This window comes from Harpia harpyja, chromosome 13 (assembly GCF_026419915.1).
Source record: "Harpia harpyja isolate bHarHar1 chromosome 13, bHarHar1 primary haplotype, whole genome shotgun sequence".
NCBI lineage: Eukaryota > Metazoa > Chordata > Aves > Accipitriformes > Accipitridae > Harpia > Harpia harpyja.
In genome coordinates this window covers 37538583-37682761 of record NC_068952.1, presented here as the reverse complement: position 1 = coordinate 37682761, position 144179 = coordinate 37538583, and the positions used below count along the sequence as shown (strand labels likewise).

The following is a 144179-nucleotide window of genomic DNA, read 5'->3' as shown; positions in this document are numbered from 1 at the left end:
TTTTCCTCAAACTCACAGACCTCTCCAGTCCTTCTCACATCTCCATCTCTGCTGCTGTGTTTGAGAACATCACTTCTGCCCAGCCAGCAGAGACGGGGGCAGGCAAAGGCGAGGAGGCATGGCTTCCTTCTTCACGCACGGTTAGGACAACTTATTTTGCAGTAGCAGCTGGGAGCACAGCTTGCTGGATGTACTGTGTAACAACTGGTTATACCAAACTGAAATGAATCTCCTCCAGGACCATCTTAGATGCTCAATAAGCAAGCCGTACAAATGCCTTAAGCCTTCAAAAAAAGCTGAAGAACCTTATTAAAATCAGTTCTTGCCCCACTCATCAATTTCTTGTTTTTCACACAGTAAAATTTAGAATCCCGTTAAACATCTTTTTCATAATCATTGAGAAATGTTGCTTGTGATCTTGGTGACTGGAAATGTAAAAGTGCACTAAAATGACATCAACAAAGGGAATCTCTGACACAATGGATCTCTGATACAATTGAGGCTGGCTTTTCCATGAGGCATCTGGCAGTTCATACCTTCCCCAGCCAGTTTTCCCTGTCTGCTTTGACTCAGTAAGTCCCTTCAACAAGACAATTTGCAGAAGGGAGTGAGTCAAGCTAAAATCTGCACATACGATTTTTCTCTGCTTATTTTTCCTCTTTGTTTTCAGCCTTCAGGACCAATTTTATTTGTGACAACACCATATACCGCTAAGCTCAGATGGTGTCACCCATGCCCTCTCTCCGTGTAACTCATTGGCTCACTTTCTACATTTGGCACCTGTTCCAGAAGTCGCTTTGAGATGTCATTCACAGTTGCAGAAGGACAAGAGAATAACAGAAAATTCATGCAGATTGATGCTATTAAAGAGACAAAGTCTCTCAAACATAGGTCTGAAACTCAGGTGAGAAACTGGCTTATTGTGAGTCTGTAGATAAACGCAGTGCCAGCATCTAAAATACTCCATGATGTCTTCTGGAAGACCCAGTAATTCCTTGGCTTCGAGAGTAACAGCCTTTGTAGTACAGTCCTGGATAGGCTAAAAAAACCCAACCAGGTAGGTATTGCTCAAATGCTTTAAAAAAAGTTAGGCCAGAGCAGCAGCAAAAATGTAAGGCAAAGTTCATTTAAGTTCTGTAGAACTTATACCAGCTGGGATTTCTGTACTTCTACCAAATATCTAAACTGCCACCTTCAGCTGGCTTTTAAGTAAGTAACTATTCCTCTCTAGCAGAAAAATTCTATTGCAGGCCATCAGCTGTCAGTAAACTACTCACTCTTGCTCCAGGATAATTTAGCGACTGTTATATGTGACTGATAGTTGCAAATTACATCAAAAGGGATAAAATTCTGGCATGCAAGGTTTTGTTACTGAGCTCAAGCATGCCAGAATTTTACCAGTAATCTCAGTTCAGTTCCCAGCAGAGCTAGAAAAATATTCATTAAGACTTGTCATGGCAGATTAGATGTGACACTCTGGTTGGCAGACTTGCCAAAAAGGCTACAGGTGTCATGGTCAACCTAAGTGAATTTTCCTTTCCCTGGCTTCCTATGTTAGAACAGGGACAACTGATGGAATGGTATCAAGATCATTACCACCAGGATCCCACCATCATCTGTTTTAAAACTATACTGCAGAACCAAACTCAGCCTTCTGAAGAGAAAGTTAAAGAAATCCTGTGCCACTTGAGAAGTCCCACCAAACCTTCCATGGTATAAATGAAAAATCGGGTTAAATGGTGAATAGTAATTTTTATCTCCAGAGATACCTTTCTTCCAGAGGAATGGGGCAGTCTCATTCCTGTCATTCGTGCAGTATCTTTTGCTACTTCTGAGTGTGGATTCCACAAATGAAATCTTAAACACAGATTCCTTTGGACATTATCCTATCTTTATAGTCCCACAAAGTAACACTGATTTCTCAATGTCAATGTGATTTCAGAAGTTTTATCATTGTGTAAAAGGATGAATAAAGTATTTCAGAAATTACAGCAATCTGATTTAGGCATTGTCATCTATACATACATACATTAAAATACATTAAAAACATAATGTATGTTATTTACCAGGTATGGCTAAAACAAGCCTACAGCCAAAGGAATTTCTGTGAACTTGGAAAGACTGAAAACACATGAGTTTAATTACTTAAGCTCTTCAGAAGTTTAATATTTTTGTCCATATAGCAGAAAATTTTGTCTAGACTGTGCAACTGCTGCCAGATTTCTTGAAAATTTGTAATCTGAAAAATTAGTTTCTTTGTAGAAGAAGATGTTAACATAATAGAAGCAAATCTATAAACATTTCACTGTGGATATCTAAAGTGAAATTAATGTCTAATTTCTACAGTGAAATCCATCTTGTTTTGAAAGAAAAAAAATTAGGGGCTCTGTTCATTGATGTGAGTATTGTTAAAGATGGGCTATAATGGCTTGTGAGAAAAAATAACTCATCTAGAGAGAAACATTGTCTAGACCAATACGTGACTAACAGCACCTACTCCCACACAACACCACAGACATAACAGCAAGACAGAATGAGTTTCAGAGCTATGCTCGAAGCGCAATGAGGGAGAATAAAAGGGTGAATTTTATTCAGACCTGAAGATTAAATCTTTTATGTTTTTACTACATTTTTTCATTTTGAGGTTGTTACCTGGGTTGTGGAGGGGGTGCATCTCTCGGCCTTTTCTGCCTATATTCTTACTAGCTGGAGGAAATGGGGCTAGAGGAAGGTCTGCGGGTCAAGAGGGGTGATGGGACTCAATGTCAATAAAATCAGAAATGCTTCTTTTGGAAGAATAAGATTAGGAGGAAGGATGTGTCTTTGTTACTGCCGCAAGGGTTGTGAGCCACTTTCAGAACCTCCCTGCTGAGCGCCTGCTGCTTCTCCATGCTCTTATATTTCACTTGTGCTCCTTGTTTCTTCCTGTTCAGTTGTTTTTTGTGAATGTGTGGTTGCACCTCTTCTGCACAAAATAAAACCTGAATTTTCTTACAGAGTTGAGTAATATGCGGCATGGCCATATCATCCAGTGGACAGGGGTTCCAAACCCGCTGGGAAGTGCCTGTCTGAGCTGGCCCACCTTCCAAGGCTCAGCAGGAACCTTGCAGAAATAGGTGCTGGATCCAAGAGGAGTCCCGGTGGGATGTTTTAGCACCAGGCGAGCACCCAGCTGCCACAGCTACATGGTTTATGAGTCTGCTCAGTTCTCAGCCTGAGCTTGGTGTGCACGATGCCACAATGAGAATTTCTCTGACAACGGCAGACAGTTTGCAAATGGAAGCGTGAAAGCAGAGGAAAAAGACTTAACTCACAGACAATATTTTAAAAGCAAGAGCCCACAGAGACGGCGCTTTCCCAAGCAGAACCTGCTGCAGAGAGTGGCACATGGTTGCTGCATACACAACTTGTTCTCCTGGCTTAGAGAAGGCACACAGCAGCTGAACAACATGTGTTATCATTCAACAAACTCATTTTACATAGTTGGATCAATAACATTTTCAAAAGTTTTATGTCTATTGTAAGATCACAGTATCTAAATTTTAACTAGAAATATTTTGAGTAGATGATGCAAAAATGCAGTTATTATTTTTTAAAAATAATTTCTGACCCTAACCTTTCACTTATAATGGGCTTCGGACCTCTCTGCGGCTGTCTTTGAGTGTAAGAGAGCAACTACATGTTGTATTTGCTGGTTTATGAGCTGAATTACTGAAAATGGGTGTTATGCTAAGAATTAATAATTACAACAAGTATCATTTATAATTACATGCATCATAATACAGAAGGGAGATACTGTTGGTTTTCTCGATGTAAACAGGATGATTTTTGTTACCAAAATGGGTTGCTGTTATGGTTATGAAAATATATATTTGCAATCTCACATTCATTACAATGTTTCAACAGCAGTCTGTTACAATAAAAATGAAACAAAATCCAAATGAACCAAAGATAAGCCCACTGAAACTGAGGAGGGGAGGGAATCAACTTTGGTGTAATTTCAAAAAGGCCCAAGATAAAAGGAATGGAAAAATAAGCACGCAAAGGAGATACTGAACTACTAATTCTCTTTTTTTCCTAATCTTTCTGTCAGCTCAGCATTTGAATTGGACAGAGGCATTAGTATTAACTCAGTATTTTTATTGGATTAGAACATTCCTGTCTTTTACAGAGTCCAAGGTAAATATTTTAAATAGGACCTTATCAGAATCAATTTTCTTGATGGCATTTGCTATTTGTACATTTTTTTTCCACTGGCCAAAATGCATCTGATTACCTCTAATCCATCCAGGGAGAAACAAACCATTCTTTAAATCTGTATCAAGGTAAATATTACCTTTTTGAGGGTATTGTAACCTAATTTCCTCTGCCTGTGTGGTAACGTAATTCAGAAGGAGCTCCAGGTTTAACTGATTGAGCGTGAGGAAGAGTCAGACCTTTTTATTTTGTTTGGTTGCACTTGTTAGAGTGAAATGCATTCAGTCGTGGATTAGTTTCATATGACTACATTTCTGCATAAAAAGAGTCATGAAAAGGGCCAAGAGTCTCTTGCTAAACACACCTTAATACTGCGCTGACCAGCATTAAGGTTGACTTTCAGTGTTCTAGGTAACAATGCACAGAACCCAGTGGAAATATTTCCTGAAAAAAATTGAAAAAAGTCTGATTTCCATTAATCCAACTGTTATTATTATTATTATTGAAGAAATGACCTCATGGAGGTTTGTGACAGGGGAGCAGACTCATTCTGTTGTCCAGGAATGAGGCTTTATGTCTTATCTGAAAGACTGTGTTGTCTTCCTTTTCCATAGCATATGGGATATTTGGCAAAAACTTTCTTTTGCTAAGGCCCCAGAGGGCGAGCATTTAAAGCAGCTCACAAACCTGCACTTGATCTCCTTACACAGAGCCTTTGAGAGAGTGAAAGATGTTGTTTGGAAATGTTTCACAAAACAAAGGTAAGAATTTTTTAGGTTCACCAAGTCCACGGGACGCAGACTCTATGATGTAATCCAGATGTAACTCAGACTGGCACTTTTATATGGAAAGCCTTTTTTTCCTCCTGACAGAAAGGAAAAATAATTCCCTGAGAAATCTGAGAATTATTTAGCAGTTTCATTCCACATTTTTTTTTCTTTCTCCCCCCAGTAACCAGTCTGAACTTTATTATACTGATAAGGTCAAGAAATGCAATTGCTTTAGCTACAGAAGTGACCTCAGTAAAAAATGTTAAGGAATATTCACTCTTGTTGGCATTCAGACCGAAACACTGCACTGCACAGGAGAAGAAAGGGGAAGAAACATTTTTTCTCCAAATCTACAACTCCCATTAAGTTCTGGGAAATCAGCATCCTTTTTATTCAAGAGACAGTAGTGAATTTCCCCCACCCATGATTTAGGACCTATACTGGAAAATTTGTCTCATGTGCACCCCAAATGCTTAACATCTGGAAAGCAAATAAAGGCAAGGCAAAATACATTTCTACTAATTTTTTTAATGCTGTGGGTTTTTTAAGCCAATGTAATGTTTACAGGGGAGGAACAGAACTATCCTACAATTTTCGGGAATTTGCATTTACCTTTCTCATACACCACAAGGTATTGTTTCTGTCCTGGGACACTGTAGCACTAGAATTTTGATTTAAACAATTTATAAGCCCTATTGTCAATATATATTATTTTAATTTTTGTTTTAAGACCTCATGCAAGATGAAAATTCAGTGGGCTACACGCCCTGTTAAAAATGTCTCTGTAGTGCTACTTTTACATTGAATTTACCTGCAGTTTATTATAGATAAAGACGGACTATGCATGGGCAAAAGAGTTTACATGCTCATTAAGCCACAACATACTGTATAACAAAAAAATCAGCAGGACTGGAGGTTGGGAAAAGAGAAAGGAAACTGTAAAGAGGAAAAAGAACAGCTGACTGATTCTGAGACACTACGGTACTAATAAGTTATCTATTTTTAAGATCTGTCTTGCTGTTTAAGCCCAGATTTACACATAAAATTGTGATGACTAACTCTTTTTAGGTAACCTTGATTCAAATGGTAATTAAAGATAGAATTTATATACAAAGTTACAACTGAATCCTTAACCACAGGCATACTGATGTCAGTGGACCTGGGCAATAAGATTTTCTTGACTAATTTCAGTGGGAAATAGCATGAAATAAAGGCAAGGAAAACTTGATTTAGAGGTAGAGACAGAGACATCAATGGAGTCTGCCACAACTGTTAGAGATTATGGGACAAAGAAATGGGAGAAAATGAAAAAAAAAATAGCTTGGCAAGGCATCAAGACACCAACAGCTTTCCAAGGAAGGTAATGGGGAAGAGGGTAATGAAGACAAGGAAGAGGTGAAAGTAAATTAAGTGTTTGGTCTTTGCCATGGTGAATTTAAGCTGGTGGTTTAACATCAGGCAGAAATATTTGAATGGCAGGGCACAGTGTAGAACTAAAGGAGAAGAGGCATATCTGGAGGCAAATTTGTGAGTTATCTATCTACTTCAAGACATTAATTGGAATGGATGGAGAAGAGATTGTTCAACACAAAGAGAATAAGAGTGCAAAATCCTTTGTATTTTGAACTAATATTGCATCCAGGATTCCATCATGTGTAGATAAATATCTTGAATAATTTTCATATTTTTGGAAGGGGTGCTACTGAAATAACTTAAAATATAATAAAAATGAAGTTGGTCCACAAACGTACACTCTACTAAAAGGCTATTATCACCATGTTCATACATATTCTATTTCAATGTTTTCATTTTTCACACAATGAGATTTAAAAGACACCCATCTTTTTCCAAAAGGCATTTTAGAATTTATCAGTTATTTCCCTTTAAATTGTAAGTTTTAAAAAAATAGAACATACTTGGACTGGCTCTCCATTGCCTTGTCTATTGCATTAAAAAAACGGACATAACAGTGTTTCAATCTTCTTTCAGCTTGCACCACTGCACATGATTATAAAAAGTACTGACCAGTAGAGAATGAGACTTACTGTTTGATAGGGGCTGCCCAAAGAATCTTGTTTGATAATGTGCATTCTTCTTCTGTATAATAATAATTGGTATTGTCAATTGTCACTGACAAATTTTTTGTTGTCAGTAAACGACACTGATCACTATGTACAAATCTTCGTACAGTCAGTAGTATTTTTGCAGTCCAGAACTTATGCTTGGGTGGTTTTACCATTCACGTAAGCCACGTCTCCCCCACTGACGTAGGTTGTTAGATTGGAACAAATTCTTAATCAGGGCAGATGCTGACAACATTGTACTTCCCAGTCTTGCAGAACAGAGAAAGGGCAAAAGCCACGCTGTTAGCACTGCAGGAATTCTTCACCTGTAACTGCAGCACAGCGTGTCGCCCGGTAAAATAGGTACAGAGATGGACTAGTAGATATGAAGAGCAAAAACTGTTACAGAAGTAGCTGCCAACAGTCCTTTTCCAGTACACAAGGAAATAATGAATGCTTTGTGACCTTGACCATCTTTTTGTAAACTGACAAATGCAAAGTCTGATGTGTTCTAGAATAAAAACCATAAAGTAGGCAGTAAAAGTGGAGCAAATGGGTGTTACACTACATATTCCTTTTCTGATTGAAATTATCTTCTACCATCCTACATGACATGGAATCACTTTAATGCATGTTGTACTTGGATGTGGGCATGTCTGTAACATAGCTGTAGGCACCAAGCTTGAATAGTGACAGCTGCTGGAAATTTAATGTTAAATTCACAGAGCGCGCTAATATATTTTCTTAGGATGGCTGGTAGAAGGAACAGTTGAGTTCTCAGGCTGAGAATCACTAGTTTATGCGAGACATATAATACTACTGGTTCATAAGAAGCTACTTTGTTTTTTATAACACTCTATGTAAAGTACATACCGAGAAAGACAGTTGATTTGTAGTGCTTTATTTTTTGTTTTTACATGCAGACTGAAGTTTTTGGAGACACTGTAAGAGCTTTAGGAGTTTAAGTTTGCATGACATCATACAAAGAATAGTGTACATCTAATACCTCCTCAATGGCAGACAGATATGTGCTTAATATCCTTACGTGATACAGGTTCTTTGAATTTCTAAGCTATATTCATGTTCACTTTTGTTTTTCTTTTTTTCTTTTTACTGGTTATATTGTTAGATGGAAGATAAAGCACTAGTTGGCAGCAATGTATGTTTTCAAAAGAAGCATAGATAAATTCTGTCTTCATTTGTACTGGTACAGACCTAACAAGAGAATTATTCACAGAGATACAGCTTGGCTATGTTCCCATGGCTGTTTTTCCTTTCACCATAGGAGCGCTTTTATTTTCAGGTCTTCTGTCAGAGTCTAAAGAATAATCAATCAGTGGCCTATGGGATGTGGATTTTGTAGTCTTAGTTTATTCCTATAATAAAAACAGTCAATGTCACAAAGAAATCATCCTACCTTTGATATTATTGGGCAAATGCAATAATGCCAAATTTTATGTTCATAAATGGATACAGAAAAATAAGCTCCAATTCGTTTCACTGGTTGCCCCCTGGAAGGATTAAAGGTGTATTGGGAGACAAATATGATGAGACTTTCATAGCTGCTGGCCTTCCTCAGTCTTTTCTGGGGCTAGATAATGCATTTCAGCTGCAAAGCTGGCACATTTCTTGAGCACTAATTTGACTTTTTAAAAATCTCCTTCTGACCTAATGTAGATTCAGTATAGATTCAACCTCAGAACAGACTAAGGACAGAGGCAAGACAAGTCTTATGTGTAGAGATAGTATCATTTATTAGAAAGTTACTGTAGCTGCAAAATCATGCAAACTTTGAAGGACACAAGGCTTGCTTAGGTCATTCAGTTATTTTAGACAATATCTTTGTAGTAACAGAACTTAATTACACAATTAATTCAGTTTTTCTTCAGATGCCAAGATACTAACTGTATTAAAGGAATGACAGCGTCAAATTAATCTTTTATTACAAAATAGAAAACACTATCATCTATGAAACCATTCTTTGCTTGCTTTCTCGAGGCTTGCATACCCCTTCATGATCATAGAATCATAGAAACATAGAACCATAGAATCTTAGAATATCTCAAGTTGGAAGGAACCCATAGGGACCATCGAATCCAACTCCCTGCTCCTCACAGGACTACCTAAAACTAAACCATATGACTCAGAGCATCATCCAGACGCTCCTTGAACTCTGACAGTCTTGGTGCCATGACCACTTCCCTGGAGAGCCTGTTCCAGGGACCAACCACCCTCTCAGTGAAGAACCTTTTCCCAATGTCCAATCTGAACTTCCCCTGACTCAGCTTCATTCCATTTGTCATGTCCTATCGCTGGTCACCAGAGAGAGGAGATCAGCATCCCCCCTCCACTGCCCACCTTGAGGAAGCTGCAGACTGCCATGAGGTCACCCCTCAGCCTTCTCTTCTCCAGGCTGAACAACCCAAGCCACCTCAGTTTTGCTCTTGAGGCCTTTCACCATCTTGGTTGCCCTCCTCTGGACAGACTCTAATGGTTTGATGTGTTTCCTATTTTAAGGCACCCAAATCTGCACACAGTACTTGAGGTGGGGCCGCACCAGTGCAGTGTAGAGTGGGACAATCATCTCTCTTGACCAGCTAGCTATGCTCAAGATCCAAACTTGAATTTCAGTGACACTGCTCATAAGTATGTTAATTTTTTGAAAAGTCTTCTAAAAACTCAGGAACTAATACCAATACAGCTATTTAAAACAAATAAACAAAAATATTGCAGACCTATCCATATAATAATTATCAGATTAGCTTAGAGACAGGAATTTGTTATCCATGAGTACCCAGAGAGCATGTCAAATAACATACTGTGAAAAAAAAATATCATTGAGGCATATGCTACAAGCCACAACTGAGTCCAGTCATATTCAATGCTGTAGTTTAAAACACAAGAGCAAGAAAAATGACAAATCTAAAAAGCCATGTTTGCTTTAAGGAAAATGCAATAACTCTTTAAGGCCATAAGAACACTTAGATATGATCGGAGCTGGGAAAAAACTGTGGAAAAGTCTGAAAACTAGTCTAAAATGTTTTTAGTAGGATTTCTTTCAACTTTTTCTTCTTGTGGGTGGAAGAAAAATGAAAGCTTGTTCCTTGTGTTACAGTTTAAATTGTGTCACCAGTGATGTCTGGAAAAAACTGATTGGCCAGGAAAAATTTATGAGCTGAAGAGGCGTATTAGAGCTACTGAGGTAGCATGGAACTTGTACTATCTCTGATTTTTATCACACCTATTTAAGGTTTTCAGATGCAGATGTTTAGTTTTTTAAAAAAGGGACTAGGGCTGTGCCAGAAACTTAATACAGGATATCCCAGAAATGTTTAATTCTTCTTTCAGTCAATAGGGCTAATGCCATAGCGTTCAAAGGGAGCTGACTCAGAACGTCTGCAGGACGCTGTATTTTTACAGTGTAGAAAAAATGACACATTGAGTTATATACACATTGCATTTAAGAATTTTAAGGAAGGGTATAATCTAATATGGCAAAGTCTTTTTAGACATCTATCAAGGTAAATTTCAGTCTAAATGTGTTCTAAGCTGTCCCAACCTCCTAGCAAGCAGGGCTGGGATGAGGAGGATTTTAATAAAAATGCTGTTTCAACAGAGCCTACACAGTTAGTGAATTTGGGATTATTTTGCCATACTGTTTTGACCCACATCAGAAAGATGAAAGTATCATAGAAAGGTCTAATGTGAGAAGCATCTCAGGGGTGTCAAAATGAACCACTTTACAATTCTCCACTTTCATTTTTTAGTAATTAAAAGGAAAGCTAATGAAATAAAGGACAAGACTAAAAAAAAAAAATTCACGATCTTTCTTTTGTCCAGACAACCAGCGCCACAAGTAAGTGTTTATCTAAAGGGATTTATATTTACAGCTCACTTTTCTCACTGAAACAACTTTGAACCTTGAGTACTTGAAGACAGCTTTTTTCTCCAAAACTGTGTTGAGAAAGCTGTAACTTTACTAAAATCCTAAGTTTTGAGCTGGCCCTCCTTTCATGTGATATTCCACAATACCTAAACCATTACACTTTCTTGCATAGCTTCTCATTCCCATTTCAACTCTGCACTGTCCTCTCCTTCTTTTTTCCTGAGCTGTGTAATGTGAGTTATGGGATCCACCCATGACATAATATTAGACATCTAAACTGCAGTTGTGAGACAGTCACATGTAGACAAGGGCAAATGGGGAAAGACAAATAATTCTGCAATGGATTCATCTCACATAGTATATACCTCTGTCAAAACAAGATTAATTACACCCAGCAAATGCCCACTTTGTTCCACTGACTGTAGAAGGAATCCCAAAAGCCAGCTCACATATACGTGTCTATACTGTAGATGTCCAAAATGAGCACCATTAAACTTGATGTTTATGAAAGTCTGTGGTTTTTTATAGAAGGGACCTAATCAGGTCAGTGTGGTGAAAACAAAGCATCTGGGGACACATGCTTATTGATTCAGAAACACCTGAGAATGTTAACGAAGTGAAGAAACACAAGCAAAGAAGAAAGAAAAAAAAAGAGTCAGTAAAGAAACTGTGAATACATAAGTAACTTTGTTGTGTATTTCTGAATGACCTGGAACAGCAAGGGAAAGCATATGTGTTTGTGTGTGTTTCTGTGTATAGAGATGGCACTGGAAAGAGTGGAATAAGTACAGTGAAATCCCTAAAACACTCTGGTTGATATCACTCATTCCAGTGGATTTGGCAGCTTTGCTTGGAAATTTATTGAGTGGCACTTACTTAGTTTTCCACACTGGTATATTGGCTCAACTAGCAAGAGCCATCTCATACCAGTTTAATTGAAAAACTAATGCATCTCATACTGCGAAGGTTTACGAGAGTTTCTGTGAAAGTGCAGGGCAGAAGCTGTGTGTACCGAGAACCGTGTACACGTGGATCACACAGAATTGAAAATATCTCCCTTCTGCTGATCCAAAGGTTCAGATCTCTCTGGGATTTGAGCAGTCTGGCAAGAAAGGGATAGCACCAGAGACTTCTGAATCTCTTGGAGATTAGCTAAGGGGGAGTACTGAGGGGGAGAGGGGAGGTGTCACGGTGTATCCTGCTTAGTGCAAGGGCATTCGTGTTCTCAACCATGTATCATCTTTCTCAATCATTCTATCCCTCTGCACTTCACACCGAGACAGCTCTGAAATGGAGACCGAACAAAAGACTGACTGGGCAGAAGACGGGAAGGTTTTCATTTCACAGAGTTACAAAGAAAAGTCCCAGAAAGGCTAGGAAAGAGGAGATAATTAGTAGAAAGTTCCAGGGAAATTTCAGCACATAAGTGACAACAATGTGAACTGAAACACAACCACATACCTTTTTGAATGCGAAACCATATTAGCATTATGGTTATAGTACAAAATTCATGGAAATACTAATTTTAAAAATTCATTGAAAATTAAAAAAATTTGAATAATTAATTTGTAATTAATATAAAATTAATTGAAAATTATATGTAAGAAGAAACTTTTCCAGGGCGAACCTGCACATTTACCCATAAGAATAACACATAGAAGCTTCTACTGAATTTACCTGTTTCATCTGTAGACTTGGGGGACTGTTCATCGGCAGCAATCCCCACTATGCAAATATTTCTACTGAAAGGGTCTTGTTTTCCTACAAAACTGGGCAGAAGCACTACTATGCTGAGTAAATATATTGCAAGTGGTTACACTGAATGTGGCCTATTGTGCTACTAGTCTTTGTTTTTAATGGCACCTTACCTGAATGTTTTGATCTAAGGAAGAAAAAGGAAGCGAATCAGTGGAACAAACCCCAAATACTTCTGTCCTTGAGAGGGAAATCAGCATTACACTGCTTAAGTGGTTTTGAATTTAAACATGTCCTTGAAGGGTTTGCTGGAAAATTACATGAGGAAGAAGCATGTGGCTCTGAATCGGCTGATCTAATCCCTTCTTTGGGGGAAGCTCGATCTGGGCTGAGTTGTTTAGTTCAGCCACGGATGCTGGAGTTAACACTGTCCATAGACTTTAGGCTTCTGATGGTCTCAGCTGCTGGTGGTCACTGGGACTGAGGTACTGCTGTTTGCACTACACAGAGCACAGTGCCTAGCATCCTTTCCGAAGGAGACAAGATTTGTGCAATTATGTTGCATGTTTGTTGGCACGTGTCTATTCGTCCTAACACGTTTTGAATCTGTCGGCTAATTTAAAGATGTCTTAGGGTAAAAAACTCTTGAAGATTTAACATTCCAAAGTATTTTGTGCATCTGGTGGGAGGGGAGAGGAGAAAAATCCTCATAAGAAAGATTGCAGCATCAGTTCAACTCTTGAACTGACAAGGGAGAGGGTTGTTACGAATGTCCTAATGACCAAAAACTCTTCAGGCAGAATTTGTGATCTGCTTGGCAACAAAGCAGCCAAGCATGAGACAAATCCACAGAAATCAGGCTTGATTAGCTCCGCTACTCACAGGATTCCTTGTTCTAGTGCTGGCAATGTGGATTTGCACTCATTCTCCAAGCAGCAACAGGAGATCAGAGAGCAAATCCAGTGGCCCTTGAGAAAAACTGGGGAACTATTAGGAAATTATGAGGTTTGGTGACATGTACTCCTGAGAAATGGCAATTGCCTACATTCATTGGTACCAGACTTCTCTGTAGCTTACCAGAAAATTTCCCATCCTTTGCTGAGACTATTAAAAGCAAAAAGTGCTTCTGTAGCACTGCAAATTAAAAGATACCAATGATATCATTATAAAAAAAAAATTAGATTCAATTTCAGGTTTTCCATTCCAGGACATAGACTGCAGACATTTTATGGGGAAGCATGCTTGCTTATACCTTTCATATAAAAAAGTCTAATTTATATAGAAATAATCCTATTGCCCTTTGACTTCTTAAAAGTATTCTTTTTTGGGGGGGTAATATCTGAATTTGGATCTGAATTTGCAAATTGTGTCCTTTTAAAGCCTGACTGGAATTTAAACCATACCTACTAACCATCACTCTTTATAAACACTAAGTCTAGTGATGTCTTACCTGTTAATAGCATTTCGCTCAAATTGTTACTAGCCAAAGAGTGAAAATTGGTTTCCTTATCACATAATTCCAGTGGAAATTTCTGTGAGCACATTCATCCTCGGCATCTCCTATGCAAATCCTATGCTGAATTATTATTGCCACAGATACATCTGCTTTATAAAGGCTACCCTAGACTCCCTTAAAAGCATTTCACCCTCTGTTTTTATTGTTCACCTCTCAGTCCATTAAGCATCTACGTAATTCTATCTTAGGTAAAATAGAATTTAAAAAGTGAATTGGTCTGGAAAATGTATCACTACCTTTTAACATTCACTAGCTCTCTTGTGACATCTCTACTGAATTTCCAATATATTTTTAATAACCTGCAAGTGGATCAGCTAGCAATATTCTCCCTGTGTTTGCTGCTACAGCTGCATCTAATTTGAGGATCTAGAGACAGCCAGAAATCTCGGTAAACCTTGTACAGACATGCAAATGCATCATCACCCAATGCCATTGATCTTTTAAGCAGAGCTGAATAAAACCAGCAGTAATCTTCAACAGCCAACTTCTTCTGCCAGTGAAAAAAAAAAGATTTTCTTGGGAAAACTGATCAAAACAGACTTCTTTTTTCCATCCAGTATATATTAGTAATTTTTGTGTTACATTCATGTATGCTTAATATTTGCCCAAAACTACTCTCTGTAAGACTACACTGATCTAAGGTGCCTGATCAAGGGTGGATAACACATCAGTCTCTATAATACACAGTGGAGACTCATGTGGCCAATATTCCCAATCACCCACTTTCTGAACCTACGTGCCAGCTGACCAGTTACATGTTTATTGCTGGGACTACTTCCATCACAAATCTAAAGTCAGATTCCCAACTTCTACTAGCCCTTCCTGTACTACCGATTTTTTGAAGGCAACAGATTTATATTCGGGAACTGATGTGAAATAGGCCATTCCTTGTGCTCTCTCAAGAACCTACTGTGAATACCCAACCCTATACTCTTTACAGATATAAGGTATCCTGCAAATGCAATGCAGATTTCATTATAGCAAGTCATTACAGAGGCCAAGGTCTTGCTGACTTCAATCTTTTCCATAATTATATTTCCTCCCTTCATATAAGCAGACATTTTTCTGTTACAAACCTACAACAGACAGCTAAAAATTGTATTCTGGACATGACATTCTCAACTTTCTCAGCAAACCCTAGTAGTCACCATTGATCCTTTCTGTTGTGTCCCAGAGACACTTATGGAAAATACAGTAATGCTTAAATGCCGCCCCTGCCCCAAACAGTGCAAGGACTGAGTAATAAAAGGTTGAGCAAGTTTGTCTCAAAGAATATTGGGGTTGTATCAAGGTTCCCTGCTCCAAAAAGCTATGGTGATCATAATAAATATATTGTAGTGCTTTGCATTTCTCTGACAGTAACAGCTTTTGAAGCAATATAATTGTAAGGGAATTTGAACCTCTACTAGGAATGAATGAATGCGGACATTTCCAGAAGAACTTAAATATCTGAGTATGCCAGCAATTCCACTGAGTCTTGTTGAGGTCCTTGTACAGTGCTTGTTAGATTATCACATTGCCTTAACTAGGATTCATCTCCCCTAAATATGGCTATCTAAAAGCACAGCATCAAGCCTAAGCTGTCTTTCCAAGATCCCTTTCAGTAGCCAGTGAGGCTTGATGACCAGGGCATAATTAACTGTGTTTATATTCAGCACCTATTTTAACACAGGGTGACTTATCCCCTAGGAACGTCTCCCCATTGGTTATACAGCAATGGATGAACTTAGATGAAACAGCTAACTTTTAGGTAGCTAAATGAGTTAACATCAACCAGAAGTGAGCATTTTTCTATATTCCTCCCAAAGGAAGGAATATATAGTGTGCCACATGCATTTTGGATGTATACAGTTTTTTATGAGTTTGTTTTGGCTGGGGATTATGTTTGCTCAGCTTTGCTTTCATATTTTAATAATAGAAAAGAAGACACATTCAAGAAATACCCTTACATGATTGCCACAATATTATTATTATTTCTGCTTTTTGGGGGGGCAGCTTAATTTTTAAGTTAATATTATGAATATGCATTCAAGATTTTTGGGTGCTGGAGTTAACTACAGACAGTCATTTCACAGTATGTGGCTAAAAGCACTAACAGGCACCAGTATGCCTGATAGAAACAAAAAGAGCACGGGTAAGTTCATTGTGCTTTTATACTACTATATTTCATGTACAAGTAGTGCATTTCACTTGCTAAGTAATAGGAAGCAGAGAAGTTTTAGAGATGGGAAATATAAATACTCTTTAGTTTTATTTTGCCCGTGACAGGTGATTAATTATTTGTTAGAACAAAGTATTGTCTTCAAGGAAGTAATTCCCATTGCTGTACATTGCTCTAACAAAGCTTTTACTACCTTATAAATTCTGCCACACTCAACAGTTGATTTCTGTTTTGGCCATGGTTTTAGATACTTGCTGCTGCTGCTGAAGTCTCAAATAAGGCTGGACCGAGTTTTTAGGCACATATCTTCTATACAATATAAAGTTTGGAGAGATGTTCTCCCCTGGGCTCGGGGGAAGAGCATGGTGAGCACGACGTGCTCCGTGTAACCCCAGCCCACACCGAGTCAGATCCTGCTCAGTGAAGGAAAACCCAGGTGCTGGCTCTGTTGCTGCAGTTCCGCTGCCCCGTTCTGAGCGGCTGGCGGCTCTATGGGATGTTAAGCGTGCAGGCAGGAACTCAAAGCCAGGCATTACGGGGTCAGTTCCCATCACCAGCACGTAACCAGCAGTGAGGATTGCAATAGTCTCCCTGCTCGCACAGCTGCCTAAAGTCACAGCCTGGAGAAGACCACCCAGGAAATGTTAAACCAAGAGCTGGACAGTGTCTTTGGTAGGGTAAGGCTGTTTAATTCTCTCTTCTGCAGCAGTGCCTAAATAGATCCCCAAGTTAGTGGAGCTTGACAAAGAATTAAAAAATAAACAAGATATGGTGAGGATTTTTTATCATTGTGAGGGAAGACATTGCCGGTCTTGTGCCAGGGGTGTGTGCACAGGGAAGCATAAGCAGCCAGTGAAACAGGTCAAAAGGCATGGCCCCATCATCCAGCAAGTGCTCTCTTCACTACGTGCAATGGCCATGGTCCTATCATCTGTTCCTTCTACTTTACTGATGATCCCGTTTAATTAGAATGGGCAAGGAGCCGGGGAGGGAAGAAGGCTAAGCTGTCCAGGAAAAACTTTCTTTTAGAAAGAGCAAAGAAAGCTAACAAATAATGAAGCCCACCTTTTTAGGCAGAGTTTTCCTGAAGCTCTTTCAGAAAAGGACTAAGCAATACATCCCATTCTTCTCCAAGAATTATGAAGTCTTTGGCTGTTTTCAAGTGTTATTAAGCTGTCAGCAGCTGGGAGAAAAAAACAGAATCAAATGCAATATACAAATATCAGTTGTGTGGTTTGCATTTGATTCTCAGAAAACAGCTGTGCATTTGGGAGATTTTCCATGAGAGACAGAGGGGACTTCTTTGTCAGGGGCCAACATTTCCATTGAATGTATCACAGGAGAGACCATGACGTCACCATTTGAATATGTGATTATTTTTATAGAGCTTAAAGTGTAATTTCATTGCTACATATGCATAGCTTAACCTTAGCTGGGTGATAAGCAGCTATTTCCTCCCATAAAAGCTGATAAAAATTAAAGTAGTATACAATTCAGTGGAAGTTTTCTTTCAAAATGTTGACTTTTATTAAGAAAACTGAAAGAAGTCTGACTTCTGCAAAAAATATTCACCTAAGCTGCAACCATAATTGAAAATTTGCCCCTCTTGGAGAAATTATTCATCTAATTGCTTGGATGCAACTTCATGCTGTGAAGTTTTTAATTGTAACTACACATTCAGTATAAAACTCAGAAAAATAGCATAGTTATTCATATTCTTGGTGTTCTGCAGGTATAATGCCTCCAGGTATTGCCTGTTGTTTGAACATGAAAAATGCTCCCCATTCAAGAACAAAAGTTGCTATTTTCACTGTCGTCTTGGAGGAGACAAATCTGAAAAGAGACCCTGTAAACAAATACTGTTATTCCCATGCCCGAATTTTTTGAGATTTTTGTTCAAAGGCTACAATAACAATGAAGTGCTCAGGGCACAATCAATTGTTTCCTGATGCCCTCATTTTTCATCTAAGACAAGATCTCTGTCTTCCACAAGCTAATAGGACAATAGCAAAAGTTAAAAGCATATGACATATAAAAAGAATAGATCCCAATAGTAATATTTATCACATAACTCTATTATCTTATTACAGTTCTAGCAGAATAATGGCAATTTTCAAGTAGTCCTCCTCCTAGTTGTACTGTTTTTACGACCTTCAATTGCATGTGTCATACACTACCCAAGTGGAAAAGAAGATGCCTTCATTAGGGTCACCCTATATTGCCACTCATGCATGGATCAGGACATTCTCCCTGTCAAGCAGCCTGCTCCCTCCAGCAGGTTCTTGTGGTCCAGCAACCACTTATGGAAAGACATATCCAAACTACTTCCCAAAAGCGAAAATAGGATGCCCTTGGTTCCTGCATGTCAGCATAGAACACATGGGCAATTATTATTAATGAGAAATCTGGAGAAATTAGATTTCTCTTGTTTTCCCAGAATCTGTCTACGTTCTGGAACTAAAGGGTCAATCAGTTGAGACAGCTAAATATATCTTATATATGCTTGCCATAATTCCTAAGATGTTCTTTTGGTCATGTCTGCAAGAACAGAGAGATGTCAGAAGAGAGTTGTTGTGGTTTAACCCCAGCCGGCAACTCAGCCCCACACATTCCCTCACTGACTCCCCCCGCAGTGGGATGGAGGAGAGAATTAGAAGAGTAAAAGTGAGAAAACTTGTGGGTTGAGGTAAAGACAGTTTAATAGGTAAAGCAAACGCTGTTCACGCACAAGCAAAGCAAAACAAGGAATTCATTCACCACTTCCCATGGGCAGGCAGGTGTTCAGCCATCTCCAGGAAAGCAGGGCTCCATCACACTAAGTAACGGTGACTTGGGAAGACAAATGCCATCACTCCAAATGCCCCGCCACCTTCCTTCTTCTTCCCCCAGCCTTATACACTGAGCATGACATCATATGGTCTGGAATATCCCTTTGGTCAGTTGGGGTCAGAAAGAAAGGGACTAGATACTTTTTTCATTACCTCAGAGGTACACCTTGCTTAGTTTCATGTTTGCAAAAGTTTTGCAAATACTACATCTTTTGTGGTTCTGCAAAAACCTCCTGCTTTCACTTCATGTGCATTGATAAACTTAACTCAAAAACACATGAATGCAGGTACCATAGGAGCCATAATTAATGACTGCCATTACATTGGCAGCAGCTATCAATTTTACCTGTCAGTTGTTTAAGTGCATTTCAGGAGTTACAGATTGTTGGTGCTCATCTTACTAGGATCCATGGAAAATGTGGTATCTTGCCAAATCAGAGGGAAAAGGAGCTTTTAGATGCAGACAGAAACTCTGCCACTTGCTTTGGCATCATGTCAGCTGTTGAACATTTCTTTTAATGATGTTGCGATACCATGATGTAAGTGGCTATTCCAGTTACTCGATGTCCTGCTGAAATGTTCTGAGCGCTAACTTTGTCCATGCCCCTAGAAATGTCTCTCTTCCTTGCCCACTTCAACACTACATAAATAAATTCACTTTCTTGATTTACATCTGGAGTGACAATAATAGCTGTGACTGATAGGCAACACAAAGTTACAGCTATCAGGTGATTTACCAAACAGTCCTCAAACTTTTTATAAGGGAGTGGCTTCTAAAGATGATATAACTCTATAAACCTTTACTGCTCTTTGTACTGAGCCATAGAGCTTAAACGAGATCGCTTTGCACTGAGTTCCGGCACACATCTCCAGAACTGTCCGTAAATCAATGTCAATGTTTGGTGATTTCAGACAACACTTTAATGCTGACCTGAACAGTGTTACAGAGACCTCTGCACGCAAGTTTCTGCGATCCGTATGGCATTGCTGGGCAGTCACTGCCTGCCGCACGCTGGTGCCTCTGCCTGAAACTTCCAAATCAAAACGTGGTCCCTGACGAAGAGATGGATGGGTGGTGCTGCCTCTCCCCACGTCCTAACCACTGCTGCAGTCGTCCACATGAATCTCAAAACTTTCCTTTACCTCATTATGTTTAAAGTGTTCGGAGACTGGTTAAAACCAAAGGAGTGTTTGGTTTCCCAAATGCAGTTTCCCAGTACAACACGTGGAAAGCCCCACGACTGTATAAATTGTCATTTGAGAACTAAATACTGATGTTGTTGAATTTAATGTTAAAATTCCCATTGATTTTAATGAGATCAGAAATGAGCCCTTGGGGCTTAAAAGAAAAAAAAAAAAAAAAGAAGTAAGAAAAGGATTTTATAGGCTTCTCCAAAGCACTGATCTAACAGCACCTTATCCCATAGTAGAGCTTATTTCAGTCAGTGCAGCTGTACAAAAACTGCTTTGAGTCAGATGCCAGGAATTAGCTGGAAATGAAGTGTCACTCAGCTAACCGTGTCACTTGTTCAGCCCGCAAGCCAAAAAAATATTCTGATGCTGTTCACAGAAGGGGAATAATATTTTGCACGCGGTTCACATTTTGTTCTCTTCCTTGTCACAGCAGCTGAATCTGAATGACATCTTGTTTAATTGTTCTGCACACTTTCTGAACACATGAAGTGCTTTAGCTTTTGTCCCTATGCATCACTACACCAAGTTTTAGAAAACAAACAAATATTTGGATGGGGCATGTACTGATGTAGTTAAATTTCAAGTAAATAAAGTATGTTTTCAGCCACAATCAAACCCTAACCATCCGGCTTCATTCAGCCGTCATCTGTTGGTATGCTTTGATGTGTTTAACAAGCTGTCTCTGTCATAACCACAATACTTTGGAAAATTACCATTTTTACATTTATCAGCACGTTGAACCTAACTCATTTTTTTTCCTGTAGGAGCGAGAATAGGCATACTTTCTCCATGTAACACAAACAGCTGTGGGCTTTCAGAGCTTCAGAACACTGCGTTTGTTTGTTATAAAGGAAAATATATATGTAGGAACTGTGAAAAAGGGGCTCAAAGATACATTTAATTCATAGCAGATGCTACATAAAAATGATGTATTTTCTCAAGCAGAAAAAAGAGAAATCTTAAATCCAATCAACAAAAGACAATGCAAATTTATTTTGTTGCCTCATTTAATAGGTTTGATAATCCTGTTAAGTTCATAAAATGGGCTAACATAACAAACACAGCATTTTAGGCACATAACCGTAATCCAGAATTCAATGCTAAAGTGCATCAGACACTTTTCAAAATCTGTGACTGTTGCTACCAGCCCTTTCCAAAGGCAATAAATAATTCTTTAAAAGTCGTATGAACTTTTAGTTACCCACACAGAAGGCAATTCATGAGGTTAATAAGAACCCCCAGCAAAACCCCTGCGAGATCGATATGTGCAAACCTTGCAGAAGGATGTAACATCAACTATCTTTTGAATCTGACTGATTAGCCACTCTAAAAATACTAACTTAACTTGAACAGTTGTCCTCTTCTGTTTGGAATGGTCCTTGAAAGAAAAGAAAAACACAAAACCCCATAATCAAGTCTTGCCATTCCCTCTGCACACCAGGGTAATAAAAAGAGAGAAAAGGGGAAGGGGAACGATTGACACTTTTTCCCTTATTAATTTGAGTTTCACCAGTTAGGATGAAATAAAAATAATTAGAGAATAAAATTTAAATAGAATAAAACTATATGATAATGAAATCTATTATAGACAAAAATATACACAGCAGAAAACCCCACTATGTAAGAAAATAAAGGAAAAAAAAACCAGCTATGAAAGGTAATAATAGGGAAGTAAGAATGAGAACAAAGAGAAAGGATCTGAACTAATGTAAAATTCATCCACTCTTCCAGTTACCCATAGAATAGCATTGCAGTCAACAAGACATCTGAGATCCATTTGCTAACAGCCAGGAAAGAAGGAAGGAAGGACATCAATAGTAATCCTAGTTGTTTGGTAATAAATCAAACCTTCAGGATTCACAGCTAATCTTTTCATTTAAAAGCTACACAATCCTTTTTATTTTTGTTTAGAAATAGATGTATAGCATGTATCAATGGAGGAATGTGTAAGATGCATAAGACACATCTTTAGCAGAAGCTTGTGAATGCTTAGTCTGATTTATGAGAGTTGCAGCAGACCAGTCCATTGACACAGGACCTGGTAGAATTGAGGTTATGAGTATGAAAACACTGAGGCATTTCACTGTAGGATAATCCTGAACAGAGAGATACATACGTGCCTAACTCCTACTTGCTTTAGTGGAATCTGGATGTGTTAATTTAAATATATCCTCTTGAGAATATTCCCTAATATGTCAGATTTCCAGTTGTTACAGTTCTCTTCTAGTACTGAATTAACACCTTCTTCCACAGAACCTAAGGGCTGTCCAAGCTCTTTGACTTAAGACTGGGAATTTTTTCTTTCTCATATGATTAAAAAAATCCCAAACTCAGGATTTGTGTGTTTTGTTTTGTTTTAAACTAACTGCTGAGAGTTCTAGTTAACAGCTGTTTATTCTGCTTTTTAAGTATGACCATATGACATATTTCCTCAAGTCCGGCACAGGACGCACTCTCTTGCCTGGGCAGTTCCTCTGTGCTCACAGTGGTTTGCACCTGCTGCTCCAGGAACCCTTATCCTAGAAAACCTTAGTCTTCTGTGAGCCCATAGGGCTGCTTAAATTTCATTTTTGGTTAAATGCATACAGAGCAAATACTGTTTGACGTGGTGTGTTTATTAATTTGAGCTTTTTTCCTCTATCCTGGTTAAGTTTTTCCAGTATGAGAAAGGTCCCTAGTGTATTTCAGATTTAGGAAAAAACACCCTATAACAGTTTGTATACAATAGCAATTGAAAATTAGTATCTCAGGGCTCAGTAAACTGGGACACATTAAAATGGTTTCCAAAGAACTTAAATAAGCTGACACTTTGCCTGCTGGAGAACTGTCAATTTTTGAACTGGGATAAAATGAGAGATGAACAGGAAAATCTAATTTAGTTTTCCTCAGTCTAATCTACTTACCAATCTTCTGTATTTGCCAAATGTATCTAGAGAGACACTTCACACTACTTTTTTTTTTTCTCTCTCTCTCTCTCTCCAGCATACTCCCAAATAGTCATGTGTATGCCTATTGAAACATAACTTCTTTGAACAGATTTTGGACTATTGATTCAGAAAATGATGCCTTGGGTGAACCGACAATTAGTATATAGACCTGCAGAGGACTTGGTCCTCAAATGACCAAGTTAAGCACATAGTGATGCTTGGAGAGCATGTGTTCTTGCTGTGTGGGAAGAGGGAAATGTGAAAGGTGCAAGATGCTGGCTCTCAGCAAAAATCATAATGTAACATTAATTATATTATTTGATTTGCTCGTGTTTTACTTTGTGTTCGGTTGTGTTCGTGTTATGCTAGATATAATTCCTGCTATGAAGCATTTATATTATAGAATATTATTAACATTTATGTATCATTGCTGCAGATACAGTTTTTCTACACTGGAATTAGATAGTCTGTGGTCTAGAATATTCAGTTAAAATATGCAAACGATATTTCTTCTGTTCTGCCATGGCATCATCCTCTAGCAATAGCACATTGAGCAGATTGTTCAGATAATGTTGACATAGCTGTATCTGAAGTTAATTAATTACTGTCAGACATTAATTAATTTAGGGGAATGAGAAGTTGGTTTGAACTAAAAATGGAATCTTTGTATTAAAAAAAAGTTAAGCCAAAATTTTTTTGGCAGTGTCAATACTTTTCTTTCAAAAATCAAAAAGTTTTTGAAAGCAACCCATTCTTAAAAAGCCTGTGCTTCAACAGCTTGCCATTTTCCAGAGGAAAGTGTTTCATCCCAGAGTTCTCCAACAGCTCTAAACATTTCTCTAGTGTGAGGCCAGCACACATGGGAAGTGTTCATTTCCACTGGCTGCATGAAAAATTGGTTTCAGGACACAGATGTTTGCAGTACAATAAAACTACTAATTTGTATTTGAGTATTAACTTCTTTTCAGATCTTCCATTATGGAAAAGTATGCTTTCTCCGATTTTCCATCTTCCCTCTTTATAATAACACCGGTTTGCTTTTCATGCCAGAGTTGTAGGGTCATTAAGAACCCAAGTTAAACAAATCCTGAGCTTTTCAGAAATTTTATCAAAAAGCCAACTTTTCCATATAGCCAAAAATGCAGAATTCAGGATTCTATCCATTTAGTAAATTATATTCTACTTCATGAGTACCTGTTAAGGAATAAATCTAAAGAAAGAGAAGTTGGGTCATAGCACAAGTCTATTCTGTATTCTGTGTACTTCATAACACTCCTGGCTATTTCACATTTCATTCCATTAATAGCCCACATTGTCAATTACTTAAATAACAATCCCAACTTCAGCTGTAGTTTCACATTTCTCAAGGAAGATGTTGCAACTTTTTTTTTTTTTCTGCCTCATGCATGGTGCAGGCCCTTAAGACCTTGATTTCATGTTTCTTTCAATTATTTTTGAATGTATTTGAACTGGGGGTTTTATGTCATTCCAGTTTGGCCTTTAATGCTTAAAGATATGTACTTAGGGTGAAACTTAGGGTGCCACTACAAATTTCGCCACAGATTCAGTGAAGTTGGGATGTCAGTTTGTGGCCAGGCAGACTCCCAGGTGGGAGGAAGGGCTTCTTCACTCTGCACATGGAAGACATCACCGGAATATGTAGTTCTGCTGGGCTGAGCAGGGCTCTGTATGGAAGTGACCTTTCCTACCACTTTCCTTTGGCAAAGAGGTCAACAAAGGGGCTCAACAGATGGAAAATGCTTTCCTCCATTCCCCTGTTTCTCTAGATGTGAGAATGGCGACTCACCACATGTTGAGGGACTGGCATGAAAATCTTTCAATGGAGAAAATTTCATTTTTTCACAACATAACCATGTGTCCTTCCTAATCTCTAACAGTTAATTTTCCCGTTAGAAAGTCTCATGAAACTATGCAACTGCTTTTGAATTTCTACTAGTTGGAGTTTTTTCATTCTTTTTCAGGAACTTCTCACATAGAAACATAGTATCACTGAGAAGTTTTATTTCTGATAGAGCGTGGAACATCTGAGCTTCTGAGTGAGTTGAGAAATCACACTTTTTACTGCAGGTGTCTTGTATTGAGGTGACGCCTTCATCTGCTGTCATTTCTGGGGAATTTCACTGACTGGGCCAGGATGTCCTGTTTTGTTCTGTTGACTTCTCTAGGACCATTTCAGACCTGTTTCTGCAGTGAAAAACAACAACTCTGATCTTCAGGGTAATTTTCAACGAGTGGAAGTACCCTTTGACTTTTTCACAGGCCCAGCAGTTTTTATAAGATGCCTCTCTGCACCATACTTGTAAGACTTTCTCTACCTATAAGATGGTCCAATGTCTCGTACAGACACTACATCAACACTGTCACAAAAGCGAATCCTTTCTGAGGATTGCTAATTCTGAGAGTTACTGAAGCATTTATCTCTTTTCCTGCCAGATCGAATCTCTTCAGGTCTGAGGGATAAAACTCTAGTCCAAGCAAAACCAACATCACTGTTAGTCAAGCTCAGTTAAGTCCTTTCATCAGTGTCAATGTGATTTGCCAGACATTTTAATGCCCGCTTCATCATTAATAAACACTGCGGATACTTCTAAGAGCAGAAAGCAGAATTACTGTTTATTGGGAATCTGATGGGGTTCTTGAGCTTTTCATGCAATAATAATGCAGCTGAAAGTTGTATGCTGAGGAGCTGGATTAATTCTCCATTACTTTTAGGGGAAATTGATGCCAATTTTTACAAGTATCTCACACTTTTGTTATACCCTAAATAAACAGGGAGGACATCACTGCTGTGCAAGATATTCATACATTAGAATCAGTGAATGATCTGCAAAACTGTTCCCATCATTTTATAATTAACAGATGAAGATTGTTACATAATGAATCAGTTTAGCAAAGGTTGATTGCTGGATACCGATCTCTTTCCCACCAGGCAGAATATGATGGGCAAGATCCATGCCTGCCTGTGAAGTGTGTTTTCAAATGAGTCACCAAGATTGCTTTGGCAGCCAGCGGAAAGAGATAGGAACTTTCAAAAGATGATCCTTGCCATCTGAGACACTGGTCTTCAGAAGCACCAATTCATCATTTGGAGGTGACCGTAGACTAGAGTCAGAAACCAGAAAAAAAAAGAGAAATTAGATATCTAACTTGCATGAAGTTCTGCGAAGTCATTACACGCACTGTTACTTCCTTCTCATATGCAGCCTGGTAATAAAGACAATGTGTCATGTAAACAAGATGATTCTTACCAAGTCTGCTTTGTACAGAAAATTGCAGAGTTTTTGCCTCTCCAAATGATCCCAGAAATATTTCACGGTGACATCAGGTGCACTGTCACAACTACCTCTACCAGTGTACACATTAAGAGTTTAACAGACATTAACAAAGTTGTAGCTCTGCTGAATTCAGTGTAGTGCATCTCTTTTACCACTGATGGAATCTGGTGCTCTGCACAGACATTCTTTCCCCATTAAAAGCCGGGAGTTTTACAGTTAACTACAGAACAAATCTATTTATTCTTGAACTGAAGACCACAACAGATTCTATCTTGTGAATTTCCATGGGAAAATGACTCCCCAGTTGTAAAGAATCATTCCTGAAAGTTGCAGCTGTAATTACTTCAGAATGGTATTGAGAACAGAAAATAATCCCCACATTTAAGATATATAGAGAAATCATTAGAATAAATCAGAAAATTGTCTAGGAAATATGTAATACAAGGCAAAGTTTCCTTCTTGGGTCTTCTACATGCATTGCAATACTGTTGAAGGAAGCAATTTTCCCCTACTTTTCAAGGACACAAAGAAATTCCAGATGGCAATAGGCTAATTGTGAATGAAGTCCAAATATAAACCAGTGGGAAAGCTGCAATCACAAAACAATCAGACATGATTCCATTACGATCCTGCAGTTAATGCTTCACTGATTCATCACATCCTGACTAAGGATATTTCCACAGATGTTTTGAGCAGCGAAGGAAGAAAACTCCGCCGGGGCTCAGCAGGCGAGCGGCCAGGTCGCCGGGCTGGCGGGCGTTTCGGCAGTGCCGCGTGGACGCCTCCGAACAATAGAGGGTTCCTCAGGGGCTTTGTCCCCCTCCCTGCTCCTCCGGCCACTTCATCTGTTCATTTGTGAACCTTCTTTCCTCTCTTGCTCCCTACAGCCTTACTATTATTAACAGAAGCTTTTGTGCCATTTGGAAAAACTTTCGGAGGTTCCCAATTGTTGGGGTTTTGGTGAGGGTTTTTTTGCTTAGATGTCTTATCAAGTAAGTTCTCACACCATTACAAAAGGTTGGTAAGTCTCTGAGATGAAGATTGACATTGCCCTTGTTACGTTGTGGAAATCGCACATACCTTTACTTTTACAAGCAGTAATTTCTGTTGACTGCATTTGCAGATGAATTATAATCCCCAACTCTAATTACGTTCCACGTAATCATCACAGATCTAAATTCTAGTTAAATGGTTCCATCCAGCTTTCCCAAACATTGACTTTGATGCACATCCATTATTTTCCAGCTCACACTACTTATGAATCATTTATTACTGTAAATGAAAAAAAGCAATCTCAGAAAACAATTATTTTATAAACTCTTTTCCTGGCTGAATTTCCAGCAAGGAAATTTCTTTCCAAATGTCTTTCTCCAGGGCATCTATAAAAGAAGTAGGAGCCATTTTTTTATATATATATATACACACACACATATATATGTCCTATATAATCTGCCAGATCTTACCATCACCTCTCACATACTACATGGACCTTTGCCTGTTACAAGCTGTACTAAACCCAATGATTCTCCAGAAAATGTCCTGAAGCTTCAATTTATTTTGAATTGGCTGCGAATATTAATACATTATTTTACTCCTGTCCACAGATTTAACTTGAATTGCTTAAACCTCATAATCTTTCATGCTCAGTCACCTATAAAGTAGGACTTTAGTTTCAGCAGCATTCCAGTCATTTCAGTGGAACATCTCCCCTCAATGTGTGATTTTCTTTGATGCATTTTTCTGCTTTAAAATATTTGATTTTTCAGAGATCATTATGGTGTGAGAACTAGACAACTGTTCAGACATAAAACCACAATATGTGCTTTCATGCCATACAATGTTTACAGTCCAAGACAAGGATTTATAAATGAAGATATTACTTATCTCAAAACAAACAAACAAACAAAATGACAAGAAAAACACTTGCGCACCACAAAAAGTTGTGGCAAATGCAGACAAAAAGAGCAGCACTCAATGTTCAAATACTTACCCTTTTGGGGACTGGGTTTGTTTTTTAAAATCAGTAAAAGAACATTACAAAACTATACATGAATGTGTAAATAACTTCTAAGTACACGGTACATTTCATCTGTAGTATGTTTGTCTTCTCATGTAGTAAGGCCAAGATTCAGAAAGGCATCGGACACCTTGACTTCACTTTTAGTGAAACGGATATAAAATGCTAACTCCATGAATAGGAAAAACCCTCCCTATGCACCAATTAATTATCCAGCAAAAGAGGTCTGTAATTACTCAGTGGAGCTCCCATGTCCTTCAGTAATATAAATACAAAAATAAGAAATGGTGCTGTATCAAAAATGAAATGCAGGTAAGTACCCAGACTTCCCAACACATGCAGAAAAGGGAGGGTTACTTTCAGGTTAGTTTTTATTTTTATTTTCTTATTAAAAAAAAATATATATTGTCTCTCTACAGCACCTTCATAAAACTTGTTCTGTCACTGGAAAATATTTAAAAAACCAATGCAACAGCAATCCCCCCCCCCAACCATCCTTTCCCTCCTCCCCAAATCCCCCCAACACTTACAGCCAGCCAAATATGCATACATTTTCCAGTCTGTTATCCATGGACATTTTTTGTTATTGCGTACAAATCTCTAATAGAAAACAGACAGACATATTGCTAAAGCTTTTCACATGCTAATAAACATAATTCAAGCTGCCATTACATCACTTCCCAACAATATAAACATTTCTTATTTCAAGGACCAGGGTCTGGCACTCTACTTACACTAAATCCTACCTGCTCTGCAAGCAAGCTCATTCATTTAAAACAGTAAGGCGTAAATCAGAATTAGTAGAGTCTGAATCATTAACTGCATGACACTGGCTTGAGGTTGATGATGTTGTTTAAAAGGCAAACTGTTCTGCCATGCAGTTTTGTCTAATAGAATTACTTCTGGACAACATCTAAAGGACACTTTTCGTGATACTTGGAAACCATTTCTGAACCTTCATGGAACAGGTGAACTGGGAAATGACCGTCTGATGGGAAAGAAGGCTTTGTAGCCTTGGGAGGTACAGAAAACTGAGCTCATTGGGGGCTTGCATTACTGCAGTGAATGGTCGATGGCTTATCCACCCCACCTAAACACAGAGAAGGAAACGTGGATCGTGATCATTCATCTACAGTAGCTTTGACCCACCAGTGTGGGAAGAGCTACCGCAGGTTTGACAGGAGGCCAGCTCGCACCGAGCCACCGGAGCAGGCTCAGACCCTGGCAGTCAGTATTATAATAGGAACCGGGTGAATGTTTGTTTTTCCCAAGTAGCTCGTTCACTGAAATCAGCAATTTTGTGACCACTGAAACTCTTCACAAATTCATATCTAATTTGGTAATAAGATCTGAATGAGGGTAAGAAAGGTTTTATTGTTTGTTTCCAAGTGGTGTATTGAGACCACATGCAGTTGTGTTTGATTTTTAAATATTTTCAGAAGAAAAAAAAAAAGCCAAATGAGCAATTTCATTTCAGCCAAAGAGAATGTTTTGTTAAGCTGGAACAAAAGTGTTGAGGGTCTCTGTTTTAGAAAGTAATTGGAAACTTTCTCATTCTGGATCAGTGGAAATTACATGTTGAGTGTGTTTGGGTTTATACACCTAACCGAAAAATTGGCTGTTTGCACAGCTGTATACTAGGAGGTCAAGAAGAGCTGCTGGCAAATTCAAAGACCGTTCTCTACACCTTCATCCTTCACCTTTTCTTACATCATAGCCAAACCTCCTCCACCACTCCTGAGGCATCACCCTTCACTCAGAATCTGGTCCTTGCTATAGGTGATCACATTTGAGCTGTATCTAAACATTGCAAAAACTTTATGCCCAACATGTAACGTCTGGGTGGGGACTTCCTTATCTATATGTAGAAGTAAAAATTGCTCAGAGGCTCTTCTAATCTCTCAGGCATTGTCTGAAATAACCTGTGCTATGGCAAGGCAGTTGCAGGTGTTGATTTTGTTTCAGAGTGCTTCCTCCTCTCCTATCACTCTGACCAAAGCATCAAATATCCAGTGTTTGACTGTACCTTGAAAACTGTTCAGAGCAACAAAACCTATTGCTTACACCTTGTGACTTGCAACACCAGCCTTCTTCTTATAACTGCTAGTGGTGATAGAAGCAAGCACTTTTGTGCTTATTCCCAGTGACGCATCCCATTAGAGACTAACTCCCCTGTAATATCTAACCTCCTTAAAGACACTCAAATCTCCATATACAAATCTTTATTACGGGTTAAAAAAAAAAAACACCAACACCAACCCTGACACCAGTTACATTGTCTGTGCGGTCATGTCCTTGCATTTTGACTGCCTTGTGAGTTTTCTGATGTTCCCTTGAATCTACCCACTGTCTTTCACCTCTTGGTTAGTTTCCAGATATTTGGACTTTTGTGTTCAAAGGTCTCATATATTGCAGTCTCTTGGGTATTCTGATAGCAGTAATAGTGATAATCATCATTATACATCAAATGCCTGTGTCCAGAGCCCCATTGTTCTAGGTGGCAGTCCTCTACAAAAATAGTCACCAGTTCCTAGTCTTCTATATTGTCCTTCCCATCATGTCTCCTTTACTTGCCTTTCAACATCTTTATTCCAGCACTGCAAAATTTTAACAGCAATATCACCCTTACACATACACCTTTTTCTGGGGCAGGTAGAAACTGAGAGTCAATATGTATATATTAAATATGTAAAACCACGCCTTTTTCAAACACAAACCAGTGTTCATGCTGTCTGAACTGACTGAACCCTGAGTGCAATGTCTACTTCTAAAAAACATTTCCCATAGAAGATTTTAGTCTGTCTTAAAGAAGGGTTTTTTTCATAGGAACAGAATAACTTTTTAGTAGACAAGCAGTATTGCTGGGAACCAACACCGCCTCCCCCTGCCTCTCCGCCCCCTAAGAAAAAAGTAAAAGAGGGAGGTTTTGAGACCCACCAGCTATCTCGAGGCAAACATCAGCTTGCCAGTGTACAATTCATGACACTCAAAAGAGTTCTTACTTTATTCTGTCGAGATTCAATATTCTAACAAAAGGTGTCCTCCATGAAAAATTTTTCTCGCTTCTACCCTTAAACCATCGTAGTTTCAGCAGCACTAATGCTCTGGCATACTCGGTGTTGACAAATCAAGGTTAGATTTGACAGGAATGTTTTGAAGTTCCTTTGAAACAAAATAAATCACTCATCAGTATTCTTCCAGATCAAGACAAAGAAAGAGTATTTGCAAGGAGCAAGAAAATATAATGCCAAACAATATTTAGTGATAAACAAGACAGAATGAGTTCATATGTGCAGCGATCTGATAATTATAATTACCACCCTGTGACTAATTTAGACAATAAATCAATTTTCACATCACCATCACATATTTTGGAGACAAACTTGCACTGAATTGATCCAAGAAGTCATGCTTTTCATCTGGGATCAATCATCAGAAGGGAGAATGTTAAACAAAAGCCTGTGTTCCTCCAGGCAGAGCAAACCATTTTGCCACACTCCTGCAGGCAGAACCAACCAGCCCCACTGCAGGGCTTAGCCTAGTACTTCACGTGGTTTCTCCAAATGCCTACGTTCCCTACAAAGACAGCGAATGACATAAGCCTCCCGGATGATCTGCAAACAATCTGCTTCACTTAGGTGCTTCCCTAATCACACTTGACATGAGCAGGGAAAATTGTGTATCCCCAGAGTTAATCAGTTTATTGAGACCTATATCACTTCCATTTACAGAGTAGGCAACCAGCCGGAAAGTTTGGGGATCTGTCTAATGGCTTCTCACAAGGAGTACCTAAATAATCAAGGCATAGTGGCAGTACTACCAATATTGACCCTTTTGCAGAAAAGATTCACTGAAGAATTAAGTGACTTGGGATCTACACAGCCTTATTGTCTACCAGCCTCAGGCCAAGCTATGGAAAAGATTGCGCTCTGCACTTTCTTTTGAAGCCATGCCACTAGGAAAGCAAACAAGCAGGAGTCTTGGAGATGAGAAAAGAGTCAATATAACAGTTTGAGCCTAGCCCACTAGTTGCTGGAGTTGTTTTTATTTGAAATCTTCATCAAGGGCCTGGAAAAGGAAGAGAGAATTGAAATTTCCAAGTCTGCAGGTGATACTGAATCCTTCTGGATAGTCAGGTGCTGTGCTGATGGTGAGGAATGAACCTCACAAAAGTGAGAAAGAGGGCAAAACCACAGCAGAGACATCTTGTTGTAGATACAAGCAAAATAATACATTAAGGGAAAATAGTCTAAATTACACTCAGTATTGAACTTGGAGTTACAACTGGAGAAGAGTATTGGTGTCATCATTGACAGTTGTCCAAAATCATCTCGCATTTGAAGAGGAAAAGGCACGCAGCACACAGGAGAATAAGACTGAGGTTTATGTAACCATGACAGCTGTGAATAAGCTGGATACCTAGCTGTTGTTCACCAAAACCTGCAATAAAAGAACTAAGGGGCAGTCAATGCCAAAAGTAGGTAGAAAACTTCTTTATTTAGTGGGTAGTTCTGGAGTTTATTGCCTGAGAAGGTGGAGGAAAAGATTTGAATGTTAGCACATATAAAAAAGACATTAGACAAATTCATCTGGAAATGGATATTGAAAGCACAAGGCAGGAACGTTCAGGCTAATATCTCTAATGAAACAATGAAAGCTTTCGCTCTCCCCCCGTTGTGCTCTCCATTTGGCATTGCCAGGGACTGAATAAGGGCAGATGGACCATTGATTTGGGCCAGTAGCGCATTTCTTATGTTTTTAATTCTATCTAACGGCTGCTAAATAGAAATAGGTTTCAAAAATCATTGGGAAAGTAAGCACGATCTCCTTGAAATTAGGCTTCCTCTGCCCTGTAGTACAGCTGATTCTGCACTGCAATTTTGAGGTTAAAATACAGATGTTTTGCATCTTCTCTGGAACTTGAGAATAGCAGGGATCAACCACAGATTTACCTCTTTCAAAACTGTGTACTGGAAGCCAGATCAAGCTCTACCATTTCACTGACATAAATGGAAGTATACCAAAGCTTAATTTTGTCTCTGTGTTTCCATCAAAAAAAGATTTAAGAAAAATCGTATTTAACGCAAAAAAAGTTAGCTAACTAGATACACACACACACACGTAAAACCAGAAGAACTTGATTACAAAGTCTAACATGCCTTTTCTTTAGTCAGGTGTTATTGCTGCTGAATGTGCATTTCTTCCACAAGGACATCAGGGATTAATTCTCCCCCCCCCCTCCCCTCACCCACTAATGGCTGTCTTGCTCCTTCCTCTGAAGCTTTTCATAGTGACCAACGTCAATCTTAGAGCAACAAGAGTCAGACTGATCCAGTCCACGAGTTTCCATGTTTCTTGAGCCAAAAGCCATGAAACTATTTTTCAGGACATGGTTTAGTGGTTTAGTGGGCATGGTGGTGTTGGGTTGACGGTTGGACTCGATGATCTTAAAGGTCTTTTCCAACTTAAACGATTCTATGATTCTATTTTGAGTCACTACAGTTTTAGTGAAAAGACTCTCTAAAAGTGAGGTGAATAATACTTTTCCTCCCACCTCCTTAATTTTATTAACATTTTTCCACCTGCCTTTTTTCTTCAGACAGAGAAGCCGTCCTCTTGCTACATTACCATGTCGGCGGCACGGACGCCACGCTTGGCCGCCAACCACCACATAACGTAACTCCCCCGTCGCACTTCCCAGGCCGGCGGCAGCCCCACGGGGGGGTACCACCACACGTGCACACACCTCCCCAGCCTCACCAACCTCCCCCAACTCCGCGCACGTCTTCCCGTGGGAAGGGACCCAGCCCCGGAGCCCCTCGGCAGCGCTGCCAGCCAAGGGTGGGGTGTCCAGCCCACAGCCCCTACGCCGTGGGGGGACAACCACTGCCCCAGACCCCGTGCACAAACCCGCTGTGGGGCTGTAGCATCCAGGAATCTTCCGGCATCCCCAGCTTTTTTCTCAGGTGCTTGCATATAGCAGCCGGTTCTCATCCTTCCTGCTTCCATGTTGTCCCAGAATCTGTTGGGTTTTGTGGTGTTTTGTGCTATTTTATTGTTAATTTCATAGACTTTGGCTTTCACATGCGCTAGTCAGCAAAAAGTGTTTGGAACCAGTGCTTACAGCACCCAAGAGAGCTTCAATTTTTTCTAATATTTCATATTATATCTCCCACCTGAAAGACAGATAATCCACTAAACAATTTAAATTGAAGTAATTTTTCATTACCATTAATGTAAAAAAAAATCAATAAATTCTTAGTGGGGCGGTGTCATGGTTTAACCCCAGCCAGCAACTAAACACCACGCAGCCGCTCACTCACTCCCCCCCACCCAGTGGGATGGGGGAGAAAATCGGGAAAAGAAGCAAAACCTGTGGGCTGAGATAAGAACGGTTTAATAGAACAGAAAAGAAGAAACTAATAATGATAATGATAACACTAATAAAATGACAACAGTAATAATGAAAGGATTGGAATGTACAAATGATGCGCAGTGCAATTGCTCACCACCCGCCGACCAACACCCAGCCAGTCCCCGAGCGGCGAATCCCTGCCCCCACTTCCCCGTTCCTATACTGGATGGGACGTCACATGGTATGGAATACACCGTTGGCCGGTTTGGGTCAGCCGCCCTGGCTCTGTCCTGTGCCAACTTCTTGTGCCCCTCCAGCTTTCTCGCTGGCTGGGCAGGAGAAGCTGAAAAATCCTTGACTTTAGTCTAAACGGTACTGAGCAACAACTGAAAACATCAGTGTGTTATCGACATTCTTCGCATACTGAACTCAAAACATAACACTGTAGCAGCTACTAGAAAGACAGTTAACTCTATCCCAGCTGAAACCAGGACAGGCGGAAGGCACAGGAAAATTCAGAATTTAATCATGGAAGCTACATTTCCTAAGGCTTGTTCCACCCCCGACCTCTGAAGGCCAGAGATGGCTCTCTGCTCTTGAAGCACTCTGCTGGGTGTCCCAGATAGATACTCCCCAAAGCCGCCTTCCAGCCGTGGTGGCAGATCCTTGTTCCCCCAGTTTCCTTCCCAGGCTGAAGCAAATTTGGCCAGAGCAGTTTGCCTTCGCCTGAAGGGAACATGCAGGTCAGTACACAGATGCATGTAAGAGACTGTGAACAACTAAATAAAGAAGCTACTGTAGCACTAAGAATAGTTAAATATTGACATCAAGAATACAGAAGTTTTACATTTATGTTAAAAGAAATTAATATTTGAGTAGTTTTTCTGTACATAGAAATGCCCCTTCTGAGATGCCCGTGGTTAGACCTTCATAGCGATGTATGATTTATGAAGCTGCATACCAGAATAATGGCAAAGCTAAACAACCAGGCTCAGGTCTGACTGGAAATTAATTTTCAAGTTGTTATTTCTGTGTTATAAAGAGATTGATAGACAGAAGCTAAACAGTTGATTTATCCCTGCAGAGAATCCAGCGATAATAAAAATAAGTGGATCAAACAATATTACCCTTACCACGGCAGACAAAAATTTATTACAAATCTGAACTCCATATGGGACTAAATCCAGCTCTAGAAATCATAGATGTCATGTCTAGTATATAAACTGGGGGGAGTAGGGCTGGGATGGATCGCCACTCCAGAACTAGCTTGGCGTCAGTCAGCGGGTGGTGAGCAATTGCATTATGCATCACTTGTATATTCCAATCTTTGTGTTATTATTATTGTCATTTTATTATTGTTATTATTATCATTATTAGTTTCTTCCTTTCTGTTCTATTACACTGTTCTTATCTCAACCCACGAGTTTTACTTTTTTTTTTCCAATTCTTTCCCCCATCCCACTGGGTGGGGAGAATGAGCAAGCGGCTGCGTTGTGCTTAGCTGCTGGCTGGGGTTAAACCACGACATGTGTATTCTGTTCAAATTACATTTTGATAAGGTTCAGACTACAAGTTGCCTGATTCAAACACAGGAATGTAAAAAGAAAATCTGTAAACAGATTTATTTTTAACTCATTTAACACTACTAAGAAAATAAAATTGATTAACTGTCTACTATAAATCTTCCAACCTTCAGGCCCTAAGGCAGTCACAGATACAAATTCCTGACATTTAAAGCATGCATTGACATCGGAATTGTACATATACATGAAACCAGAGAGGTGCACAATTCTCAGAATTTTTTAGCTATGCTTACATTGTTCATTGTGCAAGTCCACCCTGTTTTGCTCATGGGTTATAAATTTGAGGTATCCTCAAGTAAGGAAATGGAAAAATCCAAGTAGCCAGGTGATTAAATGGTATGAACATACAAATTTTTGTAAGTAAAAAGCATTGAAGATTTTTTTCTTGCTGGACATTATAAAATAACTGTTTTAATGAATACTTCTCATAAGAAAAGAGACAGCAGTAGAAAATGTAAGATGGCAATATTGTAATCTATCAACTTAATCAGTGACAGTGATTTACACTGTTAGATGGAAATAACTAATATTAAGGGCAAGTGAGAAAATCCAAACGAGTAACAACCTTTCATTTATTTTACTTCATTTCATCTATTCACATTATATGTTCAGTCAGAACTGTGACCTTGAGCTGATGCTACAAAAGTTTCTACCAAGCTTTTTTCTCTCAGAGAAAATCTGTTAGAATGAAATAAAAAACAAAAAAATCCTCCTGACCTTTAATCTCAGGAGTTATTGAGATTGGTGCAATACCATGGATATTGTTGAGGACAATACGCATTTGCTACAGGTGACTTTGGATCACACAAGCCCCTGAACTGTTTTCTGTCTCTTTCCTCATGGGTCAGGTTAAGATCATTTCAGGAAGGAGAAGTATTTTAAAAAAAAGTTTTTCTGGGTTTTATAAAAGGCCTAGTAATATGATTTTCCCCACTATTCCCTCATAATGCTTCTGAGAGAGTAGTTTCATGTAAGAAAATGCGCTGTACTGTGAACCCAAGTCAATAAAATGCAAGTTATTCTCTACTTTAAAAATGCATAATCTTAAGGCATGCTTTCTGTGGCTACTGAAATAGGAGGATGTACGTGCTTGCACAGCTGGTGGGACACCTGAGCCAGGGCCTTGGGGAGCCCGACGACTCGGTGCAACGTGCATGCCTACAGAAAGCCTGCCCTGGCTTATTGGGCTAGTTTCAAGCATCTTTTTTTTTTTTTCTTTCTATTACAAGATGCTGTTTTATTGTGTTGCTTGGAAAAGATCAAGTAAGCAAAGACTGAAAAGGAAGAGATCAACATGAAAATGGAAAAAAAAAAAAAATTTCTAAGCCACATGTAAAATATAAAAGCCAAACCCTCCAACCCCTGAAAACCAATGGAAGAACTCCTATTTTCAGGGCTACCTGAGCTCCATGGCAATCCTCTGTGGAATGAGTTTACATCTAGACATTGGAAGCTGAATAAGTGCAACCGCTAAAAGGAGGATGCAACTGCAGCTATGTGCCTGTGTGAAGAGTTATAACCTAAAGATTCAGCCAAGCCTCCCAGAATTAATAATCTGTTGGAACTTGAGTGGATAAGATCCCATTTTCTAAAATATTTTGTGTATGGTGTGATATAAAGCAGGTTAAAGCAACACCTAGCACCACCACAAAAATTACAAGTGTGTCAGAATTTCTGACATAAACACATTTTTTTTTAATGAGTTTAGACAGAAACAATTTTCAGGTCCATCAAAATACAATTTTAAATATGGGCTATTAACCCCATTCACCTTTTTAAAAAATATTTATAAGAAGTGGCTTAACTTGCCTTTACTTGGGACATTTTTTCTTTTGTGTTTTGTTTTTTTTTTTTTTAAAACATGGCCTAGGAAAATGCAAACTGATTTTTCAAAGCTGAAGGCTTTGCATGCTTTATAATGTTAAGATGGTGCTCTTTAATTCTTAAAATTTTTATTAGACTTTCAGGTTATAAAGTAAGCTTCAGTTAAACCTCGAATGGATACCTGTTAATAAAAAAAACCAACCCACCCCCCAAAAACCCCAGTCTGCATTTGACTTACAACAATAGATGCACAGGTGAAATTACATTTAAAAAAAAAAAAGATCAAGCAATTCTGATTATAATGGCTCTTTTTGACAAATATTTGTGAACAAGTAACTAAGCCTCCATATCCACTTTCACAAGTATAGGAACTTTTTTTTTTTTCATTTAGTTCAAAAACCCTGTTTTAATTTGATAACAAAATGTTAATCAACCCTAAATATGCTAGGTTTTAGGATTATGACCCTTGAAATGAACCTTCCTCAGAAAATTTTAGGAATATATGACAATATGGGAGGCAGTGGCATTGTTTTGAAATATGCTAAACATGAAATAATGGATTTGAAAGGTCTTTTGGCCAATATTTTTGGCTGATATGAAATTCACTGATAGAATTAGAGGCTCCACACCTTATGCTTATTTCTGCAGTGCTAGTGGCAGTACATGCATGAGTTTATATTGGTAATCCATATTCTCTAGAGGAACAACTGAACAGAAAGTGTTCAAATATTAATCTATATTTCTCTAACTTTATTGGATACATTTATATACTATGTAATGTAGACAAATGTATGTTTAAAAAAACCTTAATATTTCCAGTGCAACTATGAATCCAAATATATAATCCATCTAATCATAATCCAGCTGTGAATCCTTACAAGTATTAGGATCTGCCTTTAAAGTGCCAGTAATGAAGCAAATGCAGTGTTGTTCTGCTAGCAGCTCAGGAAAATCCTCCAAAATGTCATGCATCTAACCAAAAATCTTATCCTCAGGTGGATGCCCATGAGTTCAGGGTAAATAAAGTATGGAAGTTTCTCAAAACAAGAGAAAAAGGTCACCTAACTCTGGAGAGAATGGAGCCAAAAACCCCCAAACAAATTAAAAAAAAAAAAAATCAAGGCCCCAGGTATCTCAGAAGCTAGATGATCTAGGTATTTATTTGCTAATGAGCATGCAGAAAAAGGAAGAATATCCAGGAAACATGTGAAAGCATGCCAGGCAATCATAACCATTCCTTTAATTAATCATTTCCTTCATCAAGTATGAAAGAACAATTAGAATCAAACAATATAAACAGAGGTACCATTATTGATAATAATTGTTTTATAGAATTTATAATATTTTTTTCTCAAAATATGTAAATCACTGAGGATGAATGAAAGGTACTTGTTTTGAAAGTCAGATTCCAGTGATAAGCGAAATACCTACTCATTATAGTGAAAGAGTGGGCTTAGTTTTTATTGATAGGCTTTGAAAGACAGAAAGAAAGCAAAAGCAGAAGAGACATATGTTTATACATTTTGTTATCTCAACACATGTAACAGACCGTTATCTTTTGATGTTGCCTTCGCTTCCTTTGGATTGAAGTTACAAACATGCAGCAAATATCGTGTAAGCTCAACTTCTAAGATAGCTCAAATAAAGCATATCTGTTATACCTTTCAAACATGAAGTTATCAAATCGATCACAGCCTTGAAAACACTCCAAACCCAATTGTTTGGGCACTGTCCTTTCCATCTCAGCTAGCTACTCTATTCCTATCAACCCAACAGCATATGGTTTTGCAGCCAGTGACCTGAGCATTTATTTATGAGACAGTATACAATACCATCAACCATTGTTCTATATACCAAATTTTAGGGGGATTTGCTCTGGTTTTGATTTTCCTAAACACTGTGGTAAATCTGGCTTAAAAGGATCAAAATTTGGCCACGCGTATGCAGATTGTATGATCCAGAAACTTTCTGGAATGAAGGAAGCAAGTGGCCTAAGTGTGGATGGAAGGCTGAAGGGCTTCCTGGGGATGGGTTTCCACATGAAGATGCAGCAGCTCTCAGCTGTGATAGTAGCATCTAGATAGTAAAACTCTCCAAGTTTTGGTGGAATATGTCTTCCATACTCGGTATTTTGAAACATTTGTTTCAGTGCCTAGCTCTGAAGTCTGTACACTAAATATTGCTCTGTGTGCTGGAAAATATAAAGTGGAAGAGCATCAAGAATAATTGGATAAGTAAATTACTGGAAGATTCCAAATGTGGAAAAAGAGACAATATGTATATAATTGTTTCAATGTACCGTGTAATTAGAGTACACTGAGTATCTGTAATTGCTTGTCAGTGCAAAGCACAAACATTTTCTATAATGCTGTCTGCTTTTCAAAACGAAGAACGTATTTCACCAAGAGCAAGTTTTCCAAAATGGAGATTTGGGGATTATCGAAAAATAAAAGTAAAATTGGATGGCATTTCTCCATTTTAATTGGCCCTTTTCCACAATTTTTTTTTTCAAAGTTAACTATCTTTAAGTTAAGAACAAATAACCTTTTTAGTTTCACACTAAAACAGACGTTCGCTTCAGATACAATACTGAATGGCTTCATTTCAGGGGAACACAGGAAATGTTCCATATTTTTGCACTTAGTTTAAAAAAATGGCCCAGGCGAGTTAAAATTACTTCAAAGAACCAGTAGATATCTATTTCCACTTGTAGAGAATATGTAACACTTTTCCCTCTACTTAGAAAAAACTTCTACGTTCCTCAGTTAGAAACAAAGCATTATGAGAGTGAACAAGACCTGATAGGGCACTGAATCTAGATCCCCAGAGCTGGAAGCAATCACAGATTTTCCTTGTAGGTCAATGAGCACAGAAAATGAGTCAAACAAAAAATACCATTTTTCTTGCTAATATCTTGGGCTTGAAGGACTGAAAATCCCTTTAATTGTGAAATAGAGAAACGTTATATTAGTCTTGAAGTAGACAGAGACTAAGTAAAAGAGAAAACGGACCTGAGGCACCATGGGCTGAGCTGAAGAAGAAAACTGAACGGGGGCATATTAAACTAAATACACACAAAGGCTGGGGTTTGGCAAGTTGTTCTTGCATAAGTTGAGTTGAGAGATGGTTTTGCATCGATCCTGAGAACCACAAGGTAACATTTCCAAAATGGAGTGTTACAAGATGAGACAAACGAGCGTACCAGAAACTCCAAAGGAAGAGACAACGCTGGTGTCTTTGCAGGCAAAGTTTAAGAACAGCCGAATCTGACCTCATAACACTGAAACACAGAGAACTTCTGAACCCCCATTTGTGAAAGGTTTACCAATACACAGACACCAGAATGAATAAAAAAAAAAGTTTCTTGATAATTTCTTTTAAAACAACAAGCATTTCCAGAATACACAATGTACCCATAAGGGTATCCTTAAGACCCTGTCCCAATGTGCAAGCTTCATTCCAGAGCCCAGATGTGGGATGGGCTGATGTAATAAGGGATCAGCCTGAGGCCTGAACTTGAAAGGAAATATATGATACAGAGACTCTACTCTGCCAGACTCTACAAAGGGAATGTTCTTAATTCAGGACTGAAGAATTATCCAATTCTAATAGCTAAAATAAAGTAATTAGAATTTTCTTGCCAACATATTTTCCCTATCATCAATTTTATCTTTCATGAGAAAGAATGCAAATCTTTGGAGAAAATGTATGAGCCTGAGAATATTGGGACTGTTTGTTTACATTACTTTGTTGGAAGCTATTGGGATATATTTTGCCATTTTTTTTTATTGCTTCAAGATGGGGTAGTATCATATGGTTTATGAGTAGCAAGCTTTGTGCACTTATTGAAAAGGCCTGTTTGCCTATCTCTTCATAGAATATCAGGTTTGGAGACAAATTTTCAAGAAATACTTAAATATAAGGAGACAAAAATAGGGGAAAAAATTATGATGTGGGTTTATCAGAGGTAAAACACATAACACTAGATTGATGTCTTTCTTTTGATGAAACTGATTGTCTAAACAAAGGCAATAATATAGATCTTATTTATCTGGACTACTGGCATCTGATACTAGTTAATATGGGAAGTCATTAGTTAAACTGGAGATTAGTGGGTTCTCTGATGAAAAATGGGCTAATGAGGGGAACATGAAAAGTGTAGTGCTGAATCCAGCTGGAGGAGTTTACCAGGAAAGGTCTCCCAGGACTGGATTGAAGACTAATCTTGACACTTTTGCATTAATGATGTCGCCTCAAAGACAATAGCAATGGTTTGCAGATGAAACAGAATCGGGAAGCATCACCATTCCAGAGGAGGCATGGGATATCAGGAGCTGGAAGCACCTGAGTACAAGAGTGATGGAAATGGGACGAAAAAACCATTGTACACAGGTAAGGTTAATGCAAGAAAGAACAAGAATTTATCCTGTAAACTAGATGAGCATAAGCTTAGAGTGACTGCAGAGAATAAGGACCTGGCAGTACTGACTGGCTGCAGAATGAAGACTCTTCAATTCACGCTATAGTGCAGCTGCAGGTGGGAAACCATCATGAGCACAGATTCATCGCCACAGGAACGCACCTACAAACAGAGCTGCTTTCTTATTTTCCACAAACATATAGTTGTCTTACTTCTGATAAGTCAACCAGCTATTCCTAGCAACCTGTTCCCTAATCTGTACGAACAAACAGACCAATTGTTAATAGAGAGTTATCTGTTTCTAGCTAAGGAAAATGAATATAACAATTGCTCAAAATCAAGCTGGCTTTCTGAACTTTGCCTATGAACTGTCACCATTCTTCTTTGTTGGTTATCTTATTGCCACCAGCATGCCAAAAGCCAAATGAAGACCATGTTGTTTAAAATTTTACTAATGCTTTGATAAAGTATGTTGCTATCTTATATTATTTTAAAGTTATGCTACTGATTGTACCAAAGCGAAGTAAATACATCAAAAGGATAGATCTATGTTGCACGACTGTGATGAAATAAGGAAACTCAAAAAGCATTAGCTTACATAGCCTGTCAGAACAAAGGGTAAGGAAAACATGATTCCTTTCTGCAGACATTTGGGGAAAGACAGAAATGGGACACAGGAGGAAAAAGATCTAAAAACAGCAACTAAAACACACAGGCAGGCATTAGTAATGGATGCTCTTCCACTACAAATAAGGAGGAGTACAATTTTTCATAAGCACAGTTCTGAAACAACTTTCCAGTGACTGTACTAGAGGAAGGAAATCTACTTAGTTTTAAAGATGAATCTTCCTAAATTTCTGAAAGGAATTACTGGAAATGTTTGTCTGCAAATAGATAGGATTGGATTTGATATTATAGGTTTCTTCTAGTTCTGCGTTCTTGTATTTCTCATTAAAAGTATTTTAAACTCTACTCTTTTGCCTCTGTTTAGACTTATTGGTGACAGGGTTTGTTAAAAATGGTAGAGATCAGAGATCACATTGAACAGGACCTCAATGAACAGCATGGTGTGAGTGGGTGCGTGTATATGTGTACAAAATCATATATAGATATATCCCCAAGATACAGCATAGGCACCATAACTTCGCTTAAATAAAGTATTACTAAATAGGTACTAATATGAACTTGGCAAATCAGATGATACTAAGAACATGTCTCATTCTTTCACTATGGTATTTCCGGGTAAAAGAACTATTACTCACGATATTATATACATTATATTTCTGCTATTCACATAGTTATGTTTAATGTCTTAAAGGTTGTTTGGACATCAAATCCAGTAACATGTTTGTCTTGTTACTAAACTATGGGAAACCATTGGGAACATAAACATGTAATTATAGATGAATGAGCTCTTCGGTCATCTTGTCCTATCCTGGCCAATGTATGACTCTTCCTGATAATATATGCCCGAACCCTTTAGACAGGGTGATATTTTACATAATTTAAGTGATGGGTCTTCCACCACTTCCCTTAAAATATTATTCTTCTATCCTCTATATTTTTATGTCAATGTGAAGTTTAAATCATGTATTTGGAAGCAAATGTATATGGTACAGTTAACTGGGCTGCAAGTACTGGAATGCTGGCATTACTCCTATTCGTAAAGAATATCTCTGGGTGCACGGACTAAGTAATACTAAAGAACAAACAAAACAAAAGAAGACAGTCATTTATTTAGGAATAAACGCTCTGAAGAACCTTATTTTGTAAGCCCAATCCTCTGTAATCAGAAACAACCAGGCAGTTCTAGAAAGCCACCCTACAGCTGCTCTGTATTTTTCTATACACCCTAGGCCTCAATGCATGTCTCAGCAGTCTATAATAAACTCACAGTCTGCAATAAAATACCAAATGCTACAACAGGAGAGAGAAGAATCAAGGATATCCTCAGTGTCCTAGGCCCTTGTAGTAAGGTAGTATAAATAAAATTCACAGGTCTCAAGAACCAGACCTCTTCCCATGCAACAAATAAGACAATCTCCACCCCTGTCTTTCAAAATCTTCTGTGAACATTTCCACATAACTCTTCACAGCTTCGTTGTTCTAGCCTCCCCTAGATTGCTCCAGTACTCATTTTCTTAACATTTTTGCTCACAAGGATTTGTCATCTGGGTCTTCTTTACTACTCCCAATATAACCCTGTTGAGCCTCAGGTCAATATATGCATCTGTTTCCCAGAGCTTCTTATCAACCTGTTTCATATTCTTCTTATTACCTACACGCTCAGTCAGGTACACCTGATTCTTATTGGTGAGGATATACTTTCTGGTCTTCTGTTTTCTAGCTTTTCGTCTGTCTGGACATTATTCTGATATGTCTAAAGGACATGAACACCGTTCCTCATTGAATTCCATTATACCTCTTTGTACTGGTTGTCTTCCTCTTCGGGGGATTAACCATCATCTGATGGTGCTTGCTTTAACCTCTAATCCAGCCAAAATACATCATCACTCTATTACCTTTTTTTATTGCGCTCACTCTATAGCTATCTGTCACACAGACCTGCTTTCACAGATGTGATTTCTAGCTTTGCAGCCTTATGCTCAGCCTCAAGAGTTTTGTCCTCCATCATCTGCCCAAAGTGCTGTACAGAGATCTTTGCTGCTCTCAGCTACATTGCCAGTCCTCTGAGATTCCTACATCCTATCATCTTCATTTCCTGCAACAAATCTGATATTCCACATATTGTTGGCGTGGTTACCATTTCTGTCTTCTTAATTCTCACCAGAAAGAAAGCAAAACAAAACACGGGTCCATGTATTTGTCTCTACAGGTTCTCACTTCTGTATGCTGTCATGTTTGCCAGCTTGCCGTTTCCCTCACTTTTACAGCTTTCTGCCTCAGGCGGCAGTTCTCCGTTACGATTGTTTTGTTGGCAAATCCACATTAAGATTTTTTTTTTTTTTTAACAAATTTAAAACACGGTTGCACAAAAAGCACCGGCAAAACAGAGGAGGAGCTGAAGGGGTTTTCCAGGATTAAGGGATTTGAGGAAGTTGTTCATCACCAGGAAAACTGCAACATTTTTGCTAGAGCTTGTTTCCAGCACAAACCTGCAGGAAACCAGCCTATAGCAGAAGCAAGAACCCATTGAGCTTTTCTTTGAAGGGCAGACATCCAAAGGACTGACCAAGCCAAGTCTGGTTTATTATGCAGGAGCAGGTTTTCTGTTGTTGAGGTGGAGCTGAATTGCTTTTAGAGTTTGCCCCTTCTGTTCACCAACTTGGAAAATGTAACAAACCTGGCACAACAAAGGTATCTTTTCTGGTCCTTGGGCAGATCAGTTCTTTGTTACTCATATCGCTTTGCAGAAAGGATAGCTCATTATGGCCCAGGAAGCCTGCAAGAGGCCCTAAGCTTTATTTGCCTAAGAAGAAGATACACCTGCTCCCATGTATCTCATCTTCACACCAACCATGCTATTTCTTTGTCCATCAGAGAGGAACTTGGAGTGTCTAGCTTAGGCTTCACTGTACAATTCATTTATTTGAAAATATATTGCCATTATTTTTTTCAGGGAAATGACAGACGTACAGAAATTTATTTATAACAATAATGGCATTTCCTGGAAATGAAGGTTATAGTATCTAGCCGACAGGATGCACGCATGCCATTCACTGACTTAGAGCTTTTAAAGACGCAGAGCATATGATCTTCCTACACAACACCCACAAATTCTCTATTCAGGCTTGAAAGACACAACCCATAGGCAGTATTTTCCAAAGGATCACTTTCCAAACTCTGGAAATATTAGCATACTCTCAGCCAAACCACGAACCAGCCCAGCTCTCCCTTTACCCTCCCCTGCCCCACTCCCCACCACAGGTAACCCCCCTGCATGATACTCGGGGACTCTCTCGTCTTCCACATCTTCCAAATCATAGCACTACAAGGGTAGCATCTGTGTGTCCATAATGTACTGTTCTTCTCTAGTTTATGCCTTTATGAACAGTAAAACAAAGAAAGAAAAACTTCATAAATTGAGTTAATACTCTTTGAAATGAAAAGGGAGAGTGTTTATGCCCCAGATCTGCCAATGTAAGCTTTCTGCTCAACCAGGAAAACATTGCCACTGTAGCTTGCCTCTACCCATTTGCAGATTTTCTCTACAAACATGGCATCTACAGCTTAAGAGCCTATTTGTCATTTATGCAGGGGTACCTTTCTATGACTCTGGTAATTTTGGTCTACTTGTAAAGCTCTTTGCTTTACTTGTTTTTAGTGCAAAGAATTTCATTTTTTTCCAAAGAAATAAATCCAGTATTTTTCAGGAGTATTAAAAATCAGTCCAGTTCAGTGTGGCCTGGCTTATTCACATTGCAATTACTCATTAAATAAATAAATGTTAAGCCTGCATCATTTGAAATGATGCAGTTGTGCAGTATCGGCAGAGTGTACTTTTTTTTTAATCGTTGTTGTAAAAGAGCATAACACCACATTCGTAAAAAGTGTGTGATTCCCATGGTGAGTAAAGGCTACAGATGTTACTCGTGTAAGAGTTCCACTTCAAATCATACTGAGTTGTTATCCTCTTGTCAGAAAAGGAAACAAGGTGAGGACATTTTACCATGACTGCACCCCACTTCCATATGATTACTATGACAATACTAAACTTTTTTTTTTATATATTTACTGATGAGTACTTTTTTAGGATAATAAACATAAATTAGGCCTGAATCTGCAAGGAACTTAGCCTCTCAATGAGATAGACATTCAATGCACATCAAGGCTATCTTTTGGGAATCTTTAACTGGCCCTTGAATACTCCTCTCTAATTGCAGATTGCCGGACTCTTCTCTGTAAATTTAATAACATGGATTCTTCAACCTGGAGTTATGCTTTGGCAAAATAATTCAAATAATTCACATGGTAATTTTACATACTAACAGAACTCCTAAAACTCCTACAAAAAGTCGATTTCAATCACTTCGTAGCTAGGGAAAATAGAACAAGAGACCTAGCAAGGTGGCTTTGCTAAGTAATATTCTCTGCACAAGTAACCGTGACACGTGGGTACATTTATATCAACCAATGCATGAAAAAAAATCTGAAAAGTGAGAGAAAGATAACCTGTTAGGAAAGAAAGAAACCCCATCTGTAGTTAATGACTGCATGAAAGAAAGTGGAAAAAGGCAACCTTTTCAATCTCTCAAAGAAAGAGTCAGTTATGCATGTTTTTTAACCATCTTTTTTTTTCATTTCACAGCCACAGAGGTGCATCAACATCCTACATCTGATGGGTTTCTTAAATTTTTTCTCCATGTTTCCACCCCACTGAGGTAGCATCTTTCCTTCAGGACTTCAGCCTGCAGAAGACAGGTAAATAGACATCATGGTTGCAAAAATTCCAGGAAATTACTGTTAGAGGAGTTGGTTATACCAACTCAAGGACAGTTGGACACACTTACTTAACCATAGGATGGCTTACCAATGTTTTTAATACATGTTCCAATCCAAGAACTAGAAGCCATCAGAAAAGATTATCTGGAGAAATACTCAAAATAAAAACAAAAGATGTTCTTCTTTACATAATGCATAGTATAAGTATGTGACTTTTTGCCACAGGAAATTTAAAATGCTAAAAGTTTACGTGTTCAAAAAGTAAATTAGTTTTAACACAAACTTTTCTAGCTTAAGGAGTCCTACTGCCACAAATCACCTGAACAGGATAAAAAATTTCAAAGATTTCAGAGGAATCAACTTTAAAAATTGTAACTAGCAAGAAGATTAAACAGTGTGCTCATAAACAACAACATCTGAACAGACAGATGGACATACCAGTGATTAGTCAGTATTTATTTCTTCACAATCACAACAGTAATTAAATCAGTCCAGGAGAAAAACTGTCCCATCACAAGCCAAATATGTTGGAGTGCTCATGATCTATAAGAGAAGGGTTGCCAAACAGCCGGAAAATGCTGGAAAAATGAGTTGGTTCTTAACACTCAGAGAAGCTGAAACTCACTCTCTTCTCTACAAAACACAAAAAGAATTGTGTACAATATAAACTGTATCTTTATCTGTGTGCAGTAAACACCTACCTTGCCAAATAAGAAGGACCAGGTTCTCGAATTGTTTGCATTGCCTTTATCTAGCAAAGTCTAGCTTGTCTAAGTAAGGGTTGAGCACTGAGCAAGTAAACCTCTTGGTCTGAGCTGATACTGTATGGTTTTACTAGTATAAAAAATTAAATTTTAATTTGTTAACAATCTCCATTAAATTATTCCCCAAATACCAAAATTTTACCTAAAAACTTCACTGAGTAAGAAGTAAACGAGAAGATTACCAGCAAGTGAATGGTTGACCCTTTAGGACTTCAGGTGTGTGTATGTTTAAACTGTGCATATATGACCTCAGTGCAGTTTCTAATCCGCTAATAAAAATAATAGACACACCTTTTTAGAGGCTGTCTTACCACAGTCCCCTCTTTCATCATAGTCACAGCACCTTCCCCAGCAGCGAGGTAGTACAGTTACACTGTGTGCGGTGGGACTTGCTTGTCATCGTCTGCCAGCCTGCTGAGATAAAGTATTCCTCTCCCTTTTGCTGACAGAGTCGCTCTTTGTAACCAACTCAAACCTGAATCAGCATTTAAGGAGAAGGACTTCCCACCTCCTGCAAAGGAATTGCAAGTGTGTACTGGCCATTCTGTGGGGCAGCAGAGCATGCGTTAGCCAGTACACACCACACAAAATTGGACATCATTTACACTGTAAAGTTAGCTAAGCTCCTGGGGATGTTCCAAACTCAACATGAACAGTAAATGATTTCCCAGCACGTTTTGTTAAGAACTGAGTGCACTGGAAGACCGGTTTATAGAGTCTTGTATTGCAATTATTATGACTGTAATTTCTAGTGTTTCAAAAAATGCTGCTTGGGCACAGTTCTTAAATGCTACCAGCACCTTAGCTTTCATAGGAAAGTCAGTAGTTCAATAAGAACTCTTCCTCAGAGTTAATGGCACTATTTAATGCAGAGACAATGATTCATTTTTATAGACAACTTAATCCAAACTGAGAATCTGTTTTGATATAAGAGTATTTATTATTATACCACATGATTCCAAAAGTGTACCTCAGATTCTACTCCTCGAGCTGCAAATTAAAAAACATTTGCTTGTAATTTTATGATCAAAATGACGTACTATTAATATATGTCTTAGATGCTCATTGTGGGCTGATGGTAAAACACTGTTGTAAAGATGTTCTAATAACCACGTTTCCCAGGAAGCCAAGCGACCTTAGTTTTCCCAAGGCAGATCCAAGCTGTAGTGTTCATTAAAACAGAGTTCAATAGGGATACGTGTATGTGCGTGCTGGCCCTGGCTATTCTAGCTTGACCTGTTTCAGACTCTGACAGAAGAGTCTCAAGCTGATACATTGGCTGCAGTGTTAGTATAGAGCCAAATCCAAACTACTGCAAACTTTGGGGGAGAGATTCAAGTCTAGGGTTCCATCACAGTCCTCTCTGCAATCATTCACCCTGAAACTATAAACTGCCTCAAGAAATTAAAACATAGTTTTCATACGCTCAGTCATTATGGTCTATGTATTACTGAACTATGAATATCTGACCAGCCCCACACCCTGATTAATGAGCTTCTTAAGCACCTTATATCTCAGAGGAAACCAGATGGAAATGTCATGCTGGTCCTCTCTCCTCTCCCATTCTCTCAGACTTGGTGAGAGCCAGCAAGGCAAAGTGTCCTGCCCCAGCCATCTGAAGTGTGGGACTCTTGGGGGAAACCCCTATTTCATAAGACCTACAAAACAAAGCAGCCTTCAGCACATCACAACCATATTTAAGAAAAAAAGAACACAGAGTCTAAAATGAATACCATAAATTATTAAATGCAGTATATTAATTTCCAGCAATAATATAACCAATTAAAGTAATTTAGAGGAATTCTGAGGATGAAGCAGAGCCTAACAGAGATCAAACAGCCACCCAGATAAACATTTTATAACTATAAAGATGTGAAGCAACAGAGTTTCAAGCACAGTTTCCACACAAGAATCACAGGGTGTCATTTATTTTCCACAATCCAAAAAGTGCAATTTCCATCTTGGAACTTAGACCAACAGAACAGAACCCAACAAACAGTTTGAGTTCTTTCAGATAGCGCATGATGTGCTAGATCCTGTAGAGAGCAGCACTGAAGGCACGGTTAGTTGTGCTAATTGGTTCGTTATTACAAGGAAGATGCCTGCTGGGTGCATGCAATGTGAAAACCATGGGTCAGCACTTACAGAGTGTTTCAGAGTGGCCACAGCTGCACATGTTTTCAGTGCAGGGAATTTCTAAAATGAGATTAGCTTTAGGCAGATTACTTAAACTGCTAAGTGCTACCTCAGCGATGGTACTGAGTGGGTTTAAAGGTGGGATGCAGTCATTTAGCTGAAGGATGCATGGAATATAGTGTTTGTTGCATGAGATAGGATTGGAGATGTGGAAGGGGACAGTGTTCACACTGTTTAGCTTTAAGGGCCTAAATTAGGATTTAATCTCTTCAGGTTCTGTATGGTCAATAAGAAGTCACAGGTGCACAGTTATGTTATGATGTGTTACATGGAAAATCTTCCTCACATATACAATACAGGGAGCTTCCAGAGTCTAGCCTCCTATGTTTAGGCTAAAAGTAAGTAATGTAATAATTAAGATGGCATTTTGAAAAGTGTTTGGCCTATCGTTCATACCAGAAAAAATGTAACCTCCCAAGTAGATGCAACAGCCCAGGCATCCTGGGCTGCAGTCCTGGGATGCAAGGAGTATGGAAGAGAGGGGGAGATTCTGTCATAAGCCTGAGATGATGGCTACTGCAACACTGCGTCTACACAGTTCAAGAAGGATGTTGACAGTCAGGCAAAATTTTAAAGAAGTGCCATAAGAATGATTAAAGTACTGAATAATGTTCCTTCAAGGGAAAGAATTAATGACTGAATATCGTGCCTTCTAGTCAAGGATTCCAGAAATTCTATTTATTTATCTTGCCATAAAAAATTAGGAATTGATTACACAATTAGGAATTTACACAGCCTGTAAATAAGCACCTCCATGGAAGCAAAATTTCAGCAATGAGCTGGGTCTTAAGCCTAGCAGACAAAGGCATACATCAAGATCCAATAGCTGGAAGCTGATGCGTGACTAATTCAGGCAAGAAATAAGGCACAAGTTTTTAACAGTGAAAGAATTTTTCACTGGAACAAATTACCTCAGCTTGCAGTGGATTATCTCTCTCTGTGCCAGTTTCAAAATAAAGATTGAATTTTGAGTGAGTGAGGGGGGGAGTGAGAGAGAGACAGACAGACACGCTTTAATCTGAGCACAATTTAATTTAAGGAAGCATTGTGGTGTATGTTATAAAGGAGATCAGACAATATGATGTTAAATACTCCCTTGTATCTTTGGGATCTATGGTTTTATGAAGTAGATCTATTGTGAATTACTACTACTCTTAGTAGAATTTTTTAAAAAAATAATTCCCTGTAAAATAACATGATGAATTCTTAGTACACTTAAAGAATTTTAACATCAATGCTGCCACACGCAGATAGCTGCTTTTGCCAAAGTAGTCTTTTCTAGTCAGTCAATTTTCATATGCACAAACAGCTTAAGAAGGAGAAAGGGACGTTCATGATGACAAGCAGGTGCCTTTGGCCTGAAAATAGAACTATCCTGGATGTAACTAAAAAGTTATTAACGTTGCAGATGGGCAGACTAAACACTTTGCTGCTGCAAAATCAGGCACTACCTGATTTTTAAAAGAAAGCAAAAACCCCACGGGCTCTCCCATGGAGGGGCTCACCCATTGGCAACTCTTTTTAAGCAGTTGCACTCTTGCCACATTAGAGCTGTCAGAGATTTCTGTTTCACGTATTCTAAATTTCCACCTGTTTTTCACACCTCACTAAGCTACTGGTTACTAATGACATAGAAAATTGCCAGAAGATAGTCACAGAAAGCAACGGCCCTTCTGTTTAAATGGCATACAGTAGGTATCCATATGGAGGGATGGATGGACAGATGGATGCAATCTCGGAGTGGCCCAGTGCAGAACTGCGCTCGCCCTGCAGCCGCTTGCCGCCTTGGCACAGCTGGCTGCCGCGGGCGCGTGTTCCTTCCTACCGCGGCCGTTCTGCTCCGGTGAGAACGCGTTAGGTTTATCTCCTGAAGGAGTCTCTAGGTTTATCTCATCTGCTGAAACAGTCTTCATGCCTCGCTGATCGCAGTTGAATTTGCCTGCTCCCAGCTGAAATTCAGCGGTCCCTGCTCTGGTGTTGAACCCTTGCCAGCGAGCTGGGAGCCCCTGGCAGTGAGCCATTCCCCGGATCCCGCTCAGCCACAGGGGCAGGATCCTCCTTCCCTTTTGTCCCAGCCTGGGGTGCGGCACAATCGACATCGAGGTCACCCTCGCCACCAGTCTTCAGTGCCTTTGCAGTTTTACTGTGTCTGAATTGTCTTGTAAAATAGCTATACGGCAGGCAGGTTCTTCCCCCAAATGTTTGACAGCCTCTGTATGCTTCCTGCTAGCCCTGCAGCCCTGAAAATCAAGTGTGAGGAGCAATCACCATGGTTTCTCAGTACCTTTTCTTGCCTAATTTTATTGCGTCCCTCTCAAACCACATCAAGTTCCACTGCATGACAGCCTCATACACAGGATCGATGGCATGCATCCACTATACCACTACTACTAAGAATATTTTGGTCATACACAAAACGTGTTTTTTGAAGCAAGGAGAACCATTTGGTTTAAGTGTGCTTGGTTGTACTACAAGAAAAAGCTAACTGCTTTGAAGAAAGGAAAGGTAACAGAGAAAAGCCCTGGCACATTTAACCCCCTTTTTTTCCTGTATTAAAGTAGGAAAATTATACTTTTTTCTGTTCTGGAGCATGAGGTATTTCAGAGCTAGAAATACAAGGTCTGTCCCAGTAGATATCTAGATTCCTGGCTTTGCAGCAAGATGTACCAGTGTTTATCCCAGGCAAATTGCAAAGTACTGGTGGTTAACACCGCAAAAGTCAATCTTGAATGTGCTAAAAAAAAAAAAAAAGAAGGAAAAAGAAAAAAAAAGAAAGGAAAAAAATAGAAAAGAAGAGTAGAGGCAGCCAGAATTTAGAGGAAAAGGATATTGGAAAATAAAACCAACACAAATTTAAAACCCTACAGTGTGTTCTGAAATATCTCTAAAACAGAGTCTAATGTAAATACATGATAGGCCATGTTGTAAAAAGGTTTTATTGTATTCATAACAAGGTGCTGCCGAGCACATTCTTGGCACTATATAAACAATAAATAGTGATAACAAAACACACTCATGACTTCACCACATGTAAGCAATGCAGCCAGTACAACCTAATGCCAATAAAATCTTTATATCTCCACATGCCATCATGTATTCTCTCTACCTATTATGTCAACATTTTTAAACAACTACTAAAACATTGATCAGATCACTATACACTGGATGTTTTAAAATCTCTGACATCTGGAAAATTTAAGTTCCTAAGAAAAGAAATTTTTAAAAGGCTCCAGAAAGTCAGAGGGAACTTGCTTACTGAAAAGTCAGGCTAGAAAAGGACAAGCAAAAAGCACAGAGTGTCAGTGGAAAGTAAAATGATTTCACTTGGTTTAATGTGAAAACCATAGAGAAAGCACTTTGGTTTCTTAAAAAGTGGGAACTCTGTGATCACATTAAAAAAATTTGCAAACAGTAGGCAAAGGACAAAACCCACATGATTTTGATTTTGTAAATTATACAATGACTCAGTCAAATAATGTTCATTAGACTTGTAACAGCTTCTGTTCCTCTCTTGCTTTCCATCATCTTTTCTATGTTCTTGCCTTCCAGGAAAGAGCTGAGGTATTTTAGTCCATCCAAACCCGTGAGCTCTTTAGAAAATGAAAGCTGTTGGCTTTTTGTACCCTCTTTTTCTGAGCACTTACATTATTGTTTCAGGTTTTAGATGTCAGGCTTTTCTGTCTGAAGCAGATATTTTTTGTGGTCTGGGTTAGATTGATGAAATGGTTTCTTTTCTTCAGGGTTTGCCAGCTGAAAGTATTACTGCATATGATGACACCCTCTCCACTCTCTAAATACGTCTTAAAAGACAGTAGCGCGCTGGAGGTATTGCTAACAAAGCTGCAGCACTAGCTCCCTTGATTTCAATTCTAGGTAACCACATTAACAGGAAAATGCACAGCCGTGCTCTACATTAAATATGTTTTGGTAAAAATAGATCAGCTTGATCAATCTACTTCTGAAGGACGAATAAAAGAGAAAAAGGTTGAAGTGGAACAATACAACAGTTTAGACAAAATCCTCAAAAACTTTACTTCAGGGTATAAAATTTATTAAATTAGATGAGATTATGCTTCCATCATATCTGGAACCAGGTCTCTGACATTAGCTAATTTTGCTGCTATGGGGAAGTGAAAAATTCTCATGAAGCTCCTCTTTCCTTCAGGCTGACATGGCATACTCCTCTGTTTTTTACACATGCCTACGGATTTTAGGACTTTCAAAGCATCTTTGCCACCGAAGTGCTGGACTTTTAATAATTAGGCAAAATTATTCCATAGTTTTTGCAGCAAAGAATTAATAGTTCTTCCTCATTAGATGTGCACTGCTCTAACATCATGGCTCCCCAAGTACTCAGCCCTGCTATAAATTCCTAGCCCACTGCCAACTATTCATCTGATAAACAAAAGAAATTAGCACTTCTTCATCTGGCAGCTGGCATCTAAGGATGAAGAGCCTGATTTTGCTCAGAAAGTAACCTTCTCCCTTTGGGTACCCAGCGCTGAATTTTAGGAGAAATCTTACGGAAAATTCAGGACATGAGGGCTGTGTCTGTATTAATAAACAGAGCTAGGGAATATTACTGGGAAGTGAAACACAATCTTCTGACCCATTAATGTTAGAACAGGCCCTGGCATGGTTTTGACCTGTGGTTTTCTCCCAAATCCATAGGCATGGGGTGGGGATTAGCATCAGCAGGGACCTATTACCCAGTTTGGCTGCAGCTTCCCAGTTTGGGATTTGGAGCATTGAGCCGTAAGGACGTGGCCAGACTGTGCCACTTGGCTGCAAGGCCAGAGAACATTTCTGGCTGCTGTTCAATCTACTAGCAGGGACCTAACCACTGAGACAAGTTTTCAAATAAGTATAAGGGCTAGTGATGCAATTGTCTGAGCATTTCAAAGTGATAGCAGCACTAAACTGCCACAAAAATCAATGGGAAGTAGATGGCTAATTCAGTCAGCCCAGGAATCATGTGCTTTGCTTTAAGCACATTCTTAAATCTCATGACTTCAGATTAAACATGCACATAGACACTATGCTCTGCCAGGACTTTGCATTTTAAGTAGTAGATGGGAGGCTGTAGTTTCTTTTAATGTACTAGGTGACAAACACCAATACATTTGGTGACAAACACCAAAATTTCAGGTACTCTGTTTACTTGGTCCCTTTGCAGTAAATGATTAGTGAGTTAATTACCAAAGAGGTACAGGTGATCTAACAATCTTCTGTCAGCAGGACATAGAAATATTTAATAAATATGCTATACTTAGATGTGTGTGATTGGTTCTTGTTCATTTTCTTACCAGCCAAAAGATATATTTTTTTATTTTTTTCTCATGTCCTGCCATAATACCAGTGTGCAACTCTCATGGTCAAGAAAGAAACTTTTGGATAAAAGGGATATTTATATGATTGTAGGCCTGACAGAGATTAGGTGAAGAGTGGAGGAATTGCAGAAGAGAAACAGAGCAAGTGATTGTTTGTGGCACTGACGGGCCATCTTACCTGCAGAATTTGGGAAGAAGAATAGCTTAGTTACTATCTTACTGTGTTGCAGGAGTTTGTTGTCTATCAGGATAATAAGCAACAGAAGTTTTCTGCTAGGCAATTAAGTGCTTTTATACGGCGTATAAGTTACTTATTCATTTGTATGCTAATTTATTTAATTAGTGTCAACAGAAAATTAACAATGAACTTTTTTCCACTGGAAAAAGCCTTGATCTGATGAGAAGGAGACATCTGCTCAGATGTCTTTAGAAATGAACTTTGGGCCAGAATTCTTATTGCCTGCATGAGATATAATTTAGCAGATGGTTTCTAAAATGGGGGTAATACAGCTTTATTGTAGAAGATTTTACACAGAAATTTCAGCTTATTATGCGTATGTCGTTTTTTACTGTTGATATGATAAAGGAGACAATTCTTGTAGTCAAGTTAATGAAAAAGTTGTCACTTTTCCAATCCACAAGATGAAACTTTACATGCTGGAAGTGCTTGAAAATTTTCAGTGTTTTCATTTAGTTAAGGTTAAATTTCAGAAGCGGGCACTGCTCATGATTAGAAAACAGGCTTCACCTTAAGAAAACTACTGACATATCTGAAAAAATTGCCATCAAGACACTGGAGAAGAAGTTCTCATCTAAATTAGGAGAAGCCACACATCAGAATCTCATATGGATGAAAGCCAGTAACCACAGTCCCTCAGACAGCAAAGCAGGAGGAGGGGGAGATGCTGGGAGCAGTACACAGGCAGAAGACGACTAAATATTGAAAATTTATATAAACTAAAAGTCTGAATTAATTAGACCTTTTTTATTTTTTTGCTATTTTTGACACATTTCTATCTCAATTTCACTCTTTCTAAATGTTTTCAGTGTACATTTTTTTACTAAAACATTTTGAGCTGGAAGATCAGAACATTTTGCTTACAAAAGGTCAAAATATTCTGGCAACTTGGAATATATACTGAGTGTCAAGATTAACCTCCCTGCACGTTCTGTTTTGACAAACTGGTATTTTCTCAGGTCAAAAAAAATTTCATCCAAATATGTAAGGCACATCTGAGGACTCCGACTATGAGCGATCTTTGCCCAGCTAGCGATGTGCCTGCAGCGAATAACAGAGAAGAACTACATCTAAACCTGATACAGCCCAATGTCATGACGATGCAGAAGCAGCATCGGTGTGGGTGGGACAGGCCCTCGGTCCTCCGGAGCACTCCGGGGAAGGTGACAGGGGCTCCCCAGGCACCCCACGGCTCATTGCAGGATGGCACCCTGCTACTCACAGAGTAGGGGGGGTTGCGTTGCCTTCATCCCGGTGAGGTTGAGTTGTACCGGTGTCAGGTAAGCCTGGGAACGGCACACGTTTCAAGGGCCTGAGATTGCCAGGCCTGACCCCAGGGACAGCGGGGTGCAGCCCCCACCAGATGGAGTGAGGGAGATGGGTGGGGGGATGCAGCCCCCCGGCCCCCACGCCTGGGTGGGCTTGGGTGAATTGCCAGCCTGCTGCTGGACCGCTGGACCTTCTTGTCCCCAAATGGGCATATTTCACAGAGTCTTTTGTTGATTTATGTATGTCATCTGTCTTTTTATCCTCTTAAAAATTCCTAGTGAAAGGATGCCATAGAATAGTAGCAAAATTGTAATCACATTCCTTTTTTTTCTGGTATATTTCTTGTTTGCAAATTTTTTTTTCCAAACCTTTGCTCTCTTTTCTGAAGGCTGCAATTTACAGCCAAACTCTTTCAACCCATCTTCCTTTATTGAAACAGCTTTTTTTATATTGGAAAAGCTCTTGGCTTTTACTCTGGATAGAGGCTTGGTTAGGACCAAGTACTGCTGTTAGGAAATGTTGATTGGGATTCTGAAGAAAAGGCAAGTTAAACTGTCTATTTTCCATTCCCTTCTCCTTCATTCTATAATTGCCTCCTCCTCAGATATGCTTCTATTTACTCCGCCCCCAAATAATGCACTCGAATCTTGTTTCCCTGTATTTTTCCTTGTATTCCCTGTATTACTGAACAGAGTATGTACGTGGCCCTTTCCCGTAGATCTTTCTTTACAGCTCTTCGGAAGCCAGAGCCCTCGGTGATCATCCTTAGGAGCTGGCATGTCACTCAGACAAAACGGCCTTTGCTCTTTGAGTGGCAGGTGGTGTAACCAAGTACTCCTGAGCAGCGGGTCTACAGTCACCGTTAGATTATAAAATTGGCTTTCCCCAGGATGCCTTTGAAAACAGCCAGCCCTGCAGATCCAGACATAGATTAGGTGCATGTTTTGAGTCTACTGTGAAAAAATTTGACCCTGCACTGCCTATATATATATGCGTGTTTGTATATAATGTGCATGCAATTATTTGTGTATTTACATGCATATTATACACAAAAATACAGAGATGAAACCTGACAAAAACGGTAGGGGTCCTTCTTAGCAGTGAAGCACTCAGCAGTGTTGAAAAGAACAGAGCCAATTTCTGAGACAAATTTAGCTTTTACTGGAAATGCCTTCTCTTGAGAAGGGGGAAAGAATGGAAAAAAGGAAAAAAAAAAAGATAATTTATGGCTTGCTGTTTAAAACCTTCCTGGACCAACTTTACTTTTGCACTTTTTGTCACCTTTCAGCTCTGAAATGGAGACTGGCCTAAGCAGTGTTAGGGCTCATCTATCCTCTCTTGAACTTCCCTGCTGAATTTGCAGGCATCAGCAGAAAAGAACCCAAATACAGCTTGAACCTGGACCTCGGAGGGGGGTGGGGACCTGCCAAGACTGAACTCAGTGCTCAAGCTTCAATAGCCCTGGAAGAATGCGGTCGAGAAAGGGAAAGGAGATTCATTCCTGATGAATGCAGTTTGAAATATATACTTCAAGACTTAAATGAATAGGTTTTTAGTTACAGTGTGGTGCAGAGAAGAGTAGATGTGGAACAACCGCTTACAGAGACGTAAAACAGTCTCTCATTCTCTCACACTCTCTGGGTCCCTTAGGATGTGGCTGGGCAGATGGATACACACAAGTGCAGAGGAATCCTCAACAAAAAAGCCTAGGAAGACAGACAGGGAAAAGATCTTATGTACCAGAAACGTAATTAAATCCTCTGGTAATGAGGCCAAGAGCTTGTAATTGCATATTTGCTGGGCATGTTATTTACACCAATTACAGGTTAGCTGCTCAAAAAATATTTTTCAGGGACATCTTTCTAGCTGTATTCTTACATGGATTAGTAGTCCCATCATTTTTATATAAAACTAGCTGGGAGAAGATTTTTAAAGGCTTTTAATTCATTTTAAATGCAGTAAATCTCATTAAGTTTGCAGCAGATTGTTTTCAATGAAAGCATTTGGCAGTAGATACTGTTGTGACAATTTTTTCCAGTACCCTTACGATTACACTGTGTATGTTGTGTTGTGTGTTTCCCATACGTGTTTGTGACAAAGGAAACAAACAGCTAAGAAATGCAATACTAGATAAAGTTCTTATGGTCTCTACAGCACACTTGTACCTACACAGTGACATGATACAGTGTTTGCAACTATGAAATGTATACAAGGCTATAAAAAGTTACAAATACAGCATTTTCAAGAGTTCTTGAGGTGAGTTAGGTGGTTGTCATTTTCCCACTGGATTTCAATGGGAACTACGGACCCCATTCCTTTCAGTATTTTAGGAAATCTCATCTAAGAGCTGAGTTATGAGTTCCATCACAGTTACACTGTAATTGGGCTTCCTAATGAGCACAAGGTCTGTGCAGTACTGTATATTTTGTTTAAGGTCTCTGAAACTCAGTAAATCCCGACTAAAAGACCTGGACTGGCAACTATCAGGATTGTCTCAACTCTCCTGACGTATCCAGTTTCTTTCATTTCTGTGACTCTGACATCGTCACAGAGTAAGAGTGAAGCAAACACACCTGAACCTGACTCACTGTGAGGTGGTATCAAAAACTTGCTTTCACCACATGTCTCTGTTTCTACCTAGAAATGTTGTTCATGGGGAAAAAGAAAACTGCGATTGATAAATGTGGCCTTTTGCCTGGGAATAGTAGGCATCTGGCTGCCCAGGAAATAGCACACATGCAAAGAATCTATGTTTATAGGGCATCTTAAACCAGTCACATATGTGCTATGCGTGGATACATCTTATTACTCATATGCAGCTTGTGTAACAAATCTGCACCCTATGCATCTGCTCAGTGGACGCACGCAGGCCCCGTGCATCCTTGGTACATCAAATGCATAATCAGTAAGCGTTCAGACTAATTGCATATATCTAGGCTGCATGAGAATGAGCACATGCAGGTCAGTCTGCAGCTACAGCAGAGGTGTTGCATTTCTGCTGCATTGGACACTGAGGCTACACCTTTCCTAATAAATTAAATATGCTGTTCCTTGGCACTGAGACAACTGATATGGAGTGGCCCCCATCCATATTATTAAACTGTCTTATCCTCCCAAATAGATCAGTGGCACCCAAACTAATCAGCAGGAATAGTTCACTGCCAATTCATAGCCAGGTCCTGAACAGTCCCTGGGAGTTGTTGGGAAAGCATTAATTCCACTGAGTCAAACCCATAACAAGGATGGTTCTAATAATTTACCAGTATAGATGAATGAGTTCCCATGTCCATATCTGTTTCTTGGCCTTTTAAAATTTATGGTGCAGCCTAAATGTACTAAATGGTGCATATGCACACATTCCTGGCCTGGAAATCTCTAGAAATAATCTGACAGTTAATAAAGATGAATTAACATAGCAATAGCAAAACCCAATAGTCTCTAAAATCACAAGGTAGGGCAGCAGCTAAGCTAAGAATTACCAGCTGCAGAAGTAAGGTCCCAGTCTCCTTTTTAAACCAGTAGACCACACAATCCTTCACCTCTCCCTGTCATCCTTAGGTGAATGTGAAAATCATCAAGATTAATTTCCACCTCATGTTATTCAGAGGTACAGTAATTAAGAAGGAGGCCAGCTAACCCTGTTTAATATTGCGCCTGAACATAAAAGTAGTTTCTTAAATGACTTTCACATAAAAAAGTATACAGAAAACCAATGGCTACTCAGAAAAATATTCCTTGGTGTCCTTCCATTCAGCCTTGAAAAAGTTGCAGTGGGCTACAACAAAGGGAACGACACATAGTTAAACACCTTATTTTGGTAATAGAATTAAGCCACTAAATTCAGCCTTCCAGAAGTAGTGCTTGGAAGCAGAACTACAGGGAGATGAGTGTCTTAGAACTGAACTGTGGATACATTTCAAATTCAAGTGGAAAACACTGAAAATGTCCTGCAAGTAGATTTTGCCAACTCAGATGTACGCATACAAACTGCTACCAACTACAAGAAACATGGTGAAATAGAGGTGTTTATGAAACTGGGGTTGTCTATGGTCCATCAGAACTGTTTACAAAGAGATTTAAAATCAGTAACATCTATGCTGAAAATCCACCTGTTTATTAATATCTATTTATCTATTTAACCTGTTGATTATTCACTTGTCTGCCTACTCATCTACTTGTTGAATTTTGAGTTAGTGGACCACCACTGACTATGCTTGAATACAGCAGTTGACTAGCCAACAACTGTGCCTGCTGTGGCCAAAATACGGAGGTGCCCGCCTGGAGATCAGCTACGGCATGATCTGTCTCTCTTCCTTACGGGTCTGCCCTAAGCAGTGTTGTGATGGCTGGGAAAAGTTTGAGATTAGCACTTCTGGAGCAGTTTAAAAGACCCAAGCCCATAAGAAACCAGGCTTTATCAGCCCTGCTGCTCACAGAACAACATCTAAAGTTATGTTTCTTGCTACAACAAGTTATTTTCAAGCACCTGGCAGGCCACAGAGCTGACAGAGGGACAGACCTGCCGGAGGACACTACCCACCGCTGGCTGATGCCCAGGCTGGGAGTTGGTGGGGCACAAGCCTGGGGCCGGAGGCAGCCACTGACTCGGGGTGTGGGTTGTAGTCGGACAGAAATGGCCAGAATCTGCCTCACTCGGGCAAGAAGCAGCACTTAGGGACAACCGCTCTGACATCAGAGGTTGTACCCTGGCTTTTACCTGGTGACCAGTGGCAGGACTGGGCAGGAGGCATAGCTGTTCCAGTAGCTGTCTCAGGGGACTCAGCCGTGAACAACATGCTATACTGGAGCCCACCCTTTGCCTTGCCTGAGCAGAGCCTTTTCGGTTTTCTTCTTCTATGCAGCACAGAGCATGACCTAGCAGGATGGGACATAACTTCATCTGGGAGGTTTTGGGGCTGCAGTCATCATCATGAGATACCATTTATCAAATGAGTCAACATCCGGAGTTATCACTTGGGCCCTGAGGAAACTTTAGCATTAAAAATATTTATGCCAGAGAACATATGATTTGGTTTACAATGCACTATTTTATCTGATAAAAATAAGCGCAGAGTGGTTGCCAAGAAAAGAGCAACAAGGAGCAAAAACAATTCAACAACACTGTTTTCATTTAGTTCACCTTTAAGAAGTTTGCTAAATATCTGGAAAGAATTCCCGCATACATTTGTCCCAAGCATGTAAAATCCTCCTTTGTCATCACTACCGAGCCTTCGCAGGATTTGCCCAGGTTTCTTAGAGTGCTTTTCCCTCCGTGAAATGTCAATGTTTCAAGTACTTCTAAACAGTTTCAAATTCCAAATGACTAACTGAATAATGAAGCAGTCTCTTATCTCATTCGTGCATGCTGTAACTCGGCCAAAAAAAGTAAAATACAGTGAGATTTCTAAACCAAGTGCTTTGTGGGATATCACAGAGCAAAAATATCAGAAGATTTGGGAACAAAAAGGTTAAAAACCCTTTTAGATTTAGCTCAAGAGGACTTTCTAGACAGATATAATTTATCAGACAGAGTGTAGGTTGCAAATTCAACTAATGAAAGAATATACCTGTTCTGCATGCATTTTGGAAAAGACAACTGAAAGGAGAAGCAATTCTCCCTTAGAAAAGAAAAGACACCCTGGTTTCAGCAGAGGATTTCCCGGCCAAGAACAGCTGAACTAAGTCTGCCTGTGTGAGCCATGACTGTAGCAATTAGTGACTAATACAAATCATGTCAACAGCTGGCAGCAATAATGCTATTCAAAGGTTTTATTTATAATCCCTGCATCTGATATCGTCCAGTGTTCTCTCAACAACAATAAGAAGAGGTTTTGTAAGCAGCCACACTGAAACATAAAGTTCTACTGCAATGGATTATTTTCCTCGCTTTTTGTTTCTGGTCCATCTTCTACAGTTTTATTTCACTTTATCTTACAAAGTATGTCCTTCTAAAAGAAAAGCCTATAGAATGAGAGAAATTTCACTCGCTTGCTGTCAGTGGCCTGTCTACAGCTTACAAGGAAATATGAAAGTTTGCCTCTTGAATGTGTCCTGCCGACAAAAATTTAAGGCATTGGCATAGATGTAATCTGTCCATCATTCCTAAAATGTTCTGTTTAATGTGAAATGGTTTTCCACATTTGCACATCACACAGTATATGAGACTAAAATTTATGGTTGTTGCTCTCCTAGGAAAGCATTATTTTATATGGTTAGAACTGAGTAAAAAGTGAATCATATCCACTAATTGATGTTGGTTTTAAGTTAATTTCCTAGAATTACTGATTATCAAAACCTTATGTTAGAATTAGAGACGATCCCAAGCTCTTATATCATAAAATAGGAAAATACAATGGGCCAGTCCTGGTTTATCTCATTGTAATGAGCCAGTGAAGTTCAGATTTACTCTGGGTCTGAATTGCCATAATTATTAGGTTTCCAAATCTGGATATCCATTTGAGCTTCTCCATTTGGAACATTATAACTTGCCATCAGGAACATTTCTGTTATCTTTTCTAAGGGATCAGAATCCATAACCTCTCATTAGCCTGGATTACTGTGATGTGGTGAAAATTTGTTTCACTAAATAACTGAATCACCTGTTTTAAAATGCAGGTAATAGTAATATCATAGAATATCACTAAAGTATCAAAGAAGCTATTGAAATATGAGTGTAAGCAGAGACCTGAGATACGTGAATGTAACTGCCTGAAAAAATGAACAGCAAAGAGACAAAGGAATAGGATCAGGCTAAAAACTTACAGAACTCCACAGAGGACAAACTTTATGGTGAATATTACATTTTTTGAACCACTTCAATAGAAAAATGCATTGGGACCAGAACAGAACACAGAGCCAACTATGCATTTTGGAGAATAGAACAGGTGATGAAATTGTGCACAATCAACACCAGTGCAGAAAATTTAACATTTATCTAAGCAGTTTACCAAAATAACCAGTGAACATGTCTTTATTTAGGTTTGCTTTTTTTTTCACATCACTTACTAGTTAAATGGTAATGGTATCCTACCTGCATGATAATCAAAAAAGGAATAATTAAAGCAACTCGATTCCATAGAATTATATTTGCTTCTAAATAATATTGACAAAAGCCTCCTCCCCTTTTTTCCTTCGTCCTCCCAATTACTATTGAACTTTTTCTCTGGAGTTAGCTGATCCATTCATACATCCAATAGATTGCAAATGAGCACACGGTAGCCTAGAGTGCGTATCTCTGGCACTGCTGGGGACCACGACAATATGTACAGCCTTTTTTGAAAAAGACATTCCCTTTAATCACATCATCTAGACTCCTGCTAACACTCTGGCCATTCCTCCACTTCCTAAATTATGTTATTACTAGAGAGTAAATCAAGAAGAGGGGCCTAGCTCAGCATCTGTACCAAGGTATACCTGTACAAACATGTCTGCTTTTCTGTCCTTCATTCACTTTAATATAAGCCCTGTAGATTCATGATCTGGTCAGCACTACAGGAACATTCTCTGACCTGTTTATCAGCTGGCACTGCTTTGAACCTGGTACCATCCCAAAACACTAGGAAAGGGGTAATTTCTGGAGGAACTGGGTGTGCTTGCCTAGAAGAGTCTCAGCATTGCCAGGCTGGAGGAGTAACAGGGGTATAGTAAATTTTGTGTTCCACAGTCACTAGGAAGAGAACATGTTGTTTTTCTGGAGCAGTGGAATATATTCATAGTCCAATTACAATTGCATGCATTTTGTATAAGTTTTGAAAATTAATTCCCCATTCACTTTTCTTTGCATCATATCTGTCAAAGTAAGGATTTCAGACACTGTAAGATCATCCATTTAAATCTGAAACACAACTGTACATTTCATTTTGACTGTATCATGCTCACAATTCACCAAATATAGAGCTTCCCTCAATTTAATTTTATGATCCTGTACTGGGTCTGGCTGGGATGGAGTTAATTTTTTTCGTAGCAGCCTGTATGGTGCTGTGTTTTGAATTTGTGACTAAAACAGTATTGATAACACAGCAGTGTTTTGACTACTGCTGAGCAGTTCTTGCACAGCATCACAGCTTTCTCTTTTTCCAACTCTGCACCCCTGTGAGTAGGTTTGTGGTGCACATTGAGTTGAAAGGTGATGTAACCAGGACAGATGACCAAAGGGATATTCCATGCCTTGTAACATCATGCTCAGCAATAAAACAGAGAGGGGGGAATTTGGGACGGTAGCCATTGCTTGGAGAATGGCTGGGCATCAGTCTTCTTGTGGCAGGTGATGAATGATTGCCTTTGCATCACTTGTTTTGTTTTGTTTTCTTTCTTCTTCCTCTTTCATTTGCTTACTAAACTATCTTTATCTCAGCCCATGAGTTTTCTTAGTTTTGCTCTTCCTATTCTTTCCCCTGTCCTGCTGGGGGAGGAGAAAGTGAGTAAGTGGTTGAGTGGTGTTTAGCTGCCTAATAGAGTTATTCCACAACAGATACTTAAAATGTTCACCCTGCCTGACTTCAGCTACCAATAGGTATGGTTCAGATAGTGAAGCTAACCTAAGCTTTTCTTCTCAGCTCCCTCTATAATCAATTGAGAGGCACAGGTAAGGACTCGGCTCGCTTAATTCAGACAGCTGTTCCAAGGACTGACTCGCTGTTTGTCAGTCCCTCTCCTTTCAATGACTAAAGAGGGAACCTAGAAAGTACCTCAGGTGCTGACGGTAGTGAAGCCAGAGGACCAATGTGCAGTTGGCATGGGAAAACTGTTCAGTATTCACTTCACTACGTGGACAGGTTTTGGAAGCCTAGCTTTGGATTGCCCAGCAATAAATACGCACGCAGTAATACATACGTGTGTTGACACATGTGTACTGTGTTTCTCGGCTAAGAGTCCGAGGCCAGAACTGCAGGAGAAGTCTCACCTTTCCTGTAAGGTTCATGTACCAAAGCCACCAAAGGGGCTTTCAGTCTCTAGAAGGAAAGAGGAAATCTTTTAAAAAAGAAAGCATTTCAGTCTGCTGAGTGAAACAGATTAAAATCAAATGTTTGAAAACAAAGCCCTCCTCTAACCCAGCATATTTCCGCAGCATGAGTCCTTCCCTCCAGCTTTGCTCTCCAGTCCAGCCACTTTCCATAGCTTCTTCCATTGCCACAACTTTTGCAGAAGCTCCCCTGGGGCTTTGGGTGGGCTTCCTGATGCAAGCTGGCACGCAGCCGCCCCGAGGAGCCCGGCGGGCTTTGCCGGTGCTGCCGGCTCACTGCCTGCCACGGCAGGCTCTGGCAGGTCGGACTCTGGATGCCCTCCCTCAGCGCTGTGTTTGCTGTTAGAAAAGAGGCAATTGCCCCATTTGCCCAGTGAATTGTGCCTGAACCTCTGTCATAAGCGTATAGTCTTCTATGTTAGTCCAAGGCCATGTCATTTTAGTGAAGTATAATATCCTGTACACAGTAAAACATGAGCAGACAAATGAATACAGCCCATCCATGAGAAGCAGACCTGCTACGCATTGTTCCTGAGCACGAGTAGTAAATCTGACGTGCACAGGAGGCATTTAACTTCTGTTGCATGTGCAGCCCACACAAGAAGAGGATGTTCGAGGGGTTTAGCCCACACTTCCCAGAAGCTGGGAAGTCGCAGAGCGCGGGGCTGGCTGCATGTGGTGATCCACCACAGCGCACAGGAACAGTACTTCCAGCCTGTCTGAAATCTTGGATGTATGACTGAGAGCATGCCTAGTGTCTCCAGATGATTCAGCCTGATAAAATCATCTGCCCTGCAAAGGCTACCAGTCAGCCTAGGCATGTATTACATTTCCACTTTAAAAGAGATTCAAGGTGAAAAATAAATATGCCCAGGAAAACCTGGACACTTGGTAGGCATGCCCAAGTTGGGTTCTGTGGTATCACAGCTCTCTTGCTAGCAGGACCCACGTTAGCTCGTTGAAATCTTAGACAAGCTTGTCTACATGAGGTTCAAACACCGGAGTGACTGCAGTGTAGATAGTCATTTAATTAATGTTATGAAAGGAACAACAGAAAGAGATGTGTTGCCAAGCTCAGTTCTGAGTTGCAAAGGGAAGTAATGGAAACACAAGGTAAAATAATATTTCTGGATATTAGAGAGTGCATGGTATGGAATATTTTGGAATTCATTTGTATTTGTTTGGCGGCTTGTTTGATTAGGACAGATAGCATTTGGATTTTGTTTTGTATTTTTTCTTCTTACCACATTTTTTGGCTTTTAGACATGAAACATTATGAAAGTAAAATTAGGAAGAAAAAATTATTTCCGTATTCTAAGAAGTGTTCTTTGCCTTTTACGTCCCTTTCTTTCCTCCTAAGATTTTGCAGCACACCTGTGTTAAAAACTCAGCACTGATCATGGAAGATAAAACAGTCTGCTCTGACTGCACAAGAACATCTCCATCTCTTGGATATCGTTCCTGACTTTTTGGATTCAAAGTGCATACATAGGAAGAAAATGGGGGCCATGCTGAACTTCAGAGGAAGAAAAACTTGGACAAAAATGACTGAAAAGTAGAAAAAAGATTAAAAAAATATTTGCCCTGGGGGTTGTTGCAGTGCCTCTGTTGCTCATCGACAACCTTCAGAGTGATAATCTCAAAACAACCCCTATGAGGGCCCAAACAGGGCAGTAAATTGAGTACTACGAATTAGTAGTGATAGCTACATATCAGTTGCTAAACTTCAAACTCAGGTTCTAAAATGGATCATCATGGTGCACATGCAAAAGGATGTCATTCCCTGCAAAATAAAAATCAGGTTGTAGGTATGAGTAGCTAATATTCTCTGAAAATGTCATGCTTTTTCAGCCCACTTTTCTGACTCAAATCCCCAATTTTCTGGGGATGCCACGAGCAGCTCTCTGCTTTGTCCTTATATATGCCATTATTGAGCCTTTCAGACATTTTTCTCACCAGAGATAATGCTGGTAAAATATGGGAACTCAGGGTAAAATTTCTGCCCTCAGAATTACTATATCTGGTAACGTAGAAGAAAATTTGTTTTCTTCTCTTAGAACATAGATTGTGACCATATGCAGTGCAGCTCTTTTAATTGTTCCTGCTTTGATTTCTGTCTTTTAGACAGTTCCCATACTGGAGAGCTCCTGGAAATAATTTTGGAGTCAGAAATTCTTTCTGTGTTAAAAAATTTGAGACTTCCTGCAGCTGTGGGATATAAGCCAGCAGACAGGAGATTTGGACTTTCTTGCCAACTCCTGCACAGTGCATGGCAGCAGAAAGGCCCGTAATATCATCAAAGTTTGATGTGGAGGTTTTCCACTTAAGAAACAAGGCAGCAATGAGTGTTAAACACTAGAACAGAAAGAGAAATAAAAATATCATCTGGTTATCCAGGACAGCTATGTACATAGCTTTTCACACTAATTTCCATGAAGAGGAAACGGTATCAGACATGGCACCTGGCCCACTTACTCCTCTGTCTGGCATGTCTCTTCCCCTTATCCACTCCATAGCCTGGACCTGGACCACACATGAGGGCTTCATCAGGCTGATGGTACCACACGAGCATCCCGAGCCCTCACTCCAGACAGAAGGGAGAGCTGCTCCCAGAGTGGCTTCTCCCAGAACAACCTCAGGGGAACATGCTCTGCTTTACAGATGGGAAAATATGCCAACTGGGTCATAATGGATTATCACTTCTGTTAGCGAGGTAGGAAAAAAGCATAGTCGTTATTATGAGTGAAATTTGAGCTCTAGGGAAAGTCAAGAAGTGGCTGATGCTAGCTTCAATAATGACAGGATTTAACACTGTGTCTTTATTGTCAACTCTAAAAATTTTTCACGTAAATACACTAAAAGCATTGCAAAAAGAATATGAACCACTTCGATCCAAATAACTGCTCATGGAGGTTTCAGACCATCTACTTGCTAGTTTCTGAAATATTATTTTAATGGTTGGGAAACTTGGATTTCTCTAGTAAAACTCCCATTAACAGCCAACCATGAACTGGTAAATTAGCACCATGCTATTCTTCTTCATCTGGAAATCTTAGCTGAGTTGCTATTAGTTCAGGAGTCTCTTCACTACCTGTTGCTTTACACATTCTAGGTTTCCTTAAGCCATTTGTTTAAAATACCATTTAAAATGCAAATCCAAACTGGACAAAGCCAAGGTCAAGGGTAGTGGTATCCAAACTGGGCATATGTGGCAAGGAAGTGTATGAGGAGAAGAGTATTTATGATTAACAGGCACAAAAATATACATTTAAAAGGAAAACAAATCATTAGTTACCGGACTGGAGTAGTCATCTAACCTTCAGCAGGCATTGCAGTACCACCACAGACTTTTGACTATGGACCTCCAAAGCAGGGCTATGGTAAAGTGAGTAAGGACCAAACTTCAGTGCCTGGCTGGATAGGACAGGCAGCCGGACCTTTTCTTTCCTTTAATGGGACCTGCTCCAGCCACACTGCACCACAGCTCTTCCCTGCTGCTGCTGTGCCACGTCCCATGCCGTCTACCAAATGCCGTGAGAACAACAAGCAGAAGCAAATGTAAATATTTGTTCCTTGCCTCCTAACAGATTTATAGTGTTTAGCTAAGGTTAAAATGCCTAGCCACATGCTTGCCATATGCTTGTCATATGTTTGTTGCTGTGGCTTTGCTTTGTGCTAAATAATGGTTTATCCATCTTGAAGTTCAAAAGTTGATTTAAGGGAGGGGAGAAGACAGTTGTCTAAGGTACCTTATAAGGGACAAATCTCTCATCTCCTCAAGGAAGGAGAAAATGCAGTGAAATTAAAAAAATTCTTGCATTATAGTACAGAAGCTAAGCTCCTCACGGGATGGGTCTGCTGGGCCTCAGGAGCACCAGTGAATCTTACCATTTAACGTTTAGCCCTTACCTAAGCACTTTCCTAATACATGTTATTCGGTGCAATACTTGCTGAAGTGAGGTAGAGGTGAACCAAACCATTCAGCATCCAAAAACACAATACCAGAATGTTTTGGTCAATAGCTCTCTAGCTTCTGCTACATCTACTTTTTAAAGTTATCTGCTGCTCCTAGCTGGTGCTCTAGGTATTATAGTCAACAGTGGTCTAGTCTATGCAATCAATATTTTGCAGTTTTATTCCACTGCCCACACACAGTCTTCTTCATTAGAGATGTGCTGGAGTGTCCAAGGGATCCATAAGGGGCTAGCAAATATGTTACAGGACCTGCAGGAGATCAGTGCCTTGCTGGGGGTCAGGCAGGATGCCTTGGGGCATTAAATGCCCATGTACAAGCAGCTGTATGGATGTTGATGAAGTCTGGAAAGTTATTCAGCTGACTGTTGCCAAGTATCTGCCATAGGATCAGGTTAATTGCTCCATATGGGTTCCATTGACTTTATTGACTGGAGTGCCAGTGAGTACTCAGACATTAGTTCATGTACAGAAACCTGAATAAAGCTGGAGCTGAATCCCACCCTCACTGAGCATAGTCCAGAATGATTTACTTAGATCTTTCTTGATCTTAACCCTGCTGTATTGCCATGGAGACTTGGATCCTTCCTTCTACTTAGAAAACAGAGGCAAGATTTCAGTTTTGCAGTCCTGCACTTTTGGTCACTTAGATATTTAGTATCTGAGTATTTGTTTGCACCTTAGAATGACTAAAAGCAGAGCTAGCCTTAATTCCAAACGCCATATCCAACCTCTTTCATTTGGGAAAAATCACATCTCTAAATAGCCACATCTGCTTTGAGCACATGTCCACAGATGGGTTTCAGCCTCCATGCCTGCATGCCACAGGCTGGATTCCTCTGGCCAGGACGCGTGCCCGGGATGTGCGTGCAAGCTCAGCACTTCCCTGCCAAGGGAGCGCTGACTGCCATGACCAAACCTCCGCTCTGTTCCCTGTTGCTGTCTGAGCTATATCCTGACATCTCCTTGTATGTAATTAACTTTCTCAGCTACAGTGTTAGCCAGCTGCAGGATTTTTACCCAATGACACATTTACCCCCCTGCCAAAAAGGCATTGTTTTTTCCTTCTTTGTTTTATTTTGCTTTGTTTTGTTTCTGTGTAACAAAGACAGCCAAACACGTTAGCCTTTCTTTTGGGATTCCCATATTCTGGGCAACTGTACCATACGCACATCTTTCTCAGAAGGAATTCTCAAGACCAAGCAACCTCAATTACACACGTTTTTACTTCATGGCTGTACGAGACCAACTTCTCAGCTTTTGGTGTTCCTGGCCCATGGCCATGGTCCACATTCTTCCAAAAGTGCTCTCCTCAGCTATGGGTCATACAGCTAGTTTAGATGGTCTCACCCTCCCCTGCCACAGGCAATTTCTGCAGCATTGCTTAAAAATCTCCCTAGCATAGACATTGATAATGCAAACAGTGGAGAATCAAATGCGTAGTTTTACAGAGAAGCATCAAGGAAGATGACTGTATTGGCAGAGCTGTGCAGCAGTCTTTTTTTATTTAGATTTCAGGCTTCAGTTGCCTTAGATGAACTAACTGCTCCTAAATCCCCCAAAGTGACATGTATGCATGAACAAAACAGTCTAAGGTACTTCACTTTATTCTAGTTCTTCAAGAGGAGTTGATAAACTCATAGGTGAGCAGGCAGACAGGCAGTGACCTGAAGCCCGTGGTGAAACCAGATCTGAATTACAAGGGATCCATGCCCATCGTCCCCTCCATGGCATCTTTCACAGGCAACAGAACCCACAGAGACAATTTGTCTAAAGGCTCTGACTTCAAGCTTGTGAAATGCAGTTACCTGAAGTGGAATATATTTGAGGGTAATATATGGGCAGGTATTGCATTTACTATACAAATACTTGGTATAAACACTGTTTTCCAAAGAACATTTTTCTAAAATACCTGAATATTTCATTAGAGAAGATATATATTCACACTTGTGTTCTTTACCAGCTGCTTGCAAGATAAACCTACACAATAGGAGTAGCATTTAAAATTACCTGTTGTGCTTTAGCCATTGCCAGTGGCTTGCATGTATATTGCAATCCAAGACAACTAGGGAGCTCAGAGAAAAAGTTATAGTGCACATGACAGATTTTTTGCAGTGTTGAGAAAACAGAACTTCTATCACAAATAGCAATTTTTTTAAGCTGCAACAACAAGTGTTTAAAAAAAACACATCATGTGTCCTTGAATGCTTCTTGCATAGGAATTAGAAACAGCAGAAGGAACTGCACAGCAAAATGTGGTGCAGCTTTGAATGTGGAAAATCCTGTTGTGCATCAGAAGGGAGTTAGGTTCAGATGCAGACTTCCTTAGTTCTTTCACATGGCTGAAAATCATGAGATGATTTTCATGACCAATGATGAAATCTTTCTCTGTGGCTGAAATCGTGAAAAGCTTTTAGCTCTGAGCATTCCACACACATCAGGACAGAACTTTTTTTACAGAGTTAGGGTTGAGGTTTTTTAAATTGCTTTTAAGGGCTGTGGCAGAGATTCTGAAACAACAGATACATTTGCACTGTACAAGATTAAGCCTGATTTATTGCTTAAAGTCAGGAATTTTTTCCCCTACAAAACAGAAGCTGACATCACAGACCAGGTGTCCTGATTTTGGGTGGGATAGAGTTAACTTTCTTTCTAGTAGCTGGTACAGTGTTATGTTTTGGATTTAGTACCAGAATAATGTTGATAACACACTGATGTTTTCAGTTGTTGCTAAGTAGTGTTTAGACTAAGTCAAGGATTTTTCAGCTTCTCATGCCCAGCCAGCAAGAAGGCTGGAGGGGCACAAGGAGTTCGGAGGGGACACAGCCAGGACAGCTGACCCAAACTGGCCAAAGAGGTATTCCATACCATGTGACATCATGTCCAGTATATAAACTGGGGGGAGCTGGCCTGGGTGGTGGATAGCTGCTCGGGAACTAACTGGTCATCGGTCGGCGAGTGGTGAGCAATTGCATTGTGCATCATTTGTTTTGTATATTCCAATTCTTTTATTATTATTATTGTCATTCTATTATTGTTATTATTATCATTATTAGTTTCTTCCTTTCTGTTCTATCAAACTGTTCTTATCTCAACCCAGGAGTTTTACTTTTTTTTTCCCAATTCTCTCCCCCATCCCACTGGGTGGGGAGGTATGAGTGAGCAGCTGCGTGGTGCTTAGTTGATGGCTGGGGTTAAAGCACGACACCAGGGAACTCACAGGGGCAATATACTCCAACGATTGTGCCCTGGATAATTTAACACAGCACATAATTGAGTGTATTGCTGGGCACTATAACACTCTTTCTGTTTATGCAGACTTGGCTGGGAAAATACTTTAAATTTGTCTCAATTCATCTTTTACTCTGAAGTTCAGCTATGTAAAAATGACATCGTTCTACTCAAAATACCTGCTCCTTCCCTCTAATCGGCATCTGATCTTCTAACTTCAGTGCTCAGAAAAACAGTTTCTCTTCTCTATTCCAGGCCATACTGTACAACCTCTTCAGTATGATTTTACATAAATTGTGATTCCAGAATCTTTATTGCTAACCCTGAAGCCAGAAAGAGCTCAGGCAGTCTTTTAGATTTTGTGATGAGTTTTGCAATGTTCTTAGCTAGTTAAAAGAGACAACCTTCTAGTTGTGGTCTGAGTAGATTTCATATGGAACTCATGAAAGACAATAAACACATCCACAGTTTAAAGACGCTCTCAGACAGAATATTCAAACCATTCTAAAGTCCTGCTGCTGTAAAATTCTTAAGCTTCCTGAAAGGACACTTCTGGTCTTTTATCTTTAATGTCCATGCAGAACCTTTGTCAGGATTTAAATAACAGTATTTTTTGCCAAATGAATATAAAATAGGCCGAAACCTGCAATGCACTTATCCTTCTCTTACTTGAAATGACACTTGTTATGTTAGGAGGCTACAGAACACTTGTAGTATTCATGTAATTATCTCTCTGATGTTAGCAGCAGTCCAGAGAAAAAGACAGAAGGTGGCAAAATGCTCCTCTTCGGAATATTGGTTGTGTCTGTCCAAATCTGGTCATCCAGATTACAGCCTAGCAGAGCTAATGCAGTTTACCTAAATATTTCCAAAATTGCTAGTAAGTCTCTATTAAGGCCTCCCCAGGCTTGTCTCTCTTCCAACCTCCCAACCAGTTCTAATTTTCAAGTCCAAGCTATTTTTAAAAGACTCTCAGTGGAATGTGATTTTCTTTTCATTACTTAGAAGGCTCATTTATGTGGCTTCCCTGCTACAGAATTGATAATTCTCCATCTTAATGAAGTGCAGAAGTACTTCTTACTGAGGAGATAATATTCTGTTGATAGGTTTATGGTAGCCGAAGAAAACCATACACTGTCCACTGCAAAGCCACCCACACAACTCCAGACGCTTAATCCTTTCTTTAGAACAACAACAAAGGGAAGCCAGGCGACTTGATGTTTTTCTTGAGCAGCTCATCTACTTCTTAACCGTCCTGAGGTGAAATCCACCCTGGTAGAATGGATTATACATCAGACCTATGCACTACTTAGTCCTGCTTAAGTCCCACTTGCGTTTGGGAATGTAAGTGACTCTTAGTTGTTGCACAGGCCTCGTGCAGCTCATCAGAAGTAAGAAATGATTGGGGATTATAGATGATGATGTCCTAATTTGGGCAAGAATTCCCAGAGTAGATACTGAGGGTTTTTTCCCTCTCCTGAAATCCATAGCTCCTCCTTATGCCCAAACCACGTCTATCACATTATTTCAGGCTTCAGCCAAGCTCTTTCTTCTTCCTCTCCTTCCTCACTTCCACCTGCCTTACAAATTGGCCTCACTCTACATAAATGCAGTAGGGCATTTAGTCACTGCTACTAAAATTCATTTGGTAATTTCAACCTTGAAAGCTGCAAGCCTGCTTTGAAATCAATTCAATTGAAATTTTCTCATAGCTGATCTGATTTGACCACACAGCTCAGCAGCACAGCCTGAATAACCAAGGTACGATGTACCACTGTCAAATTTCCACACTGGGTTACCTGCTTCACAGACTGAGTTTTGTGTGTGCCAGTAAGATACCAGTTAGCTTATTTTGTCCAGATTTTAAAAAGTGAAAATGACGTAGGTGTTTTTCTAGGCTTGGCCTTAATGTAAACAAAAATTTTCTGACAAATAAAATAAATTTTAAGGAGTGCACAAAAAATACATCGCAAGGATAAGGTTCAATGGAAATCCAGAGCACAAATACACACTAGAGAAAGAAAAGAATCCAGAAAAAAAATGCATTTGTTGAATCCTTACCAGTTGAGCCCAGCTCCAGGAGTCAGGGCCAACTGTTTTTGGCACAATAGGATAAAGCTAAAATCCATGTTGTAGTTACTACTGTTTTGTTTGTAGTTGTTTGTTTTCCTTACAAAATTTCCCTATGCACATAAAAGAAATGATGTGACTCTTACTAAATTGCATATTTATAGTGAAATAGATTGAAGTATAAACTCACAGAGAAGCAGAGATGATGACTGATAGATTTTGTTTGTTCATTTTTCACATGTTTTTCAAAACTTGCCTGGATTGTTTTGATGCTGCCTTGTACAACAGAGCGAGCTTAAGTTTTTCCACGTCATTTGGAAGTTTTAGTGTAAAAGAGAAGACAACGTCATTGCAGTAAGCAAGACAGGAGAGGAAAGAAAAAAATGTGCAAAATCTTGTCTCTGTACAGCTGAAGCTCTACAGGGGAACTATTCAGGGAGAATAGTATTATTTTTTTTAGTAAATTTCATGTCAGCTAGAATTCTGAACTTTATTCCAGTGATGACTAACTCACTCTTTAAAGTTTATTTGAACTTTTTTTGTTGTTTTGAAGGATGGACTTGGAAATTGGCATGACATTTTTCAGCTTCATGTTACAGCTGAACCATGAAGGATGATGAGGGCACTGTTTTATCACCTCTGCAGTTTTCCATATTTTTACTTTCACTCCCTGGAAGTATCAAACAGTTATATTGGCTTGGTCTGAGGCACGCAAACTTTTTAGGCAGTAGTAATAAGGAGTAACAATGGACAGTACTCTCATGGGGACATTTCTGACTCCCTGACCCAAACCCCCAGGTACCCGGGAGGAAGCTCGCAGCATGAAACCAGAGCAAGATTTTAGTTCAGCCCCAGTGGGTCCTCGGAGAAAAAACGCCTCTGTTTGGAAGTTTAAAGGCAGACAAAAAGGTGGAAGAAGGACAGACAGATCTGCCACTTCAGGGAGGGACACGTGGCTCCACTGGTTCCAAGGAGGGCAGACAGGACACGCTGCTTTTTGTCTGTCCTGTGGACTGAAGTCTCATTGCCAGCTGCAAGGCATGGGGCTTGTGTCTGGAGAGCATCTGCTGCTCTCGTTTCATCCAAAAAGCTCCAGGTTCACACACTCCAGGACGACTCTGCAGCAAGAACCGCAGCATGGATAGTGGGCATGATCAGGAGATTCCCGTCAAAAGCACACTCGGGATCTCACCTAAGACACTAACACAGGTCACTCAGAGTTCATTTCCTAGTGTTTTGACTTACACCTTGGAAAATTCAGCAGATGCAGTTCCAGCAGCACTACAGGCAGGAGGAAATAAAGTGATCTTCTAAAACAATTGTCCCTCTCTCCTTCACTCACTGAACCTGTACAGGGAAGGTTAATAGAGGAACTAGGCATTAATCTACTCTTCCCTCTGTCAGAGACTTGTAGAGTAGAGAGAAAAATCTGTGTTATAACAACTGGACTGAGGATTGGTTCCAGCAGTAAACAGTTTCTCAAGGGATCTTCAGGAATTGATGCAGTTATAAAGCTATGCTCTCTACCTAGTTAACTTGTTCCTTAGCAAGTTTACCTATGTGACTAGAGAGACGGTTCCTTCAGTTCACCTTCACCACCCTCCTACTTTCACCTGTCTCTGCCCTTGCTTTATCTCACGTCTTTTTTTCCTTTCTTACCCACCGCTGCTCTAGCTCACATTTGATATACTGTCAAAGATAGAGTAAATAAACTCTAGCCAATACAATTAAAAGTCAACAGTGGATAAAAACTGGAATAATAAAAAATAATAATAATAATCTTGAAACAACAGATTTGTAAATCATCATGTGTCTTATGCACTTCTCCCCTTTCTTGACCCTGCTTGTCTCCATTGCAGGACCTTTCAAGAGAAGACTGTCTCTTGCCCTCTACTTATAGAATGGGCTCTAATGATCACTGGAACCTCCAAGGAAAACTGCATTGTAATCAACAAGCAAAACAATAATGCACAAAAAGAGAAGAATGTATCTATCGGACAGAAGGATCTAGTTCTTCTATCGCTATTGCATAAATGTAATCAGACTTGACCAAAATTTTTCATTTGAGTTTTCATTTCCAAGGAAGCTTTGGTAGATCATTTTGACCCAGACAAAACAATTACAGAATTGTCTGAACTATAAATATTCCTGTTTCTTTCTTCAACCTTGGCTTACATTTCTTTCCCCTCTACTTAAGCAATAGTATTTCATTCTGAAAGGTTCAAGGGGAGTGAATAAAAAAATTAGTAAATCAAACAAATATAAGATAGATACATTACAGAATCCCACTATGGTTTATGTAACCCTCACTAGTCATGAGAAAAGAGTTCTGGGGTCTTACAAGGGTTATACCCCTTGGGTAGATTTCCAAAGGTTATGAAAATTGAGACTATAGCCTTGACATGAATTAATGGATAGTGTTGTGCAATCCCCTCGCAGTATGATGTGTTTGTATGCTTATGAAGCAACTTGGGAGGTTAATGAGTACAAGTGAATACTACAGATTCTCCACATAATTTTAATCCTCTCGAGACAAGAAGATGATGCTAAAAAGCTCTTAGCACATCCTGATAAATGGTAGCAGAGAATTCTAAAGGAGGAGAACATACTGCTCCGGGGCCCCTCAGCAGCCCAGACATGCCATTCTTTACCCAGTGCTGAAGACTGATTAAGTTACAAGACATATCTGCAGAAGGTTGCCATTCCTCCCCTCTCCAGAAAGTTTATTAAAGAATCTATGCAGTGCTTGCTCCAGCTGTCAGATCCTCAGGGCATCTTGTTGCAAAACCTCTCAATCTAGGTCGCTATCCAGATCTCACTGTTCTTGGAAGCAAGTCTGATTTCATGATCAAGCTCTCCAAGAGCTGACCTCTGTTCTAGTGCAGAAGAGAATACTTCAGGTTGAACGCTGTGGAGTCACCAAGGTCATCTTTTTTTTGATAAGCAAATGAGACCTAGGCTAAAGAGTGTGGTAGATCAGACCAAGGAACTCTGGCAAACAGAAACATTTTCCTCTCTGCGTATTAGGGAGTGCAGCTGAAACTGGGTTTGTGACTTCAAAAGTCACAAAAAATTCTTTTGTTTGTACCACATCTTTTTGCTGGTGTGTTTTTACATGCCTTTTCAGAAACCCAATTAACCCATGGAGAATGCTGAGCAAACTGTACTAATTTCAATACTTATGTATCTCAGGTATAGTCTAGTCTGAAGCTGGATGACATTCGTCAGAACAAGCAATAGGTAATCTCTGAAAGAAATAATCAAGCTGACAAATACAAGATGGAGAGCAACAGCTAAAGGATGTGATGTGGGCCTAACAGTTGGTAGCCAGCTGAATCTGTCAGCACTGTTATACAGCTGCAAAAAAATCCTTAAACAAACCTTGACTGCTTATTCAAATAAGAGTCCAGCCTGCAAAATAAATGAAGTTGCTCTGCTTTCTGCTGCACTGTGTAAACATTTCTTAGTGGAGTGCTATGTCATGGGTAGGGCTCTGCATTTCAAAAAAGATGTGAACTAACTGGAGACAGTTGAAAACTGATCAACTGCCTGGAAAATGGGAGTTAAAAGGAAAGATTAAACAAACTGAGATTGGCAGAAAACGGGGAAGACATAATGATCCTAAATGGCTTGTACAAAGAGTTTATCAAAAGAAAGTCTTTTTTCTATGTGTACATGTCATGTAAAGTTCATGAAAGTGTGAAATACCTGAAAATTCATCTATTGACCTGAAAAAGAAAACCATGTGTGGTTGTGCGTCTATGACTTTTGCAAGCATCTATAGTTGATTCTGCTTTCCATTTAAACTAGTTCTATTTGAAAAAATAAAAATTAGTGCCCTTTGCATCTTTGACTTTGGGCATCTAGTAAAAGACTTAAAACATTTCCTAATTACTATTATCCGCTTATTTCTAAATACTATCAAAAAGCAGGTATTCGATGACACTTTTCCCTAACAGGTTTCTATGTTGTCTGTTTCTTCAGTCCCTATTGCCATATCAAAAGGAAACTAAATGATGCTGAAACACCTTGTTAAACTGTATCATTGATAGACAGGGACGGACTCACAGAAATTAGGCATGACAGAAGTGTCCTAGGCCACATGTTATGTGATCATTTATTTAATATGTATTAATTTAACAATGTAAATATATATGCCTTCAAAATTAACCATCTTTTGCACTGGGAAAAGGCTATTAGAAAGATGGTTTGCACTCTTGAGAACACAGTGAGACCACTGACCTGCAGCTGTGCCCAGTTGCTTTGGAGTCGTTGCTTAATGCGCAACACTTTCAAGAGGTGTGCAGGGGTGCAGAGTGGTCCCTCCATCCATCCAAAGCTGCAGGGCTGAGGTTTTATTTCTGAGTGTGCACTAGTAATAGCAGACGTGAGTGACATGAAAATGGGGAAACAATTTTTTATGACTTTTTAAATTAAAGACTGATGTTTCTCCATAACAGAACTGCTTGAAAGAAAAGGATGAAGCCTCCACCAGACTGGCCTGCGTCATTATCATAACTCATCTGAAAAAGCCAAAGGTAGTTTCTAGTGGGATGCCAGCAAAGCTGAAGCTTCATTTCAACACAGCCTGTCCCAGTTAATTCCCTAGTGAAGAAGCAGCAGAAATTCAGGCAGTGGGATGACTGCTGTCCTGCTGGAGGGCAAAGCTTGGCATTGAAACAGCATGTGGGGAAAAGCAGCTCTAGAGAACAGATACAACTTCTGGCTCTAATTCCTACGTGGGATTATGCATCTGATTTTCTGGTTTCTGATAAAGTGAGCATGAATGCATTTTTAACTCATCTCTATGGTTTGCAGAAACCTTTCACACAGTCTTTGCAGCTCTGAACCACCTGGTTTGGCAGGCGGGACTGCTTTTGTGTTTCACTAAAAGACCACCAAACTTCATAACCTGATATGAACCACAAAATTTCTAAAATTTTACGAAAGAGTCAGCCCTGCCAAGACTTCTAGACTAGAGACGGTGGGGTGTGTCTGAATAACAACAATTTGTCAGGGCCCTCTGCGGCCTCCCGCCCTCCCTCCCTCCCTGCCAGGGGCTCAGCTGGCGGCAGGCAGGGCCGTCGCACACAGCAGGAGCTGCTGTGAGGGAAGAGCTGGAAAATGCCGCGGCCAGGGCTGGACCCCCTTTCCTCGGGGGCTGCCTCAGCCTCGCCATGTCCTCCTGCAGCCGTGTCTGACCCTGGTTCCCCTCACCAGGCCCAAATCCCGGCCCCCACCCCAGGCCCACGGCCCGGCCCGGCTTCGTCCCATCCCCATCCCCAGGGATGTGCCTGATGCCGGGGCTGGGGCTGCCCCAGTGCCCCCCCCGGCTGCCCGGCTCCTGGCCGGGGCAGTGGGACAGGCCCTGGCTGCCAGGCCCTGCCCTGACGGACCCCCCCATGGGCAGCCCCCATTGCCCCCGGGGAGCCCCACATCTGTGAGCCTTGGCACAGCAGATGTCTCTGTTAAAAGTGACATGTAAATTTTGTTTGCTTAACTTTACAGGAACCTTTAAATTCACCGCACTGTAAGAATGACAGAAGTCAAACGTTTGGACCACAAGCAATAGGACTGCAAGACAACCATGAATTTTGTAATATGGGACTTAGCTTTCAAATAGTCTCACTTTTCTGAATAAATCTAGCTCAACAGATTTTGAGAGTAACATTAAAAAGCACGTCCCTTTCATCAAGTTGCACAACACCTTAGCTACCGGTAAAAACAAAAATAATATACTGCACCCACTGGCGTTGTTCATGGGACTTAGGACACTGAAAGTAATCCCATTATCATAGTCCTGGCCTTAGTAAAGATTTGTTGTGTATTAAAAAAAGCCAACCAAACAACCAATATCAACATACATCCAGAAAGAATGATCACCTTAAAGCATTCTTATAGGTAAATTTGCCTCATTGTTATTGTTATTACAAGCTTTGGGGCCAGGATTTCTGAAGCTCGCTCTTAGTCTGCTTCTAAAGTGAGAATATGGCCCGTCCCTCCTGCAGGGCTCCCCTACTTTTCAGGTCCTCATCACCTTACCCTTGTACATAATGGAGCTGTTTAACTGTGGCAGTAGGCGGTCTAATGAAATATTACCACACCATCTCTTCAAGGACTCCTTTGGCTTCATGTGTCATTTATCCTTCTCAAAATCATCATGTTTACTTTGGACCGTTTTGCTGGAACTGCTCCTTGGTGCCTGATTGATTTGATGAAAAGAAGGACAGGCCGCCAGTGCCCCTTGGCCCCGTTCAGTAATGGGAATGTTTCTCCAAGGTTGGCAGCCTGCGCTCGCTCTAGGCACTGCTCCAGGTTTCCTCCGAGGAGCTCAGCTTTGATGACACGTAGCCTGCTCGGAGGAGTCCTGTTGACATCACCAGGACTGGCTTCCCTTGCACGCTGGCGGTAGGAGACGCAATTCGAGGAGACATGAAAGGCACGGGAGGACGGGGGAAGGAACGGTCGTCCGCAAGACGCAGTTCAAATGCCTCGTTTCTCCTCCAGAGTTGATTTCTTCGAAGCTGAGCTAGGGAATTGAGGCTGTCGGCCCGAGCACAGCTGTGACTCCAGCTGAGCTGCTGTTGTTTGTTTAGTGACAACAATTGTTCTCAGCTAGGACCTTCAGAAAACAGTACGTGTTTGGAGAGGCAAGACGATGCTGCTGCTGCTGCAAAGTACCGAGTATCCTCATCTCCCCACTCTGACTGCAGTGGGAGCTGAGAGCTCTTAGCACTTTGTTGGCAGCGATCACCACCTCATGATTAGGTCCGTGGACAATTAAGGCTTTCAGATATTCCCACACAGAAGGGATGAAGAGTTGCAAACATGAGGTTCTGATTCTCACTACTGTTATGAAGTGTGACTGCTGAAACATTTATTTCCACTTCGAGTATTTGTCCATATGTGTACTCCGCTATTAGTAAGTGTACACAGTATGGGGTTGAAATTTGAAATCTTTGGCCAGCAGCATCCGCTGGGGACATTCCTTCTTCTTGCATGTCTACCTGCCATGATGCCAAAAGTGTAAAGAGCAGTTTGGGTATAATAGCACAGTTTCTTCTCAGCATTCATGTTCTCCCAGTATAATCATTTGTACTATAGTCAATATATGCAGTAGTGTTAGCTTAACAGTGCTAATTAGGTAGCTGTTCCCTGAAAGTTCTTTAATCAGATTATTTTGTAGTCAGAAAGCAAATCAGCTTCCTTCTTTGTGATAAGCTGTTCCACACTGGGATTGCTGGACTAAAACACTGCCCATCTTTTAAGACAGAATTACTTCTTACTTAAAGAAAGTACTTCTTTAGAAAGAAGGACCTCAGAAACTGAAAGAAGTATCTAAAGATGCTATTTTCCGTTTTTTTTTTTTTTTATTTTCCTACACCCTTCCCTTTTCAGTACAACTAACCCTATCTGAAACCCCAGTTTAGAGCAGAAGTTCCTCCCGAGTTCTGTGTTCTCAGGACTCATCTTCACTCCTCCTGGTTCAGCAAGCTCTGCTCACCTTCATCATTTTTATCCTGAAGGTAATACCACTCTCAAAGGGTGTGTTTTTAGGACAGCAATAACTGAACATGCAATCTAGATGAAACAGATCTCTTTTTAAACTTTTGTTAAAGACATCTAATTGGTTTATTCAATCTTGTACCAAAGGGACTCTGCAAACAGAAGCATGGACTTCAGGAAACAAGAGACTTAGTCAGCTTCTGTAGCCACGTCCTTACCTAATTATCCCTGTGGAGACTGGAATAACTTCTAACATTGCTTACAGAGCCCAGTGATAGAGAGGGCATCAACACTGTATACATTTGCTTCATTAACCTATGTCTGTGCTAGTCCAGAATGGAATTCACAGCAGTGAGTAGGATCACAGCAGCAAAGGACATCTGGGTTTTGAAAGAGCCGGTCACTCCTGCTCTCAAATGGGCTGACCATTCCTCCGGTAAACCTGCAACAGGGGACAACCTCATACAGACAAGTGGAAAAGCAACGAACTGTTCAAACAGAGAGCAGGTGGCACAAAATTTGGGCAGCACTGTGCAGAAAAGCACTTGTACATCAGAGGTGTTCACGAACTAAACTTTTGAAAAAAGAAAAACTTCATACAGGATGTTCATAAACTGGAGCATCATTTTGCAAGACACAGGATGCAATCCTTCTGCTCTGCTCACAATCAGATTTGGGTCCCATGCATGTAAAAAATACAGGACACTTGAAAACAGTCCAGTGGAAAACAAGAAGAGTATTTTGGGCCCTATAATGTGTTACTTATGAGAAAAGATTGATATTGGCTTGCTTGGGAGGAAGGGATTTAGAAAAAATTTAGGTCTTCAAATACGTAAAAGGTTGCCACAGAGTTTGGCAGTAAAGTGTTTTCTATGTTCACTGTGGATAGGACAAGAAGTAATAGGCTCAAAGAGCATCTAGAAATACTTTATGAGTTAGATAAATTCTTCTCTGTAACTGTAGTTAAGCAGAATATCTAAGGCAGTTGTGAAATCCCTATTCTGAAGAACAGACCAAGAAAATCATCTGTCAGGAATGGGTTAGGCAGAGGTTGCCCTGCCTTGAGGAGGAAGCATGGATCTGAACCATGGATCTTTCCTATTCTATGGCAATGATTTGATATAATATAAAAAGGGCTAAGGTTCACGCCTTAGAGAGGTTTTCACCAAAAAAAAAAAAAAAAATTTAAAACCCCCTACTATCCATTGTTTCATCTTCAGTTTTTATTCTACTATTCTAAATTTCAATTTAAGCCAATCTTTCTTTGATATTCTCTTTTTCACAATTTACAATTCAAGATTTTTGTCCTCATTTGTATGAGCCTGTTCTGTTTAATTCCCCTCACCCTCCACCTTGCTCAGAGCCACTTTTTCTCCATATGGTTTGACCCATATCACTTACCACACTGCCACCAGCACGGACGGTCTTTTCCCTGCTTGTCTTCTGTTCTTTCTGTGTGTTCCTCAGTTCCTCAGTGTCTGAGATCTCATCTTCAAAACTCTCCACCATGCTTCTGTCTTCTCCAGTATTAAATCTATTTTGCAAAATAAACTTATTTTATTATCCCATCAGTGGCTAACTTTCATAAACTGTACCTCTGAATCACATATCCTTATAGTAGGAAAAATCCCAGACAATATATTAGGAGTTACAAAACATGGGTGGTAGATCTGAGCAGTCCTTACACAGTGGAGTCTTCAAATCCAGGGCATTATTTCAGTCCCAACTATAATTACAGTAAAAGACCAGTCATGGGAATACTAACAGAAGTATATAAAATGAGAAACTAGGAAATACACTCAGCTTCTTTGTGCTTATTTCCTTTTATAGATGAGGTGAATGAAGGGAAGAGTCATTGTGTGCTTTAGCAATTCATGTACCAGTGAGAAGGAGAGAAATTCAGTTAGGCCATTCAGGCACAGTAAGTGGTAATCTGGGATAATAAAACCTCTTATCCAATGAAATTATCCAAGGTTAAATGTATTTGAATACTGGAATAGGTACAGACACAGAGTTAAACAGGATAGTTTCCTTAGTTCTGGATTAAAATGCTTTGTCAACCGATGAACCAAAGTTTAGTTACTATATCTGAAGGTTCTGGGAAATATGCAAAAATCAGTTAATAATCCTGGAATTCTGTAAATTTTTTGTTGGTTGGTTGGGGGGGTGGGGTGGTATGTTTTCTTCAGGATGTCAGGAAGGAAGACAAAATACTAAAATACCATAGTTGTCTAAGAAGCCATAAAGAGCAAAAAAAGGGATGAAAGACCTTATAAAAGTCTGCCAGGGAGCTATCAGACTGTTTGACTATTTCAAACTAGCTTCTATTGAAATATAAAGAATAGCAGATCCTTGGGTGGCATGATTTTTTTTTTCCCTAAATGTTTTCCTACCTTTTTCCAGGATGCGTATTTGTTACTTCTCTCTGTATTACCATAGACAGCAGTGTTAGTGTCCAACAACATGGAGGAAGACAATTGGTCTAAAAGATCTTATGTGCTAGTGGACAAACTAAACTCATTCCTCTTGCCTTTTCAAATCCTGCCTAAGAATTCTTGTTAGATGCTAATGAAAAAGAACAAAAAGTGTCATTCGGGAAAACTGTGTTTTGTTCTCCGGTCCTCACTGGCCTCTGTGGAAATTTGGGGAAACCCCCTTACCTGTCTATTACTCCATTCTCCATCTGCCCTTCCGTCCACCCACGACTTCCACACACACTTGCACACGTGTATCTTTAGTCTATATTGACCATTTAACAGATTTTCCAGGACAACAAACTGCATCTTAAACTGCACTTACGCAGTGCCTAGCAAGTAAGCCCTAAAGCTTGGCTAGAGCTTTCAGTGCTAATATAGAACAAAGAAATGACAAGGACAACTTGTTTCTGTTTGTTTGTTTTAAATTCCTGTGAATAGGCCACTTCCATGAGGGGTCTCCCAGTGTTGCCAGTGACACAAGTAACTCCGTGGGCACTGGAGCTAGTGACTGGCTTCCAATGCGCTTTTGTGTCTTTTAGGCAATTTTTCACTGAATGTTGCCTCATGAGCTTTACCCTTATTAGACATCAAAGAGAAAGAGATTAGAGATCCGCTAATTATGAGAAAACCTTTCAGTCTTTTTGTAACTTACTAGTAAAAAGGGAATCCACATGGAAGAGAAATCTTAATCAATCCTATCTGCACAAAAATCGTATGTACTTAATAATGTGAAGTGTCTGTCAAATTCAGCTCTGTCAAGTCAATTAAAACTGGCCAGTGAGTTTAAAAGTTCTGTTAGTGATTTACTAGCATATGACAGACAGATGGACAGCATGATCATACCAGCTTCCTTTCTTTGAGAAACCAGGATTAGTAAAAAGCCTACTTCAGTTCCTAGTTAATTTTTCACTGCAGAATTGGTCTAGTAGGTACAACTCATGTTCTGTATCCTTAATGGTTTGCTTCTTTTGACTGTTTTGGTTTTGTTGGGTTTTTTTTCTATTTTATATTTTTCTTATTTAGACTACAGTCAAGGCTAATGTTTTTCAGTCAGAGGAATAAAGAGGTGGAAGCCCTAAGAGAAGAAGCATCAACACGATGCTCTGCAATTGTCTGATTTTCTGATGAGAGAGAGAGCAGGTATCTTGGGACCAATCAGGCAATTTTGTTAATGGTTAAACCCAGTCCCAGCTCCAGACATCTGCTGGTCTAAATAGGACTACACCGACTTCCCGTGTCTGTCTAATAGGGGTAGTCAGGACCCTGTCTCCCCTCAGGATCTAAGGAATTTGATGTCCTGCATGTGGTACTAAATACAGGTTAAATATAAGATAACAACACAGCCTCACGCGTATCACTTCCTTTTTTTTAATGTCAGATTTAAGTGCACCACTGAAATCCCAACCTACTTACAGATTTTCTTGCTCAGTCTAATTTACTGTTGAAGCTTTGCCATTAAGGATGAAGCACCTGAATCCAGTGCTTCTAGCAGGCTGTGTAAGAGCTCCTTTAATTCTCCATCATCTTTTTTAGAGTCACAGTGTGGTTGAGGTGGGAAGGGACCTCTGGAAATTGTCTAGCCCAATCCCCCTGCTCCAAGCAGAGCCAGCTGGACCAGTTGCTCAGAACTGATTTTTGGTTTAGTGATGAGGTTTCTTATATCCCAGCAATGGCCTATATATCACAGCAGTGTTCCTAAATTTTTAGGAGATTATTTTTATCTATTCCAATATTGTTAATATCTCTAGAATTAGCAATGTCAAGTGAATGCAGCTGCTAGGAGCCAGAATCACAGCCATTTGGGTCCTTCTGTCTGGTCAGAGTCTTTTTGCTTAAGCTCAGCTGACTAAGTCAGTCCTTAGTGAGTCATTCTATTCAAATGCCTCAATGCGGGGGTGTGAGTAAAGCAAAGGTCAACTTGGATGAAGTTGGTCCAGTGAACACAGGTAATGAATCCTGAATCGGCATAGTCAGAAACAAAAACTTGCTCTATTTGCCTGGATAAAATTAAGTGCCCCTTGAAAAACCTTTACAGAATTATTTTTTTATGCCCCACTAAGAGTGCATAAGAGAAATGTTCTCACTACAAGACCATACCAGAAAAATACAGAATATCTATAGTGTTATAATCACTTGTGAGTGGACCACAACAGGAGGGATGCTTTCCTCCTGCATCCTAAAGAATAGTTTTGTAAGTAAGTGCATACCTCTTTTGGCTTGGATTTGAGCTTTTCAGGTTTATTTGTCCTATTTTATACACCTACATTAAAATAAAATCTTTGTTCTAGGAAAGACTGTTTTTCTTCACTAACTGAAAAGGAAGTATAAAGAGTTAGGCCAGGTATAGATATCTACTTCTCAGATGGTTAAATCCCATTTCTGGTTTGGGGATTTTTTTCATTTTTTTACCAGAATATCATCTGTCTGGCACATCTGGAAATAGAGCATTTCTTACAGCTATAGCTGCAAACGGGGCATTGTGATACACAGACCAAATGGCCGATCCTTTATAACCAGTATTCCTTTGGGAAATATGATTTAACAATTGCCCTCAGCTCACCATTAACAATCTCCAATCATTTCTATTTCCATCTTTAAGAAGTCTTGGTGTTTCTTAGGTATGACCATGGATCAGTGGCCTTCATTCTGTTCTGAAAGGATTAAGAAAACAGAAAAAGGAAAAATCTCCCAAACAAAAAGTATGTAAGTGAAAAATGCCACCTCTGCAAGCTCACTCTGAGGAACATAACTTCTGTAATTTATGCATACGTCCAATTCTTCAGCCTGCCTTTGCACAAGCGAAGCAAGAATTTGGCTCTCTGGTTTTATAATCGATTTAATAAAAAATAAGCAGCAAGCAAGAAAGACTAGCAGCTGGCTTCTGATGCACACAGCGCAGCAGTTCCCCGGGGGCTCCGGCCAGGCGTCTTAGGTGGTTCAGGTACTGGCTGATGATCTCTGCAGACTAGATCCTACATTTCTGCAAGTACTGATTATGACTTTGAGCAGAGTATTTTTCTCCCTCTGCCCACCTCTTTTGTGCGGTTTGTCAGTCCCTGTAAAATTTTGTGCAATTTTATTGCTGCTGCTTTCCCCGCACTCATTCCTCCACGCCACATCTGGTATGTTACATGTCTCCATCTGAGAGAGTTCTGCTGGCTTTCCAATAGCTTCAGTGAAGTGATATTGGCATAGGTATTTTAGAAAAGCAGAGGCCCCACTGCAGCACAAATCATCACAATATGTCTCCTTCTGCCACTGAGCCAGTGAGTTTAGTATTGATATTTTTGCCTATGACTATTTTGAATCAGCAGCTATGCTTTTGTTAACAGGGATTGGGCAAGAGGTTCACTTTTCATTGTGATTTGCATGCAAGCTCCTGTGCATACGAGCACTTACCTTGTATGTGTCTATATACGGGTTTGTCTATGTGCAAATGTACTTAAAAATGGATATAGGCACAAATGCTTTGTGACTGACCCAGGGTGAGCAAAATTAAGAGCCTTGACCCAGTAAGCAACAGAAAGCCTTTATTAATAGACTTTATTAACAGAGTTTCCCAAGGTTTTGTGCCTCACAGTTGAATCTCACAAATGCAGATGCCCTCCCACCTCCTCAGCCTGCAATATCTCTGTCTCATCACAAGGGTTGAACTTTTCCCTTCCTCCCAAGGCAGCACCTCTGGCGCTTGCGAGGCTCCCTACCACTTTCTGAAAAAGTAAAAAACTCTCTTTGACAAAGAAACAATTCTCTTTGTAGTACACAAAATGCGTTTCATTCAGTATAAAAATAAGGAAGATTTTTTTTTGCAATATACTTCCTGAAGTTTTACCAATATCAAAGTGAAGTATCATCAATGGAAGAGAACAAAAACAAATCAACTTTAGGTAGATCAGGTGACAAATACATTTGCCATTCACAGTTTCTTATTAGACAAGTTTAAAAAAAATCCCATTGGCTTGATGGACTTCAGGAAATTAATATTTAACCTGAAGAAAATTTAGAAATCCCTAAACACTGCTATTTGGTGTTGTGGGAGCTGGCAAATAGCTGTACAGGTTCCTCCTATCAGCCTTTTGGTCTTCATCCTTCTCCAGTTTCCATCTCAGCACATGCTGGTCTGTGACACCGGGACACTCTGCCCCCCCTACCTTGGCGTTGCAGTGCACTTCAGGGAGCTCTGGCAGGTAAAAAGGGGAGGATTTTCCACCTTTCCTATCGGTTATCCCCGGGAGAACTGGAACAGCTTCTCCTGTGATAGGGACATCACAGTGCAGAGCATAAACATGTGTCAAAGCCCCAGATGATAAGATACAAAAATATGGATATAGCAGGAAATTAAAACACTCTGAAATTGTTTCCTTTTGAATTAATAATTCTCTCCACGGCTTCAGTTTTATTTTACATTTCTAATGCAAAACACTTGCACCATAAGAAGTGTCAGGCTTTTCGCTAAAAGATGATGTATGTCCCTCAAAATTATGAACATGTGTATGAAAACCTGGTAGTCCCAATAAGGCAAATTGACAACATTGGCTTATCCCACATGGACACGTCTATGCAGAGTAATGACTGGGCAACAGAAGAGGTAAAGATGTCTCAGATACTTGCCATTTCTTACTTTACTTATTAATCGCTTCACAGTGAAATTCCTACAGTTTCTTGTAAAAATTAATCTTTCTTCTTGAGAAATACCAGTTCTGCATCTTGAATTATTTAAACATCACAGCCCAAAGGTTTTCCAAGCCACTTTTCAGTGTTAAAATTTTTCTAGAATATTGCAGGAAAAGGGCACAAAAATGTACATCAATAAAATCTTTTCCATATCCATCTGGAAGTGTCAACATTTAAAAATTCATATTAATATTTAATCAAAACTGGACAGAGAAGTAAACTTCCTGTTTATAAGAAGGTCATATGTGCAAACGGAGCATTAATTTCTTTTGAAGCTATAGAAATTAATGCAGTAGTTTTCCAAGTAATCTTTTATTTCTGAAAGTACTGCGAAAACTACAGTGTCTCCACTGTGTTTTGGGAATTGGGCAGGACCTAAATAGCCGATATGAAGTAATAGCTGATATGAAATAGGTTGTGATTTACCAGCTGCATTGTTAAATCACAGTATTTCATGCTCTGTTGGGAGAAACAATACAGGGAAGAAAGTATGTATGTAATTATGGAGCTAAACAATGCACCCTTTTTGAGAAATAGCAGCCACCACATTCTGAACTCGTCCTGGACAGGAATGAAGAGGCGCAAGCAACGATCCTTCACAGGGCTACAACACCACAATGCTTTGCGCTGGAGTTTTTTTAAGAACTCTTTCAAAACATTATTGGATCCTCTGGGACACAGAGGAGCATTATGAGACCCCAGTTCATAGAAGAAAAAAACAACACTAGCATGAATAGTCCAGAAATAAGCAAGTAAATGTGTTTAGTTTTAGTCTATATGCATCATTAAGAAGAAAAAAAAACCTTAAGCACCGCATTCAGGTGTTAAATCTGGAACTAGGCTGTAGACAGATGCATTGGCATGAGGATAGGAGAAAGTATTTTAAGTACAGGCAACACGGCAGCCATGGAGCTGATCTGCAGACCTCAGTGTTTGAAGTAACTCTCTGTGGGCTTAGCACATTTTCCCTCTCTCTTCTGCAGGGGACTGTGCACGGGGTAGCTGCATGCAGGATTTCTCGCCTTAGCTATTTCTTTGGCTGTCAAAATGGGTCAAGTGGAATCATGCCCCAGGTGCCAGCTCCTGCTTTCAGTAACCCAGTTGTACAGTTTCTCTCATCAGTCAATGCCCGCTGCAGGAGAACAGTTCTTCCTCTCTGCAGAAGAGAGAAGTGGTTCTGGCTAGAACTTTCCTTCCCTAGACACATGATTTCAGTAAAAACTTAACCAGGCATCAGGTCTTCCATGCAGTTATAGAATGATTGCTAATAACAAAAATCAGCTTGTTATTTTTATCCACAAAAAGTTACCAAAGATGGAAACGGAACAAAAAAACCCCTAAGAGCTGAAAATATTTTACATGGAAGACCCTTCAATCACTGCAGAATAGTGGATATTATCCACTCATTTTCAAATGTAATATAGTAAATATTCTGTCCACCCCCCTTGAAAATATTCCAGAAATATTATTTGTCTTACTAATAAACTCAGATAATATTAAATTCCTGGGTCACTTGTTAAAGTAGCCATTAGTTCTAAAACATATTTCTGTACTCAAAAGTGGAGATACATTTGAAAGTCTGTGCCTTTCAGTGTATAGGTCTCAACTTCCAAATCTAACAGGTTAGCAAAAGAGTGTTCTTTTGATCTAACTCTCCAGCATAGTGCCCCATGGCTGGATGAATAATCAGAATTTTCAGATGTAAATAAGGGAATATGGAAGCATCCGAATAAGATCATTTTTTGTGATTGTCTGTCTTCATTTCTCTTAAAGGGAGGTTAATTCATTGTTAGAGGAAAGTCTGAACAAGAAATAACAGAAGCCGATGTTTTCGTATTGCTGTCATAATGACTTGCGCCTGTTTGTTTTGAAATGGATGGTCTTGTGATAAAGCCATTGACCTGACGCTCAGAAGCCCCCTGCTTCATTTCTGTTCAGCCACAGCTTCCCTCTCCCTCATGTTGAAGAGGGGGAGGGTATTATCTTCTCACACCACAGGGAAGGCTGATGCTAGGCTTGAAGAACAATAGTTTCTTGATTGTCCAGTGATGGAAGATACAGTTCTTACTCAGAGTTGGGCAATCTTTCTATCTACAACCACAAATAGCTTAATTTCTTTCCATTTAATGAATAATACTCATTTAAGGTCTATTTCAAGCTCTGGACACCAGTCTTCAATGGAGACATCATGTAAGATGATTCAAGAGAGTAATTTAGTATCTTTGACCATTTTAATATTGTTGAATAAACCAAGAAAACTGTAAAGTCTTCAACTGGAAGCAAAGAATTCAATCCTGTGGAAGGATTTGGTGCTACATAAATAATAGTCCTCTCAGTTCCCTCTGCGTACAATAGAGGAAGCTTCCTTCTCAAACAAGTGGGAGCTTTTTATTGATATATTAATGAAAAAAACAAATGCAGAGCGACTCCCTATTTCCGTCTTTTTTCTGCACTTAATTAAAAAGAAGAATTTCCAAGAAGAAAAAAAAAACAAGAATGTGGTCTCTTGCCATTTTACTGCCAATGGATGCTCCATTTCTCTGAAAATTGTGCAAATCTTAACCTGAGCATTTAACAACATTCTGGTTTTCTCCCTGCTCCTGATCTCCTTTATAAACATTGGAACTTCTTTCTTTAAATGGAAAAGTGCTGTTTTCTAGAGCAGTGATTGCCAATACCTTTGTAACTGAATCTCACTGGAGAAAGCTAGTGATGTTCCACATGTCACTGGTTTCAGCTCTAGACATTGCCCCCACTTCTTCAGAATCAAGGCTGAGTTACTGTGTATAGTTAAACCCACTGGATTACATCCATGACCAGCTGGGTGGTCCTTTACTTCTGACTGCAAAATCCTAGAGCAGAGACACCGCAGCTGAATCTTCAGCAATCAGGACAGATTAATTTGCTTAGGCTCCACGCTCCAGCTCTGAAGTACCTGAGTCTCACCAGCAAGGAGTGTCTTAACAATTGGTAGCCACTGCTCCTGAATATCTGTTAAAGCGAGCTGAAATACTGGTTTTTCATATCTTGAATCATCATCTCTTTATGATGGGCAGATCCGTCCCTAAAATTTCTATTGGGTGTTGTTGCTACTTTGAAGAAGGCAGCAGCAGCGGCAGCTCCGGGAAGAAAACTGGATTAAATGATCAATCAGAAGACTATCTGAGAGAAACCTGCCTCGCATGAAACTGAAAATTCTGGGTTTCATTTTCTTCACATCGGTCAAAAATTATCCATGGCAGCCACTGACAGTGCCTGCAGCTTTCCACCCTCTCCCTTGTTTTCTTTTGTGTCAGCATGATTTAGAGAGGAAATCAGCTCACAAAGGGAGTCAAGCTATAGTCAAGACTGTAACTCCTAAAAGTTACTGAATGACTATGTAATCTCAATGACTAAAAACAATTTCTGAGTTACAAGTTACCTTATTACAGCTGTTGCTATGATTTGAAGTGTGATTTGCAATGCATGCCTCCAGCATCCAGAGACCGGTGCATTCAGCAGTGCTGAAAAGAGTCCAGAAGATGTCTGAAAAGAAAGTCACTTGCTTCTAAAGGAACGACACCAAATACGTTCACGTCTAGCTCTACAAATATCAAGATGAACGGGTAATGATCAATGATCAATGATAGGATAAAAGGTTGCAAAAGATCTGTCCAACTCATTTGCCTGATTCCAACTGTGGCCAGTAGCAGATGGCTAGGGAAGCATTAAGAACAAGACAAACACAGAATTGCACGTATCCTTGGCAAACTACGTAGATCTGTGTGTGTGTATGCGCGCACACACACATATATGACATGTCAATGCAAGAGCTAGACAGAGAGCCTTGGAGAAAGCCATAACCATGGGTAGCAGCCTGTACCCAAACAGAATTGCAACACGACAGCTGATCTTTTCAGCAAGCAGAGGAAATTCTTCTACTTTTGATGTACTGCAGGAACCCATTACAGACACATGCACACAAGCAGTAAAAGTAAGGCAGAATTTTTTTTTCTTGTAACATGCAGTTTTATGATGAAATACATACTATTCACTCCTTTCCAAAGTCTGTGAGAAGTAAAGCCTGTCAATGAAATTAAACAGTAACAGACCTGAAATTGGTAAAAGGAAATTTTTACTGTATATCGTGTATAAGCAATCTCCAGAACTCTCAAGAGGTCGAGAAGTGGGATTAAAAACCCGAGATCTTTATATGAATAACAGGAATATTTGCAGCTAAATTAAAGAGAAAGAAACCATGCAGGCACGAGGGCAGAAACCACCCATTAACCACCTGGGGCTAGGAGTGATCTTTCCCTTTTAGGTATGCTGATGTATGATTTTTAGTGATAAAGATTTTACACCTTCCTCTGGCGCATTTGGTACAGGCAGCTTTCAAGAAGCAGGATAATGGATTAGAAGGACCTTTGGTTTAATCAGTCCCAGGTTTCTTTTGCTTCAAAGTCCCCCTTCCTGATCTACAAGGGTGGTCTTCTCCACATTGGGAACACCACTGTGCCAAGTTATTACATCGTTAGTTATTTTTCAAATGCCTTTAGAGAGCAGATGTTCCCATGTGAGCATTAGAGCTCTTCCTCTATGGACGTTTGCAGCACAAGCCGAACCCTGAATCTCATCCAGATATCACATCAAGCCCACAGCAAAACCCCCACTGAGCTGACCAAGATGAGGAATTGGCCCACTGACTGCAAGAGTCTGTTCAGCTTCTACTGCCATTGTGTAGCTAGTGAGGAGTAGACACAGATGTTAGCATTCATGATGCTAATACTTGGGCTGCCTGATGTGCCAAATCACAGGTATAATCCTTGGGTGGTTTTTTTCCCTTCCTTTCTAGAAGAAACCATGGTAAAGGTGTTACTCTTATAACGGACAAATCCTTAAATGCTGCGAGTTCAGCTTAACTTTTCAGAATTCAGAGGCTTATCCAAAGCTTATCTGAAAAAACCCATGTTTTAAATGCGGTCAAGAAGTCTCATTTGAACTTAAATTTCAGGGGGAGTTCAGGATTTCAGTATTTCCTGGGTTTTGGCTGGTCCAGAAACAATAGGATACATAAGACTTATCAAAAGTTTGTAAAGGGGAGGAAATTTATCATTGACTTCTAGTAGTTGGGAACCTGATGCTCAGGGAAATGAAGAATATTCTGCCCAGTGTCACGCAGGAGTCAGTGGCAGAATCAGTGCCTGCTCTGCTTCCCCTCATGAGAAACCAGCCTCTCTGCAGGGATTTCAGGCTGCCTTCTTCCACACCCGTACCTCTCTGGGAACCAGCAGGGCAGGGGCTGCAAAATTTTTAAATATGTCTTTTTCCCAAATTACCCAAATGTCCCTGAATACCTTCAAAAGCCTGTAGTTAGAACAATGGACAGAGGTCAGAGGATGTCACTGCTTTAAGTGAGCCTGCTCATTCACAGCATAGTATTTGCTTTTTTGGTCCTTCCCTCTCTGTTTTTCTTCAAGACCCTGTACTAGTACTGAAGTCCTGCTGTTATGGCTTCACATGTTTCCAGTCATTTTATTTCCCTGGGTCCATTTTGCAGGGTTTTGTTTGGTTGCCATGAAGGGATGTATTTTTTTCCTTCCCATCATCACTAAGTGTTCATGCTCAAAACTCTTTTGCAGATCCCAACCAGAGATTTAAATGGGACTCCTGAGAACGCAGGTAACAAGATCTTGATCACCCTATTACCTGAAGAATGTTAATCATTGATGTCCTCGCAGCATAAATAGAAGCAAGCAACCCAACTCTCTACAAAACTGAACATTTGTATTACTTTCAAGGACTCACCAAAAGATTGTGCTGAAGACTATACGGCTTTCTTGTGTCATGTTCTGAGTACTCGCACTGGAACCAAAAGCCAAGGAAACCAAATAGCTGGGATATTTGTAAGGCCAAGAAGAGTGAATAGTTGGGATATTTATAAGAGAATATGACTTGAGTTCACACCTCAAAACTGGCATTTTGGCATGCTGGGCATTCTTACTTCTCCTAATTCAATTCAAATTCCCCTCCCTGCGAGCAGTTCATACTGATGGCAAAGATCTCTCACGCTAGCAATTTTTTCTTGTATTTTATTCTGTTTGGTTAGTGACGGACAATTCACCGGTTCCTGAAATTCTCCAGCAGGAGGGCGATCCTCGCTCACACCAACAAATCCCAGCAACTCAGATGGGACTCACAGCACAAGCAGGTACAGAACTGGATCGTGTATTTGTTCAGACACAATACAGACACCATGTGTAGGAGTCCAGCAAAAAAAGAGAAGCGGGACCAAAATTTCTCAGTTGTAATTCCATAAATAAAACTTGGGATAGTTTGCCAGATAAAGACTTCATGGAGAATGAGGTCTTGTCAGAGACACTAGGAAACCTGCTGTTTACAACCTTAGCAGACAGTTGGTGATCTGTAACCAAGCAACAGATTTGCGGGTTTGCTTGAAATGAACTGGTTTATAGCAAGGCAAGAGGCTTATTTAACTGAGGGCTTTGGGGAATGGAATCTTTTCTTTAAAGAAACATTTTAACTATAAAAAAGGTAAAGAGAATTTTGTTTATAAAACCTTTTTACAGTTTATTTCCTATCATTAATTTCTTAAAATATATATATATATAAAAATGAGGATCTGACTAAATGAATCAGGACGTTAAATGATAAAGTTCCGTCCGTGTAAACAAATAAATAATTATTTACAATCTTTGGCAAAACAAAATGAAATTTCATTGATCTCACTCTCTCACACACACTTGCAAGGAAAAAAAATGAAAAAGAAATTTCAAAAACATCATAAATAATTTACATAGAATAGGAAAATTATGATACAGTCCAAATATTAACATCTTCATCCCCACACTGATGTCTCTCTCTGACAAAACAAAAAACCCTACACAGCCATTACAATCATTACATTTAATGAAGTCACCCTCCCTTCTGCTTGGGACTTGGGGATACAATTTGAAACACCAAAAGTAAGAAACTGAAACATTTAAAAACCTCATGAAGAGGATTTGGAAAAAAAAAAAACCAAAACCAAAACACAAACCAGAAACAAAACAAAATCGAAACAAAAACAAAACCAAAAAGATTTGATAATATGAACACTATAAAATGTGCAATAAAGCCAGCAACTGTGGATTCTCTTCTAATGAATATAGCAACAAAATCTATTTCAAGGGAGAAAAAGTTGATTCAACATTTAGCTCACTGTGCCCTGTAAGAAGGCAGAGGTACTGTATTATTCCATCAGTTAACCCACCTATGAATAAAAGCACACCAGCATGTGTTCCTTTTGTGAACAAAGCTCATACAACTTAAACAAAACAAAAAAAATGCTAAACATGTTTATACTATTGTATATCTGAGTAACTGTTGTATCTGTTTAGAATAAACACTGGTATCCCTTCAGCATTATTTAAGAAGTTCTATATACAGCAGACATAGGTAACAATACAAAATATTAAAATTAGGGTAACTGGATATATATTAAGGTTCCATTTATAAATTCCTTATTATTATTCATTTAACTTTAAAGCATACATGAATATAACCCATGAAACTCTACTTAAGTGTATACCATGCTTTGACAATATCTACATATTGTGATATGCTTTTAAAAATAGCTTTAAAATATCATTATTTGTGAATGTATTACTGATGCATTATATGACATGCTTTAAAATAAATTATCAGAGAAGGTAGCTTGGTGCGATAATCATAATAAATACTAACAAAATATTTATAAATGGAACCTTAAATTCCTACGTTACCAAATTAAGTAATAGTGGCGTTGCCACCTTTTCAAAAACCCACATCAGGATTCAGGATGTCAAAGTGCTTTTTGCAGCAGAGGTGGGAAAGTGGTTCAGGTTTGTTTTGCTCCACATGGTCATGGTATATTCTTTATTACAAGGGAATGCAAAATGTGATGGAAACAGAACAAGTGGAAATAATTTTTTGAAAGTCAGACAATAGCAATAGCTTTGAATGTTTAAATGAGTCACTCTTCCCTTTCACATGGGAGTTTCTAGTTCAGTTCCGTTTGGCCTGAATGTCTACTAGACAATGCTTTAGGTTGCAAATCTGACATTTCTACCAGCTGTTAATTTTAACGGGTGTTATTATGAGCATCCTCATAAGCTAAAGAACATCTTTTTGGATCAAGAAGTGTTCATAATTGGTCTTTACTTTATTATCCAAAGGCATTTTCATTGTTATATAGATACTGTTGGCATGGCCTTCCATTACTTTGCTAAAATTAGACCCAGAGGCTTTGTGTTACTGAAGTCCAGTCCTGATCAGAGCACGGAAGTGTCAACCATACACCTAAAAAGTTATTCAAACACATTTTTCCTCACTTAAAGACAATGACTGATAATCATCACCCCCCTCTTTTTCTCCATATATATATAAATACATTAAGTAATTACATTTTTATATGTAAACGTCATTCCTTAAAAAAGACAAATAAACAAACAAACATGTTTTGCTAAGTTTTCACTCTACAAAAGTGTTCTAATATATCAATCTGCTTTTGCTTCGGTGGTGGGTCGGACGCTCACGTTTAGGTCTCATTAGTCCTGGCTGTGAGAAGGCACTTGAGTGGAGGGATGGCTGAGGCACTCCTGGCAGCAGGGAGGTACCTGGTGAGTGGAGCACGAGGACAGAGGACAGGAGGTACACAAAAATAGAAACTGGGAGTACCAGGATGTACTGAGGTGTCTAGGTTGCATAGCATTTACAGTACTTTGCTGGTAATGCAGCAACCATTGCTCAAGCATCTGAAAGAAATGGGAAAAACCAATATTAATTGTGGTTGTCTTATTTTGTTAGAAAGTCAGTCACACAAGAACAGAGCTCCATCATGACACAGTATAGGGATGCAGCACAAGGTTTCCCATTCTGCATTTTCCTACAAATGTGAGGACGTTTATATAAAAATAGATATCTGCCTATATAGATAGAGACACACACATATGTGTATGTGCACCTGTGTATCTAAATGTATACAAAAAAAATCATACGTAAGAAAACCTGGGAAAGCATTTTCTGTATTTCAAAACATTTTGGACAAGGCACTATAGACAGACATGCTCATTAAAAATATCTGCTCTCTCCTTCATGCCTCTTGAAAGAGGGGTGATCCAGAAGTAGCTCTCTGCCCGCAGGACACACTCAAATAGCCTACAAAGGAAAGTGGATATACAGACAGAATTCTAAGTGCATATCTCACTCAGAGGTTTATTTCTATCTCATTTTTTCCAGGTGGGTAGTATTAAACATCTGGGTTTTGTTATTCAAATTGAGATTACTATAGGGGCAAAGGCCATTCATGGTATTTCAACAAATCAAGGTTTACTCCATGCTTTGATATTACAGATTGCTTTCTGTGACTAGAGGATACTTCTCATTTCCATATTTCATGCTTGCTCCACAGCTTATCAAAGGCTTCAGCGCTTTCCAGACATTTTCTGTAACTAACCTCTGCATTCATATTTGAGGTCAGAGAAATAGACCATCTCTTGAGAGAAGACAAAAAGACCTAATCGTCCACCAGCAAAGGTTGTATCATAGATTGGTCCAGAATCCACCATGACTTGTTTCCCTTCATACACTAAAACTCTGTAAAGAAGAACATAATTTAAATTAGACAAGGAGGATAACGCAGTGTCCAGTGCTAAGGGCTGGTAATGGTTCCCAAGAACTGAAACAGAATTAATTTTAAGAAGGCATCAGAAAACCCAACTTCATTGTAAGGATCACTTCTCATCTGTATCTCACGCCCACCTGGCTGGCAGCCATAACACATTAATCAGAAGCAGTGGAGCTGTTCCATAAGTAATTTTATGTACACCATCTGCAAAAGATTTCCCAATTCTTTATTTAGAACAGTCATGTCTCCTGGAATGAACTATGTCATGTACTAGCATTCATTGATAAGCCCCTGTCCCTGTGAACTCAGAGGTTAGCACAAGACCTTGCCACATCACTTAGCAAAATCGTCATTACAGCTGTGTGAACAGCTGATTTATTTATCTTTAGGTGCAAGGGCCAACATCAGAAATTGGAAGAACCTTCCCTTTACAGTCAAATAAAACATTAATTGGAGCCATGCTGAATCTCAATTTCAGACATTTTAAGACCTTAATGAAAGCTGGAAGGATTTGGACACAAACAGCTAGACTAATAACAAATTAGAAAAGAAGGAGAACTTGGGTTTTTAGGGGTGGTGGTGGGTTTGTTTTTGGTAGTGTTTCAGGCATCCACCCTAGAGCCAAAAGACCTCTAAAGATGCCTCCTCATTTTCCTTCTCTATCAGATAGATTACCCTTCCTTGAACTTGGATTCTCCACTTCTCATGGGAGACCTTGAGATAGTCAAAGTTCTTAGGCTCTCAGTCTCTTAAAATAGCTTTTGGGCCAAATGAGAAATGACTCTATAGTCTGTTAATTAAAGCAGTCTCTGGAGGAAGGGATTATGGTCCTGCCTCAGTTGACAATACATGAGTTATACAAAACAGGATGGTTTCACATGAGGATGAACACGCTTGAGCAACTTCCTATAACTCAGGGGTTCAGGACAGATTTCTACTTAGGCAGAAATGCACGTCCAGCACTTGCTCTACCTTGAAGTGTTTTATTTTCTGAAAGGTGCCTAAAACCAAGTATGAAACTGCTCCCTGAAAACAGTATTTCATCGATGGTAATAAGAAAAGCAAAAAGAATGACAGGTTCACGTAACCCTATTTAACGTAATTCTCAAAATTTCAAGAACCTAAAACATATGGGAAGAGTTTAATAAATTATTCATCCCACCCCAAAAAATTAGGCAGCTCTAATCATGTTAATACTAAATTGCTATTTCTGTACAAATAAAATGGCTTCATGACTATATTAGTGAAACAATTGATTTTATTTCTTTATTTTCTATAAAAACACCCTGAAGAATGAAGGAATTTAATGCCCTGGACCACAGAATTTGTCATGCTAGATTAATCTAATGGGATATCAGTTGAAACATGCTTTGTCTGACACTAAGTAGATTCCTGCAAAGGAAGATACAGGTAACAGCATCACAAACGAAAAACTCAAGTTTGCTTTTGACCTGTAACAGTCAATGCTTTGCACTGCAATACTTCGATGCATGAAACTCTTTTCTTTCCAAGAAACAGATAACTTAGTAACTTAGTCTATCCAAATTTGTCTACCCTTTTGTCTTTCACAGCCAAGTGAAACTCCCGTGCTCATAAGCACAAACAAGACCTTAAGAGGTAAGGTCAGACTCTGCCCTTTGAAAAACATCCTTTACAGTTACAGTAGTTAGTAGAAGATAAAATTGACATGGACAGTTAATGCTCATTCTTTGGAACATCAGATAAACAGCTGGGCTCTAAGGGAAGTCATACACCATAACTCCTTGTGTGCATTACAGATGTGCTCATGGCTACTTCTGCAGTATCTCGGATAAGCCACTATGGGAGACAGGATGCTGAAGCAGACAGGCCGTTGGCCTACTTCCCTGTGGCAATTCTGATGTTTCTAATTAATTTCATTCATTCAAATTCCAGAGGCTGGGGAGGAATCTCGTGTTCTAATCTTGCTTTGAGTTTTGCTCAGGAATTTTTGGTCCCTTTACAGAAGAGCTATTGAGAAAGAATTTTATTTTTTTTCTTTAATTTAAGAATATCTAGCTGATGTAAATATTGAACCATCCAGACTACATTAAATACATCTGAAAAGGAAAATATCTTATTCTAAAGAAGACAAAATGTCCCCAAAATATTGGAACAAACTGTCACACAAGTATCATTATCAGAACTAACAAAGAAACTGATAACATAGCTCTCAGATCAACAGAGACAAAACTTTTGCTACTAGAAAATATAGAGGTGCAGAAACATTTCTTACTTTATTAATCCTGTTTTAGGCCTATGAATCAAATGCCACCTGTAAGCAGTATAATCCTTCCAGCCAATGTTCTTGGGATCATGCCACAAAGTACGCACCTACAGTAGGAATACAAATGCCTTATTAGAAACAGACTGTGCTCCAGTAACTGTACATCCACTATAGTAACTGTACATGCAGCCAAAGCTTATTTGCTGTAGAGCATGGGACCAAAAATAGCATTTAACATGGTATGATCAGCAGACCTCTTTTATAGGGTGAGAGCAATGAAAATTTCTGTCTTAAATTATTGATCAGTTACTCATCTGTAGTTTCATAGCTGGAGTCACCGAAGACCATCACAGCACCAAACCTGACTTCCTTTAGGAAGTCCTGCCCGTTTGCACACACCCCCCCACACTGCCAGAGACAATGCTACTTTTCCTATCTGTATGAGCACCTCCACCAAAGGAGAGGGACTGCGGCTTGCACAGATGTTACTGCCTGTGGCCTGCTCCTTGAAATCTCTCGCACTCAGTAAAGGTCCTTTTCCTGCAAGGAGCTCCAAAGTGCGAAATTCCTATCCACATGCGAAGTCCCACTAACTTCATTTCCAAAAGGCACAAGTTTCTTCCATGGCTGGTCCCTATTTGGAACAGCAGCAGTTTTTCTCTCTTTGTTTTCATTTCTTTTCTCTTTGGCTGTCACTGGTTACTGAACTCTAAACCACGTATAATTCAAACAAGCTGGAATGCCAAAGAAGCAAGTGCCAATACAGAGGTCACAAAGGATTTGTGGATAACTGAGACTTCTCACTCCTTTTTCTTTGGACCACACCACATCTTCCCTTTTGTACATGTAACTTTTTCCATTCATAATGTTTTCTTTGAAACACAATGCAAATGTTATTATTGACACCAGTAATATGGGAAATGAAGAAAAGCTGATAAACGTCTGCAAAAATTTGAGGTGTGAAAGGAAATTCTTTTCAAGACACCTCCCTTCCTTTTAAAATATTAGTCATGCATTGTTGGCCTGAAGTGTTAAATCTCTCACCTGTCCAGGGGTGTTTCCTGTGTGCCAGAGAGCATTTCTCAAGTGTTCACCGGTACCAGTTGTTGAATTCACTACTTTGAGCGACACGCCAGAATAGCCATAAGCCCTGGTGGGTTTGTCCTCCCAGTAGGTCTGAGTTACCTGCTTCCACATCAGAACATAAAACCGACTGCTGGACTGGTAGCCAAACACAAAGCCAGCATAGTCATCATCGCGGTCTGTGTTAACATAGAACGTCCCACTGAAGTCAACAGAGCTGAACTCATCGTAGCCTGGGAGAGGATGGAAGAGACAAACCATTGAGTTACAATGCTGGTTCAGGCCACCCACACCCAAGAGTCCCAGCTCTATCCTGAGTTTTGCCAACAGTCATAAACTATCTTTTTCAGTTTCCTTACCTGTAGGAGAGGAGGTAGTCAGACTTGCCTACCTATAACATGGAGGCTTCTGGAGAGAAGTTAAGTTGTTTACAAGGGGCATTGGAGACAGTAGGCACTGCACTTATACCAAGTTCTGGGTATCTTCTGTGTGTTACAGTCAGTGATGAGACGAATGGTCAAAGGCAAACAGTACTGAGCTGTTTTTAATTTGGGATGTACACTGTCCCCATGTGTCAGTCCGAGGCTTGCAGCACCAAAAAGCTGTGTTTATCTACCTTTTTTTTTTCCCTTCCCTTATCACCAGATCACTGGTGACTTGTCCATAGACAACAGCTGACATCCAATACTCACCTACGGCTATTCCAGGATCAGAGTTGGCAGTCTGCACCAGTTCCTTGCCTTGGTGGCGAATAACCCAGTTGGGATCAATCTGAGCTGTTCCCTTGGGGTCCAGGGGGACCATCTGGAACTTTCTGAAATCAGTTTCACTGATGGCATTGTTTTCAGGGCATACATCGTAAATATCCGGGACATTGTCATTGTCAAAGTCATCTTTGCAAATATCACCTCTACCATCACCTATAAGCAATGTGAATAAGCAAATGGAATTGTTAGCGATTTGTTCAGCCTTCCTAACATCTCTCCCACTGATGGAAGAAATTTATGATACATATATGTTATTCTCTTGTTTCCCAAAGAACGCTCCAAATGACTCCAAAGAAAGCTTCGTTCTCTGAAAGTACATTTGAAATGTTGCTGGTAAGGACTGAAAGAAATCATCAACTTAGATCAGGGCCAAAATTGTTGTTAATAAAACTGTCCTGTCGGTGGTTTATGACAGTGATCAATCTGGCCCCAGTCTATATGCTCCTTTAGAATCGGGGTGGGAAAAGTTGGAAGTTTGCTGTGTCGATGTAATTCACTAATGCTTGTATTACATTTTCAGTTTGATTTGTCCCAGATGTGGATACAACGCCACATTTTAATATGATCAGTGTAAATGAATTCAAACAATAGTGTTAAAATCTTAATCTTCTTGCACATTACTAAATCCTTATATACTATTGAAGATACTAAACTTTCTTCAGACTCTTTTATCTCTGTCTTAAGATTCCTTCAGCAACAATCCATCTCAGGTGCTTCAGATTGCAGAATTGTCACCTCTATGTCAGAAGAAAGTGGGGACAGTATTGCAGTAAAATATGCATATGTGCTTAGTCCCTCTTTCACTTGTGGGTAGAACAATTTGTCTTATAAGAAATGTAGTACTTCAGAAAAATGTAAGAAAAAAGAAGTACTGTATCCAACAGGACTAGCCTTGGAGGAATGGAAATATTAAGTTTTGTTACATGACTTGCAAGAAGCTTTTTAGAGAGCCTAAAAATACATCCATACAGCTCAGCCACAGTTGTGTATCTGCCCAACACTTTTACTATGCTCAATTTTTTTTTAAAAAATAATTTCCTTTCTTAATTTACCCTTAATATTGGTAGAAACCAGGAGATGTGACTTGCCTTGAATAGCAGGTGGTAAAAGGAGGCATCTAAAAAAACCAAAAAACCTCATTGCCAATGCCACTGTTATTCAGTGGCATACAAAACACTTGAAAATAAAGTAGAAAAACTTGGCTAGACAAGTATAGAAACAAATTCGCAAATGGCTCTGACTTTTACAACAGAAACCACTGGATATTGCACTGGGTACTAATGTAAAACCATAACTGCCAGCTAATTTGTTTCTATCTTCATGTAGCTGAGCATCTGCTTTTTTTTAAGTGTTTGTGACCACTCTAAGAATATGGGAATTAACACAATGGGAAAGAGCAATGACCCAGCTCATTCAATACTGACCTACTACTAGATGCTTCACAGACAAATGGAAAGCTACATTACTATGCCTAACCAGCACAGCATTATCCAAGTATGAAGCTTTCAAAAAGAAAGCAGAATGAGTTTTAGGCAACAGCCACAAAAAAAAAAGTAGAGAAAGCTGAAGTATCCAATATCTCAAAGACTTTCTGCAGTTCAGATACATGGTAAAATGGTCCCATTTTCCACTCTGGCAATCAGCCATGGAGAACTCCAAATCCTGACCAGCTGTGTTCTCCTGCACCTGTTTGTCTTAGTACTTATTGGAGAAAAGAGAATGAAGTTCTGATTTTATTCCCTTTGCCAATATCAAAGAGGTAATTCTTGAGTCACAGGAGAATCTAATTATTCACTGAAAGTCCTGCTGATGTTCATTTGGTACTGAGCTGCTGCTGACAACATTGATTCCCTATCAAGGAAAGTTAGAAAGCATTTGTTTACCCAGCCACGTCCAACAGCTCTCTCCAGGGCCTCATCTTTATATGCTATAGCTCACATCTTCAAGAGCGTGGGAGCATCTTTTGGCTTTATTTATCACCTTTCCAAGATTTCTGTTGGACCTGTCACTAATGATAGTGATGAGTGGGCTAAAATGTTTAAAATTTACACTTTTTGTGAATCCTTACTCCATACATAAATGCAGTCTCCCTTGCAAGATCCAGGTGACAGACGACTATAACAAACTATCCCAGTTTGGGGGCACCCTTATTCTGGAATATTTCTGAAATTAAGGGGCTATTCCAGGGACTTGCAAGTACAAAGCTATTCCAAATATATAATTGGACTGAAGGGTTAAGTAATTTAAGAACTACTACTGACTACCAACCAGAAACTCCCTATTGCCAGCAGTTGTTTCACCAGGAAATCAGTCAGGGCTCAGGATTTTATCTTTCTAAATGTGCATAAAACCATATTGTGTAGGTACTAAATTCTGCTTTCAATTTCACCAGCATAGCCATGGAATGACTCCAGCAAGCTCTATAACTCAGAACAGAAATTGCTCACCTGTATTTATTGCAAGCACCATTACTTATAGATATATTATGGTGGGTTTTGAAGGATCATAAATGTTTTCTAAATTACATTTATGATTGTGAAACTATCACTATTTCATTCTTGAAATACTGCCAAGCATAGAGAAGGACCATTTGAGAGTGACCAGCAACATCTTCCCACAGAACTGAAGAACAACTATGTATCCATGTTTTAAACCGTAACATGTACATCGTCCAGACATAGTTAAAGCTACCTATAAAGCAAATTTGAGAAAAGCTGCTCAGGAATCTTTTTTACAAAAATAGTTAAAAATTAACAAGAATTTTAGACTTAAAAAACCTGCAGAAACAGTCTGTTTTTCAAAATAAAACAGAGCAGTAAACCATAATTTCTTCCATTTTAATTTTCAGAAGATAACTTATTTTGAAAGCAAAGCAGCTCATTTTTCATTTTTTAAGACATCTGAAATTCAAGCTATTTGAAATATTTTCCCAGATTTGTAATATTTCAACAAAGTGAAAATCAGAAATGTAAAAAAAAAAAACCAAAAACTTAATTTTGATTTTTAAATTTGTTAAAGGTGTTCTATAAATAAGTATGTGCGTGTTTGAGCCCCTGTCAAAGAGGTTTCCTAATGCTCTAACCCTGGACCAAACTGGCCAGGTCAGTTCCACTGAAGTCCATGGTGTCTCAACTGTCAAAAGCAGCTCAGTTTGATCTGAAATCTTTCTCTTCATCAGATGTTAATACTCCAAGATCAGAATTGGATACTAAGAACTAAATGAAATTCATATGACATTGTTCTTACCATCAGAGTCCTCCTGCTCAGGGTTGTATCTGAGGCGACAGTTGTCCCTGTCATCTGGGACACCATCATTGTCATCATCAGGATCACAGGCATCTCCTTTACCATCTTTATCATGGTCAGCCTGGTTAGCATTGGGGATGTAAGGGCAGTTATCCTGGTTGTTCTGGTGGCCATCTTCATCTATGTCCTCATTGTTGTCACACTGGTCACCAACAAGGTCATTATCTGCATCAGTCTACCCCAAAAAATTTGAGAGTAAATTTATTATTGTTGCTGAACACAAAGGTACAGATAGCCTGGTACTTAATTTCTCAACACTTCTCTTCAAGGACTTCTCTGGAGACTTCTCTGATACAAAGAGATCTGACACCCTGAGATATGAAAATGAGCAATACAGATCCACCTCTTCAGCTCTACAGTAAACAGGGACTGATAGCAATTCCTGGGTTCTTTCCTCTGCCTTTGTTCTGATGCTACCATTAAGGAAACCGTCTCTAACATTTACCTGGTCTGGATTATGCATCAACGGACAATTATCACACTGATCACCAACTCCATCACCATCTGTATCACTCTGGTCTGTGTTGTAGACATAAGGACAATTATCTCGTTCATTAAAAATGTCTGCAAGGAAAAAACCAAAAGATTGAAGAAATCAGAATGATATAGCATCCAGCACAGACAACCATAGACTGCAGGAGTCACCAGTAAAGAAGCAAGGCTCTTAAGGGGTTCATAGGCTTTCTGATTGCTACAACATTATTGCTACAACATGAAATAGTGAAAAGACTAATATTAGAAAGAAAAATGATGGTATCAATTCCACTTTTCTTGCCATGATAAAGTCTTCTATATGTATTTTCCTAAGGAATTTTGCTAGAGTAAGGGCTGATTATGTCTTAAGAATTTAGCCCTCTTTCACAGAATAACAGATAAAGAGGCAGGGTATTTTTCTTCTTAAATAATTTGGTTTGGATTTTCTTCCCACACTCTAAGAAATGGCATAGAACGCACAGCTATATCATGGTGGAATTTCTGAAGAGTTTTGTTTAGCAACAACTGCATTAATGTTCAGCTGCCTCAGCACTAAATAATTTAATTTTACTAGAACATGTGCATCATTTATTTTACAGCATGCCAAATTTTCAAAAGAAACTGTTCCTCCTCAGGAAGCTTTATTATACAACCAACAATTTCCTTCAAAACTATAATATGTTGAAAAGAAGCAAAATCAAGCCACGTTGGCATGTCTGTCTGGAAAGGATACAACGACCCTTTCCCACATGATATGGTCCCTGGGTATTTGTGTAATCTTTCAGCCAATAACACATGACTACGTTTTTCTTCAAATGCAGAACTACCATGAGCACTACGAAGAACGTGATGATCAGAAGGATGAGAGGACTTCAAAACGTTCAGAACTTCAATCCAAAAGTTTAAAATGTTACTGAAAGAAATCCAAAACTAGATTTCTTCAACTTCTAGTACTTCTGGATTCTCATAAATTTGAAATCCTGCATGGTTATGATTTTTGAAAGACATTTACGTGCTTTCCCCCCTCCTTAATTCTGATCAAATCTGGGTCACATAGGCATGTACTGGTAGATGAAATAAACACCTTTAATAATATTTTAAGACACACAAAAAATGTGTATTTGGATTACTGTGGGCTTTGCATTACATTCATAGAAAAGCAGATTAATTTCCTACAGATATTGTCTTAACCCCACAGATGTTCTGATGTTCTTTTCCCTCCCTAAAAAGGAAAAAAAAAGGCAACAGAAGTGTTATATTAGACCCTGATTACTTTGGAACACAGATGAAGGAAAGAATTTTTTTTAAGATTACACTGATAAAAGACTTGCTGTGATTTATTCTTGAATAATATCCATTGTAATCCTTTAGGGACTTTATGGACAACTACACTACACAGGACAGATGAACCTGTCTTCCCTTTCTTCTGCATTTTTGAGCTGCTAGACCCAATTTTATTCCATGTATAAAAGCAGGTAGCCCATCTTACTGGACATAAAGCAAAGTGTACTTGTGGAACAGCACTTAATTCTCAAAACTGAAAGCATACCATCTCCATCAATATCCACAGCACATGAGTCACCCTCCCCATTATTATCTGTGTCAATCTGAGCAGGGTTGTGCACATAGGGGCAATTATCACAGCGGTCACCAACTTCATCCTTGTCATAATCAAACTGACGAGGGTTGAACAGAAGAGGGCAGTTGTCCTGTTAAGAAGAAATAGAAGATTTCAGAATATAAATCACAACTCATGAGAGCATACTATGAAGTGATAACTCCTCCTGTCCATCTTGGACAGAGGCCAAAATCAAACTATTAATCCACTATTTTTTCAATGGACAAGCTGTACCTACACTGAAGATCTCAGTGGTAACGAGATGGCATCTGGACAGCCTGGCTCACTGTCTGGTTTTGTGTTTTTGTACAAGCCATGCGAAACATGTTCCACACCTCACTAGGAGAGGAACAGGCATTTTAAATTGGATCTGTACTCAGATATTTCAACAAAAGTGTATCACTGGAACATGTGTTTTTTAGAAAAATCAGAACGTGTTGCAAAATCAGGCCAACTTCAACTGTATACTATATTTTTTGGAAAAAGTTAGAAATGATACTCTGACTTTTTTGGAACAAACTAGTATCAATATTCTCACTTTTAAACCACATATTTTGATTTTTCAATTTAAATAAAGATTGACTTTTTTGTGGGTTGTGTTATATTGCATATGATAATAAAATGTAAAAACTTTCAAAAATTAAAGTTAAAATGAAATACTCTCATTGACCCAAAATATTTTTTTCCTGAGACCATTTCTTTAAGTGGAATTTTGAAAATTTAATTTCAGTTTAGTCCCTAATTTGAAAGTCTGCCAGAACAAGAATTCTTATGTTTCACACATCCCCAAATTACACATGGACTTTTGCACAGGCATGAGGAAGTACGCAGTGTGGAAAGCAAAGAAGAATGAAACCAAAGCAGTGGGAGTGAGGGCTGTATCAGTATCATGGAATCTAAAGGGAGGTCATATGGAAAAAATATTTAAACTATTTTTCCTCTGCTAAAGCAAAACCCATTCACTAGGAAATAATTTTTTTAGCACAACATTTTAAATTCCTCAGAAATACATTTCATATACTCAAGGTCAAGATATAGAGGCAAGTCAAAATTTTATACTGCTCATAAAACAACTTCTGGCTACAATTTTTCAACTATATGTACTACATCATATTATTTTATCAAATGATTCTTTGGTTTTTGAAATATTCCAAATAGAGGCTCCATCAACACAGTTCTAACCCAATCTTAACCATCTGAAGTTCTACAGCATCTAGGCTCCCTCTGAAGGGAACAAATTGGAACAGTAAATTCCTAAAACAAATTCACTTATCCTAAACATGTTTGGAAAAGGCAGGGTGAAGCCCACTCTGGAGGTGCCTCTGTCCTTTTTCTGAACGTCCAGGGAGAACAGGTTTAGACTGCCTATCTTTTAGGCTCTACAGGTAAATGAATTTCATCTTGTGGGCAGATCTAAAGGAGGAAAGTATGAACCAGGCTAGGTATCTTCCTCCCGTCATTTCCCCTTGATGCTGGCTGTGTTTATAGTTATTATTATTCATCATAACTTGTTTCCAACATACCCCAGATGTAATATTTACCAGCTTTTCAAATACAATGGACCTATCATTCTCCCATTGCAAAATAAGAAATCCAATCCCACTTTCCATTAAACTGTTTTCATGCACACGACTGAACCCAGAACTGATACTGAGATTGTAATTCAGCCCCAGGTTCCCCAGGCTGCTTTGCTCTCCATAGTGCTACTCTTCTTTGACCCAACACAGCTTTATTCTGCACCAGATATCATTGAGGGAAGGCAGTGCAGAACAACTCAGCTGAAGCTCTGAACAATAACGTTCTCAACTATTGCAATGGTTTTCCTTAAAACCAGATGTTTAGGTCAAATGTACTGAAGACACAGAAATGCATCTTACTTTGTCATCTTCAACCCCATCATTGTCATCATCCTCATCACAGGCATCTCCTTTGCCATCTTTATCAAAGTCTTCTTGGCCAGAGTTAGGCAGAAGGGGGCAGTTATCCTGGCCAAAAGAAATAATCAATACATTATGTTTACATTATGTCAGAATGACTTGCCTGGGGAGAAGAGTAGATACGGTACACCAGAGACTATAAAACAAGAACAATCAATCACAAATACTTTTTAAAGTGCCTGTTTGTTTCCTGCCAAAGATAGTAGTTCATTTGCTGCTTTCATATTGTAAAGTAAGTGAAATGCATCTGCAAATCATTCTATTTCCCAGCTTTCCTTCTGTTAAAGGGATGTTTCCAGTAAATTTTAGATGAAACTATCCAGCAGAGAACAAACACACCACATGCACACACATGCACTCTTACATCAACTTTTTATAGACAACTCATGAAGTATGTTTGAAGATTACATATAAAATGATCAGGTTTGGTTGCCAGAAAAATAGACACAAGCCAGGAGATGGTCTTCAGAAATAGTTGTTCATATGGAAAGTTACTGGACTGAAGTAGTACACAGCAATGAAGGGAAACACAGTAAGAAAGGGTTTTGAAAAACGTGCCTTTATACTGTTCTGCAGAACAGTACCTTTGCACTCCCATAGCTTTGAAAATAAAAGGTAAATGTATCCCTTTATTTTGTATCACAGCTTTGTAAAGAATGATTATTTTAAATGAGGAAGTCTTAGGTTACACTGAAAAAGTAAGAAGTGAAATATTTTGGCAAACTTTTAACATGTATTCCTTTTTAAAATACCAAAATCAGCTAAAAATGGATTGCAATCCTACCACAGCTTAAGAATACATACATCTATAAAAACCCGATCTGTTATTCTCACTTTTTCTCAAATTCCGTATCTACCTCAGACCAAAACTGAATCTGCCAATAGTGCGCAGAAATATCTTTTTTTGTAACACATGCCCTAAGAAAATGAATATTATAGTAAGATTCCTGGCCCTGTTTTCAATCTTAGTGGTTCTAATACTATAGATAATTAAAGAAAAAGAGAAGTGGAAAATTTGTGATAAATATCAAAACCCCAATGCAACTCCAAATATTTTATGGCACTTTTTTACCAAATACCTGTGAACAGCCTTGACTGTCCAACTCAACACTGGTTAGCAGTGATACAAAAAAATTTTTTTGAAACAATGGAAGAAATTAGTTGAAGCTTGCTCAATCACTTTGTATGTTTCTGTCTATATGTTTTTCTGTCTGTCTGTATTCTCTACAGATTCGAGTCCAGTTTCATACAAATCAAGTAGTAAGGTGGAGACAGCAAGTTCCTATAAACTTTGCAAAAAGAGGTAATGGGGTACAGGGCAGAGATCCTACCGGTGCACCCTAGAAGTTTCTTATTAGATATTAGAAAGAGGACTTATTAGACATCGCACTTTCCACCTGGGAACTCAACCTTGAGGCACAAACCCACTAGAAACTAGGCTTCTTTGGTTCACCTATTGACAAAGCTGTGTTTTGGTATGATAATTCTTATGGAAAAAAAATGCTACTTTCATGTGAATGAAAGAAATTTATACTAAAAGATAGTGCTAAGATTTTACTTTTATTATTATTTACTACTACTTGTTTTATTCATATAGCTTTGCTTAGACAGTGAGTTAATTTTCAACCATTATCAGCTCAAGGAAAGAATCTTTAGTTTGTTTTTTTAAAATCAAATTACTCAACTAGAATATTTTGTAATGAGTATAAGGACCTGAAAATACCTGGTATTTTTAAGGGCTTTTTTTGGGGGGGGGCATGGGGGTCCCCTTCAGTGATGTACTTGTGTCTATTAGATCAACACATATATTATAGACACCATGAATCAACCTTTGGAAACAATTTTTTCTGAATGGGTTCAGCATGTTGGGTTTTTAATGAAAACTAATCATTGGCCTTACATCTTGAGTCAACATGTTGCAGATTCCGACGACAGGAACCAAAAAAGAATATATGAAATGCAATAGCTGAATTGGCTGGATCCACCATGAACAGACATCAGCTACGGTGAGGAAGATCAACATTTGAGGCTCAAATTTCCATCAATGTCTGAAACTCTTCTGCTGAGAGAGCCCAGATTCACAACTTCAAGTGGATTATACCCGAGTGACTTCTGATTCTCTCAAACAGCCTGATTTCAAACTTTCCTAGTCTCTTGATATGTGTTTGGTTTTTTTAACCACTGTAGTGGTCTAGAACTCTGTCATTTTTGCATTTCTTTCCTCATTTTTTTAAGCCGAAGTTATCGTGCTAGAACTTCATGAGAGTTTAGAGGTAGATCACTTTAACATGGAGAAGGAGAAACCAAAATGTTTCAGGGCAGTGGGGAAAAAAAAGTATCTAAAAACCTCAGCAAAGAAAGCATTGCCCTTGGAGACACAACTGATTCAGCAAAATACTTGAGCATCTGCCCTAGTGAAAGCATGTAGGTAATCCAGTGTTGTCAGTGGTCCCATGGGCAAGTGTTTAAAACTGAGCACTTGATTATGCCTTCTGCTCAGATAAAGCTCACTTCATCCCAGTTGCTTACTTTGCTGCTGCAAACAGCATATGCCCCTCTGTATTGTGCCTGTCATTCAACCATCAGTGAGGCCACCACTCAGAACTGGGATCCAGGGAACTACCTGTCGGGGATGCCTTCACTCCTCAGCTATTTGGGCCATTGTTAAACTGGTGGACCTGGAACAACTTCCAGCCTGCTTTTGCACAGCAGTGTAACCGCATCAGGTTGAGACATCAAAGCGGGCTCACCATTTTTGAGCAATTTCCACTGGAAGGAACCTCAGGCCCTGGAGCCAAGGAGGACTTACAGTGTGCTTCAGATGAGCACAGAACCAGGTTCCAGGGAACATACCATGGTGGGCTAAACCTACATATCACCATTTTCAGGCTCCCTGATGCTTATTTCCTCCTTGGTGTAGTAATGTTTCATTTTTCACTACAATGGCACAGCTGCAGCAGCAAGAGTGAACAGTCCCCTGCCAGGTCCAGAGCCAATGGTGGCAGGCAGGTCATTCCCCTCGGGTGGGTGAGAGCTGGGACTCCACATCTCTGAAGGGTAAGAGAAGCTCAATCTCCCATCCTCTCCCGCTGAGCTTATGCAATAAGGAGAACTCTGTCTAATTACTCATATTCACTCCTCTCTCAGGTTCCTATCGCCAGAAATTATCTCAGGTTCTGAATCCAGTTTTCACAGAGTGTGACCTGCTTAAATCTTTAAAAGGAAGGGATAGTTCAAGAAAGGATTTAGAACTATAGACCTTACGTGGCTGTCTGTCTTGTTACAAGCCTTGCAGGTAGGATTTCACACTCACCTGTGCCCAGAGATTCCTGTTTAGTTCTCACGAGCTGTGTGTTCCACACCTGTGCTTTAGGCAGCTCCTGCTCAGTGTGCTAACTCTATTCAGAAGCATCCTAACCTTCTCTGTATTCTGAACAGGAAGAAATCCAAAGCAGAGGACTCTGGATTTCATTTTGAGAATCTCTTACTGGATCTAGTGTTAAGTGGATACACATTTCACAGCATCTCCTAGAAAATGAGCATGCTGTAACAGTCAAAGCTTAATGAAAGCAACCACCAGCTTGATGCTGAAAAGTGTTATTCACAACTATTTAGGAAAAAAAGAGAGAAAATTTGGTTATGGCATGGTATTTTTATCAACCTTCTTTACTTACCTTCACGCAATGGTATGTTGCATTAGCAGCACAGACCAAGTTATTATTAGGCCAGCCATCCAAATCCGAATCCTCACCACAGATGCGTCCATCGCCAGCATAACCTGTCCTACATTCACATTTGTACATAGGATCACTGAAATGGCCGAGATAGATGCACTCTGCAGACTTATGGCAGCTGTGTGTCTTGTCCTTGCATGGGTTCTCAGGTTCACAGACCTGTAACAGATAGAGCATACTCACTGAAACCTGATGATATTTGCAGCTAGCTGTGTGTGTCTCAACTTTGTCAAAATCAGGCCAGTTATTTAGATGCCTAAAGACAGGAACTTTGTTTTAATTGTTGCTAGTAAGTCATACTGCTCTGTCAGTTCACAACTCCAGACAATGTGTACAATGAAAATAATTAAAACAAACCACAGGAAAAATTGGACATTATTCAAAAAGAAATTAAAGTGATTAACATTTTCAGAACTCTATCTGCTTTCTTCCAGATGTCATTAATCCCCAGAAATTAACTGCAACAGAAAGTAGACTGTACTCACCTCTTTCCTTTAATGTTCTGCCTGTCACTATGCAAGGACTACCTTATTTTCTTAAATCAAAGAGACCCTAATGAATTCTCACATTCCCCTCAAGTAAGTTTTTTTACCTCTTTCTTACCACTTTGCTTATTTTCATTGACAATATCCGAGAATCTTACACAGATGTTTTGCATTTGGACTTCACATGTTGAACTAACCACAGATTGATTCAACAGCCACAAAGAGAAGGCATCCCATGACATCTGTTTGAACGTTTTTATCTATCAGACCATAGTCTTCAGTATCACTTCCACTTCCTTCTGTCCTTCACCACTGATAGGTGTTGGCCCAATAGAATTTAGGGATTGAGAACTTCAGACATATGTCTGATGACACCCACATTAACAGCATTATATTTGTGGAGAGAACAATCCTGATTCTTCAGTTTCCAATGCCCAGAGTAGGCATATACACCTGAAAGGAGTGCAAAGCAAGGGAATGCTTGCTCCTGGCATTTTCACACTCATTTGGTGCAACTGCACAGATGCCTAGACTAAATAAAACCCTTAAAAAAAGAACAACCCCAAATTCAGTGTTTTGTTACTCGAACCAAAAATAACCTGAAATAGATAACTGCTGTTCAAGGGTATCTTTGTCATGCTTTCATTCACAGGTATTTTCAGGTGAGAATTACCCAGTTTCAAAGCCATCAAATTCTCTTCAACATCACTCACTTGCTTCTCTGTCTTGGCAACTTCCAGCCCTACCCCATAGGGCTGACTTCCTTTATAGCGTGGAGGACATGGCAAGCAGTGGAAACCTGGATTTGTGTTCACACAGCGATGGACCTGATTCACCTTAAAGCACACATCTGACACAGCTATACACTGCCGGAAGAGAAAGAAAGAAGACACCAATTAGATAGCTGTGTAATTCCCAAATAATGAAAATTTCACAGTGATTTCCTGAGGTTAATGGAATCAAAGTCAATACCTCATCAAGATCCTCACAGACGGTACCATTGCCAAGGTAACCTGCTGGGCACGGCCCACATGACCAAGACCCATCTGGGTAACTGTTGCATTCTGCTCCAGGAAAGCAAGGATTTGACAAACACCCATCTGGCAAAGACACATAAAAGTGTAAATTAAGTTAGGAGCATAAAAGGCATATAAAACTTCATTTAAGAAACAGATATTCTCTGTTCATCAGCTTAAATCATATGTGATGCAACAGACTCTTATAAAAACCTGCTACAATTAGGGTTATTAAATGCATTTAATATACTATTGATTTAATATGAAAATATTACAGATTGCTACATCCAGCTGAATACATTGCAGCATATTGAAGCCTTGTTTAAGAAACACATCCGTGTTCAGGGGAAGTCAGTATTAAGAATATATATAAAATCCCGCTCATCTAAACACCACCCAAAATAGTTAAAAGTGCTTTCCTGAAACAAAGGTATAATTAGTAGATTTCTGTAGTGTCAATTCATAATTATCCATTAAAGAAATAACAGCAATAATAATTACTCAGACTGAATAAAGAATGACTAAATACCAACCAATTGGGCAATCCTTCTTGTTGCACATATCATGTTGCTTGGTATCTCCCACACAGGGCTTTCCTCCATACTGTGGCTCTGGACTGTTACAGAGGCGAGACCGCTCACGAATTCCTCCTCCACAGCTAACAGTGCAGGCAGACCACGGAGACCAAGGACCCCACTGGCCATTCACTAGGATATGCAGAAGAGAGAAGAAGAGTATCACAGACAATATACTGGGGACAACGTTTGGTGCCAATGACAACAACCCTTTCTTCAGATCCCTGACTGGAGACAGTTTCTCACTATGCACATAGGAAGAAAGATGCTGGCAAAGCCTTACACTGAGATAGCAATATTTCAGAAACAAACAAGCAAATAAAAAATACCCAACTGCTTTATAGGCATTTTTTGGCCAATAATTCAAAACAACATGCCGTGCCCACTGGCATGGTGTATTTCCATTTAAGTTGATCAGAACAAATACAGTGCCTTCAAAGCTCCCTACTAAGCTTTCATTTTGTACACAAAGCAGGGTGTGACCACAGGATACAAACTTGTGCTGAGCCAAACCTGAGCTCTGTGGCTTTTTTTTATGGTGACCGTATGCTCAGTAAGGTTGCAGCTATTATTCTTGTTTTGTAATCCATTCATCAGTGTATCTTCAATAGTGTTGCTTGACTCAGTATAAATAACTTATTTCAATGATTCTTCTGCACGTTTTATGGTGGTACAACTCTACTGATCCTGTTGTCATCAAACCTGAATTTTCTTGAAATACAAACATCTTTGAACCAAACTCTGTGTTTGCTCTTGGTGCTGCAAAAAAATGTAAGGGCAATGGTGTGTGTCCTTAAATAAATAACCTTTTCACTAACTTAGCATGCACAGGTAGATCAAAAAATAGATGAATTGTGTATAGTTATTTAAGTACTATTGGGTTAGAAGCTTGACAACAGTTTCAAGCTCATAGCCTGTAAGTAGAAAGGAAAGGCTAAACAGAGGAGGGAATGAAGAAAAATATACAAAGGGAAAAAAGTGAGGAAAAGTTATAGGAAAGGAAAGTAAAAGTGAGTGGAATGAATGGTCTCTAAAAAGGTTAAAAAGTGTAGATGAGGAAGAAAGAATTATAACAATTACATGTGTTGAGTATGTATAAAATATGTATGCATGCTTTCAAAGAAACCTGGCTATTGGGGGACTATCTGTCTATTCCTAACATGTACAGTATCAGCTTCCTTTTAGATAGAAAGCGTTTACATTTTTGATATGCAGAGATAAATCACTAAGTTATAAAATGAAAATTTCTCAAACTCTGAATGTTTAAAGCCAAATCATAACTTGGGAGGTTTACAAAACCTCCAACTGCCTCGTTGTCTTCATTTTAAAAGCACCCTTGTGTATTATTTCACCCCTAAGCTACAAATTATATCTTCTGTCATAGAAATTCACTGTAATTTAGATATGAATAAAGAGAAGAAATTCAGCTGGAATATTATTGCGTCACTTTGGACCACAGACGTACCTGGACATGGAACCTTCTCACACTTCTCTGTTTCACGCCCACTTCCCACACAGTTTTTCCCACCCATCTGGGGGATAGGGGAATTGCAGAGGCGGATGCGGGTGATATTTCCGACTCCGCAGGTAACTGAACAGGAAGACCAGGGAGACCAGTGACTCCAGCCACCATCTTGACGTACTGTCAGAGAAAAGAGCAAAACTCAAGGAAATAGCCCACCTGCAGCAGTAGTACAAACTCACTTGTGAAGTTAACTTTCTAATAAGCTTCTCACTACATCTGATGCATGTCCCATCTCTTTTCTACCACTGTCGCTTACAAAGCCCAGCATGTCAGCTCAGGCATTCAAGTACAGCTTGCTTAAGAATCTCAGTGACTAACATATGACTAACATGGATGTTAGATATTCTACTTAAAACTAAACTTGTTCCACTGAAACAAACACTTGTTTAAAATGCACATTTGGACATCTAGCAGCTTCAGCAATAGCCTTAGGTACTAAAGTAGCCTGGATATAGCAGCTACCTGCAATAGTATTAACTACAGTTTTGGAGACAGAGTATGACCCTTCTAAATGCCTTAAATATAAAAGCAGTTTGATACTTTGCAAAAGTCTTCTATGATTACTGTATTCCTAAACACTACTAAGCTAATGGAATGGGCCAATCATGAATGAATGGCAGATGAAAACATGGCCCTATGTATCGTGATTATGAACTGAGTGTTGTCTCCAAAGTGGCTTCAAACAAGAGACTCCAGCTCATAATGTTCAAGAAAAGATCACCCACTATCTTTTTGTTTAACAGAGCTGAGCCCAGAATGCACATACCTATTAAATGGTCAGGAAAAGGAGAAATATTTGAAAGGGGGGTGATGACAAAGAATCTAATGATAGCTACTTTAATTATGCACATATGAGTGTTCAAATACATACTGTCCTGACCAGTGAGCGTTCATAGGAAATCCAGACTAAGCTTGGTTTTGCTTAGAGATGTCCAAAGAAGCTTTAAAAAAGGGACAAATTTTACTACTTACTGCGATGGTCACATTTCTTAAAGCTGCACATCCTTGTCTGGATGTGCGGGCCTGTACAAGCACTCCTGGTGACATCACACGACCTTCCTCGCATCTGAGTCCCAGAGCCACAGGTAACTGAGCACTTTGTCCAGTCTGACCATGGTGACCAGCCTTCCTCGCTGTCATCAGCTGCAGACCAAAAGGTAAGAAAAAGTGCTTAGCATTGAAAGTCGCTCTATTATCCTATTCAGAAGATTTTCACTTCTCTTTTTCTGTAGAACATGCACTTTGTCCTTTAGATCTCTCTTTTTCTAATTTTCCTTCCCCAAGCTGCCACTGCAGTTAGGGAATTATGGTTTAATGTAATGAGAGGTTAGCCCAGATAAGAGTCCTGGATCTTCATGAACTTGTGCACAGTGTGTTTGCACGAGGCACTGACCTTTGGAGGAAGAAGAACACCTTATTTGAAGAATGGACTGAGCCAAAAACTCAAGTCCCAACTGCCTTTGACTTCAGAATATAGGTCAGTATGATGAGATGTGGCCCCACCTCTAAACACAACATAATGGTGAACATGATCACAAGCACACTGTAAAAGAATATGCCCTATGCTTTGAATAGGCAAAAAACCTCTGAGTATATTCCAATGCATTTTTATTCAGAACATCTAAGCAACCATTTTCTTCTTTAACAGACCTTTCTACTACAGAGTGAAATGTACTGAACCCACACTGAAGTCACTTAATCAGTGAAATCGTTAAACCTATTGTCACTCCAAAGTCTAGTTCACAGACTGCAATGCTGTCTTAAATGTGGAAGGGATTGTCAAGGTTCATAAGTAAAGCATTACACCAAAAGAGGATATATGATGGAGAAGAAATAAAACAGAGTAACAGAATGACAATAACAGAGAGGGAAAAAAACCTTGCACTCGTAATAAATATTGCATCAAATTGCACGAAACTTTTCATCTGGAACTTAAACGTCCTCCACAAGGAAACATCCTAACCTATGTTCATCTGCTTTAACCAGGCAGTATGGAAAAGAAACAATAGTGCACAGTGCTATTGCAAACCAACGAAAATCAGAATGTCCAGCCTTGGAATACATGACTGGGGAGGTGCATGCATCTAACCTTTAGTGTCCCACTTAGCTAGGCAAATTATCAGCTTACTTCTAAGCAACCAATATAATCACTGAAGAGACACCAACTCTTCCAGAAGGTAACTTCAAGCAGCCAAGTTACTTCATATGATCTTTGTATACACGTAAGTTTTATATTTTATCTTACCTGCCTTGACCTCTTACTCATTTTGACATTTCCAACACACTAGTAGTGATTTTAAATATTGCCAAAAAGTATCCTTCTCTTTGGCTAAATACTCACAGTGAGAGCAGACTGGACAGCATTCGCCTTCAACAAAAGATGGATCGGCACAGGAGACTGCTGGGCAGGTGATTTGATGGCACACAATTTTAGAATCCTACAGGCAGAGAAATCAACTTACTGACTTAGGCTCACATACAGAGGCAAATAAAGGTGGGCATCTGAGGAAGTTTCATGTGTGGAAACTCTTTCATTTGTTCTAACTGTCGTGGACATGGGGACTACTTTTTATAAATATCAGTAAGACTGGGCAAAGCTCTGAGTAAATGTGACCTGACCTGGACAGCTGGGCTGGATTAAACCCACTACCCATTTCTGCAGAGAAGGAGGATGTTTCCAAAACCTTACCTGGCAGGTGCACTTGGTACAGCTATCTACAATCCAGCTTTCATTATCTGCAAAGACACGGCCATCCTGCCAGCAAACTGACTGGTTCTTCAGTGTTTTGTTAGGCCCAATCAATTCCCACATAATTTGGTTCTCTTCAGACTAGAAGATGAAGTAAATGAAAACAAATTGTGTACTTTGTAAGCAAACAGTTTTAAATAAACACTTAAATGAGACACTACTGGATTTATTTCTTCCATTAAAAAAAAAGTGTATTTTTACATATTTATGTACATAAAGAAGATGATACCAGGTACCACAATGCTGCACAGCAATTCTTCAGATACTGTTACAAACACAGTCACATAATACTAAGGGAAATACGTTCTTAGCAGTTTTGCTTTCTGCTAGTACCGCTCATCTTTAGATGGGAAGATTTTAGTCCCGAGACATATGGCATAGTAATACACTACCTTCAGAAAGAATTAACTGATTCACAACAAGAAGAGGGGCAGAGTTCACTAAAATGTCACCATCATACTTCTATGATGAAAATCCCATACATTTACTTACAGTTTAGGTACCCTGATGTATTCATAAATGGTATAAGCATGGCAATAACACTTTAACAGTACACAGCCAAGTTTGGGTTTGTCAGCTTTCGATTCCCAAACCTGCAGTAACCTTTAAGAGGATTGATCTCCCCTGTGTATGAGTGCATGTGTGTGTGCTCTTTTGAACCCAGCCTGTGAAAACCAAGCCTTCATTAAGGTGTTATACTCAAGAACTACCTAACTAGTCACTTTGAAAATGTAGGTCATCTCTACATTATGTAGATATACCAACAGGTATACACATGCAATACAGAAATATCTATTAACTGCCTCTGGTATAAAACAAAGAAGGAAAGAGCACTGCACAGCAGACCTCTTTCAGTTCTTCAGACTTACAGGTACCTACCACTTTTTGGAGGTTATCAGCTAAGTTGTTCACCACGATGCGCAAGCCGGTGAGCTCTGTGAACATTGTTCCCAGCTCTTCACAGGAGCGATCGCAGAACTCAGCCTTCTCTGATTTCTCACCCACGTACTCGGTTGTGACAGCAGGGCTCAAGTGAAGGATTTCAGTGCTCTCATTGATGGTGTTCACTTCAGCTGGCAGCACGAGAGGGAAAGAGAAGAGCAGCATATACAAAGTTCTTCCACAGATTACAGATTCCTGCTGAAATCACAGATTGGCACCCATGGGTAGGGTTTAAACACATCTATTTTGGCATGGCTTCATGCTAGATTATACCCATGAATAAAAGAGAGGGGTTAGATGTCAGCTGGTTCCAATTATAGGCTTTCCCTTTTCAAAATTAAGAGCCAAGCTGTGTCTCACACGGCCCTCACTTTAAAACATTGCTGGCACTGCAACACATTAATTTATGAAGAAGGCATAACAAAAGGACACAGTATCAAAAAAGCAAACCCATTTTATCCATTCAGAGCCATGAAAGGTTTCAGATTTTTTCATGACCTATCACATTTGCTCGATGCAGAGAAAAAGGCAGGGGAAAGAGTTTCCTTGCAGAAAGTCATTGTCTATGTTCTGCCCATAAATTCCATGGCTACCTGCATCAAATTCAGACCACTATGCAATTTATACCAGACTCTGGGTTGCTCTATGTTGCACTGCCTGGTGTTAAAACTCAGAGGAGCTATTATAATGATAGTTTAATTCTGAAGTGAAATGGAGGTCAAGCTAAGATTGGGCTGAATATTTGATTTGTCACTTCAAACACTCCTCCATCAGGCAGATCATAATTAAAACAGAACTTTGTGTGCATTATACAGGGAGAACTGGACATGTTCTAATATCAGTTTAAAAGACGCCCCTGTCCATATAGCAAATTCCTGAAAAAGAATACAACAAAGAGCATCAGCAGTAATTAATAAAAAAAGAACACAGATAACTAAATAAAACAGTCTGTGGTCTGTTAAGCATTTAAATCTCCACCAGATAAATATCTTATGGATTCCATGGAAGCTTTCTCTAAGGACTCCATGGTACACTCAAACTTGGTATCAGCTATACAGAAATCCATACTGCCCTGCCTCTCAATAAAGACTTGTTTACCAGATCTAGTAATGTTGTAATAACTCAAGGTTACCAAACAGAAAGGAGAAGCAAAGGATATAGCAATTTAAAAAGAAGAAATCAGCACAGGAACGTGTGCCATAAAACATATGTTTCAAAACACGCCAATACCATTCAGTGCTGACAAGTCACAGAAGGTGGCAACAGTTTAAAAATTTTGAGGGCTTGATTTGATGCTTGACTGTACAATGTAAAGTGTTATATTTAAACGTACAAGCAATGAAAATGGGAGCAAAGTATTCTTCATTCATTTAGAAGGCTGAAAATAAAAGAACAAAGAACCAACCCATAAGATGACATTAAATAATTACTTCTCAACCATACTTAAAATGATTGGCTTGATGTGCTTTTAAATTAGCTATGAAGTATCTGCCGCTAGCCAAGGTCTACAAAAAATTGTTCGCAGTATTCCAGAGTTGAAGTAATTGTCCAGCTTCACTTACAGGATGGGAGAAAACCAATATACCACATAGCAGATCAGAACTCTCTGTGTCATAACTGTTTACTTCAGCTGCTTTTTGATTCCTTGGAAAGAATGCAATTTTCCTACCACACTGAAACACTAGGTTTCTCAGATTCCCCCGTAGCACTTCTCAGGTCATTAATTTCATATTTTTCAAGCCAACACGGAGTGTGCCTTGACCGGAACATTCTGAGGACATTAATAAAGCTGCAATCTCAGCAGGAAACATAAACCAAAACTATGTTAGAAGAACTAAATCCACACTTCCTACTGGTACTTGGCAGTGACTGAAAGAAGATGCCTGGGGATCACTGGGAAATCAGTCCTCTGCTGCTGGCTTCCTGCTAATTTCCTAAGGACCACATGATTATCTTTAAAATGAGAAACCAGAAGAGCAGAATGTGCATCCTTTCACATATGCAAATGTCATTCTGTTGATCTAGCTGAAGAAGGGATTTTATTGATGTGCCTATTTAGGCGTGTTTTTGCTATCTCTCCTATCCAGCGCTGTGTGTAAGTCCTGCCTAAAGTATTTGCAGCCACCACACTACAGAGATCCTTCCCCACTCTCAACCCAACAGCAATTCCCAAGCTACCATTTCACCATACCTCACATGCTCATACTAGGATTAAAGATACAGAAGGAAAACACAGTCCTGTGTCTGAAAAAGCAGCAGGCTTTTTGTGTCCTCAGAGCTGAGGGCACTTCACTGGTAACATCTGTCATGCTGTTATGGGACACTCACACATAAACATGGCACCATAGTGCCTGTACCTCAGCTCAACGAGTGGGCCATCAAAATGGGAAAATATGTACCTTGTGGTCAGTAACATATCGCCCATGGCTTTTCAGCTGTGGTAATTAAGCTGGATAGGCAATGCCAGAAAATCAGCCATGCATGTAACAAGCCTCTCAAGTAATTTTGATGGCCTCAAGCCACAGTGTGCTATTAGCCCTCTTCTGTTGTTGGACAAGTAATTTCCATCTTGTAGATTTCTCTTGGTGTTGCAAAGTAAAAGTAAAGATACTGTGAATTGAACTATTTGCTAAATACTTCCCAGTAAGGATAAAACAAAAACCCCAAATCTGTATAATGTATCGGACCTGAAAATTTGGTAGTTGACAGATGTGATAAAAATACATTAAGCAAATATTATCTGTTGGTTACAGCTGCAACAGCTGAAGGGTGTAAGAATTCCTCCTAAGGTATGTCTCAGCATGCAGAACTCAATTATCCCTTTAGGCTCCCATTGGCTTCCTCTTCACAGTAGAAGTACAGTAACATCCCATTTCTACTTGGTGATATTTCAAAACACTTGGTCACATTGTTTCCCTTTGTGGTAATCAACCAATAATAATATAAAAGATTTGTAGACAGTGTCTTTCATTGGATTTGCTGGTTCAATCTGTCTACACCTAGGGATCCCATCCTCCTGACTGAGACTGTTCTGCCTCTGACTGCTGAATGTGCCCTCAAGGTTCTACCTCTACTTCTGGGAATTTTCTTTCCACCAGTAAATGAAGCAGGATAGCTGAACTGCATCCTTCCTGAAATCATCCTTCTCTTTTATTCAGATTACAATTAAACCTAAATATATGTTCTATTTTCCCACAGCTGTTCTGCTCCTCAAACATTTTCTCCCACTAACGAAGCTGAAAACTAGTGATCACTAGTTCTGAGTAGTTTCTGAGTACAGAAAACAGCTTGGCTGGGAGAGAAGACAATCAAAAAATGAGGGCACGTCTTCTTGCCTGTGCCATCTAAGGCCACTTCTATTCCAGCCCACATGACTCATTTCTAACACATTGTCACACTCGTGTCTGAGGTCCTGCACCCGGGCACAGCTCTGGAACATATGAAATAACCAACCAATATCCTTTAGGAAGATTTAAAAACAGACTAGCAAGCTCAGTTAAATTTTTTGTGCATATACATTATACACACCCCTATATAGATATATACATACATATATATACACACATTTATGTATCTCAGAGACTTTTTATGACAAAGTCTCAGTACTCTGGCCCCCTTTGAAGAAGTCAAGACCTGCTACTGCTTAATTTCTGGGTTTTGCATGAACAAGGAAAAAGGTTGAATACAGTCTGCTTAACTGATTTGCTCTACATCATATGTTTTAGCGAAGTGACAGAAATAATGGCATTTCAGATGGCAGGAGTTTCAAATAAAACCCTGAAGTCCTGACTGCCTTGTGCACCCACCACATTCCTCGGATGGACTCAGTTGTCTCTGATTCTTGACTGAGCTCTTGCCAGTTACAAACACTGGAAAGTAAAATAGCCAGCACTTCTCGTGAGCTCAAGTACAAAACCTTAGCGCATACTTGACAAATTTTCATAACTCTTTCATGATGAATCCAATATACTCCCACGCACAGAGGGCTCCCCTCCTGGTGAGGTCAGCATGAACTGGACTAACAAGAACACATGTCAGCCTGTCACATACATGCCTTCCATACCTCTTTTTATTTTTTTATTTGCCTTAGGTTGTTTTGATTAACAATGCTCTGGGACTCAAACCCAAAGCCTCTTTCAGTCAACAAACTTCCTACTGCCGAGGAATTCAGTGTCTTTTAAGACTTGCAGACTTGCTCACGGGCCCATTGAGAGTCAGGAGCAGAATTCATAAGCAACATTACCAGCCTTGTGCTCAAAGAATCATGGACATCTCATGGAAAGAATGTAGACATTTTCAAACATATGCATTTTTCCTTCTATTTCTATTAAATTCTTGCTTGACAGCTTTCCTCCCAACTTATAAACAGAGGCTCAGAGTTCTAAACCTAAGCAATAAGAACTAAAATAGTAAGCTAGAGAGTAGAAATGGTACCTCAAAATAGGTAAAAAGTATGTTCTTTTTACCACCAAAAAGCAACTCATTTTCTTTTGCATTTCAAAGGGATCTGTTGCATGGTTTCAGGATAATACGTCACCATTGACATTTCTCATTTTCAGAGTCAACTGAACGGTATTAATGAGGTAAAAAAGCCTTACTTGACTGGCTTCTCTGGCATCCTTTTTTACGCAGAACATCCTCTACTGAAGTATCAAAGATTAACTGAATATTTTGCAAAAGACCCTGTAATAATAATAATAAAAAAATAATTAAAAAACATTTAGATCAATTTGGGAGTAACTAATAACTGATCTGTCTCAATCCCATGCTACTGACTGGATTCAGCCATAAGTAAACATGCAAAAAACAATCCATAAGGCATTAAACCTGACACACACTGAAAAAAAAATGTGTTTATAGTTTTGTTATATACAATTTCAATAAGCAACAAAATTAGTTATGTTCTGAAATAAGTCATAATAAAAGTTATTAATCAGCTATGAGCTCAAATCTCCATTTTCATAGCGCGCTTTTTAGACTAGTTCTACGAGACATTTGTCATGAGGTCAAAGCCAACTTTTGAAGTTCCTGCCCCATCGCACTTCCATCCTTATCCAGCCATTCCCATGCACCATACTTCACTGCCTCCTCAATTGTGCTGACACTACCCTGAGACAACGCTATAAAAACAGACTGGTATCTGTTTCACTTAGAAAAAAACTCAAAGAAGAAAAAAATTACTTTAAAAACAGATTATTTCAGTGACCCACTTAACAGTACAGCTCCAGAACCAGTTCTATGAGCACAACTGATGGAGAAACTTAGCCATGGAGGCAGGAACAGAGAGACCATGGGCAAGAACTTCTAGCTTCCCTGCCAAAACTGGTCACCCCCTGGAACCACACTTCAGCATGTCACGCTCTGGCTGACAACTAGATGGCACAACAGGATGAGAAAGAAAGGGCTTTTTGAAATTTTTGAAGCCATGAGTTCAAGTCTGATTTAAGCTCTGAGTGAAAAGAAGCCATTCTCAAAGCACTTGGGCTAGATCACATCACTATATGAGGCAGGAGGTAATTTTCATTTTATAGGAAAACCAGAAAGTTTTTGATTGCTTCATTTTAAAACAAAAGGGAAACAATAAATGGTTTCCACAAAAAGAAAAAAAAAAACCTCATTTACAGGACTGATCAAAACATTTTGTTCTAATTTTGTTTCAATTTTTTCTTTTTTTTTTTTTTTTAAATTGAAAAAAAAGGTTATTCAGAATGGCAAACCAAGATATTCTGTTAGGGGATGGACCAACACCACATGCTTCAGCTCCATTAAAAATTCTTTTTCTTCCTTCCTCTTTCAAATAAAATTTAAAAATATTGACAGGCTTTTATGACTTGAATAGATAGATTTCAATGGAAAAATAGCTCTTCAAGAAATCTCCAAAGAATTCTACGAATCACCACAAAAATGCAACATGTTTAGAAGTCTTACATCTGGAAAAGAAAGTGGATGGTTGCATAGGAAAGCCCATAGACTGGTTTTGTGCACTTTTCCTGGATCTAGACCTTGCTTTACCAGTCCTTTGCTTCCAGGAACCCCAAATTCACACAACACAAAACCAGTAATGAATAAAAACACACTCTGGAGAAATTCTGGTTGGGAACACCTGTGACCCCGTCAAATCCAAGAGGCGTTGGGAGAACAAAACTGCACCTATTGTATCTTCTCACACTACCTGCAGTTACTTTCTTACCTCACCAGAGACCCGAGTTTCTCCAGCTTACCTACCCTGAAATGATTCTCCCGAATGGACCCTTTCGCCACATACATTCTGCTGTTCTCTGCTTTCAGCTGCTCATAGAAAGGCTCCTCCAGGATGAAGCTGTCAATAAGGTCACAGCCAACATAGAGGTTGTAGTTCTCGCCTGTTATTTGCACGGTGAGGTTCTTCCACTGTGAGTCAGCAAGGTCCACGTCTTCCAAGGAAATCACGTTCTGGAAGCCATCCACCCAATAGATAAGGTCCAGGGTGTTGGCCCGGCCATTGGAAATGATCTCAAACTGCCTCTCACTGATGCCAGGACCCTCTAAAGCAAGGATAGTGCCTCTAGATTGCCTGTCCTGTCTCAGGGTGGCTGAAAGGATAAAGCCCTCATTCTGCCGTATGAGTTTGACAATCTTTTTTAATTTCTCTGGTTTACATGGCGGTATGTGGTCAAACCGAATGAAACGATACGCTGGGATAGTGGGGTCTGGACCCCGAAACAATTTTGCTCCAACTGTCTTTCGGTTTATGTTACTGATTTGAAGTAAATCAAAGGTAATCTCCTCTTCCTTGTCACCATCTGAAAAAGTTAACAGTGAGTGACAATGTGTCTACAAAAAGTCTTACAAGAAACAACTCTGCATGCTATACTTCATAACTTCAATTGTATGACAGGTGTAAGGATCAGCAGAGTAAACCCAGTACTCTCCTACTTCCACAAACAGAACTGTTCCTACTAGCATGCAAGTGAATCATATTTTCCACCTGCGATTTTCATTTACATGACAACTCTCTCCTTCTATGTGTGTAGGTTGATTATATAACTAAACATATGGCTATATATTTTATAGCACTATATAATACACACTTATATATATATATATGCATGCTGTATGTCATGTATCTGCCTACACATGGATGCATGTAACAATGTATTCATTAAATATTTTTAATATATATGAAGGGATAAGGAAGTTGAGCCAACATCTATATTTTGACTATCAGCTAATAAAAATCAAATTATGAGAAGCGACGTGGCCACATGACAACGGGAAGCAAGACATTTGCTTTTTAAAGATTCAGGCCAAGAAGTCAGATGTAAATGAGGGTCTGGCACTGTGCCAGTTTACTTATATTTGGTCTGTAGATGTCTATTTCTCTATCTTTGTAAAATGTTCACCCCATTCAGTGAGTCTGTTTATGTAAATTTCACCATACATTTCCACTGCAGAGGAAAGTGTAATAGCAATTATTTCTGAGACTCTGTACATTTTGATCAATAATTTCTAAAGAAAGCAGGTTTTGGACATTCACTGGGGAATCTTCATTTAGCAGTGGTAAGATGTATCTACCAAAAATACCCCCAGCAACTACTATTCCAGGCACTTCTACAAAAACCATATCTGATGACTTTTCCCACTGTAGTTCAGGTAAGCCAATGTTCTACACCAACTTTTAGCTTTACTCTGTATCTAGTTAAGAAGTGTCAGAACTTACCCTGAGCATTTGAGGAAACCCACAGGGTTATCAAGACAGCAAGCCACAACAGCCCCCTCCTCTGCAGCATAACTCCTATGAATAAACCAAGAATTAGTAAGTATTAGGGAAATAATATTTATCAACTACAAATATTTTCATTTACTTCATGAAATGCCATAAACAGAATTCTCATTATAAGCAACTATATATATAAAAACAGAATTTCTGTCTCGTCCGATTCTTGTAATACTTATTCAGGGGTTATTCTTGATGCCAGAAGTAAAGCATGACATCAAGTGAAGGGAAGAGGAATTCTGGACGACAAAGCTCCTTTTTATGTAAATAAATGTCCTTAATAACAAAAACCGAAAGACATACAGACTATACATGCTATTATTTTCTCCACGATATTTCGGTAGCTGGCATAGGGACTGCACCCCATTACACGACATACAGCACACCAGTAGCTCCATCTTTACTTTGGAGCACAACGTTCAGCTGCAATTCCTTGTAGGACAATGGGATCTCACTAGTGCTGGTTCTGAGTACCTGGGGTACTTTTCAGTACCTTTTTCATTGCCGTCACACAAACTCCTCTCTCTCTCCTGTATATACATATATAACCTCATCTCATTGACCCATTCTTACAACCCTCTGTACGCAACCACAGCTGGATAAAGTGACTTTTAACGTGATGCCACTTCTGCCCCGAAGCACTCAGCAGCCGTGAGCCACGTAATTGCATCTCCGTGTGTGTCTGCACTCCCAATGAATGGAGCGGCCGGCATTCCCTGGAACGCGCAGCCGGCCATTGCCCCGGCTACAGCCCTACCCCTTCAGCACTGCTCGCGCCGCACACCTCTGTGAGGGCTCAGGGATGCCACCTTCTCCTGTCCGCGTCTCCTTTTTCCTACGGGGAACCCTTCGCATCTCTCACCCCGAGGTACCACCGCTACAGCCAGTTCCCGGCGAACGCCTGCAAGCCGGCTTTTACCTCACAAACCCCGCGGGACCCTGCCCGGACGGCTCCGGCGCGGCCCCCGCCGACACGGCGGGCGCGGCTGCGCAGCGGGCAGGTGCCGCACACCGCCCCCGCCGAGCCTTCCCCGGGGCAGGGCCCTTCCTCTTCCCCTTCCCCTCACCACCCCGAGTCCCCACCGCGGGGCGCCCAGCCGGCTGCCCCACGGCGAGCTCCGGCCGGGCGGCGAGAGCAGCACCCTCCCCACACACCCCGCGCCCCGGAGGGGGCTTCACGGCGGGACACGGCGCCTTCCCGCCTCACCTGGCATGGGGGGGGGAGCCGACGGCGCGCTGAGGCTCTGGCGGGGCGAGGCCGGTGGGGAGTGGAGCGCGGTGCCCTGCCGCCGTCGCAAGTCCCTCCGCGGCCCCGCGCCCCGCGCCGCCGCCTTTATGGGCTGCGGGCCGGGCCCCGCTGTCAATCAGCGGCGCCGGGGCGCGCCCCCGGCTCGCCCCCTCCGCGGCGGTGACATAACCCACCCCCCCCCCCCGCCGCCCCCTCCCCACCGGGCGGCCCGCACTCGCCTACCTGCGGGGCCATCCCGGGCCCGGGCCCTCCCCCGCGACCGCCCCGCGAACCGCCCGACCGCCCTCCGCGGGCGGTGCGGGAGGCGGGTCGGGCGGCCGCGGCCTCCCCTCAGGGAGCGGAGGGGCGCGGAGGGGCGGGGAGAGGCGGCCGAGCGCGCCGTCTTGCCCGGGGTTCCGCGGTGGGGAGAGGGGGGGGACGGACGGACGGGGACGAGCGCGGCCGCCCCGGCGCGGCAGAGCCCCCGGGAGGCGGCGCCAGGCCCCGGCAGCGGGGACGGGAGCGCGGCCGGGACCCGCCGCCGAGGCCTCCCGGGCCCGGTCCCCGCGGGCGGCGGCGGAGGGGAGCGCGTCCCCGGCCTCTCCGGCCCGGCCGGGGGCTTCGCGAAACCTGGCCGGCGGAGAGCTCGGTGCTCCTGCCGCCACTGCGGCAAAACTCAGCCTTCCCGAGGACTGAATCCTCTCATTTTTATCCTTTGTATTTTTAAACTACCCGGCAGCCCAAAGGCGAGACTGACTCCCCCCCTCCGCTTCTAAAGCGCTTACTGGAGGTCAGTCAGCAGCTTCTCGCTCCGGTCCCGCTTTTCTCCAAAGGCAGCTTGGGCCTGCTCCTCCTCACGGAGGGAGCCTTGCCTCCGGCTAATGAAAGCGGCACACAAGAAATCCCACTCTTGGGCTGCTCCCAGTCTCGTTGGGAGGACTTGAAAGTACCTCCACAAGCACGGACTCCAGTCCCAACCCTTGGACTAGCGGGTCACCATGCTGAGGAGCAGCCGGCGCAGCTGCAGGCACCATGCTTCGCCTGGAGCAGGAGAGTGGATGCCTGCGGTGGGTCCACAGAACCTGCCCTGACACGTGGGAACGTTTCAGAAGTCAAATGAGGAGACCAGGATCCCCGCTGCTGAGGCCCGAACTGGGGTTGCAGAATATCTGTGGAAGGATCCTGCAGGTGATGCGAAGAGGCATGGATTTGGCTGAGCTGCCTGCAGAATCCCCAAGAAACAGGGCCCTGTCAAATGCATAGGTGGATAAACACCCCAAATGTTAACAAAAAAAAAAAAGAAAAAGAAAAAGAAAGATAAAGGAGAAACAGCATAGGAAGTCATCAACTTTGCTCATCACAATTTGAAATTCCAGTAGAAAAAGGTGTTGATGTTTCAGAACTCGGAAGACTTCAAAAGGCCTAATCTGTCACTAGAGCAGAAAACGCCAATGCAAGCATCACTGCCTTTCCTTTTGCCATGGAAGCTCCTTCCAACTTGGCTGGCCGTGGCCCGGCAGGCTAGCGGGAGCCAAGGAGCCTTCCCCTTTCTCACAGGGTCCAGGGGACTAAGCCAAGCTAGGAGGGAGAGGGCTTTTTTGTCTTCCGAAGACATTTGGTTTTCAGTTTTGCAAAACCTCAAGAATTTAAAAAAATAGCTAATGAAGTTCACAAAACCTCAAATTCTACTGAGTTTACTCATTCCCCCCACTACATTAAGACTTAGTCTTTATATCTATATATGTAGCTATATGGTGTGTTCTCCACAAGACTTTGAACAGCACTGGCACAGCTCTCGTCAGGAAGCTGCTCTAGGTTTACAGTTGGGGAAGAGAGGGCAGCAAAGTGTTTAAGAGACCTAGAAGGTATCTTTGAGATAGTGCAGTTTACTATTTGTACATTCATATAAGAACACTTTTTACAGTGGAAATTTTTGAACCAGTAAAAGGACAGTGCAAAAAAAAGAGCCAAATTTTATGGTGATTGCTTTTAACCAGCTACCTCATAACAAAACTCTTGTTTCCATCTCTGTAGGCGTTGCAGGAATGAATGGTTGATAGCATATTGTTTCAAGCTGAGCGATGTATATATAGGATGATGACCTTTCAGAAGACAGATTTGGTTTTGTTCTTTCCACGACTGTGAAAATGCTCACTGCTCACTTTCCTCTGGCCACCTTGGAAGAGGTAAACATCCTCTCCTTTCCAGGATTCCTGACAGAACGGCTCGCAGGAACGAATGCGCACTCTGCTTTCCCCAGCTAGTCAACGTACACACGCAAACATTGGAATTACGTTCACGTTTCTCAAGCTACCTGGTTTTTTTAGTACAAAGTGAAAGTGAGCAATGGTAACTAGAGAGATAATAAAGTCAGATTTACTAACATTTAGGAACGCTAGTGAAGTAACAGTAGTTCTCATACTGCTGGTTTTCTGTAGTGCTTTACCTTTCATTGCGTTTTGCTTCAGACTGGCACACCAGGCATGAGCACAGGTCCTTAACTTCTCATTTCTTTATGCACCTCCCTTTGCCTTTTTCAGTCTACTGTTTGGGTTTTTGCTTTTCTTCCCTTCTGCACCAGCCCTAGGGGACTTCCATTCTGGATCATGCGAGCATCGTGCAAGGTAACGTGCACTAGTGAAAATCACTGGGGAATGGCAGGATTCTGGTACGGCACTATCTCAGAAAGAACTGTGATTCAACGGATCTCCACCAAATAATCCTTGGTTTTGCCTAGGAGTTTATGACTGACATTCTGACTTAGCTTAGCTTGGGGCAAGACTTGAACTCTCCTACACTAGAAGAAATCCCACTAAAGAAGTGGAATACGCTATACATACTAGAAAATTTTTTTTGACTGCTTTTCTGATAAAATTGAAGCTACTGTGGCATGATGCCAGAAGACAAATTCCATGAGTTTTGCTGGGTGAAATCCTGATCGACTTTCTTTTCTTTTGCCACAAAAGCGTCCCTACTAGTTGAAATGGATCTAATTGCACAAATATGATGAGGAGTCCTTCAGGTCTTATCCTGCAGTCCTAGCTGTTCACCTGATGCTGATAAACATTCTCTCTGAAATGCTGTCCCACAGGCATAAAGAATTTTTCAGTTTTTTCTTCCTGTGGTGAGGTTTGATTTTCATAATTCACTGTATCGAGGTTCCAAAACTGAAACAGATGACTTCAGATTAGCATGTGACTCAGCCATTCAGTTTTTTGAATGAGCTCGTAATGATAGGGAGAGAGACCTGGGTGGTTCTTCAGACAACATGTTGTAAGTACTCCAGCTAAATGCAGATTTTGAATATTGGAATAGATTGCACAAGGGACAGTGAATTCATCTGTGATGAAGGAGAAAGTTATTTTTGACAAAGCTTTATGTATGCTTTCAGTTCTGGTGCATAAGTAGTCAGAAAAAATGGGCATCATAATCAGGTACTTAGTTTTCCATTCTTTGAATCAGAGGGAGAAGTGTTTTATTTCCAACCTTCTTTAAATAATTTCCAGGTATAAAATGTATCCAGATACAAATGCTAACACATTCTGTCAGAACAAATGGCTGTGGGCTGTACAAGTACTGGCTGGTATACTTTTACAACAGTCTTGTCAAAGAGGGAAGTCTTGCTACCAGCCGTTTACAAACTTCGTCTTTACTCAACAAAGTGCTCATACCCAGAAGCTTGCTCATTGGTGTCGGCAGGAGGACTTTGAGTTTAAAGCTAAGCACATGTTTAAGTGCTTTGCTAAATTGGTTCCTACATGATTTAACTAGTGTCACACAATAACTTACAGAAAGGGCCGTAAATGAAGCCCTAGGCTTCTAACTCACAGTTGGAAACTTTAATCTGGAAACTGTTTTTTTCCTGTCCTTAATGTACATGTGACAAAACAAATACCCATCTACAAACAGTTAAATGTGTTCTTAACCATTTACAGAATTTTTGTATTCTTTCCCCACATGTGAGCTGCTGAACATGTTAGGGCTGCCAAATATTTTCAGCCTCCAAAAAGGAACATTCCCCTACCAAGTGCAACGCAAATGAGCACTGAAAATGCTCAGTAAATCCCACGTTGTTGCTCTGGGTTCCAAAAACCCCCTTTTACTAGATTCAGAACAGATTTATTACCCAAAGACCTGCTTTTATTACAATTTTGTTGCATAGTTTCACATTCTATCACAAAGGTATTGATATTTTCACTTACAACAGGAAAAGAATACATCACTACAGCACTGACTTTTGAACAGCTAAGACTATCCTTATTATCCAGGATGTAATATTATAATTTTTATTTTATTTGTAGTACTGTGCTTTCTATACATCAAATGGAATTTGGTCTGTTGTATTTACATATGTTCAAGGACAGCCCAGATCTCAAAGCTTTTAGATGATTTGGATTCAATCCTCATTTAGAAGTAAAACATACTGAAGTAAGTTGATAGTAGTTTTAGCTGAGGAGCAAGTGAATACAACTAAAATGATAACTTCAGTGGTCCAGCTGGATTATAAAAGTTGTTCAGGAGACCAGATGCCATTCATTTCAGGAGGAGGTAGAGCCAAACTACCTTTGAAGGCTGGGGCCTAGCTTCTTTTCACTTATTTAGGTGAAATAAAATACCAAACGTTTACTGAAGGCTTAACAAGTTATAGGGAATATTTGAATGATCGCAGTCTAAAACCAATTTTTTCTTGCAATAAGACCCACGTTTGTGTTTGACCAGAAAGAATCGTGCCAGGTCCTTGCCTTACCCACACAACCGCCCCATGAAATGTGGGTTATTCCCACTGCTGCATGCATTGACTGCTGGGGGGGCCCATCCTGAGGGGACTCTTGGTGCAAACACAGGACAGGAGCCCCTCTCCTGGGCAGACATGCAGCCCCATGTCTGAGGGCGCTGCCTCTGCCGCGCTTTCCCCTTCCTCCCAGCAAGGGCCTGGGCATCTGCACCCTTCCCCTTGCCCTCCATTTTTCTATAGGTACGGCAGGGTGGCTGGCCGACAGCAAAGTATGGTCTCACCAGGTACTGTGCATCCCTGAAACACGGGACTCGCAGAACCTGAAGAGATCAAGAGGCACAACTGGGAAGAGAAACCGAATAGACGAAAGCCCCAGCAGGGCAAGGAAAAAACGTATTCAAAAGAATTGAAATTGATTGCAAAAAATTTGAAAGGCCACAGAGAACGGTCTGGGGGTTTGATATCTCTCCATATGTTCAAAACACCACAGATGGAGTCATGGGTCCCACAGGATGAAGTGAAGAGATGAAAGAAAGCAATTCATGAAACTACTACAGCTGGCTGTGGGTCTCTAACTGGGAGAAAGAGCGTCATTCAGCTGTGGCCTGATAATGATTAAGATGATTAAAGCTGAACAAATAATTCCCGTATTATTTTTTTTTTTACTTTAATATGTGTGTCACCTCTTTTTCCCTTCATAAGAACATCCACACGCAGACCACAGCTTCCCCTAGCATATTAATTACTTGGGTGTGCTCATATAGCCGTTACTTGCATTGTTGATGAATATGTAAAATCCAAATCATCTTGCTTAGCTGTGAATGGTCAGAGGAGTCAGATGGCAGCATTTTGGCTCCCCAGTCAGCACACCATCAATTCCCGAACAAATACTTGGGCATACGTATTAAAGGTGGGGCCTTTTATAGTACTCATGCTTATCATCATCCCTTTTGCTCTGAAAGCCATCATCCACATAGAATTAAATAATTTCAAAAACCCCTCTGAAATAGTTCAAAGGTGAAGAAAATTGGGTTTGCTGTTTTGTTCCTTGTTGCGCTGTGGCTGTCTCTGGTTCTCTTGAAAAGTGAACAGGGAGAAATTTGCTCAGATGATAACCATAGACTACTCAGTTTGGTATAGTCATGTAATGAAATGCTGGGGAAACTAGAGCAATGGGGAAAATATCTATTACAGCATACACCAGAAACAGAACAATATATCTCCACACACATTTTTTGCAGGCTTGCCAGTTCTTGCAAGTTATTAGCTTTATTATTATTTATTTATTTATTTGTAATTAGTTCTATGTTTCACTCTATTTAAGAGCTAATTGGCTTCACAACAGTCAAAAGACTTGTAGGAAACTGTAATTTGTTCCCCTTCCTACAAAGCATACTCTTCCTATTTCTATCCTTGTTCTCTGGCAATAAAAATTATAAGCTAATCAACAGTGATATAATTCAACCTATGCATGGTTTACTGATATTAATATTCTTGCTTGTTTACTTACCTTACAGCAATTAACTGCATTTCTCCCTAGCAATATTATTTTTTTAACATTGCTTCATTTTCCTTTCCATGAATGCTCACAATGATGTGCTGGAAATGGGGACACAAGAATGGACTGATATTCATCCCTCATGAAGAGGGACATTAACAGTGATTATTGTCTTGCATTTATTTAGTTATTTATTTTATGTTTTGAGAATATTCACTTCTAGGAAACCACACATGAACAAAGCTGGTTCTACTTCAAGAAAAGCTCTGCTGACCAGAAACTGTCTCATTTTTCTTTCAGCTAACCACATAATGCATTTTAAGTGTGCATGGTAATTTGCATCGTTCACAACATCAAGGAAAAGAGAAGACATTGATGGTTGTGGCATTTTTGCAATTGGGTGAATGTTTTTGCAGAGGTGGGGATGAGCCTGTGTTCGTGTCACTTGTGGTGGGTGCCTACATGTTGGTGAGGTTTGCATGGTGTTCTGTTTATGCATTTGTGTAAGCATAAGTGTGTGACTGTTCAAAGATGTGTCCTTCACTACGGTATCCCTGGAAGCTACCTGTGTTATGCTAGATTAAAGACGCTGAAGTTCAGACCCAGCTTGGGTAAAAATGTGTAGCTTTACTTCTATTGGTTTTGGTTAATCATATACTACATGTTAATCCTGTCATCAGACACCCCTTGTTCAAATATAGCAGAATGCCTTTCAATTGTCTTTTCATTTGGATTTAATACATTTTTCTCAAAACTAAAAAAGCAAACAAGCAATTCTTTACTTAATTTGAATTGTGCTTACTGTTATTCCTCATTCTTCTGCTCCCAAATCCTTAATGAAGGTGATATTTAACAGTCACTAAAAAAAGTACAGAAAATCTGGATTCGAGTCTAGATGTCCACTTACAGGTCTAATCCCTTACATATTTATTAAAACTCCATCCAGAAACCATCTAGACACCAGCTCAATAACAACCTTCAGACAATGTCATGTCCCAGGCAGCTTGCTAGCTACTTATCTGCCAACCTGGATGGCTCTTCATTCAAAAGTCCAGCTCTTGTAGCACAATTTGTTTCCTGCAGTTTAACTAATAATTCTTCATTTGACACTGGGCTTAATGTTTTGCTAACAACTACAGAGTTAGATGTTTTGCCTTTTCCTTCTCTACAAGGTCTATCTTACCAAAAAAGGTACCATGAGCTTCCTTTGGTAAATCCATCTTGCTTTCATCCAGTTTTTCTCCCTATCTTCACTTATTTTTGTTTCAGTATTTACTCTAAATTCTTTGTGTTTTACTGAGATCTGATTTGCTCTCTCTTCTCCTTTATGAAATATATTTATATTAATTTTTCCCATTTCCTGTGAGACTGTCCTAGATGAGACAGATTCACTCAAATTATCTGCTACTGGGTTTGGAACCTCCCATGCCAGTTCCTTCAGAGTCCTGGTACAGAGATTATTTGGTGATGTAAATTTTGAACATGTCTGAGTCTGGGAGTCTGGGTTTTTCTTCCACCTCAGATGTTATAATTTTTTTTTTCAATTCACTTTATTCCTTTTTCCTTTTCCTTTTCTTATTTTTTTCTTTTTTTTTTTGCCTTGTGTTCAAAATCAATGTATATTTTTGAAATATGAACATCAGAAATGGATAGAGCTTTGCAGTCAAATGAATGATAAAAATATCTTTCCTGTTCTATTCAGTATTTGCCTATGTATGTGTGTCCAAGGTTTACATGCTTTTTCATAATCCTAACATAGTGCTGGATGCATTGTTCAATTAATTATTGCATCACGACCCTTTACAAATCTTTATTAGAGTCACTACTTCCTATGTTCTCACATTTCATTGAATTAAAATACGTGTTCTTAAGGGAGAACACCTCAAATTTAAGTGTAATCTGAAAACCTCAGCAGTTTTAGTATATTGCTTTAGGCACATACAACTACTGAACATAGCTGCATCGAGAAGAGCCCCTTGTAGGACCTCTCTGCATTACTAACTCTTCAGCCACCCACAGTGAAGATCTTTCACTTACAACTATTCCTACAACTACAGCAGTTACTGTGCTCTATTTACAACTGTGATGGATCTGTGTTGAAAAGATTCTAGGGAAAAAAACTGACAAACACTTAATATACATGATAGCAGAAGAGTTTAAATTTTACTCAGAAAAACATTTCATTATTTTCTTGATCCTGCTCTCAAGGAAAATGAAATTTCTGTCCTTGAGCTAATGAAAAAAAAAATCTAAAGCATACAACATATTGCTGAATTTCTATGTTATAATCTGAAAGAAAATTAGGAAAAAAAACAAAACCCTTTTTTGTTAAAAATCTTCCTAGTGTTTGGCAAGATCTACTCCTTTCTACCATGTCTGTAATATTTCTTACTTCCCTCATGGGACTATTTATTTCATAGATTAGTCATGCCTGAGGGTGGTTTTATATTTTGAGGTAGAAGATGCCCTGAAAATCTAAATCATTTAAATGATGTACTGTTACGCCTGTTACACTTATCAAGAGGTGTAGATGACTCTGTGTACACAGAGATATTTTTGTCTCTGACTGAAATGGAACTTGCTGTGTAAGTAAGGCTATAGGCTTGAGTAAGAAATGCCCATATAGAAAATGAGAACATATTTTTGTACTAGCTTTCCTACTAAATTTCTTAGTAAGTGCTTTCTTAGTACTGAGATAGAAAAAGCCAACCATATTTTTCTTCCAAAGTAAATAATGTAACTTTGATAAATACTTTTGTTAAATTATACAAATGCTGTCTTAGATTAGCTGTTGTTCAGCTTTTTCCTTCCTTTGGGCCCCAGAATTACTGTGGCAGTTTGATGTACTTAAGGATGGCAGAGGGAGGTACCCAGCTACCACCCTGTGTGTCCCAGCAGAACTGAAGACCTTTTTACATAAAGCTGGCTATATATCTTTATTTATTCTTTCAGACATCCAAAATCATACTAAAATGCCATTGTCTCCCACGTTCAAAAGCAGCTAGTAACTGGGCCTCTTTTCTTTAATCAACTCGACACACCTTTAGAGTGACTAGTTCCCAGAGTATAAGTCTATGGAGATGTAATTCTATAATTCATTAGAAATAGGCTTCTCTGTGGGGTTATTTCTCGATTTCTTTGTAGAACTTGGGAGGGAAGGGGATATTCCTGCCACTGAATTTTGGATACTAGGTGAAAAATAAGATGGCTGTTTGGAGTAGCTCCTTTTAAAGGCTCTTAGACTTAGCTTAAAATGTCAGTTTTCTGTATGGCTTGCATAATAGTACTGTGATAAGAAGATGTTAGTAGATAGTCTATAGCCCTATTCAGGTTTGATCTTGAAGAAACGTTCTTGATCAGCTATAATGCATTTCTCTTCAGACAGAAAGTAGGCAGTAAGGCATATTCCCTGCATCAACCTCTTTGAGTAAGAACTGTAGCTATAACTTTCAATAAGTTATACCCATGTGAGTCCCCCTGAGGCCACAGTCTTACATGTAATGATAAGCCTTTTCAATGCAATAAACAAAGTTTGTGTTTTCAAATCCAGTGAAAGGTTATTAGATATTTAAAAGTTGTTTATTTATCACACCATCACAGCTAGTTAACTAAGTCCTGATTTGTGTCCTTTATTAAATTCCTCAGTGCTCTCTTTTATGATTTTCTCAGGTTCATTTCCAGTATATGTAAATTAGTGGAATATTTGGAGCATGAATAGTTGCATGTACATTCTGTGCGCCAAAATTAGACTGAGGTTCTTTCTTTGCTGGAAATCAAGTTTTTAGTAATTAATAAAAACCTAACAACTGCCTGATCTTTGTTTACAATTGCTATTTCAGCCTCTTGGATTGTCAAGTAAAGCTAGACATCACCTATAAAAGAGTGGATTTCATTCTGTAAATGGAAATGGTGCAATCTCTTTAGCCAGCCTGGAGTTCCTTGTAGGGATATATGGACTATGGAGTAGGATATGTTCAGTCAAATACTGCTTCCAGTCTCTTAAACCACCTTCTAAAGGGAGCTGATGAGTGGCACATAACCAGAGGATGAGGTTATTTGCACCACATGGCCCAAGTGGCTCTTACAGAGTTGCTTTTTGATGCTGAAGTGTAAGCTTGCCTTTTCACGCTTCTTTCTCCTCAGAGGTGTGCATCAGCCCAGTGTGAACAGGATGTAAATTTGGGTTATGTGTCTCTCTGTTGTTGTGTGTTGCTTAAAAGACTGCTATGAGATGATCAGCAGATTGACAGCTATAACACATCACAGTGAAACAGTAACAATTAAGCTTACACGGGTTGTAGTTCAAATAAGCTTGGAAGACATCTGGCTAATGATGTCAGTGGTGTAGCCATGGGTATACAAGTTGTTCATTGACCATTGCTACTATCTCAGTTAAGAGAGTGTCTATCATCTTTCTTTTAAACATACAATAGTGACTTCTGCTCCTGCTAGGACACAGTCTGACCTTATCATACAAATCTGCAGTGATTAGTTCTGCCAGGAAAATCAGTAGCTTCCAACTGCCTTAGACATATGGCCTCCAAAAGTCAGATCTATGGAAGAATGGCTGTGGTGCCGCAAAAGAAAATGATCTTAGATTGTTGTTGGAAAAAAAACAATGAAAGCTCTTTTCTGAGGTTTGGCCTGGTTAGAATGCTGATTTTCTTAGAAATTCAGTCCCAGATATAATTAAAACGTCATCAGACTTCTGCATCATAGAAGTCTGTGTAAGGTTGAACACACAGCCAAAAGGAAATGTGTTTAAGAGCTTTCATAACACAAGGCCAGCCCGAGATCTTCTTTGATCTTTACTGGATTGCTTTATAGACAACCTATTTCACAACTGCATTTAGTCATCTGCCTTCATGATAGAAAGCAGATTTGGTGTTACAGTGCCTGTGCATTGTAAAAGTGGTAAGCAGGTCACAGCACAGCATCATGGAACAGTGTTGTCTTACGGACATTCCCTGTTTAGGTCCATCCTGCAACTTCATGACAACTTACAAAGATGTCAAAGAGCATCCTTTCCCAGGTAAATAAAAAAAACCTTTTTTTTTTTCTTATTTCTATGAGGAAAAGGAGAAGGTCCATAAGGAGAATTTTAAAACTAATGGGATTATGCTTGCTAAGGAAGAAAGAATGTCAAGTAGGAAAGTGAGATTTTGGAAAATTCCAATTGTGATGGGTTGAAAGCTGCCCTAACTATAAAAATACATATTTTTCTCACTTAACACAGCAGCTTGTTATAGAACTCTTAGCTAGTCTTAGACTGACTCTTTCTGTGGTCAACACAGAGACACAGGCATTTCCAGAGGATGACTCCTCCCCTCCTAAAAGCAAGTCTAAAATGAACAAGATCCAGAGGTGCAACCAAAATGAACAATACATGCCTTTAAAGGTTACAGTGACAGTAAATGACTGAGTTGGCAGAGTTCACACATTGTTCTGATAAGCCTGAACAGATTTTTTTTTTCCTTAAGTGTTACCATCTATCTAACCTTTCCAAGGTCCCTCTGGCCTTTCCTGTTTAAGGTCTCTTATGAATTCATAATTTGTTCTTTGACTAGCAAGTTGTTACCTGGACTCACAATTCAACGTGTAGCCAAAAAAAAACCAATGTAGAAAATGCAGATACTGAAAAGTAACAGTGAAGATAAAGAAGAATGAGTACTTAAAATCCCAGACTGAATAAATGAAGACATTGAGCCCATCACACAGAAACAGGGGAAGTTAGAAAGTGCTAAATTCAGGTATGGATCTGGATGTTTAAGTCAATGCTGGATTCATAAAAACCAGATTCTGAAGGGGAGTTAATTTCTCATTCACCTTCCAAGCTCTATAACAGCAAGACAAACCCGTGAGACTGTCAGGCTGGTAGGGTAAAAAGAACAAATTATTTCAGTTCTTGTACCACGCCTCATTATTTAGAGGTTCACAAAGTGATAGAAGACCCATTGAAAACACCCAGATATTCCTTCATATCAAACCACATTTACCCACAGGTTAGATCATCAGTACAGACTTCTGCCAAACATT

The 144179-nt window shown here is 39.7% G+C and overlaps 1 protein-coding gene and 1 long non-coding RNA gene across 8 annotated transcripts; one reads left to right on the top strand and one right to left on the bottom strand.

Annotated features, from left to right (window-relative positions):
* The first annotated feature begins 73461 nt into the window (after positions 1 to 73461).
* Positions 73462 to 83941, top strand: LOC128150142 (uncharacterized). Of its 6 annotated transcripts, none has more exons than XR_008237952.1 (6): positions 73462 to 73480; positions 73633 to 73723; positions 78027 to 79091; positions 80127 to 80206; positions 80628 to 80943; positions 81676 to 83941. It is a non-coding gene; the product is annotated as an uncharacterized LOC128150142 (long non-coding RNA). The 6 variants fall into 6 exon arrangements; XR_008237953.1 differs by lacking the exons at positions 73462 to 73480; positions 73633 to 73723 and adding an exon at positions 73726 to 73827 and having other exon boundaries at positions 78027 to 78202; positions 78968 to 79091; XR_008237950.1 differs by lacking the exons at positions 73462 to 73480; positions 73633 to 73723 and adding exons at positions 73790 to 73827; positions 76721 to 77376.
* A 13074-nt stretch (positions 83942 to 97015) lies between these two features.
* Positions 97016 to 132169, bottom strand: THBS2 (thrombospondin 2). 2 transcript variants are annotated; one of them, XM_052806086.1, is made up of 22 exons: positions 132154 to 132169; positions 130626 to 130700; positions 129152 to 129708; positions 127525 to 127609; positions 122864 to 123057; positions 121925 to 122065; positions 121577 to 121673; positions 120208 to 120378; positions 119176 to 119352; positions 117669 to 117842; positions 117092 to 117219; positions 116833 to 116985; positions 115575 to 115793; positions 111841 to 111948; positions 109895 to 110054; positions 108317 to 108435; positions 107812 to 108046; positions 104491 to 104718; positions 103760 to 104031; positions 102725 to 102822; positions 100300 to 100439; positions 97016 to 99598 (listed from the first exon to the last, which is right to left on the bottom strand). In XM_052806086.1, exons 2-22 carry the CDS (start codon positions 130693 to 130695, stop codon positions 99591 to 99593), a joined length of 3534 nt encoding a protein of 1177 aa, XP_052662046.1. In that variant the 5' UTR covers positions 130696 to 130700; positions 132154 to 132169; the 3' UTR covers positions 97016 to 99590. The 2 variants fall into 2 exon arrangements, with proteins under 2 accessions (XP_052662046.1, XP_052662045.1); XM_052806085.1 differs by lacking the exon at positions 132154 to 132169 and adding an exon at positions 131890 to 131911 and having other exon boundaries at positions 130626 to 130697.
* Between the last annotated feature and the right edge of the window lie 12010 nt (positions 132170 to 144179).

Excerpts from the sequence above, each read along its gene's own strand:
- THBS2 (XM_052806085.1), bottom strand. Across the intron at positions 122,066-122,863 it reads CTGATAACCTCCAAAAAGTG|TCTGAAGAGAACCAAATTAT; the intron begins GTAGGTACCTGT and ends TTCATCTTCTAG. Across the intron at positions 120,379-121,576 it reads CTGTCCAGTCTGCTCTCACT|CTGATGACAGCGAGGAAGGC; the intron begins GTGAGTATTTAG and ends TTTGGTCTGCAG.